General features: G+C 37.7%; 1 protein-coding gene and 1 pseudogene across 7 annotated transcripts; one reads left to right on the top strand and one right to left on the bottom strand.

The window, feature by feature from the left end:
- Window positions 1-9,005: 9,005 nt before the first annotated feature.
- On the bottom strand, window positions 9,006-71,464 carry DYNC1I2 (dynein cytoplasmic 1 intermediate chain 2). Of its 7 annotated transcripts, none has more exons than XM_055397479.2 (17): window positions 71,279-71,464; window positions 69,743-69,859; window positions 67,458-67,575; window positions 49,503-49,593; window positions 44,153-44,212; window positions 41,419-41,534; window positions 30,740-30,835; window positions 30,350-30,512; window positions 30,147-30,246; window positions 29,527-29,652; window positions 28,506-28,652; window positions 28,042-28,155; window positions 27,578-27,711; window positions 26,533-26,677; window positions 13,166-13,306; window positions 11,194-11,319; window positions 9,006-9,638 (listed from the first exon to the last, which is right to left on the bottom strand). In XM_055397479.2, the coding sequence occupies exons 2-17, from the start codon at window positions 69,848-69,850 to the stop codon at window positions 9,528-9,530; spliced, it is 1,896 nt and encodes a 631-aa protein (XP_055253454.1). In that variant the 5' UTR covers window positions 69,851-69,859; window positions 71,279-71,464; the 3' UTR covers window positions 9,006-9,527. The 7 variants fall into 7 exon arrangements, with proteins under 7 accessions (XP_055253454.1, XP_055253450.1, XP_055253451.1 ...); XM_055397475.2 differs by having other exon boundaries at window positions 9,006-9,641; window positions 71,279-71,462; XM_055397476.2 differs by lacking the exon at window positions 71,279-71,464 and adding an exon at window positions 71,037-71,166 and having other exon boundaries at window positions 9,006-9,641.
- LOC148778591 (large ribosomal subunit protein uL24 pseudogene) lies at window positions 15,629-16,043 on the top strand (annotated as a pseudogene).
- Window positions 71,465-127,828: the final 56,364 nt, after the last annotated feature.

The raw sequence follows: 127,828 nt of genomic DNA, 5'->3' as shown, positions 1-127,828 counted from the left end.
GAAAAAAAGCTCCTTGATACCAATCGGTGTAGTGATATTTTAGATTGACACCGAGAGCACAAGCAACAAAAGAAAAATCAACAAGTAGGGCTACAAACTAAAAAGCTTCTGCACAGCAAAAAAAAAAAAAAAGCAACATATGGAATGGGAGACAGTATTTGCAAAGCATATATCAAGCAATTAATAGCCAAAATATAGAAACCAAACAACTTAAGAAAAAAGCAAACAATCTGATTAAAAGATGGGTACAGAACCAAACATTTTTCCAAAGACAACATCCAGGTATATGACAAGGTGCTTAACATCACTAATCATCAGGGAAATGTAAATCAAAACCTCATGTTAGAACGGGTGTCATCAAGAAGGCAAAAGTTGTTGTGAGCATGGAAGGATAGGGGAACCCTTCCTTGTACCCTGTGGTGGGAATGTAAATTGGTGCAGCCACTATGGAAAACAGGACAGTTCCTCGGGAAATAAAAAACAAAACTACCTTCAGTTCAGTTCAGTTCAGTTCAGTCGCTCAGTCATGTCCGACTCTCCGTGACCCCATGAATCACAGCACGCCAGGCCTCCCTGTCCATCACCAACTCCCAGAGTTCACTCAAACTCATGTCCACAGAGTCAGTGATGCCATCCAGCCATCTTAGGACCCAGCAATTCCACATCTGGGTACATATGCAGAGAAATGAAAATAGGATATTAAAGAGATACATACATTATGTTTACTGCAGCATTATTCACAACAGCCGATATATGGAAACTAACCTAAGTGTCCATCAACAGATGAATGGATAATACCATTATATAGACATACATACAATGGAGTATTAGCCATAAGAAATGAGGAGTTCCTGCCATTTGTGACAACATGTAGCTAATGCTAAACTTCTATCACTCTATATCTACTTATATAAAGCAATATATAAACATCAAATCAATACATTAAACCCTGGCCTCCTGCACTGCATGTGGATTCTTTACTGTCTGAGCCACCAGGGAAGCCATTGTACACCTTAAACTTACACAATGTTATATAGTTTACATATACCTCAGTAAAAATTTTAAAAATTGTACTCTATTGACACTACCCTTAGCTGCCTCATTTGAGAGGGCCTCTTAAATCAATTCTATGCCTAGGCCCTCATGTAGCTATATCCCCATCTGCAGGGCCAATAGGATATGACCACCTGGAGCCCATTTCATTTCAATCTAGGTCATGTTTAAGGTACCTGGGACTCAAATGTCCTGCCTAAACAGCTCAGCTTCCAGGCTCATTTTCCCAAAATTGTAGCCTTGTATTTAAGGGTGGTCAAGAGGTGGCTCTTTGCAGGGGGACAAAACTTAGGCATGTAGGCTGAAGAACCCACAAATGTTCCTTAGTGGCTTTTAAGAGATTGAATGGTGGAGGAGGAGGAGAGGAATGGGCTGTGGGCTGGCTCTCCCCTGGCTACCACCTCTGGAATTCTGAGAAATCAGAAAATTCTAAAATCCAAGCTGCGTGTGCATGTTGTGTGAACACAATAGCTTGTTAGCTTGATTTTATAACATTAAAATATTTTGACCTGTTTCCTCAGGCCCTGCAAATATTAGGGGGAGGATTCAGGAAAGAGAAAGGCAGTGATTGCTAAATAGATTTCAGGCAGAGTTCTTCTTACCAGAGATGTCACAAGGGAGTCCTGATCCCTTGTAGGTAAGTCGACTTACCACCATCTTCAGCCAGTGAACATTTACATTCCCACATCTAATCTGTTTCTTCCTGAAGTTTGAGTCAACTAGAAGGCCAATAGAAAGTTCTAAAATATCTTTGTAGGTTCCTCGAAGCCAGAAGACTAATCCTAATTCCTCTGTTACAAAGTTATTTCATGGTCCTTTTATGCCTGGGATTCTCCAGGCAAGAACACTGGAGTGGGTTGCCATTTGCTTCTCCAATGTGTGAAAGTGAAAAGTGAAAGTGAAGTCGCTCAGTCGTGTCCGACCCTTAGCGACCCCACGGACTGCAGCCTACCAGGCTCCTCCATCCATGGGATTTTTTAGGCAAGAGTACTGGAGTGGCTTGCCATTGCCTTCTCCGGAATAAATGCTGCTGCTGCTGCTAAGTCACTTCAGTCGTGTCCGACTCTGTGTGACCCCATAGACGGAAACCCACCAGGCTCCCCCTTCCCTGGGATTCTCCAGGCAAGAACACTGGAGTGGGTTGCCATTTCCTTCTCCTATGTGTGAAAGTGAAAAGTGAAAGTGAAGTCGCTTTCGACTGGTAGGACTGCAGCCTACCAGGCTCCTCCATCCATGGGATTTTCTAGGCAAGAGTACTGGAGTGGCTTGCCATTGCCTTCTCCGGGAATAAATGCTACCAGTTATTAATACAAGGTCAGAATATACTAAGGCCAGAGTCTACAAAGCAGAGGGAACAAACTTTGGAAACAGAGACATATACTTCCACCAAGTATAAAGTGTTAGTACAAGATCTGATCTTTTCAATTCTATTTCTTTGAAACTTATTTCATACAGGTTTTGTGGCCTTTCTCAGTAGAGAAAGTGGGGGGAAGGGACCTAAGATAAAAGTAGACAGTAATCCTAACTGGTCAAGCCAGAAAGCCCTTTGTGGTAAAACAGAGGCGTTGGTAGAGATCTCTGAATTTCTAAAGGCTTGCTTTTAACCTCTAACAGCCAAGAGATAGAACCTATAAACTTGTGGGAGCTATTGAAGAGCAGGTAGTAAAACTGTTGGAAGTTACCATCACCTCCCATTATAACATGCCTCTTATTTGTACAGTGCTTCATTTTTACACAGCCCTGTGAAGTAGGAGATGAGGAAATAAACTTAGATGAAGACATTTGCTCTAATGTTATTTTTTTGGGCTCCAAAATCACTGCAGATGGTGATTGCAGCCATGAAATTAAAAGACGCTTACTTACTCCTTGGAAGGAAAGTTATGACCAACCTGGATAGTATATTGAAAAGCAGAGACATTATTTTGCCAACCAAGGTCCGTCTAGTCAAGGCTATGGTTTTTCCTGTGGTCATGTATGGATGTGAGAGTTGGACTATGAAGAAGGCTGATCGCCGAAGAATTGATGCTTTTGACCTGTGGTGCTGGAGAAGACTCTTGAGAGTCCCTTGTACTGCAAGGAGATCCAACCAGTCCATTCTAGAGATCAATCCTGGGTGTTCATTGGAGGGACTGATGCTAAGGCTGAAACTGCAATACTTTGGCCACCTCATGCGACGAGTTGATTCACTGGAAAAGACTCTGATGCTGGGAAAGGTTGGGGCGGGAGAAGGGGACGACGGAGAATGAGATGGCTGGATGGCATCACCGACTCTGTGGACATGAGTTTGAGTGAACTCCGGGAGTTGGTGATGGACAGGGAGGCCTGGCGTGCTGTGATTCATGGGGTCGCAGAGAGTCGGACACGACTGAGCGACTGAACTGAACTGAACCGATGGTTAACTGAGTTTCAACACAAGTTGACACCAAGTCTGACACTTTGAACTAGAAATACAAAGCTCAGGACCCTCATTTTTGAAGGGGTTTACCAACCAAACATTAGGGTTGAGTTAGTTTCCTCTCAGTTGATAGATGGAGAAGGAAATGGCAACCCACTCGTGTTCTTGCCTGGAGAATCCCAGGGACGGGGGAGCCTGGTGGGATGCCATCTATGGGGTCGCATAGAGTCAGACACGACTGAAGTGACTTAGCAGCAGCAGCAGTTGATAGAATTCAAACTAAAGCACAGAATCTTTGATAATTAGCCTTTTAGGGCTTCTGATCTATGTGGATGCATTATTCTAGTTGTTCTCAGATAACACTGATATTATAGCAGCGTCCATTTTGCAACAGATGATGATGGTCTAGAGAAATGAAAGACTTGCCTAAAATAAGGAGCAGGAAAACCCAGGGATAGTCTTCCATGAAGAACCACACTGTACTCCTTTATCTGATTTTTCAGCACAAAATATACAATCCTTTTACTCAGTCGACACAAATTGTACTTAAACTCCTGAGTTTCAGAAGGGCTAAGGCCATTTCTTCTGCCTTTGGAAGATGAAGCATCCTCCAAATCCATCTAATGACCCTCAGTGTACTGACAAATTCATTGATAGGATCAAACATTATTGGAAGTGGGGCCCATCAAGAAGGGCATAGTTATTCTATCAAGTTTTTGTAATCAAGTCAGATTTTGACTTATTTCTGGAAATCATAACTTGCATATAATGCAACAGCACAGATCTGCTAATGAATTAGACAAAAGCTATTCCTGCAAGACTAATTGCACACAAGTTCTTTAAGACTGAAGCTCCTCTTTCTAGTGACCATCTTCCTACAATAAGCCCATGTTATTTCCAAGGGGACTGACCCTAGGGAGGGATGGGTACTTCAAAAGTTGTAACAGTTGAGTAGCTACTGTTCCCCAGATTTTTGTGGGCATGACTGACTCCAGGAGGCAGCTGGATCACCTTTGTTTTCTCATTGATTTGAAAAAGGCATTCCACCTCTTCTAAGGCTCCAGATATTGCAATCCACATCTGAAACTAAAATAAGAGCAAGAGCTACATGTCGACCAGAAAGTGAATGGGTCTTTTTTCCTACTGGCATAATTTGTAATTTTACCATAGAACGCAGTAAGAGAAAGTACTCCTAGGAAAAGTATCATTAAGGACAATAAATATTTCTCCCTCAGTTCACTGATACTCTTAAACATCTGAGGATGCAAATTGTGATGTGATTTCTTAGAATTAAAAAAATTTTTCAATACCAAGCCACCTAATCCTTAAGATTGGCTTTTGTTACATTACCCAGATGGCTACATAAAGTGCTCTCCATTCTTATATTCTTTAAAAAACAATCCATTATTTGTATAGTACTTCATAATTTACAAGTCTTCACATACATAATAACTCACAAAGCAAAAATTTTCATCACTTAGATGAGAATACTGATCCTTTACCCAGGTGATTATTACTGGTAATGGGGAATATCAGAAATAGAACTTGGGACTTTGAGACCAGTATTCTTTTCTTATACCAAGCCACCCTTAAGTATAAAAGATTCTGTTCCAAAGCATTTCTGTTTGTTCATAAAAAGTTTTTTAAAAATCTAGTACAAAAATTCACAAAGATAAAATGACTTGCCATCAAAGCCTTACTGGTGGTACACTGATTTCAGAGTCACACAGTCATGTCTCGGCATGTTCAGCACCATGTAGGTGTGTTCTACACCCTACACAATCACTGTCCTACAGCTTTCTGATCAAGTACATTGCAAGAGAAACAGGATAATACATTACCATGGACCTGAATAAATGACCTCACAAAGTGAAACAGACCTTTCTGAAAGCTTACCTGACTGCAAGCTGTTCCATCCTCTGACTGGGAACTGGTAATGGAATATTAAGAAGCTGAAACTGAGATTCCTGCTATGAAACTAACAACACAAAATACTGTAATTTTAGAAAAGTTTGTAAAAGATTGCTGATTGGCTATGTTCAAACTATCAGTGGCCGGAAGCTACATTCTGAAACTTAAATACCAGAAATCCATTTTAACTTTGAAGAAGTTCAGGAACTGTGAACAAGGCAGGCAGAAAGAGAATCTGTACATCTAAATTCCAACAAAAAGTCTGAGAGCACTGGCCTATTGAAAAAGGATTACAATATGATGACTATTCAAAGCCTTCCAGGTGGCATTCTGGCTAGGATATAGGATCTTTTTCTAAAATGTGTTTCTTATATGTGAAAAGGATTCAAAAATTATAATACCATATATTAAGTACAAGCAAATTATTACCTTCTCAGGGCATTAAAATTGATTAGTTAAAAGAATGTTAATTGTAATCCTCTTCTTCAAAAGAAATCATAAACATGCTGCTCCCTTCTTGCCTTTGGGGCATATTTCCTCTTCTTTGGTAGCACTAGAGACACCCAGTCTGTAAACCAGATCTCGAAGTAAATAATTTCCTGCTGCTCCTAAGTTACTTCAGTCGTGTCTGAACTCTTTGCAACCCCATGGACTGTAGCCCACCAGGCTCTTGTCCATGGGATTCTCCAGGCAAGAATACCACAGCAGATTGTGATGCTCTCCTCCAGGGAATCTTTCTGACCCAGGATCGAACCTGCATCTCTCATGTCTCCTGCATTTGTAGGCAGGTTCTTTACCACTGGTGCCACCTGGGAAGCACTAAGTAATTTCTTCAGCATGTTTTTTCAATGAATAAAAAATAAGATTCCCAGGTATTTTTCCCAAACCTGTAAGGTCCCTAGTTGCCTAGCGATTAGCAAAATAGGAGGAAAGCAAGAACTCCTTTCTTGCCTCTAGCTTGGCGGAGGGGCTGGACCTCAATGGGAATCCCATAACTAAATCATCAAACAAGGCAAAGCTATAGCTTTTTAGCTATAAGCCCAAGATTCAGACATAATACTGTCACGTTGGGTATTATGTTACGTTTGAAATAACTTGGTTCTCACAGTCACTGAGCAGCTGGAGTTGTAACTGAAGCTCTGTTCTCTGCAATGTACTTAATTGTACATTTTTTTCTAATTATGAAATATCACAATGCCAATGCTGAAATACCAGGACTGTGTGAAAGACGTTTAAAAAGCATTGCCTGAGGACTTCCCTGGTTGGTCTGTGGTTAAGAACCTGCCTGCCAATGCAGGGGACACAGGTTTGACCCCTGCTCTGGGAAGACTCCACATGCTGTGGGGCAGCTAAGCCTGTGCACCACAACTACTAAGCCCACACGTGTTAGAGCCCACGCTCTGCAATGAGAAGCTACTGCAACGAGAAGCCCACACACTGCAACTAGAGTAGCCCCTGCTTACCATAACTAGAGAAAGCTCGTGATGAAGACCTAGTGCAGCCAAAAATAAATATTTTTAAAACTATTTATATAAAAAAAGCAAATGCCTGACAGAATGGAAAGATGAAAAATTATATTCTTCACACCAGATTTTTATTCACTCATTCAAACACCTTTTCCATGTGGTTCAAGTGGTAGAGGTTACAATCTATTACTACTAGTACAAAACAGAATGAATCAACATTCTTACAATATTGAAAGACCAGATCATTCCTAAAACTACTTTGCTTCACTTCTTACTCCTAAATTTTAAGTCATCCTTTCCTTCAATATGCAATATCTCAGCATTACTGAAACAATGTTTATACCTAGAGATTTTCTAAACTTTGTAGCGAACTAGATCTATAGACTGGGAAGTTTTTTTTTGGTTATTAATACAAAAAAACGATTATTTCTGAGGTTTACAAGCTAACTGTCAAAACTGAGTATTCTTCCTCTAATCAAAGGTAACCAACTTAACTTCTCATTAGAAAAGAAAATAACCAAACACAAAATAAGAAATTAGCCAGAAAGCTATGGCTTGTTTCTCACTCAGGAAAAAGTATAAATGGTAACAAATAAGGTACAATTTCCATAAGTGGCTAATTTTTTTAACTTGCAAGGTTTCCATTTCTAAAACAGAAGAGTTGAGACACTTTTCTAAGCAGCTTAATCTGTCAGAAGATTTCATATCAATGTTTACCCCCTCAGTACTTTCTATTTTGCTTTTACACAGTTAACTTTAAAAGGCAATTCCTCCCATTAAATTTGTGTGTTAATAAAAATGTAGGCTAAAGTTAAATGGGCAAAGATAAAGGCCTACATTGTATTTTGTGGGAGGGGAAAGAAAGTTATTTCCCCAAAGCAAGAACTCTTTGGTGAGAAGTATTTTTTACTAACACTTACCAATTTTATTCTTTCACAATTGGATGCATCAACTTGAGTCCAATGAGCATCTGGATTTGCCATATCTCGTGATTTCCAACTTTAATCATAATTGTGTCTTCTCTTTTTGTACTCATTTATACAAATGGAGGGCAAGAATACAATAACTATTTTAGTGATTACATGAGTTCTGTACTAAGACAGTGTGACCCTGCTAAGATTGAATTTTTGGCTCACAGACATTACTACCATGAGGTAACTTATTTGCTGCTGATATAAAAAATACTCTGGTATATAATAGGCAATTATGGGGTGTAAACCTATGAAAATTGAACATATAGAGAATTGCCTGAAGTAATTACAATCAATAATTTTAGAGCTGGAAGGAAATTTAGAAATCATCTAATCTTAACTCCTAGATAAAAAGTCAGATATAAAGACTTGGTTGGCAAAAACCACACTTCTCATGAGTGCCAGAGCTAGAATTTGGGGTTAATATTCCAGGTCAATTATTCCTCACAGTATACAATACTCATAGTTAAGAATAAATGACTTGGAAATTTATTTCCCAACAGATCTTTGTTAGATTAAGAAAACCAATCCAAACAAGAATGTTCAAAATCTGCTATCTATTCTTCCTTCTTAGTTCATGTTGCTGAATAAATGACAATTAAACATTAGAAGGACAAAAGGTCAAGGAACTAGATCAAGGAATGAGACAACTTAAAGTGAATAAATTCAGCATCTGAGCATAATCCTTTTCTCTAGTGCTGAAACAGGTTGATTTTAACACAAATTCTTAGTTATTTGCCACTTAACTTTCAGGCTTATAGACAAAGTTGTAACAGATCTCAAGATCTGCAGTTGATTCAATGACAAAAACTTAATTTGAGCACTTTCCTTCATGGCTACTACAACCACAAAATCAATTTCTCTCAAAGGAGGTTTCAGACGGCTCACATATAATTCTCAATTAGCAAAAACAATAGTCAGCTTTCTGTTTATTCTTTACACTATGTGTATCCTAGATGGGAATAAAAAGGGAGTAAAACAAAAATTAACCTAGAAGAAATTTTTCACTTAGTTAGATTACCTAGACATCAGCTCATAATGAACTGGGAGATCTACAGTATACTGTATGGTAATTTAAGGCACAAAGCTTTACAGGACTTGAGGTAGGTGCTTACAACAGGAGCTCAAAGCAAGATGAAGACAAGATACCTTATAAAAGAGACAGAATTTAATAAAATTTTAATTGCAAGGAGTAAATAAAAATGAAAATTTGAAAAGTTAAAGCATATTTGTTTTTATTTATAGACAGTTATCACAAGAATTGTAAAGAAAAAGAGAATATCAGAATGGAACTGGATAGTTTTCATGCTATAGCTAAGAATAAACAATGTTCCTACATATTATGGTTAATGAGCACATTATCAGTATAACAGTGAATTGTGGTTATTTAAAAATATGGAGACCATAATCTGTGCTTTAGAAATAACTGTATATAGTGTTATAAGCTGAAAAGACTTCAAAAGAATACCAAATATACACCTGTGTATAAGAATTCAGAAAAGGTTGCATTCTGTAAAGTCAATCAGCTGTATTAAAAATGACACAAATTCAAAACAAGATGCATGTTATATAAAAAAGGACTTTGTAAGACTTGCTTGCTGCATTAAATACATAGTTTAATCCATGAAATTTCCTTTTAATTATCATTTAGACAGAAGCATGCAAATAGTTCTAGGATCTACTTTGAGTCTTCCCCAAATCCACTAAGGCTACATATTCTCTCATCAGGAGCTAAGCAGGTATTCGGGTAGCTGCTTCCTCCTCTGCATCCGCTCGGTTTGCGTTAATTTCTGCAAGTGTTCGGCCAAACCGTGCCCATTCATCATTTCGGGGGACAGCAATCTGCTGTTAAAAGAAATACAATGCTTTATGTACACCGAAATAAAAGATCATCTTACCCACTATTTTTCAGTGTTTTCAAATAATTTTTCCATTAAAAAGTAATAATTGACTTGAATGTCCCTTCCATAATTACAGCTACTATACCAATAATTTATAACATTTCAAAACAAAAGATAGTGTTTGAGAAGTGTGTTGTGACAGCCTCAGAAATGATTTTGCTATTATCAGCATCTGCGCAAGAGAGAATGACAATGATGCTCTGTAAATACAACTCCTATGCACTATCTCATGGATTTTTTGGTGAGCAGGAATTCCTGAAGAATTTTTACTTCGTGCACATGAGTATGAAGTAATTTTTGAAACATGGTTCATAAGAGGCTGGTTTTTTGTTTAAGTGTTTTTGTTTGGAATGTAAGATACCCTTTCTTGATGTACCTAAACCTTTTGTCAAAAGGTATGCTGCTACTTACTAATTCAGTGACACACCAACAGTAAAAGGGGAAAGGACACTTGTGATATATTTCCCTCACTGAAGCATCTCAATAACCAAAAATTTTTGACAGCTGTCATTATAATATTGGAGGAATCTAGTATGCCATATTAGGGCACAGAGCCTTCAGTGTGGCAAATGGATATGCCTGCTTCTAAATCTACTTTAGACTAGATGGGACAGTGATACCCAGTATTGTAGCTTCCAGACAAATGTGACTATTTACATTAAATTACTAAAAATGAAATAAAATAGAAAATTCAGTTATTCGATTGTTCTAGCCACATTTTAAGTGTTCAGTAGCCAAATCTGGCTAATGGCTACCAGGTTGGATGGTGCAGATATAGAATAATTCCATCTATGCAGACAATTCAACTGGCTGCTCTAAATGATCCAATTTACCTCTCTCCAGATTCAGTTGCTGGAGGCTGTGGGATTTCCAGAGAGGACGGAGAATAAGGCACAGCGAAAGAAAAGAGTGACTAAGGCACCAGCCAGGGCTAAAACATGAGGAAACCACTCCTGAGCATTGTGCACAATCAACCCAAACAGTAAAGATGAGAGGGCTGCAACTCATCCTGTTGGGTTCACCCATAATGGCTTTGCAACAAGGTTCAAGGAGTCAAGAATGACATTTCACATAGTCATTAGATAGCTCTTCAAAGATACTACTTTTTATTTGAGCTACCTGGTCCAAACAAATCTACAAATACAGAAAATAAAATCTTATCTCAGTGTCAATTCTGTAAAGCCCCCAAGTCCAACTATAATTAAATTTCTTTTGCTTAAAGAATTTCTAATTTCCAGCAATGCATGCTGGAAAGTACTTTTGACATATGATTCTACCCTCAAGATCTGTTGCATAGGGACACAGGACATTGAGTTTAGAAAGGAAACTAATCTCAAGAGTTGCTTCTGTAATGAAAAGTAAGTTTTATCTTTACAAACACATGGGTTATTCAATTCATGAACCTCAAAGACTAGATTTAACCACAAAGATATTGTCACTATAGTTCCATGAAAGCTAAATAGATGTGTTAAAATTATAGGCAGTGAGCCCCATACCTCTCCCACATCATATATAACAATCTGTCCTTCAGAATCACCCACGGCAATCTCTCTTCCAGAATGGGTCCACCTTACACGATTAAGAGCAGGATTACCTTCCACAGAAATGCTTGCAGTTGGCACCTAAAGTCATTTAAAATATAGTTCAGTGTTAAAAGTTTCATCAGGATTTCTATAAACATGTAAAATAGTAATTCCTTTTTCTTCCAATCTGGCTAGGTTTTTGAAAACAAAGATGAAAATAGATAAAGAAATTTCCCAACTTTCTTCCTGTTCAGTGATACATTCTGAATGACATTACAGTCAATCCTTGAAAATGGTTTGGGAAAATAACTTAAGTCCTTTCATAAGAAATCTTCACATGACTGGACACATCATTTTGAGAAATCTTCTCTTTAATAAAGGAGTCTTTGTTGTTGTGACTTCTTTAAGAAGTCAAGCCATTTGAAAACAGATGGCCAAAACCTCATTTAAAGAAACATCTCAGAAGCCCGCATAAACAGATTATGGTTCAATTTTAGAGGACAGGAGTTACTTTTGTAACTTGTGTCTCTATTAGCTAAAACCTGTGATTTGATCCACAGATTCTACAGTTCATACTAAAGATGCAGTATGGGTCATTCCAAAGCCCTTATTCCCATGAACTACCTGGAGCAAGGCAAGATGACAGCACCAACACAAAGGCACCATCCCTTGGATTATGGCTGTACCCTCTGCTATGCTGAGGAAAAAGAAATTATTTGCCACTCACAGAGCAAACCTTCAATGTCTGACTCAGAACAGAACCACAATATTTTTAAATTTTTGAAACCTGATTAAAAAGAATCCTTCTATTTGACACAAGGCATCCCCAAATGACTAATTTAACCTTCTAGAATGCAAAATAGTTGTAAGAGAAAAATTATAACTTAGCTTTATTGTGAGTTAAATTATAGAACAGATCCAAATTTAATTGTAACCACAAATGCCTAACACGAAAATCCAAATTAAGAAAACTGGTACCACTCTAGGTAACTAGAAATGTATAATTAAGTCCAGTCATGTATCCAGGACTCAATCTCTTTCCCTAGCAGTATCTGAATGTTGCTCTTCAAACTACTAGAGCAGAAGCTAGCATGATGTTAAAATACTTGCATTTCCAATATATAAATTTCTTGTCCTGTAAAATCAACTAATTTACTTCAAGGATTATGACAACATATATTTAGCCACTAGAAATATGAAGAGATATGAGAAACAGTGGCTGTGGGAGAAGGCACCAAGAGACTTTCTCCTCAACAACTTTTATTGATAGAACTACTAATGTTACTTCTTAACCACCACATTGCAATATAGAACTCTAAGAACACTCTAAGCCTCTGCCTACATTGGTAAAAACAAACATGGTTAAAAATAAATAATTGCTGCAGTTAAATTTCGTTCCAAATAAGTCATTATAGTATAATAATTAGGAAATTTGATTATTTCTATATTAATTTTATAGTAACAATACACTATTTTTAATCTTTCACAGAGCAAGTCAAGAAAATACATTTTGTGTCACTCAAGTCAGCCTAAGACTAGTATTTATGGATAATATATAATTCTACCAAGGCTAAGAGAAGATTTAGAAATTCAGAATTAAGGTTAAAGTATGTCAACAGCCTGAAACTATCTGCTTTCTAGCCTATGAATGAAAAATATCCCAGTTGCCTTATGAATGAGACTTTGCCAGGACATGAAGAGACGTGACAATGCTTTTCAGAAGTAAAAGGAATGCCCCAGTGCTCCTGGCAACAATATTTCTCCCTTCAGTTCTGCACAGCAGGCTGTTTATTATTTAGGGTACAAAGCTTATTTGCTTTCTTTGTGATGAAGCTACAATCACAGAGTCCTTTCACATTCCTTGGGATAAAAGAATTTCACAAATTATTCAATAAATCTCCAATTTTCTATTTTCCAGTGCAATTTTTGTTATTTTCCTGCTCACCTCTGTGTCATTATTGAGATTCCACAAATCCAGCCTACCCATGCCATCCACACAGGCAAACAGGGCTGGGTGAGTGGGTGACCACATAACATCATAAACATAGTCTGAATTATCTTCAAATGAGTACAAAGGCTTGTTATTCTGAAAGGGAAAAGTTGATTTTTAGCACAGTCAAAATATGACATACATTCAGTAAGTATGATAAATTTTTATGATACTTAACTCAGCCTAGAAAAAGTTCCTATAATCTGTTTCACTAGAGAATTACCTGGAGTTATGAACTACGAATCAACAACTGGATTGCATTTTCTATTTAACTTGTAGACACCATACTGTTTTAAAAACAGGAATAGGATGTGCTTTAAAAACATTTCAATGAGAAGATTCTGGAAAGATGAGAGCAATGGCACTATACTTTTTGAATCTCCTCTAAATCTCCCGATAAACCGAGACAAAGCACTGAGGATAGCAAAAACCAAAGATTCATAAACAACATCTACAACAAAATCAGGAGATAAAACTTCAAATGTAAACCGGTGGAAACCTTGGCCAACTATGAGATCTGCAGGGCACATCTGTGTGAGAAGACGTATAGGAAGGCACGAGGGCTTCTCACAGCTGGAGAATAGAACAGAAAAGCCTGACAGTACACAGCAGATGATCACTGGACAGCATGGGGGTCAGTCTGAGAACAGCAGTAGAGACTGGGAGGGAGTTAACACAATTCCATTTACACACCGAAGACAGAATCCATCGTGATAGAAGTAAGGTCTAATGATGGCAGTCTGAGCCCTGAAAAACTTGCAAAACTAACAAATCAAAGCTCCCTTTCCAAGACAAAGTCTCACCAAAAAGAAACTGAAGGGAATGGAGTCCAAGTTGTGGACTACAGCATGATAGGGACAAGGGAAAGAGAAGGTTCAGATAAAGGTAGTGAAGAGGAACGGAAAAGATACATTTCAGAAAGTACAAGACACAGAGACGTATATATCCACTTTGCAAAAATCCCAGGAGAGCTTTAACCTAGACTACAAAACTAGAAAGGACTTCCCAGGTAGCTCAGTGGTAAAGAATCCACCTGCCAAAGCAGGAGACACAGATTCTATCCCTGATTCAGGAAGATCCCCTGGAGAAGTAAATGGCAACACACTCCAGTATTCTTGCCTGCAAAATCCCATGGACAGAAGAGCCTGGCAGGTTACAGTCCATGGGATCGCAAAGAGTAGGACACAACTGAGTGACTAAACAACATGAAACTAGAAAAGCTATCTATGCCCATTCCCTCCTCCGTAAACACAGAAAAACTCCTCTCACTACTAGATAATAAGGAACAAAAAAAAAGGATCTCAGTCAAATCTCACACAAAGTTATTGTGACAGACCTTTAACAAGTGTAAGGATGTCATGACAACTAAATGTGGAAAGAACAGTCTTTTCAACAAGTGATGCTAGGACAAATGTATATACACATGCAGAAGAATGAAGCTGGACTCCTCCTTCCCCACATCAAACCCAGAAATTAACTCAAAAATATTTTAGATCTGAATATAAGAGGTAAAATAATACATCTTCTAAATACAAGAGGTAAAAACAGTAAAACTTAGAAAGTACAAGAGTAAGTCATTGTGACTTTGGACTTGTCAATGATTTCTTAGATTAGATAAAAGCACAAATAACAACAAAAAAAAAGTATATATATTGGGGTAAATCAAAATTTAAAACCCTTGTGCTTCAAATAATGCCCTCAAGAAAGTGAAAAGAGAGCCTATACAATGGGCAAAAATATTTGGAAATAATATATCTGTAAGTAACTTGTATCTACAACTCTTAACAAAACTTTAATAAAAAGGAAAACAAGCCAATTAAAACTTGGGCAAAGTTTTAATAGGCATTTCTCCAGAGAAGATCTACAAATACAAATAAGCACTTGAAAAGATGTCCAACATCATTATCCATCATGGCAATGCAAATCAAAACCACAATGGAATATCATTTCATACCACCAGGATGGCTTAAATAAAGTCCCCAAACCACTGAATTATACACTGTAAAATAATGAATCTTATGGTATCTGAATTATATCTCAATAACACCATTATTTTTTAAAAAAAGAAGAGATAAATTGAATTTTTTTGAAAGTGATAGACAAATGAGATTAACAAAGATATACCTGTAACGGCAGGTCCTAAAAAAGAAAATCAAAGCAATACTATAGAATACAAAAATAATAATTTTAGAGAACTCTCCTAAAATAAAAGACAGCCTGAAATTCATATTAGAGTATCTTGTGTATCTACCCTTAAAAAAAGGTGCAATCAACCCTTAAAAAAAAGAAAAAAAAAAGTTGATCATCCAGATTTTTAAAGACCAAGTTATGAGGTAATGAAAAAAAAATAGGATTGTCATCAGACTTTTTGACAACGCTTTTGCCAGAAAACAAGAGTAATATTCTTATCCCTGTGTGACTTCTGACCGAAGCAAGAATCGAAAAAGGCATTTCAATGCACCTTCCCACATTCTAGGAAAATTATGTCTTCTCCTCTTTCTAAAGCGCTAAGACGGAAGTACAATGTTTGATTGATGCCCATCTGAAAGGATGATGAAGTTCAGGTTGTACGAGGGCACTACAAAGGGCAGCAATTTGGCAAAGTAGTCCAGGTTTACAGAAAGAAATACGTCATCTACACTGAACGAGTGCAGCGGGAGAAGGCTAATGGCACAACTGTCCATGCGGGCATTCACCCCAGCAAGGTGGTTATCACCAGACTGACACTGGACAAAGTCCGCAAAAAGATCCTCGAACATAAAGCCAATCTCACCAAGTAGGAAAGGAAAAGGGCAAATATAAGGAAGAAACAATTGAAAAGATGCAAGAATAAAGTCATCTTGTCTACAGCTTTCATTAAAAACTTAAAATGAAAAAACAAAAACAAGAGTAATATATTTAAGGTAATCAAAAAATGTAAACTGTAGATTTTAAATATAGCTAAACTGGTTTCCCCGGTGGCTCAGTGGTAAAGAATCATCTGCAATGCAGGAGAAACAGGAGACATGGGTTTGATCCCTGGGTCAGGAAGATCCCCTGGAGGAGGCCATGGCAACCCACTACAATATTTTTGCCTGAAGAATCCCATGGACAGAGGAGCCTGGTGAGCTACAGTGCATGGGGTCGTAAGAGTTGGACATGACTGAAGCGACTTAGCAGACAGCACAAACTGACCTTTGTAAACAGACTCTTGTGAATGCAGGAATAATGCACCCATGAGCACCTCCTGAGGAATCTATTGCAGAAGAAGCTTCAGATGACCAAAAAGAATGAAGAGATGTCAACTAAGGACTGGGGGACTCCAAGCTTCTCCTTACAGAATTATAAACAATCTGCAACTATATACAACAGTATGAACGATACCACAGAATGCAAAATCCAGACTGTGAGAAACTAACAGGACAACCGAACTGGTTTCTTCAACAGCAGTAGCAGCAAGAAAACAAGACAGAGAAGGAAACCCTATTTTTAAAGAGAAGGGCTCAAAGGATGGGTCAATCACAAATATATGAACCTCATCTGGATTTGGCTTCAAACAAATAAATGGTAAAAAAAAAAAGATATTTTTTAATTGAACACTGATCGCCTATTTGATGAAATTAAGAAATCACTATTCATTTGGGGGGAGGGTGCAACAATGATATGGTAGTATTACAGGGTTTGTTTGTTTTGTAGATAGAATACTGCATATTATAAGTCTTCATTTAAAATAATCCAGTGGTAGGGAGGGAATGTATGCAGGAATAGATCAAACAAGGTTGGTCATGTGTTGATACTTTTAGGAGCGAGGTAATGAACACAATGGTTTAATTATACTTCTCCTTCTGCTTTTGCATCTATTTGGAATTTTCTGTAACAAAAAGTTTAAAATTATAAATCTAAAATTTTCCAGGTATCAAAGTAAAATGTCAACTGCACGATTATCTTAAAAGCCAAAAAAAATCTATTTGTAATTAAGAAAATAAGAATTTTAACCAAACTTAAAAGTAAGCTAAAAACAGAAAGTAAGAGTTTTTTTCCTTCTTAAGATCATTATTTTCGTATAACGCCCCTTGGCAACAATGCCAAGGCAACAATGAGTATCACAATCACCTGCAGAGCAGATGCAGGGTCCCACCTTCAATGTGCATCACGAGTCTCTCTGGTGTTGCTCCACTAAAGGTTCTGATGCACATCAATGATTAACAAACACCCTGCTTAGAAAAAGCAAGGAAAGATAAGAAAGCTTTCTTAAGTGAACAATGCAAAGAAATAGAGCAGAACAATAGAATGGGAAAGACTAGAGATCTCTTCAAGAAAACTGGAGATACCAAGGGGACATTACAAGAAAAGATGGGCACAATAAAGGACAGAAGTAGCAAGGACCTAACAGAAGAAGAAGAGATTAAGAAGAGGTGGCAAGAATACACAGCACTACACAATAATGTCTTAATGACCCGGATAATCACAATGGTGTGGTCATTCACCTGGAGCCAGACATTCTGGAGTGTGAAATCAAGTGGGTCTTAAGAAGCATTACTATGAACAAAGCTAGTGGAGGTGACGGAATTCCAGTTGAGCTATTTAAAATCCTAAAATATGATGCTGTTAAAATGCTGCACTCAATATGCCAGCAGATTTGGAAAACTCAGCAGTGGCCACAGGACTGGAAAAGGTCAGTTTTCATTCCAATCCCAAAGCAAGGCAATGCTCAAACTACCATACAATTGTGCTCATTTCACATGCTAGCAAGATAATGCTCAAAATCTTTCAAGCTAGGCTTCAATAGTACTTGCACTGAGAACTTCCAGATTTATAAGCTGGATGTAGGAAAGGTGGAAGAACCAGAGATCAAACTGCCACCATCCAATGGATCATAGAAAAAGGAAGAGAATTCTAGAAAAAACATCACTTTTGCTTAATTTTCTACACTAAAGCCGCTGACTATGTGGATGACAACAAACTGTGAAAATTCTTAAGAGATGGAAATACCAGACCACCTTACTGCCTCCTGAGAAAACTGTATGCAGGTCAAGAAGCACCAGTTAGAACTGGACATGGAACAATGGACTGGTTCAAAATTGGGAAAGGAGTATGTGGCTTATTTAATTTATATGCAGAATACATCATGTGAAATGCCGGGCTGGATGAATCACAAGCTGGAATCAGACATGCAGATGATGGCAGAAAGTGAAGAGGAATTAAGGAGCCTCTTAATGAGGGTGAAAAAGGAGAGTGAAAAAGCTGGCTTAAAACTCAACATTCAAAAACTAAGAGTGGGGAAAATGTGGAAAACAGTGAATGACTGTCCTGGGCTCCAAAATCACTGCAGTGACTGAAGCAATGAAATTAAAAGATGCTTGGAAGAAAAGCTACGACAAACCTAGGCAGTGTTTTGCAAAGCAGAGACATCACTTTGCCAACAAAAGTCCATATAGTCAAAGCTATGGTTTTTCCAATAGTCATGTACGAATGTCAGAGTTGGAATATACAGAAGGCTGGGCACCAAAGAATTTGATGCTTTTGAATTGTGATGCTGGAGAAGACTCTTGAAAGACCCTTGGACAGCAAGGAGATCAAACCAGTCCCTCCTAAAGGAAATCAACCCTGAATATTCACTGGAAGGACTGAGCTGAAGCTCCAATACTTTGGCCACCTGATGTAAACTCATTGGAAAAGACCCTGATGCTGGGAAAGACTGAAGGCAGGAGAAGGGGGCGACAGAGGATAAGATTGGATGGCATCACCAACTTAATGGACATGAGTTTGAGCAAACTCCGGGAGACAGTAAAGGACAGGGAAGCTTGGCATGCTGCAGTCCATGGGGTTGTAAAGAGCTGGACATGACTTAGTGACTGAACAACAAGGTCTGAACAACAATAAATCCTGAGGTGATTATATACTTCAAGAAAATCCCATTTTTAGGCAATTTTATGTCTCATCAAAGACTTAATTAAAAACAGTTGTTCACAGTCATGTGCACATACATGTTCAACTCTGTAAGAATATATATTAGTCTACAAGATTTTTTTTAATTTAAAATACTGGTAAAACTATTTTGGAAAATTGCTCAGCAGTATCAACTAAAAGCATGCATATCTTATGGCCAAGTATTTCCCTCCTAAGTATATGCCCAACAGAAACAAGTGCTTATGTTCACCAAAAGACACCTACAACTATGCTTGTAGCAGCACTATTCATAACCCAACCCCAAACTATAATCAACCCACATACCATCAGCAGCAGAATGGATAAATTATAGTATATTTACATAAGGGAATACTATATACCTGAGACAATGAACATCTAACAATACAACTACATTCAACAAAATGCAATGACTCTCACAAACATAATGAACAAAAAAGCCAAACACAAGTATATATCATGATTCCATTTTTTATAAAATATGAAAAATTTAATACACTAATTTGATTAAAACACATAAAAATTATATATAAAGTGAAAAAGAAGATTGTGGAATGTCTTAATATTATTAATAAAATGAATTAAGGAAATTATTAATAAAATTCTTCATCTAATTCAGTGGACAATGATGCAGTCAGAGGAAAAGAGCAGGATGCATTAAAACTGGGTAAAAGATTATATTAAAAATAAAAATACAATAAATGGCAATAAATACAATAAATGTTCCCAAATTTAAAAAATGTAATTAGAAACCTTTGGTAATTTTTTCAAGTTTAATTTAGAAAACAGTCATCCAAGGATTAACACTTCTCCCCCTCAAAGAGAAAGAAAGAACACACACTAAAATTGTTCATTAATATATTAATCTTACATATGACACTGAAAATTCAAATCCCAAATGGATCATTTGAAATACTTTTTAATAGTAATATCTCTTCTTAATTTGATGAGAACTTCTGCCTAACTGGAAGAGAGGCAGCAGGAAAGAGCTGAAGAGGGACACAGGACCTAGACTCTTATTTCAGGGCTACCAATAACTAGCTTTAAGGCTTTGGAGAAGTCGTTACTGCCACTCTAAAATTCTTACAAACAAGAGGTTTGCAAATACATTTGTCAAAAAGAATGAATCAAAAGAATGTATTGTTTCTTAAACAACAGATAGCATTTGAATAATCAAAGGCAGCTCACTGTAGTACGTGGTGAAAATAAACACTGAATGGTCAACAGACAAACCATATACATATTTTTTTAAGTTCTTTACAGTTATGTACTGGGTTAAACAGTGTCCTGCCCACCCCAGCCCCCCAATTCCCTGCCAAATTCAAGTCTGTTTGGAACTTGTAAATGTGACATTATTGGAAAAAAAGGTCTTTTGCAGACTTAATTAAACTGCTTAGAGTAGGCCCTGAATCTAGCATGACTACTGGCTTAAAAGAAGAGAAAAATCTGGACAGACATGTACAGAGAGTGCCATGTGATGACAGAGGCAGAAACTGGAGTGATGCACCTGGAAGCCAAAAAGCACAGACTGTTGACAACCCTGAAAACTAGAAAAGACAGGGAAAGAGGGATAGATTCTTCCTCAGAGCCTCCAAAAGTAACCAACCTTGCCAACACCTTGATTTCAGACTTGTAGCCTCCTGTGAGAGAATAAATTTAAGTTACCCAGTTTGTGACAATCTGATACGGCAGCCCCAGGAAATGAACACAGTAATTCTATATTTTTCTGGGGGCATCTGGGAAGTTCTAGATTAATAACCAAAGAGTCCCTATAGTAAATCCATGAACATAACAGTGAGGTACTCTCCAGAGAAGTGAGAAATAAGTACGTCCTCACGTGAATCAACATAGACATAAACAGATTCTCATTAAAAATAAACAATTCCAAGGGCAGAAATACCTTTCTATATAACCTGAAAGAAGATACTAACTTTTTGAGAAGGAATGTATATATCCATTAAAAGAAATGGAAATATAAAGAAGCAATCTTACAAGAAAACTGAAGAAACACCTAATTCAAGCACTGTCCTGGAGACAGCGTCTCTGTCAATGGATTCTGAGGATTACCACCTATGGCAGGGTTAACTCTATGTGAAGACGAATGAATCAGGCTATCTTTGCTTGATGCCATTAAACATTCAAATTAGAAAACGTCTTTTGCTCCAATTCCTTGCTCACCAAGCAACCTTCTGATTATAATTTGTCTTCCCATGTGGGTTGTCCAATACAGGGAAACAATGAACTGGTCAGACAAGTATGAGTATCTGGGCCTTCTGGCAGTTGTTTCTCATTGTAAATTAATAAATTGACCTTCTCCAATGTATCAGTGTCTTAGACACCTGTAAGTTCTAATTAGCACTCCCCAGCTAATCAACCGGCAATGGCACCCCACTCCAGTACTCTTGCCTGGAAAACCCCATGGACGGAGGAGCCTGGTGGGCTGCAGTCCACGGGGTCGCTAAGAGTTGGAAACGACTGAGCTACTTCGCTTTCACTTTTCACTTTCATGCATTGGAGGAGGAAATGGCAACCCACTCCAGTATTCTTGCCTGGAGAATCCCAGGGACAGGGGAGCCTGATGGGCTGCCGTCTGCGGGGTTGCACAGAGTTGGACACAACTGAAGCGACTTAGCAGCAGCAGCAGCTAAATCAACTCTAGTAGACTGATAAAACTGAGTTTCTGCATATGCAAAGGACTGGGTCCTGATGGTCAGTCAGCATTTTCCAAGAAACATCCCAACTTCAGAGCATTTCTTCATTTTAATTTGTCTAATAGGTGCATAGTTGCTATAGAAGCATTAGTAAAATCTCTTTCACACTGTTTTAATGCAGATATTTTCCAAGAGTTAAATAGGTTAAAGCTTTTCAAATAAGGAGGGAATTTAACACATCAGAAACTGTGAAAAAATTTTAAGGTGTATATGGACTACAAAAGTTCAAGAACTACCTATTCTGAGAAATACATTAATGATTTTAACTCTGTTACTTTATGGTAAATATGCTCCTGAAAGGCATCAGTTCTGAGATTAGAATATACTGTGCATATATTAATACACCCTGTCCTCCAAATAAATAATTCTTATATTTTAAGAGTAATCTGTAGCTCAGTTCAGTTCAGTCGTGTCTGACTCTTTGCGACCCCATGAACCGTAGCACACCAGGCCTCCCTGTCCATCACCAACTCCCGGAGTTCACCCAAACTCATGTGCATCAAATCTGTGATGCCATCCAGCCATCTCATCCTCTGTCGTCCCCTTCTCCTCCTGCCCCCAATCCCTCCCAGCATAAGGGTCTTTTCCAGTGAGTCAACTATTCTCATGAGGTGGCCATAGTATTGGAGTTTCAGCTTTAGCATCAGTCCTTCCAATGAACACCCAGGACTAATCTCCTTTAGGATGGACTGGTTGGACCTCCTTGCAGGCCAAGGGACTCTCAAGAGTCTTCAGCAACACCACAGTTCAAAAGCATCAATTCTTCAGTGCTCAGCTTTCTTCCCGGTCCAACTCTCACATCCATACATGACCACTGGAAAAACCATAGCCTTGACTAGACAGATCTTTGTTGGCAAAGTAATGTCTCTGCTTTTTAGTATGCTATCTAGGTTGGTCATAACTTTCCTTCCAAGGAGTAAGCGTCTTTTAACGTCATGGCTGCAGTCACCATCTGCAGTGATTCTGGAGCCCAGAAAAATAAAGTCTGACACTGTTTCCACTGTTCCTCTATTTCCCATGAAGTGACAGGACCAGATGCCATGATCTTAGTCTTCTGAATGTTGAGCTTCAAGCCAACTTTTTCACTCTCTTCTTTCACTTTCATCAAGAAGCTTTTTAGTTCCTCTTCACTTTCTGCCATAAGGGTGGTGTCATCTGCATATCTGAGGTTATTGATATTTCTCCCGGCAATCTTGATTCCAGCTTGTGCTTCTTCCAGTCCAGCGTTCCTCATGATGTACTCTGCATATAAGTTAAATAAGCAGGGTGACAATATACAGCCTTGATGTACTCCTTTTCCTATTTGGAACCAGTCTGTTGTTCCATGTCCAGTTCTAACTGTTGCTTCCTGACCTGCATATAGGTTTCTCAAGAGGCAGGTCAGGTGGTCTGGTACAGTTAAATGTGGTTGTAATATTAAGCTCATTTATCAGGTCTAACCCTAATCAAGTGCTCATGGAATCCTCAAGTTATCAACTATTCTATTCCTCCTACCATTTTTCAGGAGTGCCAAAGTACTTCTGCTGTGAATTTTCAAATTTGGTATTTTAAAAGGTTAACAGTGTCCTTTAACTATTTTAGAAGCAATATCTTGGTTGGTTTAAATGTCACCAAAATGCAGAAAACTATTTTTATCTTCTTTATTAAAAATAACTGAGTTCAAAAAAGTAAAAAATTTGATGATCTAGAACCCTGTCACTGCATTAAAATCCCTGACTGCAAAAACTAGATGATAGAAGATAGATTACTTGAAACTAAATTTGAGGCAGTACCACATTGAGATTTCAAGTGACAGACAGAGAACTTATAGAAAGGGAGAAAAAGAAAGAATCTTGTTTCGCTATTGGGGCAGAGCCAGATCTTAAAGGATACAAAGATACAGCAATATCTAATGATTCATTCTTCCAGTTTATGGGGACTCAATTCCTAGAGTCAGAAAACACTTAAAAAGTAGAGGCAAAGAGAAAAACATTTAAAGTTGTTAAACTTATGAATTTGAAGATACTGGTTTAAAAATCTTAAAGCTTTTTAAGCTGGAACAATGTTTTTAAGAAGAGATTATCTTAAAATTTTGCCTGTTATTCATTATCATTGTATTAAGAGAGCAGAGAGGCTCTACCAAGTTTTTAGGGAAGAAATGAAGACCAGTAACAATTAACCATGAAGTATAAATCCAAGATCAAAGCAATAATGACTTTGGGAGCCATAATATGGCCAAATAAAAAAATACTTAGCAGATTGTTGCTCTTTCTTCCTTCATAGACTAGAACTATTTGTGTGATGAAAAGTGAGAATAAAAAGGTAATTCTTCTGATATAGTTTTGAGGGTATGTGATTTATCTTCTATAAAATCACCCTGTTCTGTGTTGTCCTATTCTTTGGTCACTAACATTGGAGTGACCAAAGAACAGGGTGGTGTGGGGAAGGGAGAGCCATGTACTACAGTTGAATGAATAAATGAGTCTTCTATAAGAAGCTTAAGAAGGAAGCAATGCCTAGCTCAATTAGCAAAGAAAGAGATATGGCTGGCTGTCATTCTTATTCAGTAGGCATTTTTATGTTGAAATACAGGAAAATACAAAAACAAAAAATATCAACCACCAATCAACCAGCTGTGTAGTACCACAAAAGCAAGCAACAGTCAGTCCACTATCACAGATGTAAGTACTGTTCTTATTTAGCCAAGATGAAGATGAAGTCTTCATTTTCTAGTCCTATTTGGTGGTATATTTAAGAATGGAAGCCTCAAATTTAAAGATAAAAGGATGGCAAACTGAAGCCCTGAGATATTAAAAATAACAAATCTACAAATAGATAAAAGATTCTTTTCAAATACTGAAAAAGGGTACTGGCCAACAATCTAAGATGTAAGGTATCCAGATATCCAGAAATCTAGCCACTTAGGTGGCCACCTACAGTGTAGAGAGAAACAATTGGCTTCATCTCTCCAATTCTGCATCTTGCTTTGTTTCTGCTAGCTGGATTATGCATTTCTTTGCTTACACACGTGAGAATCTTCTACCTCTACCTTCTCCACTGTATAAATCTCATTCAAAAGCAAAAAATCAAGAGCAATCCAGGAACAAAAACAGATGATAAACTAAATGCATTAACACTCTGCCTGATCTCCATCGAGGAGAAAAGGAGGAACTGAATGAACACGGTGAAGTCTCTATATTGCTAGACACTGTGTTAAACAGTTTTTAACACATGTTGCTTCATTAGACTTAAATATTATTTTTAATGCCTGCTAATTAATCCAAAACATGCTCAGTCCCTCAGTCATGTCCGACTCCTTGCGACCCCATGGACTGTAGCCTGTCAGGTTCCTCTGTCCAGAGGGATTCTTCAGGCAAGAATACTGGAGTAGGTTGCCATGCTCTCCTCCAGAGGGTCTTCCCAAACCAGGGATAGAACCCAGGTCTCCAGCGTTGCAGGCAGATTCTTTACCATCTGAGCCACCAGGGAAGTCCAAGAAAACTGAAGGTGGGAAGCCTATCCCTTCTCCAGGGGAACTTCCCCACCCAGGAATCAAACCAAGGTCTCCTACATTGCAGGCAGATTCTTTACCAGGAAAGCCAATCCCAAACATGAGAACGTTCAATTTTAAGAGACAGTTTTCTACCTCACTTCCTGCTACACTGAAAGAAAGCATCAGGAAAGGACAAGAGTGAATAGTGAGTTCATTCCTGATTTCCAAGGTCAACATTTGATAAATAAATGATTCCACTGTAATAGTGAAGAAAATCTCTTAAGAGCACCAGGTTTTCTCAAAGAAATTGAAGAATCAAAGTTAGTATAAGGCAGATGAAAACATGAAAAAACACAGCTTAAAATTTAACTTAATTTAAATAGAATATGATATTCTAAGAATGCAACTTTGTCAGCAACAATGTAATACTGCAGAAAAGCTAGACAGCAAAGTAAAGGCACTTTGGATTTGCCTTGAGACTTTCAATAATTCAGAGTAAAGTCACATATTTCTGGAATTGCTGGAGGATCAGGAAGCACTTCATAACATAAAAGGTGTTTCAAGGCTTATTTAAACACAAACAACTTGTATTATGTATTGTGGTCAACAAAAATATATATGCATCCATAAGTATAAGTATTTACTTATGTATAAGTATTTATTTATAATAAATTTACTTATTTAATATAAAATAATTTTAATATGAAATAATATAAATAAATTTACTTATACTATGATAATTTATAAGTATTTACACAATACTTTCCTAATGACTCAAGTTTATGACATAGTCTTATTGTACAACAGTTTTTATCTATCTTTGCTCCAGTTTCCATCAGCTCTGTGAGTCACTGCAGTTCTGAACATCTTCTAAAAGCTCTTCAAAGAGTAAATGCACAGCTTTTGTGCGAGGCTATAGGGGAGCTATATGAGAGTCATGTGAGATCTTCAGAGGCTTTTCCCCCAGTTCAGTTCAGAATAAGAATTTCTATGCTTGAAATGCCAGAAGTGGTGGGACAACTGGTCTTGCTTATGAGTGGAGTTACCATACCTGGAGCATATTTTTTAAAAACTTCAACATCTAGTTTTCACTCATGTTCTGTGTAACTTACTAGGTTTATCAGTAAATCATTCTAAGCTACGAGGAGGCTTTTCATCTTTTCCATGTAGTATTAGAGCACCACCTTGTGTCAGAAACCTGTGCACCTGACCAGACATTTGTCTTTAGATACCTTAGTTGTCCAAAGTTTTACTGTCCAGTCAAATGATGAAGTGACAAAAAGATGTGAGAAGTCCACTGCTCCAACAGCTGAATGACAATGAATGCCAGTAATTGGTCCTTGATGTCCCTCGAACATCTCACTGATTCCAGCTTTGCTATTTCATAAGAGTGAAAATAGGGAAATCTTTTGTTAAGTAGACCACTTTCAAATATATGTTATCCTAGGTTTATATATTATTATACTTTGACACAATTTCAACAAACTTAACTCTGTGCTCATAACACATCAAAATAATTGAGTGTTACTCTATCCATATTTGATAACACCACTAAAGCAGTAGTAAGTACATTTTGGAACCATAAACATCATGCTATTGATGACAGAACTCAAAAGGTCAATATCCAGAAGGTTCTGAGGTGGTGGAATAGAGACAAAGGGATGCCACATGTAAGAGAGAGAACCTAGGTTATTTTTAAAACAAAAGCTTTCAAGTGAAGGTGATCTGTATTTGCGATGAAATCTGGACACTCAATTTTTTTTTTTATAGGAAGCAATTGATAAGGTACAGCTAGACAATTTCAAAACAGATTGAACAGCAGGAGAAATACTAGTCAATTTAAAATGTGTACGTGACATTACTGTACAATTATCAGGAGAAGTGAACTTTGAGCCAAGAAGGCTCAATGTCCAAATACATCAAAATGGAAAAACAGTTGAAAATCTTATTGACAACTTTAAAGGTCAGTATGTAATATATGAATTTTTTTATTTGTAACTGCGGAATGTTACTTCCTACCACTAACTTTTGTGAGCACGTCCACATATATGAAAATCAGAACACATCACACCCCTCAAAATCTATTACTTACACATTATGATCTAAAATGACCTTTTATTTTTAAAAAGTATTTAATTTTATATACCTGAACTTAAATAACTTGTCACAAATAAGTGGCTCTAGGCGAGATTCCTACTTGAATTAAAGGGGAAATTGTTTTAATGAGATTATTCAAGGGAGAATTTTAAATAATTGCAAATTCCAGTTTAGATTTACCTGCCATGGCGACATGCTGTGTACACAGAACCTTCCTCACTTCCAACAACGAAGTTGTTGACATCTCCAACAGGGAAGGACATAGATGTCACAGCAACTGCCTTTGACTGTTTATGAACCAATTCCATGCTATCCTACACAGAAAAAATTGAGATTATTTTGTAAACTTACAATTAAAAAATTTTTAAGAACATTTTCTAGTCTTAGTTTGTAAACCTTCTTTTACTATACTACTTAAATTTAATTGATTAAAAGAATGTTTGAAAATGAAATATATATAACACAGATTATATTTAATACATGCTTATTAGATTTATGAACTATTACTATAATACTATTATAAAACATTTATGAAAAATATATGGGTTTAAATAGACTGGGGTTTACATAGACTGGGGTTTACATAGACTTAAAAAAAATACCAATATTTGCCTCAAAACTTCAGTCTTCCTAGTTTAACCTACCTGTGGATGGGAAAGCATGTCCAGACTCCACGAACAAATTTTTCCATCAGTAGAGATACTAATCAGATTGTGAGCATTCTGTGTTCCAACAACATTTACACAATATACAGGATGCTAAAGAAAGAAATATTAAAGAAAGTCCTCTGGAATTATTTTCACCAAAAAGATGAAATAATTTTTACTGTATCATCACAGGTATTCTGTTTCATATCCAAACAGTCTCACATCATAAGGGCATTTTTAATGTGAAGTTTGATCCTATTCTGTGGATTAACAAAAGATTATCTTAGAAGAGAGATGTTTCTAATAAAATAGATTTCCAAAAAAAAAAAAGCCTTCATTCTTAGTTGCTAAATGATGAGGAATTCACACATCAAAGGAAACACATTTTGAGACTATTTTGATAGACACGACTAAGTATTTAATGATGAAGGAAATCTAATGGAAATAACCTCTTTACTTACTGTGTGTGCTGCAGCTGACAGTGGAGTTCTTTGCACTGGAGTTCTTTTATTGCTACGGTTATCCCACAGCACAATTTGGCCTGAATATGTACCACCCACAACCAGATTTGGATGAAATTTTGCAAACGTAGCAGACATAACGGCTGACTGCAAATAAGTAAGACTTTTAATATTTAAGGGTCAAATGAAAGAAATGTGCCAAGTTATAAGAATCAATCTATAACCAAAAACATTTTCCCCTTTATTGTAAGTTATCAAGAGATTAAAACCACCAGTAAATAAATACACTTAAAAATGTCACTTTGTTTAAGAACATAAAGATACAGCTCTAGAACAGTTTTGCTTAAAAGTCAAATGTAATGACTGTTTACAGAAATATTTAAGCAATTTATCCAACAAAGCAAAAACTATTTGATTACAGCATTAAATCAAAAGATAACTGGCTCTACTTTAGCTCTTGACAGAAATCTGACAACAGAGTATAATGCTAGTTTTGATTCAGTTAGGTGTTTTGCAGAATTATATTATTAAAAGATTATAACTCATGCAAGCAGAAAGGCTTGCAAATTCTAACCTCCCACTAAATCCACTTTAAAAATCTGCATCTGTTTCCTACTTCAAACATATGTTTCTACTTAAAACTATCTAGTTCCAACTCCTCAGGCCATGTATAAATAATTCAGTGGGCCAACCATCTAATTGTATATTCAGCAAGTAAGTTCCTGAGAAACTCCCTGCAGAAAAGACATTTTACAAAAGATTCCTTTTATACAATCAATCACAATAAAAGAAAATCACAACAGCAAAGGACTTTAGGTGTGATTAAACGTAAGAGACATCAGAAAAGCTAGAAAACACAGATCATGTTGAACGGAGAAGTCTTCAGTTTTTTGTTAACATCTGTTTGCAAATATGGGGTGGTTTAGTAAATGCCAATCCAATGAAATCATTATGTTGACAAGAAAAGAAAAAAGGCACTGTCTAAATTCATTAGTGAATTCTTAAACTGGGACTATCTTACCTGGCAGTGAAACACATATTCTGGAGTAGTTTTTTTGTATTTCATATTCCATACAAGGGCCACTCCGTCAGGCTCATGAGGAGCATCTTCATTGTTGTTATAGGAAGCCACCAGTAATTCCGGATACTGCTCGCAAGAATCAAGTGGGGAAAAAATGCTATGCATAATAACTGTTTTACATTCCTAGTTACTCAACTGTTTTTATTAAATTATTCTAAAAATGCAAATTCCTAACACTTCATCAAGAAATACATCTCTAGAGTTATGCTCTCTGCAACATTAAAAACTTTGAATTAGTAAGGTTATTTTAAAGGTTTTAATGTTAAAACATTTTATTAAAATGTATTGCAATAGAACTAAAATAGGTAAGCAATTAAAATAAATAAAACTAAGCTGTGGCATAAATAAAACCTTGAGTTTTAAATAGTGTTCCCAATCCTTTCTTCCTGAGTATGTAAGGCAACCGTAACATTAGAGCAACCATATCATTAGAGCCATCATCCATTGTTATAATATACATTGATTTAATTATACAAAGTTTCCCTAATTAAAATACAACTACCTGCTTATTGTAATTCAAAAATGGGTAAATAGAAACCAATTTTGTTGTTGTAATTTACCTGAGATGACCAATCCAAACAACTAACAACCCGATGCTTTGACCAACGTTCATCAAAAAATTGTCGATTTAATGACAGTTTAGCACCTGCTTGAATCTCTCTACAGAAAACAAACAAACAAAAAAACAACAACTGTGTTATAACTTCCCACTCTTAAAGTAATTAAACATTGCTGACACCATAATTTTAGCAACTATACTTACCCTTCTTTGTCTTCCAAATCTCTTCCACTGTAGTCAAAGAAGATGTTAATCTGCTCTGAAAGAGCTCTTTCTACAATTCTTGTGGAATGGTCAAAGAAACTTAAAAATTCCTCAGAGTGCAAGATTTGCTGCTTTTCTTCTTCAGTCAGCTCATGAGGAGGAGCTGTAAAACAAATGTTTTTCTAAAGTCAGATTTATGCCACTCAAATCATGCCACCTCACTATCACAATTTGGATCAATGAATGCCACTCGTTTTTCAAGCAGATTCACCTTTTTGATTTAGAGCATTTGAATTCTGCTTTAGTGTATAAATAATAAAAAACAATCTTAACAGGAATCAATAAAAAATTTTAAATTCTTTCTTTTAAAAGTTAAATTCTTTAAGATACCTTTACTATCACTTTCTTCATCTTTCTTTAAAGTTTTCTCTTCCTCAGGTTCAATAGGTGGTTTAGGAGTCACCACGTCATCTTCTTCTTCTTCATCTGTATAAAAACAAAACAGTAACATAAAAATTATTTTTATGACAATAACTGATAGCTCTTGAAGTAATTATTTCAGATAGTATCACAACTTTTTAGGTAAAAGCAAAAGTGAACCACTCATAAGATAGAATGAGTAGAAATAATGTAAATTTTATCAATACAATTTTTTAAAAAGAATTAAGTGGAACTTCTTTATACATACCTAACATGGTAAGTCAGCAACAGCCATATCAAATTCTGTAGCTACATAAACTGAAATAAGATGATATATAAGCAACTAGGATGAGTTCCTCGTGGAAATCTCTAAAAGCTTGCAAGCATTTATCATTCCAGACAGAACAACATGCAACTCCTACATAGTTTTATGTAGCATGCTGACACATTAATGCTGTAAAATGAAGAAAATCAAATGTCTAAAATAGCCTACAGAGCTGGCTGCTTACTTGTGATCTGAAACCATCAGTGTCTAATGGATCTTCATATGGCATAAAGACGACTTACATTAACTCTCAGGTTGCTATTTGAGAGGCAGATTTTAAAGATAATAGCTATGAGACCACATTTTCTATTCTGTCACTTTAAATGCAAGTCTTATTATCTACTGTTATATGATGTGGCAATAAGCACTTAATGTTTTCTTAACTTGAATAAAAATACACATTTAGACAATAGACAATGTTTATAAGACTTTTAAAAATGACTAACTCTCCTCTTATACAACCAAACCAAGAAATAACTTTAAATTACTTATTTTAAAATGTTATAGAACATACAACTCTGCCTACCTTCTCTTTCACTCCATATGGAGATGGATTTTTATGAAGAAAATGCTTATTTTTATTGCCTAAACAGATGCGTCATTTGTCTATGAGGGAATGGCAGCAGGCATCTGTAGCAGAGTGCATCTCAAGTAATGAGAGCCTATTCAATAAGGGGACTCTACTTGTTACAGTCATTTCCCCGACCCATGTTCAAAATTATCTAAAACACACTAACATATGACATACACAAAAGAATGGTCAAGTATGGGAACCAGCTGCCAAGTCATGGTCCCAGCAGCCAGGCCAGCTGACTAGATAGCAACAACCAGATGGCACTGCTGGGATTGTGTCTTTCTGCTACAAGGTGGCAATGGGATGGCATAACATTCTTCCGCTTGACTGCTTCCAATCCTGTCTCTCCCCAATGGCGAGCCTGTGCAATTACCCACACTCCAGGAGGCCTACAGATAAGCCTTTACCCTGCAAACAAAATGCAGCTTGTAGGCCACACCAGCTGCCAAACCACACACATAGTGTTAGGTTTGGAAAGCTATGAAAATCTTTCTAACTCTATAGTATAAGCAATAAAAATATAACTGTACCTTTAGGAAAGAAAGCTTTAAATGACACTGTATAATGCACACAATGATACAACCTTCAACTTAATCAAAATGATAATGACGTATGCCAATCCTACATTACTTGAAATTGAGCGATTTCTACGTTCTGACAAGTTTACAGAACTAGGATAAATGGCACGAATGATTTCAATATATGCTCATACTTTTGAACCAAATGGTGAAGGTTAAAATTTTTCCTTTCAAGGGCCTCAATCAGCCACAAAGGAAAACAGTAATCACTGTCTTTTCAGCCAGCCCAACCGCATTTGTCAGCCCTTTCTCCGTCAATGCAGCCAGAGCAATCAACCTGCCAAACATTCAGAATGGAAAAACAATCTGAAAATACAGGGTATAATGCACCTGCCAGTGAAAATGGCCATTTCAAGAAAAGCTAGTGATCTCAGTGACCCCGCTGAGGAGGCGGTGGTGCAAAGGGGAAAGAACACGCAAAAGAATTCTTAGTGATCGCCACTCTCTTGCACATTGACACTTCCTTACAAAGCATGCCAATTACAGCTTTTGTGCTACTTAAAAAAATGAAAGCTTTTTTGGGGGCAAAATAATCACACAGAGAAACAGAAAGACAGTACTCCCTTTTAGATGAATTCTCATATACAATGGACTATTAATCTGAGAACAGTTGATCTGGTAACAATTCTATACTGTACTGCTCAAACATTATGATGAAATTCTACCATCAAGTCACCTACCAGTATAATGTAATGAAAATAATTTAATTACACTTAAACTGACTTTTAGAATAACAAGATATTTACTTCAATTAAAAATTAAGTCTGAAAATATGTATTTTTCCATTTTCTTCTAATACTATCAGTTATCAATTTTGTTGACTATTAAGTTCACTGTATGTAAATCCTAAAATCAAAGACAGGGAATCTGAGTCACCCTGGACAGGTCATCCTGAAGCGTTGTGAATTATAAATTACAGCCTCCTATCCACATCGTATCTTCCTCCCTCAACTTTGTTGCATTATACGGCTTCTAAGTACCATTTCCAATGACAGGTGTCAAATTCCTGTCATAATGCATATGGTCAGTACTTTAGTGCTAAGTGACCTCATAATCTACACATTTAACAGAAAAGATCATGCTTACAGACACTCTTTTCCTTTTAAAATTTAAAATGTAGATGAAGTATGGTAGACAGTGATCTAACTCTGCCTACTTCATGGCATTTGTCATGCTTATTTGCCCATATAGTTTAGTTGTAGCTGAATGATGACTATAATCTATTTAAATACTTGTTTTCAGGATTTTATTTTAGAATGAATGTACTACCTCTTTCTATATGAATTAAAAACTGATTCAAAAACTCAGATACTTAAGAATCAAGCTTCATTAAATGGCTAACACTAAGAAAAATTCCAAGAACATTACAAAAATGATCTACTTTAAAAATATTTTTATTATTAAGCTCATTATCTACACATACCAAATATTTGGCCAAAAAACGCCTAACATCAGTATCATTAGAGACTGTTCCTCTGAAACAAATACTCTTTTTAAAAATGAATACAACTAGCTACTAAAAAAGTATTAACATGACCAAAAATATAATATTACAATTCTAAAGATTCTCTAAGCTAGTCCCTATTATATGATAAGCCACAATACATTTAAAACTGAAAAACACTACAACAGAGCAGGAAGACTGAAAAATCTGACTGCCATGTCACATCAATTTATTGATGAATATTCATTGCAATATGCTAAGTAGTTAACTCCATGCTTTCTCTGACAGGGAATCTAAGATTATAAACTGAGCAATAAAGAATGCATAAAAGTAGCAGTTACTTTTAAAATGACAAACCTCTTGTCAATGAATGCTAAGATTAGGTTTAATGAACCATTGAATTTTTACTGAGTTAACATCAAAATTGTGATGTATTTTGGTGAGATGGAAAGAAAAGCGGTCTGTAAATTAAGCTGCACCTAGAAATAACATGAAAGAATGAAATTCCAGTTGTTGGAATAATCCGTTACAATAGAGTAGGTTAATCAAAGTTAAATCATCTGTGAAATGGGTGGCTTTTGTTAAGCTGAAGGAAGGAGTCTTCAGAAGAAGTTTTCTCATCTGTATGTCACATTGCGATAAAGATACATCTAAGAATGAGCCACAAAGCACATTTTGAATTATTTTAAAATATGCAACACATAACAAGGAATATGCAAGATCCCAGAAAATACTCACTAAAAACTGATACTCTTTATCACTTATCACAATTAATTCTTAGCATGAGGTAAAAAATAAATCTGTATCATTTGTACATTAATGCTATTTAGGAAACAGCTGTCTATAAATTAACTAGTTTCATCATACTGATGTACCCTACTTTAATATAGTTTAATATCCTAGTGAAGAATTCCTAATTTACAAAGTAGCATAATTACTACAAAGGAAACTGCCAATGAATTCCAAAAATCAGGAAAAATGTGTTGTACATAAAGACATAAGTTAATTTATAAAAATTCTTATAAGTAACTTCACAAACAAAATGAGACTATTAGAGGGAAATACTTCAATCATAAGTTTAAAATTACATGTTAGATATGAATGATTTTCCTTTAACATTTTCAAAATAATCCTTTCTTTTCTGGTTCGAATCACTTCATTTTGATCCATTTGTCCATAATTACATATTCTTATACTTTACTCTTTAAAAATCAATATTAAGAAAATACTAGGACAAAACTTTAGGAATGTATCAGTGGAATTCATTCCTTTTATTTTTTTAAACAACTAGAATCAAATGCAAGGTCACTTGTTTCTTAACAATTTAGACAAGGGAAAATTTTAATCAGGAAATATTTTGAATACAGATCTAATGCTAATTTGGGAGATAAATAAAAAGAGGGTAATACTTTAATTATACCATTTATTTTAACACAGAATTTGTCTCTCTACATTGTCTCATTTTATGTAAAATTCAAATTTTTATTTAGGCAGTATTTGCATCATTAACACAGATCCTGTTATCTGTGATCTCATAAATATTACATTTTTTTGAGGCCACAATTTTAAACACGCTGATTAAAGTCTTTCAATCATGGTTAAGAACAAGTGCTTCAATTTTCAATTATTTTTATATTCTCACAGATTCTCTGAGGGTTAAAACTAACTTATTACATATTTTATCCCAAAAAAAAAAATTTTTTTTAAATCCATTTTAGACAAGAATAATATTAACCAGAAAGCCTAACAATGTAGTCTACATGGGAAGTGTGGATTCCAGATGTTAAGATCATGTAATAAAAAATTAAGAGCTATTTACATATAACATTTCTCTATACACTATATTTTTTAATCAACATGTACCTGAGGAAAAATATGATTACTAAATCAATACCAAAAACCATTATGAAACTCTACACAGATAAGAAAGTAGAATGATATGAGAAACATAGCACTCCAATGGAAATCAAGAACCAGGTTCTGACTGTAGCCTGATATTCTTTTACATTGTGACCATAGGGTCATCAATGAATATTCTTAGGTCTCAGTTTCCTCAGGTGTAAACAAGCTGATTAAACTCTGGAATTTCCTCTTTAAAAATCTGTGTCTAAAAATTGCAACAACAAAAATCCATGCTGATGATTTTTTGGTGACTAAGAAAAGACAATGCCATTTTCAAGACAGTTAAAAACTTCTAAAAGATAAGGGAAGAAAGTAACTTTTCCGGGCGTGTATCTGTGGGTATTACACTCCTGCCAAGAGAAGTTTTTTTTACCTGCCGGGAGTGAAATTGACTAAGGTCACATGTTCCTAGTCAATTTCATTCACAGTAGGTGCTTTAAGACCGCAAAGCACCTCAGTTCAGAAATGGTACTATCAACTTATAGAGTAAACTTGAAAGCAAGAACATGTGCTTTTCAAAAGAATAGATTCAGCCATTTTTTAAAAAATGAAAAAGAGAGTTAAGTCTAAGACCAATTTTTATCTTCAATTTGATAACTAACATTACTTCTGTACTAATTACAGTGCCTACCCAAGTTCAATTTACTGTCTTTTACACTCAAACTGTGAATTTCGCAATTTTGTCTCATGGTGAGTTTTGGAATTTATTACATATTCTTGAACGCGAGCCAGGGAGGCTAAGTTTGAGAAGCTCTGTATTAAACCAATGGAAAAGCAGAAGTAGAGTTAAGCACAAAGTGTTCTCATTATAAAACTTCAAATGTAGGGGTTTTTTACCCCCCTTTCTAAAACTTCCATAAATTGGGAAATGAAACAATGAAACAGCCCTGGACATAAAAATAATTGTAATGATACAGACAGGAAATCTCATTTTTATAAATAGTTCTAAAGGCTAAGGACAGCATCATGGTATTACAGTATGTTTCTCATTCTCCTTCACTTATATACCTCAGTAGTAGTGTAGTGTTAGTCACTTAATGATGTCCGACCCTTTGTGACCCCACTGACAGTAGCCTGCCTGGCTCTTCTGTCCATGGGATTCTCCAGGCAAGAATACCAGAGTGGGTTGCCATTTTCTTTTCCAGAGAATCTTCCCAACCTAGGGATCAAACCTGGGTCTCCTGCATGGCAGGCAGATTCTTTTTCATCTGAGCTATCCATTCCATTCCATTCCGTCGCTCAGTCGTGTCCGACTCTTTGCGACCCCCGTGGACTGTAGCCTACCAGGCTTCTCCGTCCATGGGATTCTCCAGGCAAGAATACTGGAGTGGGTTACCGTTTCCTTCTCCAGGGGATAGGGAGGCCTATATACCTCAACCTTAAACTAAAAAAAATAATCAAGTAGATAGCATACACTCAATACACTAGTAGAATCACTGAATTCTTGTTAGGTTGCAAATGAATAAACATGGATCTTTATAAAACTAATATCTAAGTCTAGTCCACAGATGAAAATTTTAAAGAGAGTGGTACATAGATGTACCCATTAGAAACTGGGTTCAGTTTATATATCTTGCCACTTTTACCCTCTACTAGTGAAGATAAGAAAAATTCTATTTATCAATATGAAAGATCAAAGCTGTTTACTCATTACTCTGAGCCAATCACTATAAAATATTATCTGATGCAAATTTACCAATAAATAAGTAAGCCATGCTATCTTTTAATGAAATGTTCTTCAAACTACAGGTCAAAGTCAAAAATTTAGTTATGGCCAACAATGAAAAAAATGGAATACAGTAAGAACAGAGAAGGTATTATTTCAAAAAACTTTTGTATCAGTTACAAGACTCCCCCTCCCCCACTATCCAAAAGTAGAGCAATCCTTGAAAACTTTCTTAAGCTGAAATGGTGTAAAATGAAGAAGCGATTACTTTAGGACACACCTTGTTAACAGGTGCACAAAGTAAACACAGCAGACGCTCAGACAGTTTAAAGCTATAAAGCTATGGCAGCTTTCTGCTGAGATGCTGAGTGTAGTTTCCAGGAAAGGAGCTTGGGTTTGTCACACTCCCCAAGTGGCATAAGTGAACTTTTGAAATTTGAAGGATATCTGTACACATCTGTATCTACATTTGTACTAGACTGTAATTAATATAAACTGAATTTCTTACCATACGTAACTATTATAAAAGAAAGAAAGTGCTGCTTCAGTGACAGCGTAAGAGAGAAAGCATACGTTGGAATCAGCCAAACTTGGTTTAGAATCTTACCCTTAATAAGCTCTCTTTCAGCTTCAGCTTCTTCATAGGTAAAGAGAATTGGTATTTAACTCTCAAGGTTTTGTTAAGAGGATTAGAGATAACATAAAGTGCCTCACACTATACCTGATATGTAGTAAGCACTCTGCTGTTACAATTTTCAGTCACCAATTTAAACATGAGGTTTGAAGAACTGTAACAAACAAGTAGCTAAGATAATATATTTGAGAGATGCTAACAGGTCCAATTTTGCTCACAGCATTCACAGGGATACATAGATCACAGAGTAACAGCATATGTTTGTATCTAGGTCATCATGGAATTAGAGAAGGCTATAAGGGAGGATGTATGTTTCATTATGGATCTAAGAGCAAATAATGATTACAACATGATATAGTCATATTAAAATCAAGAACTGAGACTGTACTTTCTCACCCAATTTTATCGATATTGTTACTGTATTTTCCCAGCAGTTACTTCCCAAGAAAAGGCATGGGGGAAAAAAAAATCTCAAGTAAATAAATCATTCTCCTAAGTAGGCAAAAGCAATTAATTCCTTCACCAAATATTTACTGAGCTTGTACTCACTACACATCATGCACTCTCCAGATCAGGCATTACAGCAAGGAAGAAGAAACAGTCCCTTTTGTGTTCTGGGAAATTTGGCAAAAAAGCTGAAGTACGATGGATGCTAAAAGCCTTGCCCTAAATAGAAGAACCTGTCTACAATGCAGGAGGCATAAGAAATACAGGTTCAATCCCTGGGTCAGGAAGATCCCCTGGAGGAAGGCATGGCAACCCACTCCAGTATGCTTGCCTGGAGAATTCCATGGACAGAAGAGCCTGGCGGGCTACAGTCCATGGAGTCGCAAAAAGCTGGACGTGACCAAAGTGACTTAGCACTCTCACAACTAATTTCCAAGTGAAAAAATACAGTTTATCTTGAACTTCTGGGTAAACTTTACAAACCACAATCTTTTAAATTTTCCCATTAATTTCAAAATAAAAATAGAAAAAAAGCATTTTTTACAAAACTGCCAGTCATATACTATGTAGCTATACATTCAAATTAGCTCAAAGACATTATTACATGTTCAATTTAAAATTTATAAGGATGTCAAGAATAAGCAACTAAAAATGAAAATTTCAAGTAGGATATAAAACCATATGTGTGCTTGTATATGTATACATAGATAATTTTTGAAAAAATGTATTGTAGAAAACAAACTGGAAACAAAATATTAACAATGGCTACCACACAGTGGTATCATAGGCATATTTCCTATCCTTTCTGTCTTCTCTAAATTCTCTATGATATACTACAGTAATTAGAAAAAATTATTTTAAAAAATGGAAGTCTTCATTTAAATGATATATACAATTATAGGTGTGTTATAACAGGCATTACCTAAAATTGCTTCAGAATTGCTTTACATTCTAAAACAATCTAAAATGCATTTCATAAATAAAACTAAATCTTCATATTATTATTATAAGGAAAAAAGCCTAATTTATTTTTTAAATGAGATACTGTATCCTCATTTTGGCTATTTTGCTTACTTTCTATTAACATATCTAGCATTTCTCATTTAACATAACTAATAATATAGCTCCTGAAAGACAGACATTTCAATACTTTGAACATATTAGTTAGTAAAATAATATTTTCTGGAAATTACAGAATCCTACAGTATTAAGTTTTCTCCATACTGGTAGTTCAGCACTTTATCTTTCCCCTTTTCTTTTTTTAAAGTGGCTTATGTCTCAAACAATGGAGAAGGAAATGGCAACCCACTCCAGTGTTCTTGCCTGGAGAATCCCAGGGACGGGGGAGCCTGGTGGGCTGCCGTCTATGGGGTCACACAGAGTCGGACACGACTGAAGTGACTTAGCAGCAGCAGCAGCAGCATGTCTCAAACAAATCTATCATCAAGGACTATTTTTCTGGTAAGATGAGGGATTTTGCACATGTGAAAGCTATTTTACCAATCGATGGAGCAGCAGGAATGAAAACAATGTATCCATAGAAATAAATATTCACATGGTCAAGTTATCAAAAAAACTATTGGACAAAAACTTATTCCAATTTCCTCAAAATTTTTGAGTTTAATTGTACAGACGATAATATCAAGTCCTTTTGGGAACAAGAAGAAAATCAAAGGAAAAGTTTCTTTATTTCATGTCCATCCTTAGGGGGCAAGGAAAGGGGAGTTGTTAAAAGTACATGTGATGATGTACTACTAAGTTTAAAAAGTCTATAAAGAGTTATAATGGCTCATTTTCTTTTGAAGTATATATAAGTATGAAAACTTAAAGATTTTCATTGGCAGTAAGCTAGGAATTTCAAGGATTCCCCCCACTCCCCACTCTTGCTTACTTGTATCTTGGGGTTTTCTGCAATGAATATTACTTTTGCTTCTCCTTAATGGTAATTTAATTGAAATTTTAAAGATGAATTAAACATTTGATAAAGTGCTTATGCTTGATAATCTATAATTAAACAATAATAAATTTTTCTGGCTGAGAAGAAAATAAATGTTCTTTATGAACAGACTGCTAAAAGGATTACAATAGGCCCACAATTCCAAAATATCATCAGCTCTAAAATCTATAACTCTTGGTGGTAAACCCTAACATGACCAGAAGTAAAGGTATCTATAATCATTATTTATCTCACTTAGTTTGAATATTTGTATCTTTTGCTGTTGAATATTTATGCCCAAGATGCTGTTGGAATGTTTACATATGGTACATAATTACTTCTTTGAAAAGTAAAAAATTCTGAATCCCTATATATATACAACTCCATAGGTTTCAGATAAGAAATTGTGAATCTGTATTGGGGATCTTAAGTAAACTTCTTTTATATCTAACATAAATTTATTAGCTTCCCTTGGAAAAACAAGAACTATCACATTAAGCTTATGCTTAAATCATTAGCTATTCAATGAGATTTTTAAAATTAGTCCCCACTGTAAAAATGGTCAGCTCCTTCTGATTTAAGACACAAAGGACTCCACATCCAATATAATCTCTATGTATACTCCTTCTGTTTCTCAGAGATTACAGGCTGCTATATAATCAACATAGTAGAGCCCGTAGATCATAAAATAGGAAGTTTATGAATTAGGTCTAGATCTGTTCACTAATACAGATAACTGGCAGTATATCAGAATATAGTATGCACCAAAGAAAATAATTTACATTATTTCACTTACTATTGGATATACTCTCATTTTCGGAAGAATTACGTTCATGACACAGAAATAGAACATTCTTAAGTTTATTTTTTGCTTCTAAAGCAGAACAAAGCAACAACAAAATGAGAATGAAAATATTTGTATTTATGCCAACAAAATTAAAAACATACATATAGCTTATACTTCTATTAAATCCTACAAGAAAAAGTTTTCAAACTCTAAAGAGCAAATACATAAATATAGAAAGCCTAAGTATTATTTTTATAATGTTCCCCTAAGAAAATATGCCAAACAACAAAGGAAAAAAAAAAGAATCCTCTTATTTAACATGGGGATTAATGACAATCATATTTAAGGATACTCACCTTCTTTGGGTTGAGCCATAACTGGAGTCTGAGTTTCCTTTGTGTATGTGACAATTTCACGAGGAGGAAAGTCAACTTGTGTAATTTTAGCCATTCCAAGTTTAATAGGTCCTCGTCTGAATAAAGTGAACACAAATAGTTTCAAACACAACAAATGATACACTTTAACTACATCAAACCATGTTTTTTGGGAAAAGTAAGAATTAATTATCGTATATCCAACAGTGTAATTTAAACCCCTGTTTTATTCAAGAAATTTTAAATGAACAATTAATTGGCTTTAGCAAAAGAATTAGAAGGTAGCAAGAACAAAAGAGATTTCTGAATCATTCAAGGTGTTTATTTTTCACTTTAAAAAGGCAGATAATTTAGTTTCTTAGAACAAATGTTTGGGTAATAACAGAGTAAGAGGATGGGAATTTCAAAGTAGACTGCTGAATATGGTTGGTTATGAGAACTGTTTTTACCAGGGGTATGATTCTGGAATTTTTTGTTAAGAGTTAAATATATAGATCTCACTCATACCACATTTAGTCTCCCTTCACCATTAGAAGACATCAGCTTTAAGAGTGAGAAATAACTTTCTGTTGAAAACAACTTTTTCTACTTATATTTTGCAGAAATTGAAAAGCATACAGTCAATCTAGATTATAAAATAAAATATTTAAACTTTAAGTCTCTAATCTCTGTATGATCAATATTGTCCCTGAGTCACACATGGACAAACTACTGTGCAGATTATTTCAGATCTAAACTAAAGCTACATATCTTCTGAATATCATGACATTACTAAAGTCACTCCTATTTTAAATAAGTGAAATACATTATTTTTTGACAAAAAGAAGAGTTGTGGATAAAGAAAATATACCAAAAGAAAAATGTATTTTATTCTATATCTGGGGGAATTTTTTCTTATTATTGTAGATGTCTAAATTCTAAACCAAATATAGCATGCTTCCAAACTCCCAAAATTCTCAACAATGGATCTGTCTTACAAGAATATAAAGCTGGATATTTGAAATATATATATATATTTGGTAATATAACTTTTTACTTATATAAACATCCTTTTCAAAATCCTGTACAAAAAAGTTTAATAAAATTAGTACATTTAAAGAATTAATTTTCTCTAAGGTCCCAAATGTGGGCCACAAGAAATTTTTCACGTGTTTTCTACCTTGGAAATATCTTAGAGAAAAAAAAGTAGAATCAAAAAAATAAATGGAAAAATTTAGTAAGATTTGAAGTAACTTAGCATTCTAAGAACAAAATCTGAAATAAATTTTATATTCTATTTTTCAAGATGTAAACCATATGAAAAATAAATTACTCATATCTGAAATACAATTTCAGATATTTTTCATATCTGAAAAGAGAGCTTGAGTCAAAAACATTAAGAACAAGTTACTAACTTGAGTACATACAGGGTTTAATAGATAAAAATCACAACACTACAACAAACAAAATAAGATTTAGGGATAGATTTGGGGAGATAATACCTTACTTATCCAAAGCCACTTTTACTGAGAACAAGCAAGCAGTTGAGGGTGGAGGAGCCTCAGGGCAGCCAACAGAGAGGACTTCCAGCTAATGTACAAGAAGCCCATATACTTTTCTTACATGACCTAATTCAATGTTTATTTAAGGGCTTCCCAGGTAGCACTAGTGATAAAGAACCCAACTGCCAATGCAAGATACATAAGAGATGTGAGTTTGAGCCCTGAGACATAAGAGATATGGGTTCAATCCCTAGGGTCGGGAAAATCCCCTTGGAGGAGGGCATGGCAACCCATTCCAGTACTGCCTAGAGAATCCCATAGATAGGGGATCCTTGCAGGCTACAGTACAAAGAGTTGCAAGAACTGGACACGACTGAAGCAATTTAGCATGACATAAGGCTTATTTATGTCTTATTTTAAAGGCTAGCATAACATAAGGCTTATTTATGTCTTATTTTAAAGGCTTATTTATGTCTTATTAATAAGCCATGATATATCGCTTATTTATGTCTGGAGAAGGAAATGGCAACCCACTCCGGTGTTCTTGCCTGGAAAATCCCAGGGATGGCGGAGCCTGGCGGGCTGCTGTCTATGGGGTCGCACAGAGTCGGACACGACTGAAGCGACTTAGCAGCAGCAGCAAGGCTTATTTACTCTTACTTTAGACATAATTTCTAACGGTATTAGGGCCATATGTTTTAGAAGCTGCAAACTATCAAGGGAAAAGAGCTATCTGAGTCAGGCACAGTGGCAGAAGTAAACATCTATAGTTTGCACTGGAGACTAGAATAAATAAGTAAATGAATAAATCAACAGCAATCTGGAGTCACAGTGTAGAAACCGACAGCTCTGTTCCTCTCAAAACCTTAAATATCATCAGGAAATTTTATAGGAAAATAAATTTTCATGTTGAGTAACCTAGAAAAGATTGCATGTAGAGTATGTATTTTTAAAAGTTTAGGAAGTTTGTAATACACTGTAGAAAAACTTACATAAAAAATATAGCAATAATAAAAGTAATTTAGACATTTAAATTCATAGACTTAGGGTACCTATAAAATTAGATACATAAAATATTTCTTTCACTAATGATAGAGGATAAATGAGGTATCACAGTGAAATATCACTCTTCGTATTATCTGCATGTTAGAAATTTAAGAAAAATAAAATTAGGACAACTTCACAGAGAATCAAATTAATTATAAAAGAGGGAAGGTAATAAATCTATTCAATACCCCAAATCGGAATCTGAGTGAAGCTGAAGAACTGATGGATCTGTATCCCAATGCAGCGTCCTAAATGGTTGTAGGACAACCATGAAGCATTAGCAAAAAAGGCCATAAGTTAGTCAAGCAAATACATTCTATGAATATCTAAAGTACTGTTCACAATTAAAAACCACATGTTCCAGTTAGTACAAAAAAACACGAGATATCACTCAAATGCTCTAGTGCATGCAATGCAAACATACAACCGAGAATAGTTAAAAAGACAGTATTTTCATATTATAAGAAACTAATCTTGCAAAATAATGGATAAGAACAGACAAAACATCCAACATCCCAAATAACACATTATTTTTGGATGATAACAAGCTAGGCTACACATATAGTTGAAATTTGAAGTTTCCTAATGAAAAAAGCATTAGTAAAAACATCTTAGTTAACATATCATAATCTTGCCCAAAGCATTAAATGTGTGCAGGAAATTGTCATATTGGTAAAGGAAATGAGTCAACACATAAGCCTTTTGGTAAGAAAACCAAAGACTATTCCACTGGGATACAAAATAGCTTAAGTTTCCAAAATGTGACCCTTATGTAATTTATGGGTTAAGCACTGCCTTGGGCTTACATGTCATCTGCTTTAGAAAGCAACTAAAGATTTCTGTCTCTAGGAAAAAGCAGACTTTTTTTCTTGCCAGGAAAAATATTTTATGTTCAAAGAATTTATCTAAACTAACTAAACTTTTAGAGAATATCAATCCTAAATAAATATTTGGTTGTGTTTAGCCTTACTGGGTAAACAACTTCCACGGAATCTTTTCCACAAGACTTAAGGAAAATTTAGTCATTACTAGAATAAAAGGTCCTTTATCACACTGGTACTCCTGTAGATTAGCAATATGTAAGATAATTATGTATAGCACCATATGATGCTCAGAATCCCTATTAAAAAGTTAAGCACAACACATTCAGTGCTACCATCTTTGTCAAATATATTTGTTTCTCATTTATGCAACAAATTATAATGTACAACTAAAACTACTATAATATTTAAACATAAGAAATGAAATCTTTACTTGCCTATACAACTTAACAGTAAAAGCAATCAAATGAACTAGAGAAATGCTTCATTTTAAAAATATAAAGAAAGATTTTGGGATTTAAATGGTAATGTGTGTACACAAAGAAGAGGCCACAGTGAAGATTTACTTTATACTAAGCAATGAATAGCAACAAACTCAGGCTTTGTTAAACCAGAAGAGGTTGTATGAGATGCTCTCCAAGGAATGTTCTGTACATACCCTTTACATTCTCTAAGAGTTCGAGCTGTTACCAATGACATAGAGCTCCTTGTTAAGGATGTCATTTTGGTCTAAAATAGAGTAAAACTCTACCTCAGAACAGAGCCAGCACTGAAAACATATTTCACAAAGTATGGGATTATAATAAAGGCATCTCCAGACACATAAATTAAAACTTTAATATAATCCTGATACATATAATCAGAAGTCCAAGAGATAAAGTGATCAAGAATGTAAAAAAGGAATAAGGAGCATGGATTACTCATTGAATAACTGTTATCTAAATCTTAAGAGTTAACAGAAGTGACTGAGAAAGTGAACTAGAATCTTAATGATATGCAACTTGCCAATCAGCAAAGTTACAGAAATATCATTTTTCTTGGCGTCCTATGTATTTAGTCATAAATTACCACCAGGCTGAACAGAAACTTTTGGCATTGAGAAACTGATTCAGAAGTTTTGATATCATACTTGGTAATGTCTAATATGTTTTTTTCCTACTCCCCAAGTGTAGTAATTGTCGACTGTCTTGGCCAGCTAAAGGAGTTGAGTGTATAGGTTTATACATCTCACACACCTTCATGCATTTTGCTGTTTATTTTTCATTATCATTGTGCCAGCTCAATTTATATCCATTCTTTTTCTTTCTCAGACTCTAGCATTCTTTTAAAAAGTCACATATTTTAAAATGCAATTACTTCACTGCCAATATCATCAATTAATCAACAATATTAATTATTTCTCTATCATGGAATCTGGAGATGATTTAAAGGAATTCAAAGTTTTCTCGCTGTGTGTACATATATATTAAAAAGTGAACATATTTAGTCCTCTAGAAAATTAACAATTAAAAATTAGTTTGGATTCTCAAAGGAGATGACATATGTATTAAGACAAGATATCACATCATCTCATTCAAAAAGAATTTATTTTCTCTCCCATTAATCTTGTACTCATTCTCTAATAAAAAAATACCCTTTTTTAAAAGTATCTTTGATATTAATTTCTCAAATGCTTTCTTCTCTGCAACCACCCTGTGTGATTTTTCAGTCTTTTAACTTTACTGATGCTTTCAATAGCTAAGTCAAAGATCTCTCTTGGTAATTGTCACATGGAATTTGAAAATATGTGGATTGTTTTAAAATATCCTTTGATCATGATTTCTAACATAATTTCACAGTGATAACAGACTTGAGAGCATAGGTATGATTTCAATACCTTTAGACCATGAAATTTTTGCATCTTGTTTTATGTCCCTGGATATGTTCCAGTGTCTCCAGGTCTACAGTCTACAGGAACTTGAACAGAATTTGTATCCTTCTGTTGTGTGAAAATTGTATAAATTTTAATTATGTTGAATTGGTTCATAGTGCTTTTCAGGTCTACTATATCCTTCTACTCTCTGTCTGTTCATTTTACTAATTTTTGAGAGTCTGACATTGAAACTCCAAGTAAAAATACTTATGTATTTTAAAAAATTGCAATATAGTGGAACTATATGTAACTTTGTTCTGTATTTTTCAAGTCTCCTGTAAATGTTATATTTTCATAATTAAAAAATAAAAACATATTCTTAAAGTAATACTTAAATACTCATTTTCTTGTTTTACATCTACAAATCTACACTTTAAACACAATTTAGCACATTATTCTTAGGATCTTTCAATACAGTGAATACTATATTTAAGTTATATAAATTAATGAGCATTAGAATGCAAGTTCCATGAAGGCAAGAACCAGGAACATTATTTTCTGTGATAGACGATAGCACTTAACATTAAATTGGCAATTCAATTAATATGTATTCTAACAAAATAAACATATTTATTAACAGTTATTTACTTCCTATACCAATTTACAATATTCCAATTGGGTCTCTCTTATTAGGTCTTTAGGTTTTCCAATGAAACTCAGGTGGTCATATTTTAATTTGCATACATGCTACACAGTATTTTTGAAAGCAAACTAGCTGATGCCGCATTAATCTTTCTATTCCTGTTCAAAATCAAGAACAATGAATTAACACAATACAGTATAGGCATTAAAATAATACATAATATCAACTAAAGAAATTTAATAAATACTTTTTTGTGTGTTTTACCTTGGGAAATATTTTTACTTTGGTAATGTATTATAAGGGGAAAATAAAACCCTTCTGAAAATGCCTCTTGTTTATTAGGAAAGGAATACTAACGTATTTGTATAAAAATACAGAAGTACAAAAGCATGAAACAAATTTAGTCTTCAAAAATGAATTTAGACTAAATTCAGCCTTTAATCTATAATATATTCTTTTATCATGTCACTTAACATCCAAAAAGAGTATTGTTTAAATCTGCAGTTTCAGTTCTATAAACAGAACAGGTTTGGAAAGCACATCTCTAATTCAGACTGGTGAGCCTTTTGTGTCTTCTAATTGTTAATGACAACTTGATTATTCAGGAACTGATTAAAGGACTGAGTTTATGGATTAGTTAGCCCCTTTTCTTCTTTTTTTGTCTTGTCTTTTAGATACTCATTACTTGTTTGCAACTTCAATCAAGGTGCCTGGGCACAAAGAAGATAAAACTTCTTAGCTTACTTCTCATTAAAAGGTGTGTTTAGGTTTTCGTGGGGAAGACATTTAACTTCCAAAATAAGGATTCTGAATAAAGATTTTTAATTGACTATGTTTAGTCTCATTTCAGTTGCCATAAGAAATCAAACTGTAAGATGTTGTTAAATAAAGATTTGGTATTATTGGGAGTGTGACAAAGAGAAGTAATACTTTTCTCTGTATGGTATTTGGAAAGAAGTTGAAATCTTACTGAATGTTTGAAAATCAAGTCCCAACATGTATGCAGGATGATAAAACAAATGTGAGATACTGTTTTACAAGGAAGATGCAAGTTCAGGAAAACTTGGCAGCGAACTTTTTTTTTAATTGAGGTATAACTGGCATATGTTTCAAGTATATAACATAATGATTTAATATTTGTATATATGGTGAAATGATCACCACAATAAGTCTAGTTAACATCCATTTTACATAGTTACAAAATTTTTTCTTATGATTTTCTCTTTCTCTTTAAGACCCAATCTCTCAGCAACTTTCAAATATACAACATATTATTGTTAACTACTGGAGAAGGAAATGGCTACCCACTCCAGTATTCTTGCCTGGAAAATCCTATAGACAGAGGAGCCTGGCAGCCTACAGCCCATGGGGTCACAAGAGTCAGACATGATTTAGTGACTAAACCACCATAAGGTGTTTATATATATATAAAACTGTTAACTACATTCTCCATACTGTACATTTATATCTCCATGACTTATTTTTATAACTGCAAGTTTGTACCTTTTGACCCCCTTCATCCATTTTGCCCACCCCTTACCTCCCCCACCTCCAGCAAACATATAAAAAATTTTAATGAACCAACCTCTTCTCTTTATCTATGAGCTAGTTTCATTTTTAAAATTTCACTTATAAGTGAGATCATACATTATTTGTCTTTCCCTTTGATTTCTTTCACTTGGCATAATGCCCTCAAGCCAGTAAATGCTTTTTAAAATTTTTATTGAAGCCAGTAAACACTCAATGTTTCCTTAGCAATTATTCCTTATTCTTGATATTTTATGCATTATTATTTTCTACCTAATTAGAATAACTTAATAGAATAGAATTAGGCTGTTTAACTGAATTGTTTATTTCAATTACCAAATGGAAATTAAGCAAAAGAGAGATTTTACACTATACCCAAAACGCTCACATAATAACCAATACAAAGCTGCTTAAATAGAAAAAATAATTTAATGAATTAACACTTCTATCTTTAATATAAGAAAATCAGCAAAAAATAGTTAACTAGTCAGTAGCTAAATTAATCAAGTGTGACAGTAAAATAATGTTTTTTAAAAAATTTCCCCCCAACTTACAACAAACCATTTCTTTGTCATTCAGATTTCAAAATGTTATGACTAACTCAACATAACTATTTAGAGTCACTCTATACCACTGACAATAACTGGGTAGTAAATGCATTCTATCATTAAAATATTGAAAGAAAATTACTGTACCTAGATCCCACTGCGCCATCTCCAGAGTCCTGGCTCCCAGCTTCGCTTGGTGTGCTCACAGATTTGGAGGATGGAGACATAGGAGGAGGGACTAAATAGTGAAATAGACAGGTATCCGCTGTTACTACACGGAGAGGTTGCTCAGCTTATGACGTTTCAAAAGTAATTTAATATGAAGTAATTAACAAAAAAGAAAAAATGGCAAACCAAAAAATGAAAGTACATGAATGAAAATGAACAGTAAAAGAAGAGGAGAAAGACAGTTAACAACGCATGCTGACGATTCATGCAATTTCTCTGGCAAAATGCATTTGGGCTTTATATTAAAAAAAAAAAGGCAAGATTATGAAAGGATGCATTTTCATCTCGGCCAACACCAAATGTGGGTACTAATTTTCAAAGGAAAGCATTCCTTCTGCCCTTTCTAACTTTCTGCTTTTAAGAGCACCAGATCATTTATTTTTTGTCAATCTTTTCTTTCAAAAAAAATTAATGTCTTAAATGATATAATTTTTCCCTCCAAAAAAATAAATAAAAAGAGCCAATTTAGAGAAATGACTACCAGTAAAGGAATGACTCCTTTAAAAGTTCATTAGTTTCCAGCAATTTGGGTGAAAAATGCAAACAGGCCATAAAACAACATGCCTTCTAGACATGATGCATAACATAAAGTGATGCATGCAACTTAAACAAGGCAAGGCTTAATGGTAACTTCCTTACCCCAGTATTCAGAAAAAACTGAAGTGTACAGACAAAGATACAGACACCCAAAATATTCTTAATCCCTTCTTATAGAAAAATACACATTTTTCATAGTATATAAAACAAACAGCAAATGCTCTCCCCTAACTTGTTACTTTTAACATTAGATACAAAAAGTTGAATATGAGTATTTCATGCTATTACACTTGTAAAGTTTTTGATTATCATTTCAGGGAGTATAAGAGGATCATCACTGCCATCTTCTGGTTGAATTTTACCATAAATGCCCCCAACCCCAAGTATCTTTTTAAAATAATTTTTCAATGTACAATATCAAGTGACTAATACATTTTAGTTGAACTGCAAGCCCTTCTTTTAATAGTTTACTAAATAGAAGGTTAAGTTCCTAGTTACGTAGGAACCAATCTAAAGAAATACGTACTTATGTTTAAATGTTTACACATGCTTCAGTAAAAACAGTGGGTTTGCTAATCTAACAAAATGCACAAGTATAGTATGATGATTTATATCTTAAACGTAGGTACAGAACAGATCAACCTTATTTTTCAATGCCAAATTCTACTGGAAACCAATAGGAAGATTAGAAGGAAAAAAAACATAGCTGTAATGTTGATTTCCTGAGATACTATGGTTAATTCTCGCTCAAATTTCAAAAGACCATAAAAACATAAAAAAGGTTTCTAATTTTGCAATTAAAATCTCTCAGAAACAATGCTAAAACCAGACTGCCTTTATATAATTCACATGTTGATAGTACTGTGCTAGCGGCTGCATGTATAACTCAAAGTAGCTAAACATGACTTGTATCTGAAGTACAAGAACTTCAATATCCCCTAACCTCTCTTACTTTGCCAACAAAGGTCCATCTAGTCAAATCTATGGTTTTTCCAGTAGTCATGTATGGATGTGAGCATTGGACCATAAAGAAAGCTGAGTGTTGAAGAATTGATGATTTTGAACTGTGGTGTTGGAGAAGACTCTTGAGAGTCCCCTGGACTGCAAGAAGATCAAACCAGTCCATCCTAAAGGAAATCAATCCTGAATATTCATTGGAAGGACTGATGCTGAAGCTGAAGCTCCAATACTTTGGCCACCTGATATGAAGAACTGACTCATTGGAAAAGACCCTGATACTGGGAAAGAATTGAAGGCGGGAAGAGAAGGGTCAACAGAGGATGAGATGGTTGGATGGCATCAACTCAAGGCGCATGAGTTTGAGCAAACTTGGGGAGTTGGTGATGGACAGGCAAGCCTGGCGTGCTGCAGTCCATGGGGTCGCAAAGAGTCGCACACGATTGAGTGACTGAACTGAACTTCTCTTAGGTTAAGTTTTTCCTCCTCTTTTTGTCCAACTCTCACTGTGAGACTTCCCCCAAGTCCCAACTGATATAGTAATAAAAGTAATATCTAAGAGTGGTTTGTCTACTGTGCTGTAAGCATAAACACAAATATGTGTATTGAGTTATAGTGAGGTACTACAATGTTTTCATATTAAAGATTTCCAAAGAAGAAATTTTTAGCTTTTTAAATTACATACTTAACTTTAGGCTTAGGAAAATAATTTTTCTAAGTATACATAAATGAAAGATTTGAGGAAAATAGTGATATTCCTATCAATCTAATTGTGATAAATTATAAAATTCTTTTCCAGTTAATGTTTTTTCCCCTTTCTAGTGACTTTAATCAGTAAGTTCATCGCCAATATCTTAACTAGTTGACTGTGTTAAAAAAATGCTACTTCAAATATTTTATGAAAACAGGTTAAACAGTAATTATACATACATAAGTAAATACATTAAACTAGGCAATTCTCAAATAAAAGTTTCAGAAATAAAAAATAAATCACAGGAGTGATGCAATCAAATTATCACAGATCTTCAGCCAGAAGCAAAATAAACCACAACTTCAAGTTTGTAACTAGATAAAAATCTCTTTCCCAGAACTATTTCTTCAACCAAAACACAGTTTTCACACCAGCTGATAAAGACACTGATTAAGGACTCATCTTGCATCAATCTATACCTCAGAAGGGACAAATCTAGAAAAGAAGATGACTATCATTAAAAAAGGAAGAATGTAAACAGGAAAAAAGGGAAAGGAAGCATTATTTGGTGACTACCTTATTTTAACTCAATTAGTCTGGAAAAGTCAAAGAATATAGTAACTGCACAATAAGGCAATGTCACTATACTCCCAGCCTTCAACAAACAACATCCAAAAATGAATAAACACGTGCACTCAGGAAGGCTTAAAAAAAAAACAAAACTAAATCGCTCATAGCCACTCAAATTTCAGCAAAGACTTAATTCTAGAATTCATTTTTAAAAATGGTTCAAGAGTACAATCAGCTTTAGAGATAACATAAGCTTTATTAATTAGCCTTTGCCAAGTACCTGAAATAAGATTTGCATGATTAGAATAGTGATTCAGATTACCTTCACTGTACAGTTCTGTATATAGTCTAAAATAAGCCTTTACAAATGGTACAAAATAAAAGGTTCAATATTAACATATGAGTGAATCAGGTGAATGAATTTAAGTTTCTTAGAAGTTTAGAGCAGAGATATCTAACCCTTTCTTCAGAAACCAAGGAAGAAATGAGAAATAAACTGAAAGACAAATCTACCCCCATTAACTGCACTGATCATGCAAGTAATACTGGAAGGCTGTGACACTGATTCTTTATGAAAAAAAGCTAACCAAGAACCAAGAAGGCCTTTCCTGCTAGCTTAGAGCTTGGCCTTCCTTCCCAGGATATAAAATTAACGCTGCTGCCAACTGGTCTACGAAGAAAACAACTAGAAATTTTAAAAACACAAAGGACCCGGGTATGCACCTAGATTTAGAAACCAGAGTCAACTTTGAGTCAACGACTGAGAACTACACAGAAGTCACAGACATGAACAAGGATGGTGCACAACCCAATTATTTTCAAAGTAGAAGAAAGTCTCTAGCAAGAAGGGGCTCTTTCCAGGAAGAATAACCCAGAGAAGGTGGACAGCCAAAGAAAGTAAATGTAGGGAGTGTTGGCAGAGCACAAATGAGAGGAAGGAGCTTCTGAGATAACCAAACGATGTGAGGCCTCTTACAGCTCATCTATGATTCTTGGCACTCAAAGGCTGAGTTACACAGTAATGCCCTCTTGTGGCTATAAGTGTTTCTAGACTGGAATATTAATATTTAAATAACTGTTTAAGTTTTCATCAGTTCAGTTGCTCAGTCGTGTCCGACTCTTTGAAACCCCATGAATCACAGCACGCCAGGCCTCCCTGTCCATCACCAACTCCCGGAGTTCACTCAAACTTATGTCCATCGAGTCGGTGATGCCATCCAGCCATCTCATTCTCTGTCGTCCCCGTCTCCTCCTGCCCCCAATCCCTCCCAGCATCAGAGTCTTTTCCAGTGAGTCAACTCTTTGCATGATACTTTATCTTTTTTGTCTTGAAAGATGATGCTTTAAACTTTAATTTTCTGAAATATCAACTTCTTCCTTTCCTATGACCCCTTCTTCTGATAGCATTAAATCCCTCCTCTAATCTCCCCTAAATATTTCCTTTATTCTCTTTAATGTTTCAGAGCACAGGTAAATTTTGTTAAAGAAATTAATAAAATTTTATAGCATTAAAATACTACACAGAATTGTTAAAATTAAGCTAAACCTGAAAAAAATGACTTGATAACATAGAAATTATTCTATCTAAAAATCAGAATTACTAGTTATTAAATAAATAACTGCTAGGGAATGTTATACATGATGACTAAACTTAATACATACATAACACTGCTGTATGATACATAGGAAACTTTAAGAAAGTAAATCCTAAGACTTCTCATCATTAGGAGAAATTTTTTTCTTTTTATCTATATGAGATGATAGATGTTAACCAAACTTACCGTAGTAACCCTTTCACTGTGTGTGTCTGTGTGTGTGCATATGCATATTACATATACACATAAATCAAACCATCATGATGTATACCTTAAACTTATACAGTGATGTATCTGTCAATCATTTCTCAATAAAACTGGAAAAATCAGATTTAAAATACTGGACGTTACAAGAGAGGGAGATAAATGAAGCTATACTTATTTGACTACCAAACTTCGTTTATTCCTAATAAAACACTGATTATCACAGTTTATAAAATCAGTATACTATGCCCTACTGATACAGATTTAGGCTACAGAACAACTGACAAAATCTGTTTTCATCTCTTTGTAAGATGGTTAAAACAGTAGTCACACATTCAAAAAGATTCACTTTTTTGGGGGGTGCGGGAGATCAGTGTTTATTAACTCCACATTTGATAAAATATGTCTTGAAAGTTGTGCCTAAAATTAACTTTCTTAAGATTGGCCACTTAAATTTCATTAAAAAAAATAATCAAGCCATATTTCTTTTGTTAAATATTCAAATTTCAATTTCCACTATGCATTTTGCTTAAATTTAAACAAGATTTTGTTGTTACTGTTTTTAAAGCAGATGGCTTTTATTGGTCTTACTGGGAGGAAAGACTCTAATAACAGTTGCACAAACATTTAAGCGTCCAGTTTGCAATGGACACGGGATAAAAAATGTAACATGCTATCATTGCTCCCAAGGACCTCGGACAAAAAAACAATCAAATGATCAAATAAATAAGGATCTATCAGCAAAGAGAAGCTAAGAGCAGTCTTATTAGCTGTATCTCTTTAAAAAAACTAATTCTTTTCAGTAGATTTTTTTTTAAAAAAGGGAAAAAGTCCATTTTAGCTAAAACCAGACTAATGTTTTTAATAAATCCTTTTGAATATTCCAGTGGTTTTTTCATACTTCTATGATTTAAAAATATTTAATATATACATTTGTAGTGAAAAGAAAAACAAGCATCCATCCAGGTTATGATACAGAAACTATTTTTATTGTTAGTATCAAGAAAGTTTGACAGCCAATGCTTTCGCCTGTATCCTTTAATCTCCAGGCCTAATTTCAAATAAACACTGGAAAGATCTTTAGATACTTGTGAGAGAACAGAAGGTGGAAAACTATACAACTCACTTAATGAGATTACTATAATCATTATAATAAAACCAGACAAAATATAGTAAAAGGAAAAAAACTATAGGCCTGACTCTGAGTTATAGATGAATTCCTAAATATTAGTGCTATGTAAGAAAAATATTTTCTCATAACTAAGACGGATTTATTTCAAAATGTAAGCAAGCTTATACATTTGAAAACCTAATAATATAAATTATATTAACATATTAAAAGGCAATAAAAAGCATATGATCATCTCAAAATATGAGGAGATCCATGAGTTTGTCATACATATTTTGGTGATTTTAAAGAATGTCAAAATTCTTTGAAAATGTGGGCTGGACTTAGTGACTCTCTTCCAACAGACAGAATATGGCAGAAGCCATGTTCTCTGACTTCCAAGGGTAAGTCATAAAAAGGATAGCTTCTTTCCAGCTCTCTTTCTCTTTGGACTGTTGACACACTGCAGCCAGGTGACATGCTGCAAGGATACTTAAGCAGATAGTTTTATGGAATGGCTCACACAGATAAGAACTCAAGCCTCCTACTAACAACCGAAGCCAACCTGCTGGCCCTGTGACTGAGCAAATCACATGGCTGGTAAAGCAACTCCTCAGACCCCAATCAAGCCTTCAGATGACTGCAGCTCTGACTGATCTTGACTTCAACCTCATGAGAGAACCCAAGCCAGAAACACCAAGCTAAGCCACTACCAAATGGTAGAAACTATGAGTGATAATAAACTTTTATTATTTAAAAAAAAAAAATCAAACTGATACAAGAACAAAAAACTTGAATAGACGATAACCATTAGAAAAACTGAAATGGTGAATAACTCCTGCTCTCCACTATCCTCTGGGGACAAAAAGCATAATCTGAGATAGTTTAGTAGTTGAGTTCTACCAAGTGTTTAAGGAACAGATAATATCTATCTTTTACAACTGCTCCTCAAAACAGCAAAAGAGAAAGCTATTCAATTTATTTTAAAACCATAACCATGGTGGCCACTGAACAGGAACAGCATAAGAAAATTATTTTTATAAATTTCATTTACAAGCATACACAGAAAAACCCTAAATAACATAACTAAATGGAGAAAACTTAGGTTGGATCCCTATCTTCTACTGTACTAAAAAAAGGTAACACAAATATCTAAAGGTGAAGGCTAAAATAATAAAGAAAATATAGAATATATTTGTATTCTCAAAGTAGGAAAGGATATCTTTTAAAAGACGACCAAAAAAGTGGGGCAGGGGTTGTCTATAATAGAGCTGACCACTATTAAAATAAAAGATTTAAACATATCAAACGGAGAAGGCAATGGCAAGCCACTCCAGTACTCTTGCCTAGAAAATCCCATGGATGGAGGAGCCTGGTAGGCTGCAGTCCGTGGGGTCGCTAAGGGTCAGACACGACTGAGCGACTTCACTTTCACTTTCACACATTGGAGAAGGAAATGGCAGCCCGCTCCGGTGTTCTTGCCTGGAGAATCCCAGGGACAGGGGAGCCTGGTGGGCTTCCGTCTATGGGGTCACACAGAGTCGGACACGACTGAAGTGACTTAGCAGCAGCAGCAGCAAACATATCAAAATGTTCGATCCTTGGTCAGGGATCTAAGATCCCACATGTTCCAGAACAACTAGCCCATGCTGCAACTACTGAGCCTATGCGCTCTAGAGCCCGTGTGCCACAACTAGAGAGACTGTGTGCCACAACTACTGAGCCCAAGCACCAAACTAGAGAGTCCATGTGCTGCAAGGAAAGATCCCTCATAATGCAAAGAAGATGCCAGGTGCTACAACTAAGACCCAATGCAATCCAATGAATAATTCTTTTAAATGAAGGATTCTGGTTCAATAAAAGATACTATGATGGAAGCAATCTAAATGTCCATTGACAGAGGAATGGATAAAGAAGATGCGGTACATATATACAATGGAATATTACTCAGCCACAGAAAAGCAGAATAATGACCTTTGCACCAAAATGTATGGACCTAAAGCTGTCATACTGAATGAAGTCAGACAGAGAAAAACATATCATATGATATCACTTATATATGAAATCTAAAAAAAAAATGGTACAAATGAACTTATTTACAAAACAGAAATACAGTCACAGATGTAGGAAACAAACTTCTGGTTAGCAGGGGGAAGAAAGAAGGGATAAATTGGGAAATCTGGACTGACATATACATAATGGTACTGTATAGCACAGGGAACTCTTCTCAATACTCAAACTTACGTGAAAAGAATCTAAAAAGAGTGACGTATGTATAGGCATAACTGATTCACTCTGCTGTACATCTGATACTAACACAACATTTTAAGTCAACTATACTTCAATAAAATTTTTTTAAATAGATAATAAACTAGAAGGTATTTTTTAAAAGACTAAAACAAAGAAGTCCTCTCTTAAGTATACAAGGAACTCCTACAGCAAGATAAAGAACCTTAATAGTAAATGGACAGAGAATCCAAGATGGCAGAGGAATAGGACGGCGAGACCACTTTCTCCCCCACAAATTCATCAAAAGAACATTTGAACACTGAGTAAAGTCCATAAAACAACTTCTGAATGCTGGCAGAGGACATCAGGCACTCAGAAAAGCAGCCCATTGTCTTCAAAAGAAGGTAGGAAAAAACATAAAGGATAAAAAGAGAGACAAAAGAAGTAGGGACAGAGTCTGTCCCGGGAAGGGAAGCATAAAAAAAGAGAGAAGTTTCTGAAACCAGGAAACACTCTCACAGGTGGTGGTGAGCCTTGGAACCTCAGAGGACAACACAACCAACCGGGAGAAAAAGAAATAAATAATTAAACAACACAGCTTACGAGTCCAAAGGTAACTCCCAGCGGAGAAGCAGAGCAGACGCCCGCATCTGCCTTTAACAAGCGGGGCCTGGGCAGGGAGGAGCCAGCTGAACTGCTTAGAGAGAGGACCAGGCCTGAATGTCCTGAGGGCAGTCTGGGGGAGCTGACTGCAGACAGCAGAGCAGACTGTGGGGTAGCTACCCCACGAAAAGGCGAAAAGCTCTAACTTAAGACTCTGCCAGCCCCACTCACAGAACAAAAGACTGAGCAGAGCTAGCCAGCTGCGGACGGCCCATCCCCAGCCGAGACAGGCAGGGGAGGGCAGTTAGAGCCAGAAGGGGGCAATCGCAGTCCCAGAGAGGCATCCAATACCAATCTGCAGGCAGGTTTCAGTGTTAACCAAGACTTTTTCGGTTTCTGGCTGGTTAACATCCGCCTGAGAAGGTGGACCGGTTGTATACACAGAAAACCGAGCTGGAGGGACCGGGGAGGTGATAAGCCAAGCCAGCGACTGCACTCGCCAAACACCTGGTCACTTGAGCTGCTCGGTCAAGGGAAGGCACAAAATGCAGGCCCAACCAAGTCTGCGCCTTTGTGGAGTACCCAAGTACCTGAACCTGAGTGGCTTAAACCTGGGACATGCATGCAGCCCAGTGCTGGCCTCAGACAGTTATCGGCAGAGCAACTTAGAGCCTGTGCAGTGTAGACTGGGACAGCACACACGCCGTGAGCGGGGGCAAACCCAGTGTGGCCGGGACAGTGCGAGCATTCCCCACAGACGCCAGAGATATTTCTCTGCAGTGTTCCTCCCTTCCCAGAACAGGACTGAACAAGTGAGCTTTAAAAAGTGTCCACCACCGCCCCCTAGTGTCAGGGTGGAAATTAGACACTGAAGAGACCAGCAAACAGAAGCTAAAACAGAGGGGGGAATCACCTTGGAAGTGACTATACAGGTTGTCCAAAGTCACTCCAAACCTATTGACATCTCATAACTCATTACTAGTCACTTCACTGCACTCCAGAGAGAAGAAATCCAGCTCCACCCATCAGAACACTGACACAAGCTTCCCCAACCAGGGAACCTTGACAAGCCACCCGTCCAACCTCACCCATAGCAAGGAAACTCCACAATAAAGAGAACTCCACAAACTGCCAGAAGACGGAAAGGCCACCCCAAACACAGCAATATAAGCAAGATGAAGAGGCAGAGAAATATCCAGCAAATAAAGGAACAGGATAAATGCCCACCAACCCAAACAAAAGAGGAAGAGATAGGGAATCTACCTGATAAAGAATTCCAAATAATGACAGTGAAATTGATCCAAAATCTTGAAAGCAAATTGGAGTTACAGATAAATAATCTGGAGACGAGGATTGAGAAGATGCCAGAAAGGTTTAATAAGGATCTAGAAGAAATAAAAAAGAGTCAATATACAATTAATAATGCAATAGATGAGATCAGAAACACTCTGGAGGGAACTAATAGTAGAATAACGGAGGCAGAAGATAGAATAAGTGAGTTAGAAGACAGAATGGTAGTAATAAATGAAGCAGAGAGGAAAAAGAAAAACGAATTAAAAGAAATGAGGACAATATCAGAGACATCTGGGACAATTTTAAACGCCCCAATATCCGAATCATAGGAGTCCCAGAAGAAGACAAGAAGAAAGACCATGAGAAAATACTTGAGGAGATAATAGTTGAAAATTTCCCTAAATTGGGGAAGGAAATAATCACCCAAGTCCAAGAATCCCAGAGAGTCCCAAACAGGATAAACCCAAAGCAAAATACCCCAAAGACACATATTAATCAAATTAACAAAGATCAAACACAAAAGCAGCAAGTGAAAAGCAACAAATATCACACAAGGGGATCCCCATAAGGATAACAGCTGACCTTTCAATAGAAACTCTTCAGGCCAGGAGGGAATGGCAGGGCATACTTAAAGTGATGAAAGAAAATAACCTACAGCCCAGATTACTGTACCCAGCAAGGATCTCATTCAAATATGAAGGAGAAATCAAAAGCTTTACAGACAAGCAAAAGCTGAGAGAATTCAGCATCACCAAACCAGCTCTCCAACAAATGCTAAAGGACCTTCTCTAGACAGGAAACACAGAAAGAGTGTACAAACTCGAACCCAAAACAATAAAGAAAATGGCAACAGGATCACACTTATCAATAATCACCTTAAACGTAAATGGGTTGAACGCCCCAACCAAAAGACAAAGACTGGCTGAATGGATATAAAAACAAGACCCCATATATGCTGTCTACAAGAGACCCACCTCAAAACGAGGGACACATACAGACTGAAAGTGAAGGGCTGGAAAAAGATATTCCACGCAAATAGAGATCAAAAGAAAGCAGGAGTAGCAATACTCATATCAGATAAAATAGACTTTAAGACAAAGGCTGTGAAAAGAGACAAAGAAGGACACTACATAATGATCAAAGGCTCAACCCAAGAAGAAGATATAATAATTATAAATATATATGCACCCAACATAGGAGCACCACAATATGTGAGACTAATACTAACAAGTATGAAAGGGGAAATCAACAGTAACACAATAATAGTGGGAGACTTTAATACCCCACTCACACCTATGGATAGATCAACTAAACAGAAAATTAACAAGGAAACACAAAAGTTAAATGATACAATAGACCAGTTAGACCTAATAGATATCTATAGGACATTTCACCCCAAAATAATGAATTTCACCTTCTTCTCAAGTGCACACGGAACCTTCTCCAGTATAGATCACATCCTGGGCCGTAAATATAGCCTTGGTAAATTCAAAAAAATTGAAATCATTCCAAGCATCTTTTCTGACCACAATGCAGGAAGACTGGATCTCAATTACAGGAGAAAAACTATTAAAAATTCCAACATATGGAGACTGGAACAATATGCTGCTGAATAACGAACAAATCATTGAGGAAATCAAAAAAGAAATCAAAATATGCATAGAAATGAATGAAAATGAAAACACAACAACCCAAAACCTGTGGAACACTGTAAAAGCAGTGCTAAGGGGAATACAGGCATACCTCAAGAAACAAGAAAAAAGCCAACTAAATAACCTAACTCTACACCTAAAGCAACTAGAAAAGGAAGAAATGAAGAACCCTAGAGTTAGTAGAAGGAAAGAGATTTTAAAAATTAGGGCAGAAATAAATACAAAAAAAAAAAAAAAGAGACCATAGCAAAAATCAACAAAGCCAAAAGCTGGTTCTTTGACAGGGTGAATAAAATTGACAAACCACTAGCCAGACTCATCAAGAAACAAAAGGAGAAAAACCAAATCAATAAAATTAGAAATGAAAAGGGAGAGATCACAACAGACAATACAGAAATACAAAGGATCATAAGAGACTATTAGCAGCAATTATATGCCAATAAAATGGACAACTTGCAAGAAATGGACAAATTCTTAGATAAGTATAACTTTCCAAAACTGAACCAGGAAGATATAGAAAATCTTAACAGACCCATCACAAGCATGGAAATTGAAACTGTAATCAGAAATCTTCCAGCAAACAAAAGCCCAGGTCCAGATGGCTTCACAGCTGAATTCTACCAAAAATTTAGAGAAGAGCTAACACCTATCCTACTCAAACTCTTCCAGAAAACTGCAGAGGAAGGTAAACTTCCTAACTCATTCTATGAGGCCACCATCACCCTAATACCAAAAACCTGACAAAGATGCCACAAAAAAAGAGAACTACAGGCCAATATCACTGATGAACATAGATGCAAAAATCCTTAACAAAATTCTAGCAATCAGAATCCAACAACACATTAAGAAGATCATACATCATGACCAAGTGGGCTTTATCCCAGGAATGCAAGGATTCTTCAATATCCGCAAATCAATGTAATACACCACATTAACAAATTGAAAAATAAAAACCATATGATTATTTCAATAGATGCAGAGAAAGCCTTTGACAAAATTCAACATCCATTTATGATCAAAACCCTCCAGAAGGCGGGAATAGAAGGGACATTCCTCAACGTAATAAAAGCTATATACGAAAAACCCACAGCAACATTATCCTCAATGGTGAAAAATTGAAAGCGTTTCCCCTAAAGTCAGGAACAAGACAAGGGTACCCACTCTCACCATTACCATTCAACATAGTTTTGGAAGTTCTGGCCACAGCAATCAGAGCAGAAAAAGACATAAAAGGAATTCAAATAGGAAAAGAAGAAGTAAAACTCTCACTGTTTGCAGATGACATGATCCTCTACACAGAAAACCCTAAAGACTCTACCAGAAAATTAGTAGAGCTAATCAATGAATATAGTAAAGTTGCAGGATGTAAAATCAACACACAGAAATCCCTTGCATTCCTATACACTAATAATGAGAAAATAGAGAAATTAAGGAAACAATTCCATTCACCGTTGCAACGAAAAGAATAAAATACTTAGGAATATATCTACCTAAAGAAACAAAAGACCTATATATAGAAAACTATAAAACATTGGTGAAAGAAATCAGAGAGGACACTAATAGATGGAGAAACAAACCATGTTCATGGATTGGAAGAATAAATATTGTGAAAATGAATATATTACCTAAAGTAATTTGTAAGTTCAATGCAATCCCTATCAAGCTACCAACGGTGTTTTTCACAGAGCTAGAACAAATAATTTCACAATTTGTATGGAAATACAAAAAGCCTCGCATAGCCAAAGCAATCTTGAGGAAGAAGAATGGAACTGGGGGAATCAACTTGCGGGACTTCAGGCTCTACTACAAAGCCACAGTCATCAGGACAGTATGGTACTGGCATAAAGACAGAAATATAGATCAATGGAACAAAATAGAAAGCCCAGAGATAAATCCATGCACCTATGGACACCTTATCTTTGACAAGGGAGGCAAGAATATTCAATGGAGAAAAGACAATCTCTTTAACAAGTGGTGCTGGGAAAACTGGTCAACCACTTGTAAAAGAATGAAACTAGAACATTCCCTAATACCATACACAAAAATAAACTCAAAATGGATTAAAGATCTAAATGTAAGACCAGAAACTATAAAACTCCTAGAGGAGAACATAGGCAAAACACTCTCCGACATAAATCACAGCAGGATCCTCCATGACCCACCTCAAAAAAAAAAAAAAAAAAAAGAAAGTACCGCAATGTCAGAGTTCATTTGAATAACTGAAAGCATAAAATTAAATAAACTCAAGTTTGAAAACATGCCATTACATATCTGGAAATATCTCTTTAAAAATGAAAATAAACTTGGTGAACCAGGAGAGAGCAAAAGAAAAATGGTCTGTCATCACTTCTAAACACTGACCAACAAACTGAAATTTCTGAAGCAATATTTAGGTCTTATAACATCATTTACAAAGGGGAAAAAAAAAAGGAAGAATCAAAGACAGAAAGGAAGGGAGGGCAGGCAAATTAATCCAGAAACCTTCCAAGTAGTCATCTTTGTGAAAACTGTTGCAACAAATCTTATAAAACCTTAACCAGTACCTCTAATGCTGCTCATTCCATTATATAGAATACACTACAGAAAACTCTTATGGAAGCAAATTCTCCTAACAGTACTTAAAAATCTTCAGTGAACAAGGGAGTGGGGAAGACAGTATTACTGAGAAGAACACATTTTCCTAGTCTACTAATTCATTTCTTGAGACTGAACTAAATAAAAAGTTTCTGGAACATTTGCTATAACTTGGCCCAGAGCTGGTTCCAAGTGTAGGAAAAAACAAACACTTAAGTCCCTGGTCATGATCTCCAGAGACTTGCAATTTGGTGTCAGGCATACGCTGTACAAGTTGAGGATAATACAAGGCTGTTCCATGTTGCTGGAGCACTGGATATGCCAGGGATAAAAAGACAGAAAAGTGAGAAGGTTGGAGAAGTGGGGTCTGGGACCGATGTGTAGAACAAGAAAATGCAGGGCTAAGATATTTGAATTTTATCCACTAAAGCTGGAGGAGAGTGAGTGAGGAGGCATGTCATCTGAGATCTGTGCCTCGGAAGGATGGTGATAATGAACAGGCCAGAAAAGGGAAGCAGAGATGAGCCCAGAAACAGAAAGGGGCAGAGAGGAGGTTTAAAAGAAAAGCAAAACTGTAATACCAGTGCGAGTGAAACAAGGAGATGAGTTTCAGTCCAATTTGAATAGACGGAGGGAGACTTAAGTAAAGGGTGGAGAAAGATATAAGAAACACTGTCCTTTTGCACTGAAAGATCCTGGACATAATAATTCTAATCAGAAGACTGACGAGGTTTTCAGAAGATTCTAGTCCTTGTCACATTAAGGCTGAGATGACCACGGAGAAGCCCAGTGAAGACCGTCACCAGCAAAGTGAAGAAGAGTCATCTGGTGATGGGTTTCCAGGAGAGAAAGTCTAGAAAACACACAGGAGAGGAAAAGCAGCAAGAGGTCATTTCAAAGGCAGGGGGAGGCAGGGAGCTGGGGAAGAAATCAAGCTGGGGTCTTGAAAAACACATGTTGAGAGAGTCAGCAGAACTCAGGGTCAGGGTGAGATAGAGAGGAGCTGATTTAAAGACAGGGTTGTGATGAGCAAGGGTGCAGGGCTGCCCAGACGTGAAGGCAGGTGAAGAGTAAGGAACCATCACTGGTGTTGACCATTAAGATTTCCTTGGAGGAGTAAAAGTGAAGTCAAGCCATAAGCTGCCACAAAGCAAACATGTTCTGGCATGAGGGCAGCTCTGCGAGTATGTTGCTAGAAGGTAAATGCGTGGAGGCTGGATAGCAATGTGAAGGGAAAGGATTTTGGTCTTCTTTATTTGTCTTACATACAAATAATATTAAAAAACACTTCGGTGTTTAGTAAAAGAAAAAAAAATAGTAAATGGACAAAGAACATGAATATGCAATTCATAGAAGGGAAAATGTGAAAAGTAGATAAATGAAAAAATGGTCACTCTCACTGTAAACAGATAAATGTATATTAAAACATTCTGACATACTATTTTACTCCCATCAAGTGGACAAAAATTAGAAAGTTGGATAATATCAAGTGATGTGGATACAGTGAAACAGTTACTTTCTCACACACTGGTAGCAGAAGGATAAACCTAGTTATTCTTCAGAATGGTAGGTAGGACCTAAAAAATTTAAGTCTACAATAACATACCAAGCCAATTCTTCAGCACACCTTCCAGAGAAACTCTTCCACAGTCCTTTCAAGGGAAAAGAATATATTCTTTGCAGTGTTGCTTGTGAAAGCAAAGCAAAGAGATAGAAGAAATCTCTAGGGAACAGATAAGTAAAATATAGTATATGATAGAATATTATGTATCAGTCAGAAATAAACAACTAGATGTTTATGTAGCAACATGGGTAAATCTCAAATACAAACCTGCTTTGAAAAAAAGGAAAAAGCAAAGTGAAACACAGAGCACAATACCACTTATGCACATAAAACATATCCACACATAGATACATAAAAACTTGAAAAATGTCAACACGTGCCAGACTGATCAAAAGGATGTATGTTAAAACCCAAGAATCAATACTTAATGCAAGACTGTGAAGGAGAATGGAATTGGAGATGTGTATCTTCCTTGGTGGCTCAGACAGTAAAGTGTCTGCCTACAATGCCTACCATGTGGGAGACCGGGTTCAATCCCTGGGTTGGGAAGATCTCCTGGAGAAGGAAATGGCAACCCACTCCAGTATTCTTGCCTGGAAAACCCCATGGATGGTGGAACCTGGTAGGCCATGGGGTCGCAAAGAGTCGGACATGACTGAGCGACTTCATTTTCTTTTTTTCTTTTCAGTGAAGGAGAAACACACACACAACTAAAGAACATTCAAGAATAGATGATGGAGGTGGGCCGTAAATTGAGAAATATGAGCAAGTGAATTTAGTGAAACTGAAGTCCTAAAAATAGAAAAGAAAAAAAATTCCTATGAGAGAAAACCAAAGCCAAAGGCTCAGAAAAAAATGATCACTTAAAGCCTATAGAGCAAACAAGCAACTTGGTTTAGGTTCTAGGGTATTTTTTTTAACAAGATAGAAGTGTTTGGTTCATTTATTTTAAAATTGCAATATGCAACGTAAGTTTATTAAATAAAAGACATAAAAATTAAAGTATTTCAATCTTCAAATTTTATCAATAAGAAAAAGACAAATAAGCTGAAGGCTTCCCTGGCAGCTCAGCTGGTAAAGAAACCGCCTGCAATACAGGAGACCCCAGTTTGATTCCCAGGTCAGGAAGATCCCTTGGAGAAGGGATAGGCTACCCACTTCAGTATTCATGGGCTTTCCTGGTGGCTCAGATGATAAAGAATCCACCTGCAATGTGAGAGCCCTAGGTTGGGAAGATTTCCCCGGAGGAAGTCATGGCAACCCACTCCAGTATTCTTGCCTGGAGAGGGAAATCCCCACGGACAAAGAGGAGCCTGATGGGTTACAGCCTATGAGGTCACAAAGAGTTGGATACAACTGAGTGACTAAGCACAGCACAATAAGCTGAAAGAAATAACAATGAAGCCAAACCATGACAGTAACCAGCTTTTTTCACTTTAAAACTTTTTAAAAATAGTAACTCTAATAAGACAGTTATAATACTTAAAGAGTGTTATGTTACCGTTCACAACAATAGGCATACAGCAGGTACTACCTCTGTTATTTGTTCTCTGGACTAGATGGAATTAGCCCATAAACTAACCCTGAAATTTAAGGTCCCTAAATGACAAAAGCCACATCAAACTAAAATACTATGTAACAGCACCCAGTTCAGAATTCTTTTAAGTAAGCATTTAATGTCGATGCTTGTCGACAAGATTGTGACAAGCAAGACTGTCCTCAGTACTTATACTATTTCAGCTTTTTGGTCTAGTGCTGTTATAAAAATCAAGAATCCAGAAAAAGAACAAGATTAAGTCAAACTGCTGCCAAAATCAGCTACCAATATTATTTCCCTTTTTGGCACTGACAGCAGAAGGTTATAAGCTTCTCCTTCCACTCCTATACCTTTGAACATTAGTAAGCACACTTTTAGAACTTTGATTCACTATACCTCTCTTTAACTTACAGAAAGGATTATAGAGTTAAGAAGATCAGGAATCACAATCATCTTTGAGCTTAACACAGTATGGCACAGAAAACTAGTTCAAATGTCTGTCGAAATAAGTTACTGATTTAACAAGTCAATTATCTTATGTTAATACAGTCTTGCAGCTCTTCTGAACAAACAAAATAACTATGTATTAACACATCTGAAAAAAGTCAATTCCAAACAAAGTATAAGATTGATGCTTTTTATGAGGCACAAATAAGAAAGATATACAAAATACATTAAATCAACTCACTCATCTCATGTATATCTGAGCTGAGTAAGATCTATGCCTCTTTTTTATTAACAGATATAATCTTATCCTTACCAATGGGGGATTCTGCAGTTAGACCCATGCTTTGAAGCAATGCTTCAGCTTCTCTCCTTTTTTTTTCAAGATCTGATTCTTCTTGTACAGGAGCAGCTGCTTCCTTCTTCTGATCAGTCTAAATTTTTTAAGTTAAAATTTAAATTTACATATGGTATGAAACATTTCTATTTGCAAAAATACATATGTTTTAAATAATGTGCTAACACTGTATACATTTGGAGGTGGGCTTAGTTTTGAATACACATTATAGTCACTAAATGAAAATCATTCTCAGAGTTTTAGTAAAAATCTCCAAATGATATATATTAAATTGATTCATTTTTAGATGTAATCAAGAAGCTCTCACAAAAACATTCTGAACAGATACATTCAAAAAGTACAGTCAATTTCTATTTAATTTATAATATGAAATTGCTATCCATGGTCAAGAATTGTGGAAATCTCACAAATACATAAATATCACAAAACTATGAAAAAAAATAAAGACTATCATTTAAGACATAACAAATTTAAGTAAATGAACAATTTGATTTGTTGAAAAAGTACAAGTGCCTCAAACTTCTATATGTAGTTTTCATTGTATTTATGCAACTGTGTGCAGAGGATGTTTGTCAAAAATTCATCTGGAGAAAGGTTTTATTTTTATCCACTATTGGTCTTATTTTCACGGTTTGGTAAAATTAAAATTTACTCTTGCACAGCACAAAACATTTTTCGTTATTGAAATTTTTACCAACTTTTATTTTAGCCATTTATAGTTTTAGCAAAATCTTCCAGTTATAACCCTCAATACTCTCAGATCAATACTCTCAACATCTCAAGGGAAATTTAAGCCTTAAAGGGAAAAGTCTTATGTATACACCTCAAAAGTCTATTTCAGCTAAGACAACCATTACTCATACAATTATCGGCAATGAACTTTTTTGTCATAATATTCTATCATACCATTTTAACTTAAAAGAGTCATCAGAAAATTTCATTAAAAAAAGCAGAGACTATATTATCAAGCAAACACTGTATCGATATATAACAATTAGACTTACTGTTTAATAGCACTGATTTAATGTCTCTTGTAATGTTGATAAACTTTAAATTAGATATAAATCATGTAATAGATATTCTGTACAGCCACTTATGGCCATGTTTAGGAAACAAATACCAAATTTGCTCTCAGTTCTGAAGGATTTAAGACTATAGGTACTAGTTTGGAATGGTTCTGCCAGTCTTACTCATGATTCTATCAGTTTTTAATCAAATAGCTAACCTAAAGGTCCAACACTCTTACAGTAATGGATCACAAAAAGGTTCAGAATAAACTAGAAAATTCTTCAACTGTAGGCCTTTACAGCATCATAGCAATGCTGCACATAAATTGTACCTTTGGTTTTTCTTCTTCCCTAAGAGATTCCAAGAAGTCTTGGCTATTATTTAGGCCAGTGGTCCCCAACCATTTTGGCACCAGGGACAAGTTTCGTGGAAGACAATTTTTCCACGGACAGGGGGTGGAGAATGGTTTCGGGATGATTCAAGCGCATTACATTCATTGTGCACTTTATTTCTATTATTATTACATCAGCTCCACCTCAGATCACCAGGCATTAGATCCTGCAGGTTGGGGGCCCCTGGTTCAGGCTATCACATAGAAAAACTTCATACTAATGTCACATTAGGAACAAACTATCTTAACACTGGCCATTTAAAACATTGAAGACAAAAATATACAAATCTGTCGACACAGGTTTCATATGGACAAATGTACACCTCAAGACAGGAGCAAGTAAAGTATCTCTAGCTAAGAGTCAATGTATATTTGCCATACATAATAAAACAGTGATGCCAAAAGTCAGTCTAAGTATCTAGTCCACCTTCATGATAGTATCAAACCCATTACCTGGTAAAAATATTTCAATGACCAACTCATGACAAAACAAAGACAATCAATTAAGTAATCCCTTAATCAATTAATAATCTAGTCAATTTTCTCTTTGCCATTATTTATTCTGACAACTAGCAGTTTTGACTGGTAAAATAGACAGATAAGCTCAAAGTCCAAACTAAGCTATGATGTATATCATGTTTTATCAGTAATTACAAGGCAGATGCCCCTAACTTTATATAGTAAACATATTCCTAGAATTCTAAATATGTATATTGAGCTTTTCACCTAGAATACTATATGTGCAGTCACAACTGCTGGAATTTTAACTGTTCTGAAAGTATTAAAGGTATAAGCACTTAAAATCCAATTATTTCATATTATCTTTTTAAAAAATCAAACATACTTCCTTTTTCTTTCTTTCTTCTTCTTTCCTCTTCTTTTCCTCTCTGATTTGAGCCAACCGCTGCTTCTTACGTTCCAACTCTGCCTTTAATTCACTTTTGTCAGACATGTTTGCAACCTTAAGAAGCATACAATCATTTACAATCATCATTAAATTGGTAAAAGGAGCACTCTTTTAAAACTCTTTCAAGAAGAGAACTGTCTTGAAAGGCCATATAGTTCAAGGTCATCAAACAAGAACATGTACATTCTACTTTTAAAATAAAAGTAGCATATATACTCCTAAGACCTGAAAATCATTATAAACAGATATATATAGGAAATATTCACAGTTGAGCATAGTGATTAGCACGCAGTAAACTCTTTAATGGTCACATGCTCAAATTTAACACAATGTCTCTGGCTCTTAAAACAGAGGACATAGATTGCCATCAAAAGCTAAGCTCTAAGACACAGCAAATCTGCTACTAGCTTTGCATTCATCCCTAGAAATCTGATAAAACAGGCAGTCAGACAGAAAATTCCTATAAATTCTAAAACTACCATGCAATAGTAATACTATGGAGAAGCAAAATACGTATATACCATCAATAACTATCAACTGTACTTAAAGGTAGAGCTTCCCTGGTGGCTCAGGCGGTAACAAATCTGCCTGCGATGCAGGAGAATGGCAACCCACTCCAGTATTTTTGCCTGGAGAATCCCATGGACAGAGAAGCCTGGCAGGCTATACAACACACAACATACAACACACACACACACTTTATGTTGGGGTCGCAAAGAGTCGGACATGACTGAGCGACTCTAACACACTTTGAGTCAAAGCCCAAGAACAAAGTCTGATTGAATAACTGCATATAGCTGACAGAACCGCTCAACCTGCGAGAGGCCGGAGCCTCCAGGGCTGACACATTCACTTTCTTAAAACTCCAAGAAAGAGAAAGTCTCAGGAATTTTGTGCTACAATCTCCGCGTCTGGGTACTTTCTAACACACACCGGGTGAGCAAGGCGAAAAGGAGTCACTTCTCCCCTGGGTATGGACCAAGAGGCCGCGGTTCACCTAGAGAGTCTTGGGGAGGTGGCCTCGGACGAGCCTCAAGGCTTCTCGGTGCCCCTCCATAAGGTCCAGAGAGAAGGGAGTGGGTTCGTCGAGGCCCCGGCCTTCCTGACTCACCCCGCCTCTCCTTCCCAGGGCCGGGCTGGGCTGGGCGGCAGTGTCAGCAGGCCAGGCCGCCCTCAGGGCCGCCACGCGAGACACAGCAGACAGAAGGAGACGGAAGGGCAGCCCACCCACCTGTTCGGTGGCGGGATGGGGAAGAGTCCGCCTGCCAGCAACTTCCCGGTAACGTCTCTCTCTTCGCCCGCAACAGCAACAGCCGCCGCCACTAGCTCCGCGGCTGCCCCCAGCACACAAAGAGGGATGGGCGGCGGCTGCTACGGCGAGAGCTCAGAGACAAACGGCTTCGCCCCAGCCAAGGCGCCCCCAGAAAGCAAGGCAAGGCCCCAGCTGCGAGAAGTAGCCTCTCTACCACTTACCCGGGTCAAGCAGTAGCCAAGCGATGAAACGAAGACTCCACGCAAGGACCCGAAGCGTTTTCCCTTTGCCGAAACTGGAAGACCAAGCCTAATAGCCTGGGGCTGGCTAACAAAACGCCACCCTGGCCGGATTGGCTCCAAAGACAACTACAATCCCCAGCTGTGAGGGAAGTCGGCATTCGGTGAGCAATGCACTCTGGGGGTTGTAGTCAACTGTAGTCGCAAAGCATGCTGGGACATGTAGTGTTTCCTAGTCTTTCGCGTTCCCTCTCTGAGGCCTTCCTTCAAGATTTCAGAGACAAGGTTCCAGCTGTTCTCTTTAATGTGGTCTCCTTGGTTGGTCAGTGCTCACAAAGTTGTATGTGTTATATATTAAGATATTTGATTCCACATTGGCCTAATTTTAAAAAGTGGTGAACCTATGTATTACACTGCACATTTGGTGAACATTTCTAAAATATTTATACCAGTATTAGAAAAAAACACCTTATAGAGGTTTAAGCAAAATCTGTAATACAAAATCTAAATGTTGAAAATGTAGTGTACCACCTCACTGTCAAAAAATGTGAGAAATTGTCTTTAATTATAAAAAGATTTGTAAATCTTTACTCAATTTTCACCAGCGTTCATGGTTGTAAACTTGATTAGCTGGATTATTGCACTTATGAAAATTAACAATAAAACCTCTGATTGCTATATTTCCTCTTAAATTTCTTCATGTACACATGGAATGTCTATTTGACCCTGCAAATAAAATGATTACTGTTGCAATCAATGAATCAATAAGAATATGATGTACTCTTTTCCAGACAGGGACCTAGAAATATTAGGTACAGGTCAAGAAGAGAAAATTTGTGTACTAAAAGGTAGTACCTGAAGGAAGTATCCAGGATGCAATATGGAGAGACAAAAAAATAATAGGTAAGAAAGATTTAGAAATGTGGAGGATAGGAGGAGTAGGTCTAACAAACATCTCATGAAATTTTAGATAAGAAGGGGAGAGAGAGTAGAGTAGAGGCAATTTCAGATGAAAATACACTTTTCCATAACTAGTGAAAATCACCAATTTACAGATTCAAGAATTCTGGTTAGTTGTAAACAGGATAAGTGAAAAGAAATCCAGAATTTTATACAGCTGAATGTAACTGTAAAAAAGAAAAAAAAATCAATCCTGAAAATAACAAATATTTCCATTAACTGATGAATGGATAAAATTGTAATATATTCAGCAGTTCAGTTCAGTTCAGTCGCTCAGTCGTGTCCGACTCTTTGCGACCCCATGAATCACAGCATGCCAGGCCTCCCTGTCCATCACCAACTCCCGGAGTTCACTCAAACTCATGTCCATCGAGTTGGTGATGCCATCCAGCCATCTCATTCTCTGTCGTCCCCGTCTCCTCCCACCCCCAATCCCTCCCAGCATCAGAGTCTTTTCCAGTGAGTCAACTGGTCGCATGAGGTGGCCAAAGTATTGGAGTTTCAGCTTTAGCATCAGTCCTTCCAATGAACACCCAGGATTGATCTCCTCTAGTATGGACTGGTTGGGTCTCCTTTCAGTCCAAGGGACTCTCAAGAGTCTTCTCCAACACCACAGTTCAAAAGCATCAATTCTTCGGTGATCAGCTTTCTTCACAGTCCAACTCTCACATCCATACATGACCATGGGAAAAACCATAGCCTTGACTAGACGGACCTTGGTTGGCAAAGTAATGTCTCTGCTTTTTAATATACTATCTAGGTTGGTCATAACTTTCCTTCCAAGGAAAGTTAATTTTAATTTCCTGGCTGCAATCAGCATCCGCAGTGATTTTGGAGCCCCCCAAAATAAAGTTTGACACTGTTTCCACTGTTTTCCATCTATTTCCCATGAAGTGATGGGACCAGATGCCATGATCTTTGTTTTCTGAATGTTGAGCTTCAAGCCAACCTTTTCACTCTCTTCTTTCACTTTCATCAAGAGGCTTTTGAGTTCCTCTTCACTTTCTGCCATAAGGGTAGTGTCATCTGCATATCTGAGGTTATTGATATTTCTCCCAGCAATCTTGATTCCAGCTTGTGCTTCTTCCAGCCCAGCGTTCCTCATGATGTACTCTGCATATAAGTTAAATAAGCAAGGTGACAATAAACAGTCTTGATGTACTCCTTTTCCTATTGGAACCAGTCTGTTTTTCCATGTACAGTTCTGACTGTTGCTTCCTGACCTGCATACAGGTTTCTCAAGAGGCAGGTCAGGTGGTCTGGTATTCCCATCTCTTTCAGAATTTTCCACAGTTTATTGTGATCCACACAGTCAAAGGCTTTGGCATAGTCAATGAAGCAGAAATAGATGCTTTTCTGGAACTCTCTTGCTTTCTCCATGATCCAGCGGATGTTGGCAATTTGATCTCTGGTGCCTCTGCCTTTTCTAAAACCTGCTTGAACATCTGGGACTTCACAGTTCACATATTGCTGAAGCCTGGCTTGGAGAATTTTGAGCATGACTTTACTAGTGTGTGAGATGAGTGAACTGTGGTGTTGGAGAAGAGTCTTGAGAGTCCCTTATACTGCAAGGAGATCCAACCAGTCCATTCTAAAGGAGATCAATCCTGGGTGTTCATTGGAAGGACTGATGCTAAAGCTGAAACTGCAATACTTTGGCCACCTCATGCAACGAGTTGACTCACTGGAAAAGACTCTGATGCTGGGAAAGGTTGGGGGCAGAAGGAGAAGGGGACGACAGAGAATGAGATGGCTGGATGGCATCACCGACTCTGTGGACATGAGTTTGAGTGTACTCCGGGAGTTGGTGATGGACAGGGAGGCCTGGCATGCTGTGATTCATGGGGTCATAGAGAGTCGGACACGACTGAGCGACTGAACTGAACTGAACTGCACTGAGATGAGTGTAATTGTGCAGTAGTTTGAGCATTCTTTGGCATTGCCTTTCTTTGGGATTGGAATGAAGACTGACCTTTTCCAGTCCTGTGGCCACTGCTGAGTTTTCCAAATTTGCTGGCATATTGAGTGCAGCACTTTCACAGCATCATCTTTCAAGATTTGAAATACTGTAGCCAAATTCAGACTTAAATTGAAGAAAGTAGGGAAAACCACTAGACCATTCAGATATGACCTAAATCAAATACCTTATGATTATACAGTGAAAGTGAGAAATAGATTTAAGGGACTAGATCTGATAGAGTGCCTGATGAACTATGGATGGAGGTTCACAACATTGTACAGGAGGCAGGCACCAAGAACATCCCAATGGAAAAGAAATGCAAAAAAGCAAAATGGCTGTCTGTGGAGGCCTTACAAATAGCTGTGAAAAGAAGAGAAGCGAAAAGCAAAGGAGAAAAGGAAAGATATGAGCATCTGAATGCAGAGTTCCAAAGAATAGCAAGGGGAGATAAGAAAGCCTTCCTCAGCGATCAATGCAAAGAAATAGAGGAAAACAACAGAATAGGAAAGACTAGAGATCTCTTCAAGAAAATTAGAGATTCCAAGGGAATATTTCATGCAAAGATGGGCTCAATAAAGGACAGAAATGGTATGGACCTAACAGAAGCAGAAGATATTAAGAAGAGGTGGCAAGAATACACAGAAGAACTGTACAAAAAAGATCTTCATGACCAAGATAATCACGATGGTGTGATCACTGACCTAGAGCTGGACATCTTGGAATGTGAAGTCAAGTGGGCCTTAGAAAGCATCACCTCAAACAAAGCAAGTGGAGGTGATGGAATTCCAGTTGAGCTATTTCAAATCCTGAAAGATGATGCTGTGAAAGTGCTGCACTCAATATGCCAGCAAATTTGGAAAAGTCAGCAGTGGCCACAGGACTGGAAAAAGTCAGTCTTCGTCCCAATCCCAAAGAAAGGCAATGCCAAAGAATGCTCAAACTATCGCACGATTGCACTCATCTCACACGCTAGTAAAGTCATGCTCAAAATTCTCCAACCAGGCTTCAGCAATACGTAAACCGTGAAATTCCAGATGTTCAAGCTGGTTTTAGAAAAGGCAGAGGCACCAGAGATCAAATTGCCAACATCCGCTGGATCATGGAAAAAGCAAGAGAGTTCAGGAGAAACATCTATTTCTGCTTCATTGACTATGCCAAAGCCTTTGACTGTGTGGATCACAATAAACTGTGGAAAATTCTGAAAGAGATGGGAAAACCAGACCACCTAACCTGCCTCTTTAGAAACCTGTATGCTGGTCAGAAGCAACAGTTAGAACTGGACATGGAACAACGGACTGGTTCCAGATAGGAAAAGGAGTACGTAAAGGTTGTATATTGTCACCCTGCTTATTTAACTTATATGCAGGGTACATCATGAGGAACGCTGGGCTGGAAGAAGCACAAGCTGGAATCAAGATTGCTGGGAGAATATCAATAACCACAGATATGCAGATGACACCACCCTTATGGCAGAAAGTGAAGAGGAACTCAAAAGTCTCTTGATGAAAGTGAAAGAGGAGAGTGAAAAAGTTGGCTTGAAGCTCAGCATTCAGAAAACTAAGATCATTGCATCTGGTCCCATCACTTCATGGGAAATAGATGGAGAAACAGTGGAAACAGTGTCAGACTATATTTTTTTGGGCTCCAAAATCACTGCGGATGCTGATTGCAGCCATGAAATTAAAAGATACTTACTCCTTGAAAGGAAAGTTATGACCAACCCAGATACTATATTAAAAAGCAGAGACATTACTTTGCCAACAAAGGTCCGTCTAGTCAAGGCTATGGTTTTTCCCGTGGTCATGTATGGATGTGAGAGTTGGACTGTGAAGAAAGCTGATCGCCGAAGAATTGATGCTTTTGAACTGTGGTGTTGGAGAAGACTCTTGAGAGTCCCTTGGACTGCAAGGAGATCCAGCCAGTCCATTCTAAAGGAGATCAGTCCTGGGTGTTCATTGGAAGGACTGATGCTAAAGCTGAAACTCCAGTACTTTGGCCACCTCATGTGAAGAGTTGACTCACTGGAAAAGACTCTGATGCTGGGAGGGATTGGGGGCAGGAGGAGAAGGGGACGACAGAGAATGAGATGGCTGGATGGCATCACCGACACGATGGAGGTGAGTTTGAGTTAACTCCAGGAGTTGGTGAAGAACAGGGAGGCCTGGAGTGCTGTGATTCATGGGGTCGCAAAGAGTCAGACACAACTGAGCGACTAAACTGAACTGAAATGTGGAATACTATTCAGCAACCAAGAGGAATGAACTACTCATATATGCAATGGCATGAATGAATCTTTAAAACATCATGCTAAGTGAAAGAAGCCAGACAAAAATGGCTGTGTACTGATCTCATTTTTATGAACCCCTAGACAAGGCAGGGAGAAGGCAATGGCACCGTACTCCAGTACTCTTGCCTGGAAAATCCCATGGACGGAGGAGCCTGGAGGGCTATAGTCCATGGGGTCGCAAAGAGTCGGACACGACTGAGCGACTTCACTTTTACTTTTCACTTTCATGCCTTGGAGAGGGAAATGGCAACCCACTCCAGTGTTCTTGCCTGGAGAATCCCAGGGATGGGGGAGCCTGGGGTGGGCTGCCATCTATGGGGTTGCACAGAGTCGGACATGACTGAAGCGACTTAGCAGCAGTAGCAGACAAGGCAGAGGGGCTTCCCTTGTAGCCCAGTTAGTAAAGATCTGCCTGCAGTGCAGGAGACCTGGGTTCAATCCCTGGGTTGGGAAGATCCCCTGGAGAAGGAAATGGCAACCCACTCCAGTATCATTGCCTGGAAAATCTCACGGACAGAGGAGCCTGGTGAGCTGCAGTCCATGGGGTCGCAAAGAGTCGGGCACAACTGAGCAACAAACACTTACTTACTTAGGCAAGGCAAAATCCTAAACAATGACAAAAAGCAAGCCAGGGATTGCCTGAGTTTGGCTGGAGAGAATAACTAACTGTCAAGGAGGCAAAAGGAAACTTCTGGAGTCATGGAACTATTCTGTTACTGTGGCTTGGTAGTATATTTTGCAGTCAGAAAGTGTGAGACCTCCAGCGCTGTTCTTTTTTGAGATTGTTTTAGTTATTTGGAGTCCGTTGAAGTTCCATATGAATTTTAGGATGGTTATCTTTATTCCTGCAAAAAAAAGGCTGAACAGATTTGGGGGATGGATTGTATTTGAATCTGTAGGGAGTACTACTGCCATTCTTTCTTTTTAAAACCTTTAACCAGACTCATTAAGAAAAAGAGGGAGGGGGCTCAAACCAATACAACTAAAAACAAAAAAGGAGGAGTTACACTGGATACCACAGAAATTCAAAGGATCCCAAGAGACTGTTACAAGCAACTGTATGCCAATAAAATAGACAACCTAGAAGAAATGGATAAATTATTAGAAAGGTCCATTCTTCCAAGAATGAATCAGGAAGAAATAGAAAATATGAACAGACAAATCACAAATACTGAAATTGAAACTATAATTTAAAAACTTCCAACAAACAAAAATCTAAGACCAGATGGCTATATAGGTTAATTCTCTCAAACATTTAGTGGAGAGTTAACACCTAACCTTCTGAAACTCTTCCAAAAATATCCAGAGAAAGGAACACTCCCAAACTCACTCTATGAATCCACTATCACCCTGATATCAAATCCATACAAAGATATCATACATACACACAAAAGAAAGAAATTTACCAGCCAATATCACTGACAAACATGGACATAAACATTCTCAAAAAGTACTAGCAAGTAGAATCCAACAATATAAGGATAATTAGAATACAATTCAACAATAGAATCCAACAATAAAAGGATCATACACCACAATCAAGCAGGATTTATCCCAAGGATGAAAGGATTTTTTGATATCCATGAATCAATCAGTGTAATACACCACATCAGCAAACTGAAGAATGAAAACCATATGATCATCACAGTAGATGCAGAAAAACTTCTGACAAAATTCAACACTCATTTATAATAAGAACTCTCCAGAGACTACTGCTGTCTTAGTATCTTCCAGTCTGTGACCTTTCAAGGTCTTCTGTGACCATGGAATATCTTTCCGTTGACTTAGTCCTTTAATTTCTTTCAATAAATTTTTCTTTTTTTTTGGTTTAATTTGTTTTGGTTTTTAATATACAGGTTTTGGCCTCCTTGGTTAAATTTTATTTAAGTATTGAATTATTTTTTATGCTCTTGTAAATATATTGAATTTTTAATTTCCTTTTTGGGTTGTTCATTGCTAGAGTATAAAATCCACTTGAGCTTTGTGTGTTCATCTTGCATCCTAAAACTTTGCTGGATTCATTTATTTGCTCTAACAACTTTTTTTGTAGATTCTTTAGGATTTTCTGTTCACTAGGAGGTGATGTCACCTGTGAATAGAGATAGTTTTACTTCTTTCCAATTTACACATATTTTATTTATTTTTCTTGCCTAATTTCATTGGCTAGAATTTCTGGTACAATGTTGAATAAAGTGAAGAGAGAGAGCACACTTGCCTTGTTCCCTAAGGGGAAAAACTTACAGCCTTGAAATTACTTCTTTTTTTTTTTTTAAAGGTCAGAATATCTCCTCCTTTCATGGGAAGAGTAACCAAGATTATTTCATGGAGTCTGTTCTCTCTTAAGACCACAGGAAACCCCTCAGCTGTTATTTGGCCCTTCTCACCCAGGGAACTATGTCAGCTCTGGACTGGAGGAACTGATGACTCCAGCTTTCAGGCACTGAGCTGAAAGAGGTGTGGGAAATACCTAGATAGAGTTTGTAATTTCCATCCACTTAATAGGGGATAGAGACTGTGTGAAACCCTTTCATTAGTTTCTATCTCCTAGTGTCCGAAATTTCTATCTCAATGTGATTAAAGAATCACTGGCCAAACAGGGATGCATATCTGTTTTTCAAATTCTAAAATCTGATTAAGTAAGTAAAAGTATATACAGCCTTAGAATGCAGTACCATAAAACTTTTGAGATTAGTGTGGTAGTATATGCTGATGGCAAATGACCTTCATTATAATTTACAATTGAAAAAAATAAGGTACAACCCATGGCTGATTCATGTCAATGTATGGCAAAAGCCACCACAATATTGTAAGGTAATTAACCTCCAATTAAAATAAATTAATTTAAAAATTAAAAAAATAAAATCTAAACAAAAAAGTAAGGTACAGACTCTCCAGAATGAAAACCACAATCACAGAAAGCTAACCAAAATGATCACATGAAGCACAGACTTGTATAACTCAGTGAAGCTATGAGCCATGCTGTGCAGGGCCACCCAAATTGTTCAGGTCAATGTGGAGAGTTCTGACAAAACGTGGTCAACTGGTGAAGGAAAAGGCAAACCACTTCAGTATTCTTGCCTTGAGAACTCCATGAACTGTATGAAAAGGCAAAAAGATATGATACCAGAAGATGGGTCCCTTAGGTCGGTAGGTATCCAATATGTTACTGGGGAAGAGTAGAGAAATAGTTTTAAAAAGAATGAAGAGGTTGGATCAAAACAGAAATGACACCCAGTTGTGGATGTGTCTGGTGGTGATAGTAAAGTCCAATACTGTAAGAACAATATTGTATAGGAACCTGAAATGTTAGGTCCATGAATCAAGGTAAATTGGACGTGGCCAAGCAAGAGATGGCAAGAATGAACATTGACATTTTAGGAATCAGTGAACTAAAATGGACAGGAATGGGTGAATTTAATTTGGATGACAATTATATCTACTACTGAGGGCAAGAATCCCTTGGAAGAAACGGAGTAGCCTTCATAGTCAACAAAAGAGTCTGAAATGCAGTGCATGGGTGCAATCTCAAAAATGACAAAATGATCTTGGTTCATTTCCAAGGCAAACCATTCAACATCAGAGTAATCTAAGTCTATGCCCCAAACACTAATGCCAAAAAAGCTTAAGTTGAATGGTTCCATGAAGACGTACAAGAACTTCTAGAACTAACACCAAAAAAGAGATGTCCTTTTCATCATAGGGGATTGGAATACAAAAACAGGATGTCTAAATATCCCTGGAATAAAAGTCAAGTTTGGCCTTAGAGTACAAAATGAAGCAAGGCAAAGGCTAACAGAGTTTTGCCAAGAGAATGCACTAGCAACAACCTCTTCCAACAACACAAGAGAGGTCTCTACACAAGGACATCACCAGTTGTCAATACCAAAATCAGATTGACTATATTCTTTGCAGTCGAAGATGGAGCAGCTCTATACGTCAGCAAAAACAAGACCTGGAGCTGACTGTGGCTCTGATCATGAGCTCCTTATTGCAAAATTCAGACTTACATTGAAGAAAGTGGAGAAAAGCACCAGGCCATTCAAGTATGACCTAAATCAAATCTCTTATGATTATACAGTGGAGGTGATGAATAGATTCAAGGGATTAGATCTGGTAGACAGAGTGCCTAAAGAACTATGGACAGGGGTGTGTAACATTGCTCAGGAGGTGGTGACCAAAACCATCCCAAAGAAAAAGAGATGCAGAAAGGCAAAATGGTTGTCTGAGGAGGCCCTACAAATAGCTGAGAAAAGAAGAGAAGTTAAAGGAAAAGGAAAGATATACCCATTTGAATCCTGAGTTCCAAAGAATAGCAAGGAGAGATAAGAAAGCCTTTCTCAGTGCTCAGTGCAAAGAAATAGAGGAAAACAATAGAATAGGAAAGACTAGCGATCTCTTGAAGAAAATTAGAGATACCAAGGGAACATTTCATGCAAAGATGGGCTCAATAAAGGACAGAAACAACAAGGACTAACAAAAGCAGTAAGAGGTGGTAAGAATACACAGAACTATACAAAAAATGTCTTAATAACCTGGATAACCATGATGATGTGTTCACTCACCTAGAGCCAGAAATCCTGGAGTGTGAAGTCAAGTGGGCCTTAGAAAGCATTACTATGAACAAAACTTGTGGAAGTGATAGAATTCCAGCTGAGCTATTTAAAATCCTAAAAGATGATGCTGTTAAAATGCTGCATTCAATATGTTAGCCAATTTGGAAAACTCAGCAATAGCCACAGCCTGGAAAAGGTCAATTTTCATTCCAATCTCAAAGAAAGGCAATGCCAAAGAATGTTCAAACTACTGCACAATTGCACTCATTTCACATGCTATCAAGATAATGCTCAAAATCTTTCAAGCTAGGCTTTAACATTATGTGAACTGAGAATTTCACGTTCTTGAGCTGAGTACAAGCTGGATTTAGACAATGTAGAGAATCAGAGACCAAATTCCCAGCATCTGTTGGATCATAGAGAAAGCAAGGAAATTCCAGAAAAACATCTGCTTCATTGAATATTCTAAAGCCTTTGACTGTGTGGATCACAACAAACTGTGGGAAATTCTTAAGGAGATAGGAATACCAGCCCACCTTAGCTGTCTCCAGAGAAACCTATCTACACATCAAAAAGCAACAGTTAGAACTGGGCATAGAACAACGAACTGGTTCAAAATTGGGAAAAGAATACATCAAGGCTATATATTATCATCCTGTTTATTTAACTTGTATGCAGAGTACATCATGCAAAATGCTGAGCTGGATGAACCACAAGCTGTAATTCAGATTGCCAGGAGAAATATCAGAAACTTCAGATATGTAGATGATACCACTCTAATGGCAGAAAGCAATGAGGAACTAAAGAGCCTCTTGATGAGGGTGAAAGAGGAGAGTGAAAAAGCTGGCTTGAAAATCAAAAATCAAAAAAGTTATGATCATGGTATCTGGTCTCATGACTTCACCACAAATAGATGGGGAAAAAGTAGAAACAGTGCAGATTTTATATTCATGGTCTCCAAATATCACTGGAGACTGTGACTGTAGCCACAAAATTAAAAGATGCTTGCTCCTTGGAAGAAAAGCTATGACAAAACAACAGGATAGTAAAAAACAGAGAGATCAATTTGCCAACAAAAGCCATGGTTTTTCCAGTGGTCATGTATGGATGTGAGAGTTGGATCATAAAGAAGGCTGAGTGCTAAAGATTTGATGCTTTTGAATTGCAGTGTTGGAGAAGACTCTTGAGAATCCCTTGGACTGCAAGGAGATCAAACCAGTCAATCCTAAAGGAGATCAGTCCTGAATATTCATTGGAAGGACTGATGCTGAAGCTGAAGTTCCAATATTTTGCCCATCTGATGCGAAAAGCTGACTCATTGGAAAAGACCACGATGCTGGGAAAGATTGAGGGTGGGAGGAGAAGGGGATAACAGAGGATGAGACTGTTGGATAGTATCACTAATTCAACGGACATGAGTTTGAGCAAACTCCGGGAAATGGTGAGGACAGGGAAGCCTGGCTTGCTGCAGTCCATGGGTCTGCAAAGAGTCGGACATGACTTAGGAACTGAACAAAGTACAGAATAAATTGCACAGAATTAGTCCATTTTTATAAAAAAGAAACATCCATGTGTGAGCTATTTTTGCAAAGATACACAAAAAGTGAGTAATAACGAATGTCTAGAGAAGAGGGCTAGATATCTAGGGTAAAATGAAGACTTTGTTCTATGGCCCATTTGAATTAAAAAAAAAAAAAGTAACATGTGACAACAATTCCAAAAAAAAAACCACACAAGTTTTTATTTCATTTCATTTTTTAACATTTTTAAAAAAAGCATTATCAGTGTTGATTAAAAAGATTGTAATGGCTGAGAAAAGATCAGTACTCCAGATATTATTTAGTTCAAACCACCATGCCATTCCTGATTCTTAAATTGGCATGACTGAGGAGGAATCAGGAAAGCATTAGTACTGAAGGAGTTTTTTATTTTAGGGGGAGAGCTGAGAAGCTTGCATTTTAAAACTTCTTAGAATAGTTTGTAAGAGAATGTAACATAGATAAAAATTGCATTTGTTGAACACATTCATATCTAGAGTTACGCTTGAACTCAATATGCCAACTTATAGAAAATTTTAGAAAAGTAACGTATTGAACATACTTTCAGGATTTCATTTATATGAAAGTTTAAAGCAAGAAAAACTAATCTTATAAGTCAGAATACCAGCTATGAGTATGGGGATATTGCCTTGAAAAGGAAATGGTGAGCTTTGTGGGGTGCTGGTAATGTTCCATATTGTGGTGTGGGAGGATAACACAAATGCACATAAGAAAAATTCATTGTATAATTATACATTGTAAAATTGTATGAATTTTATGGATTTATATAATCTGAAAAGAAATTCCACCTTAAGTAGGGTCCTCTTTGCTGTAGATAGATTATATTCAATAGAGAAGCAAAGAATAGAGTAGCATATTAAACTGTTGCACTTAAACTTACAATCCATCAGAAAGATGTAACACCCAAATCAGAAGAGAAAGGAATTTGAAAGGGTTAAAAATGTGTCACCCAGTGACCCAGGTATCACTTAATATTCAGGAGACTCCAGTCTTCCCCAGGTAGTTGACTATAGTGTTTATCACCTTGTGGTATGCACCGTCATGATACAAAGTTTATGAAATGATGTTGTAAAAAAGAAAGAGCCACATTAGTGATATATAAAACTTTCTGATAATTATACTTTTAGTATTTTTCTGTAAATGTCACTTGCTTGATTATAACTCTGCTAAACCCACTCCAGTGTTCTTGCCTGGAGAATCCCAGGGACGGGGGAGCCTGGTGGGCTTCCGTCTATGGGGTCACACAGAGTCGGACACGACTGAAGTGACTCAGCAGCAGCAGCAAAATGAAATATACTGAAATTTAATATGTACATTCCTGTGAGCTTTTTAGCAGGCTAAGAACGTATTTCCTGGGATCTTCTCATAAATATTGCATCTCACTTCTTTTTTCCTCCTGTTATTCATAGATCCTATAAGATTTCACTTTGATTGTGTTCCTGATGTTTCTACCATCCTGCCTTTGTACTTTGAGACTGCTCATCCTTTTTTTTTCTGAGACTGCTCAACTTTTTCATGTTAATGATTCCTTCCAAGTCACTTGAGTTTTTAATATTTCTAAATATTTCCACTTCATCTTCAGGAAATGTATCTGACCTTGTCTTTTAGAAACATTGCACAACTAACTATTTTCTTCCAACTTTGAGATCTATCTTCACTTTCCCATTTCCTCGCATGACTAAGGGAAGCTCTTTAAGAAACTAACTGCCCGTCAGGGAAGGTTTTATGAGCTGACCAGCAAATCTCTCCTCATAATTTAACAGCATTACTTTTCTCTTATCCTGATGATTGTTCTAGTGTGTATTTTTCCCTTTGGCGTGTTTGCTGCATTGTTAACTTAATATAGGTTTTTTTTCCCATTATTTTCTCTACTTGTCTTGATGCACATATTTTCTTTCTTAGTGTCAAAATAAGGTGATGGTGAATTATGAGTCCCTTCTGAGCTGAGGACACTTTTGTAATCTGGTAACCTCTGGCAGGAAGTACATATCCTGGTGAATGATGGAGCTCTTAAGACTGATTCAGCGTAGAACATTACAGAAAATAGGCTGAGGGTTCAAAAATTCAAGGCAAGTTTCTTCTCCTCAGCATGATGTATTTACTGTGCTCTCACATTTCTACCCCCTATTATGTGGTTAAGAGAGAGGAGATAATGACGGCTTCTTAAAGTTACCTATAATGCACTCAAAACTCTGTTAGGTGTAATGGTTTTAAAAGGTAGAATGAAAACACAGCTAGGAGATCAACACAAAAGGAATCATTTTCTGATAGAGACAGCAAGGCTTGTGTGCCTCTTGATACACACCTGCAACTTCCATTAACTGTAACGGGAATTACGAGTGCCCCATTAAAGGAATGTACACCCCCATCCGAAACGTGGTAAGGAGAAACCTTTCTCCCCCAGAACTTCTGTTGATCCAGTTTCTTGTGGTAGAACCAAATCTTTCATCACTACATATTCAATATGTTGTCTTTCTAACGTAGGGGTGGAAAACAGCAATCACTAATTGTCCATTGACTCAGTGGACATGAGTTTGAGCAAACTCAGGGAGATGGTGAAGGACAGGGAAGCCTAGCATGCTACAGTTCATGGGGTTGCAAAGAGTCAGATGTGACTTAGTGACTGAACAACAGCAACAATAATATAGTTAAACAACCGTCAACCCTATGTAAAGCCCAAACCAGACCCAGATTGATTAATTTTCAGGTTAGAAGCATTGATCTGTAATATCCCTCTTTGAATAAATATTTATTCAACATTTGACCTTACTGACTTTAGGCAAATTTCAGGGTGGTTAACACAGAAATGAGCTTCTAATTATACAGAACTGTTGATTAATAACATGTACAGATTTGTATAATGGGAAAAGAACTTTGGGTTCTTCAGTGATCTTTCTAGCTGTACATGAATATAGAAATCTTGATCACTGACAGGTGGTGAGCTTCATATGTATATATCTCTCACTAACCCCCAAGCTCCCAAAGCATGCGTCCAACTCCCCACTGGATATACCCCAGAGATCTACAGGTACGTCAAATAGAGCACATCTGAAACTGACCAGTCATCTTTCCCAGCAAGACTGCTCCTCCTTGTTCACCACCTCACCGAATGGAAACAAGTCCTTCAGTCATTCCAGCCACAGTCCTGCCAAACCATCCTTTCACCTCCCATATCTATCACTGTTGATTCCATTTCCTAAATATTTTCTGGAGGCAGCAGAAAGATATTCTGTGGTGCTGAGCAGGCAGGCTGCAGCGAGCATGACTCTAGCTAGCATCAGATCCAGGCAGATGGTCCTCACACTGCCCAGGAAATGTGGCAGCAGGAAATAAGAATCCAGGCACAGGGATCAACAGGGCTAAGGTTCAACCTCAGCAGCCCTGGGCTCGGAGAAACTAATAGATTGGTGAGAGAAGTCAGGGGTGGAGTCACAAAATAGGGGTCCGAAGGATTGGGATGGTAGTCAAGGACTAGGTCACACATGGCCTGAAAAAAGAGTCAGTTGCTAGAAGACCCAAGGTGAGAACTGAATCAGCATTAAGGGTGACCTCAGGCAGAGCCACAGAGCAGTAGATCCCATGGTCCTTTTGTTTCCGTGGTCTTGAAGCCAGTTAATCTCAGAGAAGCTGAAATGGTGGGTTAGATCAGCTTTTGGCTTCTAGGACTTTGGGGCCAGTGGTCATCAGATGAGCTGTCACTGGGTGCTTTTTATAACTGTCACACTAACATCTCCCTCATTGTTTTAACTTACTGCCTAAGAAGCTTTTCTCTGAACAATTGCACAATATCAAAGGAACAATATTTGTGCCATTGATTTCACTGTTCTCAAGTATATTCCAGACTATCAAGTTACCAAAGTAATGACAGTAAATTGCAGGAGATCAGGCCTCCATCTTGCTTGGCGTCAGTGCTTCCCTGGTGCTGAGAACTGTGCCTAGCCCATGGTGAATGCTCAAGAAAGTCATTGAATTTTGAGTGAATTACAATGATATTATAGTGGTATTTATCACTTTGGACCTTACAGATTTACAATTCTAATAGTTCAAGACTCACAAAATCCTTTGTTATAAAGGCAAGTGAAAAAATAAGAATATAAGTTTGTAAATAGAGTAGGTATCAATCACTTATAAACAATTACGCAGGGAAAAAACTAGAGGGAAACTCACCAAAATGTTAAGAGTGAATGCCTCTGTGTGGCGAGACAACAGGGCCCAGAAGAGGAGTTGGTAAAGTAGAGTTGGATGGTCCTAGAGGGAAAAGTTTTCATTGACTGGGTGGGGATATAAAACCACTCAGGGAGAACCAAACTTTCTCAGAAAGCTTGACATCCTCTATGCAAAGGACAAAGGGAGTGTGACATCAGAGAACATCACATCGTTAGCAGCTTTTAGACATTTAAGCCTGAGAAAGTCCAGCCCTGCAGAAAGGATTTGATGCTGAAACAGTGTTTGTCAAATTGTGTCCCACAGAACCCAGAATTCAATATGTAATGATATTTAGAAAAACCATAAGTCTCTGATTCAAATTTCTTCAATGTTTACATCACTAAGAGAGCAACTATCATCCATTCACCCTAGTTTCAAGTATATGTTTTATCCAAAGTGTGCCCTTTGATTAACTTTATTAGTAAATGTTGAGTGTTATAAAGCTGACTGCATAAAATAAATCTGTGCTGATAAAGTGTTAGTCACTCAGGTGTGTCCAGCTCTGCGACCCCATGGACTGTAGCCCACCAGGCTCCTCTGTCCAAGCAGGCAGAAATTTTGGAGACAAGAATACTGGAATGAGTTGCCATTTTCTTCTCCAATGCTGATAAAACATTGGTCTTATCTATTTTCCATATTAGGCTTTGAGTTTTATTAGAAAATTTTATTGGGGGAAAAAAAGGTTCTACTGCTTAAAAACAAAAGTGAAAACTACTGCCTTCAGGTTCCACAGTCCCCAGCTTGAAGCTGCCCACTGCTCAAAATGGAGGAAGCTGAGTCAGGGCCCACATTACAAATGCTAGGGAGTTTTATCTTGACGGCAACAGAATCACTGATGCATTTGTAAGCAGAGGGGTTCCATGTTCTAATTTTAAGACATATCTTTGGTAGCTGTTTGAAGATGGACAGGTGGGCAAACCAAGACCAGAGGCAGGGAGATCAGTTAGTAATTTAAGTGAGAAATGATGAGATGAAAGAGGACAATGGGAGAGCTGGGAATAGAGTTGAGAAATATTTATAAGACAGAAACAGTAAGATTCCAGGGCATAGTACACAGGAGAACTCTGAACAGTGTTATAATCTGGTTCATTTACTGAGTTTAGGAGCAAAGTGTTATTCTGTGAACACAATCTGAATATAAAAGCAATCAAATGTAGAAATTTGTGTACTAATTTACTTTTATTGAACAAAAAGCATAGTCAGTAGACTAAGAGATGACACATTCAAATTAGAATAACTCAAAGGGACCATAACTTCCCCGGATATGAGGGTTAGGGAAGAACCTAACCAGTCCTGAATATTCATTGAAATCAGTCCTGAATATTCATTGAAATCAGTCCTGAATATTCATTGGAAGGACTGATGCTGAAGCTGAAACTCCAATACTTTGGCCATCTGATACGAAGAACTGACTCATTAGAAAGGATCCTGATGCTGGGAAAGATTTAAGGCAGGAGAAGGGAACGACAGAGAATGAGATAGTCGGATGGCATCACCGGCTCAATGGACATAAGTTTGAGCAAGCCCTGGGTATTGGTGATGGACAGAAAAGCCTGGCATGCTTCAGTCCATGGGGTTGCAAAGAGTCGGACACGACTGAGTGACTGATCTGAACTGAGGGAAGAATGATGAATGATACTCAGGAACCAGCGTGGAACTCAAAGCTGTAGAGCTGTCACCAGTCCTGAAGCTTGAAAGATGAGAGGAAGGAGAATAATGGAATTCCAAGAGGAGAGAAGATTCTAGGGTGTGAATTGACTTTAGGGGAGCAGTGACCTAGCCAGGAACCCCGGCAGCTAAGTGTATCTTACAGGGAAGCCACTAGGGGAATATGTGTCCTCATGTCACTCTCACTCTAATCTCCCTGGGGCTGTCTGTTAGCCAGACCCACTCAGAAGCCAGAGAGCATAGGTGGTGATCTAGGCAGCTCAGCCTCCTGAAGCAGAAAGAGGGGTGGAGAAGGATAAAGCAGGGTAGAGGGGTAAAGTGTCATAGGGAGAGTATTGGATGACCTGTTAAAGCTGTTTTAATTCAAATAATAAAATAAACACTTGTTTCTGGTAGACATCTTTGCATACTAAGTTTTGGATTTCAGCTATTTGTAACTACTGACTTCATCTCAGGGTAGGTACATGTCATAAAACACTGAACAGGGATTAGAATGGTGCCTACAAGGAGTGTGTGCATGTGTTTTCACTAGTCAAGGGCAATATTTTCCAGGAATGAGAACAATGTGTATTTTGTCACTTATATAAGAAACTTCATGTGGAAATGAGTTAACTGGTACCATATTTTTAATTAATTCTAATAATAGAATCTTGTTGGGCAATCTCTCAATTTTTATTTTGAACTTATTGGATATAGAGGAGGAAAGGAGATGGAGGACTCTAGAAGTCTTTAAGGGCATTGTATTTTATGAAGATAGATCCATAACTTCCTTTTTTCTCCACCTAAATGCAGAATCATTTAAGAGAGAGAGGGAGAGAGAGTCGGAGAGAGATAAATTCAGGCAGATGGAGATCGCAACATCACCCTATTATTGGTAAAGCTGCAGGACACTGTAACATGCTAATATTCACCTTTGAACTAGGCAGCCTTACCTAGTCAGTCACTGACAGCCCTGAACAGCACCTGGTCTCCTTGGGGAAGTGGGCACAGCTTCTGTAAGGCTCACATCAGAGAGCTGAGAGTGTGCTTTCTTTAAGTACACGGATGCCAAAGGAAACAAGAAAGAATAGAGGAAGAAGGAAACTGATTATACCCAATGTTTTTTCTCCCAAACTCACCAATTAGATAATTCTCTCTTCCTCTTATAGGGAGAAATAAGGGAAGGGATGGGAGGAGGGCAGGAGTGGTACTCTGGAAGAGATCTCATGACAAGGAAACGTAAGGTTAGGAGAAAGGAATCTCTTTGATGATAGAAGGCAGTATCTTGGCTAACTGGATGCTATTAGGGAATATAGGAGAAGAGGAAAAATTGTGACTTAGTTTGTGAAACGTTTGCCTTGACAAGCCACTGTACATCCCCATCTTCCCCTTGAGAAGAAGATGGAGATGTACAGCAGGCAGTTGTATAAGTGGATCTGGGGTTCAAGAGAGGAATTGGACTGGAAACATAGATTTGAAAGTCATATATGTATAGATAAACGAAAATGGATATGGATATGGAAGATGGATATGGATAACAATGCCTTGAATTCAATGTACATAAAAATAGAAGAGAGCTCTATATGGAAGCCTGGAGAGCACCACCATTCAAGGAAACAGGTGGAACAAAGTGATTATAAAAAGTAATGAAGAAAGATAAGAGTCAAGAGTGGGTGGGATTATGTAATCTACAGATTCCATAAAAAAGAAGCCACTACCTGTCACACTAGGCTGCTCAAAGTTGTGAAACCATCTTTGACTATGCTCTTCATATCTAACTTGGTCAAAGTCACCTTAGTGAACTAGTTTTAAGAGGAACCCAGTGACTCTATTCGGAGAAGGCAATGGCACCCCACTCAAGTACTCTTGCCTGGAAAATCCCATGGGTGGAGGAGCCTGGTAGGCTGCAGTCCATGGGGTCACGAAGAGTCGGACACGACTGAGCAACTTCACTTTCACTTTTCACTTTCACACATTGGAGAAGGAAATGGCAACCCACTCCAGTGTTCTTGCCTGGAGAATCCCAGGGACAGGGGAGTCTGGTGGGCTGCTGTCTATGGGGTCGCACAGAGTCGGACACGACTGAAGCGACTTAGCAGCAGCAGCAGCAGTGACTCAATTGGGATGAGATAAAACACAGGTGAAGGTATTCAGGAGAAGAGTTTCTGAACTCAAATCAGTGAGTTTTCATTATGCACATTTATGAGGTGGTGTGGTGATAAACAGTGTAGCGGGGGAGGGAACATAGAAATTAGGAAAACGTGGGGATTTGCCCCACGTTTGGAAAATTCCTTGATTTAATTTTTCTAGTCTACCCTCAGTTCTGGAACCTCTGACAGTATCTGAGTTGGGGTAGAGGTAGCAAGGAGTCATTCAGGAGGGTGGTCTGGACAACTTTATTAACAATGAAATAGGGCCTCACACTTAGGAAAGATCCAGAAGTCAATGTCTTTTCTATGCTTTATTCATAGAGATTTTTTGATTCAGGCGGCTTAAGGCATTAATTGACAAACCATCAGTTAATTGAAAAAGTAAATTATCTATTACATCCAATTTCTCAACCAGACTAGATTATTAAGATGTGTCAAATCATTGATTTTGACACTGTTTTGGATTCTACTTAAAGAAAAATCGAAGGAAATACATCTATATACAGAGTCAATGGATCATCACACTTGAAGCTAACTCAAAGGATAGTAAGGTCCATGCCAAAATGCATCTCTGCGTGTGTGTGCACTCATTTCTTAAAATCATTCTTTGACTGACATTTCTTTTATAGAGCTTCAGGATGAAATAAGAAAAAAGAAAAATACATGAAACTTATTTAGAAAAGTGACTATCACATAGTGTACAATGAACATTTTTAATTATTATTATCGCTATTGTTACCACTATTACTCCCCCCTTTAAGGAATATAGAAACAGAGGAAACTTGCATGTAGATAGACTTACAACAAACAATTTGAGATTTAGAAGCCTCTGGAACAGTAATTTTTGAATTTTCTAATTCAGAAAGGCTGGTGAAAAACGCAACCTCTCCTTGAGTAAATTCATCTATACACAAAATATTGCACAAATTTTGAAGGAATAAGCCCTTTCAGCATAAGCTCTAGACTTTTCAGGGTGGTGAGACAGGGAGCCAGTTGCAGTTACTGTAGACAGTGTCTAAAAGCACTATGTTAAGTGTGGAGATAGAACACAGACACATTTTAAAAAGATTTTAAAATAGCCACTAACCTCATGCAGCCAACATTCAATGGAATAATAGTGCGTGTCCAGGCCTCTGTTAAATATTCTGGAAAATGCAAATATCTGTAAGGCTCTAGATGTCAGGGTCTCGGGTTCTTGTGGTGGAAAAGTACTAGACCAGAGTCATGTTCAAAGTTCAGAGGCACAGGGCCAGGAGTCAGCTTGCTGGAAGTGGCGACTGAGTGATTATACTTGTTCCTGTAAAGCTGATGATGAATTTAAAATATATTTACTGAGCTGCTGCAGTCAATAAAAGCCCCAATTAAGGCACCATTAAGGGACTTAACAGTGTAATGGTGAGGAAGACATTCCTGAAAAGTTTAATGATCTCAGATCCTGACACAGCCAGAAAGTCATTAGTCATTAATGCCATGTCTGGATCTCAATTACAAAGTTCTCTATAAGAAAAACCCCTGGCATTTAATAGTACACAAGATTATACCTGATTTGTTACAGAGAGAAAGATATACCTTTTGAAATGTGTTGTTAAATCTCTATGTTTTCAGTTAAGAAAAGTGGCCAATTATGAGCAGAAACTGCTGAGTGAAAATCCATAGCATGATCACATGCCAATTAGAAAAGTATTACCACTGAATTGAAAAATAACGGAAATGCAAAATTGAACATAGTATTGTGCTGATTAATAAGACTATGACTGTGCCTATATTGTTTAGTTGCTAAGTCACGTCCAACTCTTTTGCAAGCCCGTGGACTGTAGCCTGCCAGGCTCCCATGTCCATGGGATTTTTGAGGCAAGAATAATGGAGTGGGTGGCCATTTCCTTCAGCTCGAACCTGTGTCTCCTGCATTGGCAGGTGGATTCTTTACCACTGAGCCACCAGGGAAGGCCCATCAAGTAATTCAGTTAATTCCCGGTGCAACTCCTTCAGTGTAAAGTTGCACTGAATCCAGAGAAAATTAAGCATATAGAGTCTCCTCTGCCTTCTTAAATATTCGTGCATTTATTGATTCATTCAACAGCTATTTACTGTGAACATCTGTATAAGGCTTAGTGATGGGCACTGGGAAACCATGTGAGTCATACAGTCAAGGTACTCATGAACTGTACAGTCCAAACAAATGGTGATCAACTGTGGTAAGTACTGGGAAAGAGTAAACCTGGTGCAGGAAACAACAGACTGAAGATCTTTTAAGACAAGGTGGTCCAGGGAAGCCCTCTGAGGAGTTAGTTCAACAAAGATCTGAATCATAAAGAAGTCAGTCTTAAAAAGGCAAGCAGGGGAAGAAGGGAAGGGTGGAACTTTTGGGCTACTTAACATCTGAATTCCTTTCCTGAATGCCTTCTCCTGAAGCAAGTCTCAGTAAGGGGCTGCTGCTGCTGCTGCTAAGTCGCTTCAGTCGTGTCCGACTCTGTGCGACCCTGTAGACGGCAGCCAACCAGGCTCCACCGTCCCTGGGATTCTCCAGGCAAGAACACTGGAGTGGGTTGCCGTTTCCTTCTCCAATGCATGAAAAGTGAAAGTGAAGTTGCTCAGTCGTAAGGGGCAGGCTTCTCCAAAGCCCACCTACTCTCTTTTCTAGCCTTCCTTGCAGTTAGGGTTTTGGAATGTGACCCAGGCTCGGTCAGAGACATTTGCCCATGGCAGTAAAACTAGTGAGACCAAGAAGAAGAGAATTTCTTTTGATGGCAATGAGTGTAGTAGCAACATTCAGTTTCTAGAGCAGTGATTCCAGGGTTGCCTTTGCAAGTGATTCCCTTGCAAAGGCAACAGAGCCCTCTTCAGGCTGGTTCTGGGTATGATTTTGCCTGAAGTTCTGTATGTCCAGCTCTGCTTTATTTCTCACTAATCTTCAAACCTCGTATTGCAGTCTTCCTGGAAATTCTGGGAGCCACCCAATACATTCCATTTCTCTTCGGCCTCAATCGGCCAGAGTCAGTTTCTGATGATTCCATCTGAAAGTCCTGATAGTTTGCAGCACATTGTAGGCAGAGACATGTGCAACAGTCGTCATAGGAGAGTTAGAGAGAGAGCTTGGAGGAACGAAGGAAAACCCTGGGTGGCAGCATTAGCGAGAAAAGGTGGCTTATGGATAAGATGGGTGCAGCCAGCAAGCCTGGCAAGAGTCAGAGCAAACAGGCCTCTGGAGCAGAAGTTGGAAATGTGCTGAGCCTACCTTTTCTCAGGGAGACTCATCTAACTCCTGATGCAACACGTCTCTCCTGATGTCTGAGGACTCTGAGGCAGGACTAAAGTGCTCTGGTTGGGTGGTTGCCACTCTGCTGTGCCAAGGAATTCCAGACCATGCTCTACTGAGAAGACTAAGCCTGAACTTGCCATTTCTAACTCTGTGAGATCTCTCTCCCTCCTTGAAGTACTAAGATGTGTGTCTCTAAAGGCATTTATAGCATTAATTTGGTTATATGTTTTTCAGTGTCACATCCACCAATAGACACTAGCTAACTCCCTGGGGTCACAGTGGAGAGGTGGGATGATTTCATGCTTTGGATTAAGACAGATCTGGATTTTGGGGGAGGTTCTGTCAATAATAAATTATATGATCTCAGACAAGTTGCTTCACCTCTCAGAAGCATGATTTTCTCATTTGAAAAATGAGGATACCAGTGCTTCAGTGAGGATTATATCACTGTAGATTACTATGCAGTACCCACCACATAATAGGCATTTTTAATGTCAGTCCTTTTGTTCCTCAGTATTTCATTGAATTGAAGTCTTCTGCAGCTACGAAAACAATATATTAATAAATTTGTTGCTTTTGTGCTTACTTTATTGTAAAGTGCTAACTTAGAATCAAGTAACATATATTGCTTTCTTAGTTAAGAATTTGATTGTGAAAATTTCCTTTTTCTCAAAAATTCCCTAAAAGGTTATTGCCATTTACTCAGTTCACTCCAGGAAAATTACTAATCAAGAAAAAAAAAAAGGTTTTCCCTTATAACATCCCTACATTAATAATGTAGAGTACAAGTAAAGCACTGTGTCCAAAACCACAAGGTAGATTTTGTTCCTCTTGAGAAGCAGCTGTACTAAGTCACTTCAGTGGTGTCTGGTTCTTTGCAACCCCACGGACTGTTGCCCACCAGGCTCCTCTGTCCATGGGGATTCTCCAGGCAAGAATACTGGAGTGGGTTCTCATGGACTTCTCCAGGGGATCTTCCTGACCCAGGGATCGAACCCAGGTCTCCCACATTGCAGGTGGATTCTTTATCATCTGAGTCACCAGGAAAGCCCAAAAATACTGGAATGGGTAGCCTATCCCTTCTCTAGGGCATCTTCCCAACCCAGGGATCAAACCCTTGTCTCCTGTGGCTCCTGCATTGCAGGCAGATTCTTTGTTGCTGAGCCACCAGGGAACCCCGGGGGAATATATTATTCAAATTCTGATTGTCCTAGCCAAAATATTCCCTTATATAATATTCCCTGGGCTTGAGTCTTTTTTCACTCTAAGAACTTGAAATCATAGATGCTCTATAGGTTTGTCATTGACCAAATATGTGACTCAGCTCTGAAGACACTAATAACTTTGAAACATTCGTTACAAAACAAAAATCCTAGAACCTCCCAAGCCCCTTGCTTACTGACTTGCTTAAATAATTTAATGAATTGAGCGTCTTTTAGAATTCTTTTCTTTCCTCCTTGTCTCCTGGTCTTTTAACATGCATTTTCTGATCTCCATTTTCCTCTGATTTCTTTCTTCTGTTTCCTTGATTTTGCCATAGTTTCTCTTCTCATGGCTGGCGCTGTGTTGAGGAAAAAAAAAGAGGTTATATATGCAAACGCACAATGTTTCCCTTCGAATGGCAAATGAGACAAAGCAGCTAGGATACAGGCTTCATTTGTCTTTCTTCCTCTAACTACTTTCTGTAAACCACAAGCACTTGCAACCAGTGAGAGATCAGTCAAGGTAGATCTTGATTTACAAAAGGGGTCTGATAATGCTGTTTTTGAAAACCTGCACTCCTCTCTTTAAAAATTCCCATCTTCTTGGCATTGAAGTAGCACTCTCAACACCAAAAATTCCTACTTAGCCCTGGTGATTGGAGCCTCAAGTGAAAACATTGTCACAGCTTCCCACAGAGGGAAGAGAAGCTTTTATTGCTGCTAAGTGCAAATGTGAAAAATAGTGAACAGCTGAAGAATATTCTTATGGGATAATCGGGCGCTTGTAGTCATTTCTTGGCATGTTTGCTTTGGAATTCTAATCACTAACAACAGTTCAGATTCTCAGAGAAAAGAGTGTCTGTCTACCTGTGAAAACCCTTAGGCAAGACAACTGGAAATGCTTATTGTGAAAAAAAGCAAAAAAAAAAAAAAAAGAAAAATACAGCAAGACATTGGCACATGAGAGCAATGCGTAAGTGAGCATTGGAACGTTCTTTTGGTATTGGTCTTGAGGTGCAATTGTTTTAGGATTGAACCAAATCAACTTTGAAAGCATCTTGCCTTCATGTAAAGGGCTAGTCATACTTAGTAGGAGGAATCAATGCTCAATTCTGCTCTATGGTATAAGTTTTACACACAAATGTAATTGATTTCCAGACCTCCGAAACCAAACTAGCTAATGAGAGTAAATGAAGCCCCTGACTCAACAAACAAACTAATTTAGGGGACTAGCACTATTATTCTATCTTTAACAGTAGGTTTCTGGTGACCTACAGTTAGGTGAGTACCTTCAACTAACTTTCTGCCTCCCAAATCCACATTTAAGGAGCCATGTGATTTCGTTGGGCCCACTCAAATCACATCATCATCATCTTCTTTTAAGATCAGCTAATTAGCAACCTGAATTCCATCTGCAACCTTCATTCCCTTTTGCCATGTAACATAACATATTCACATGTTTTGAAGGGTTAGGGTCTGATTTGGTGGGTCCTTATTCTTCCTATCACACTTCTCAACCACACTGTAAACTCCTTATGTGTCATGTTTTTCTCTGCATTTCTCATAACAAGAATAGGTCTAACTATATTTGCATTTTGATTGTTTCTTGAACTAATAAAGCTTCTCAAAGGGTGGTCTAAGGAGCCTTGGTGGTCTTTGACTTTTAGGTATATTGAAAGTTGTATCAGAATTCAACTCTGAAAAATATGTAGCTAAAGAACCCTCAACAAGTTGTCTTCATTGCCAAAACAAATTTATATTATTTAAAAAAAAAGAAAGAAAAGGAATTTAATGACACTTTTCTACAAAAACAAAGGAGGAAGCCAAGAAAGAAGATATAGGGTGTGGGAAATGGGAGGCAATGCAGGGCAGGGGAGAAGGGTGTTCTCAGCATCTAACAGTACTGGATACAACCGAGCCATGTGGGAGTTGGAGAAGGTGCGACTCCAGTGAGATGTCTGTAAGATGATTAAAATGGAACAGCTAGATTACTTGGTGTGTCTGATGTACTAGAAGGATACTTACACTTCTTTCAGAGAGTTTGGGGATGAATCAGAAAATTAAGCAAATAAAAATATGAGGCAACTTTTGTACCGTAAAGAAAATGTATTTCCAGAATACTATGTAGCTTCTCTGTGAATAATAATTATTAACAAAATGAATATTGAATTAAATGAAATGCTGATTAAATTGATACTGAATATTGATTAAAATTAAAATATAAGTACATAGGAGAATGAAGAGAAGATGGTGAGGAGAATATGTGGATAAGAATGAAATTCTCATCTTCCGTAGTAGGAAGTCAAACAAAATCTGAAACTGAAAAAAAATTCAAGAAATAGTAGCCTAAGAATATTATTTAGAAACAAGGATAAGCAGCTAAAAGAGCAGATATTATTGGAGGGGAAGTTCGGGGCAGAGTCCTGGTATTATTGTTTAGCTGTTTAAACTACATATGTGCATTAATTAATTAAAAGTTAAAATTAAGACAAAATATGTTTTAACATTTTGAAAAAAATTTTTCAATGTAAGGGTTATTTATAAAGGCAAAATTCTTTTACAAGTTGCCCTCTCTTTCTTCTTTATCTCTTTTGCATACGGCAAGTAGTCCACAGGAACTTTTATTCTAACCAGAGTGATGTTTATTTCATTCCTTGATTCTAAAACTGGAAGGACTATAGTATGATTTAGCCTATTAACAAACAAATCAACATGCAGGCCAGGTAAAGGTGATCAGATGGTGCCTGTACAAAGTGATCAGGAAGAACTGTACCAAGAATGGCAGGGCATTTCAGGAAGAATATCTAACGGGATGAAAAAGAGTACTGATAAGGAAATAATCTGGTTCATATTTCTGTCAGACTGAATGATTGGCTGTTACCTAAGTGTGCCATGTTTTCTTTCCAGTTGGTTCTTCATATACATTTATAAACCAAACATAACTAGATTCATCATTACTGATATTACCCTGGATATCAGAATATGCTGAGCTACCTATGCTTGCATTATTAAATCTTTTACTTTATTTCTGGGGGGCTGTCCATGCTTGCTTTGTAGGATTTTAAATAACTCCTAAAATGACATATCCAGAGGAGACAATTTAATTCAATTAACTTTGGCAAAACCTCTTCCCTCCTTCCTGTTCTCTCTCTGCCTTCCAGTTTAATAATTATGAGCACACAGTTAGGCAGTGATTTGTGGGGCAGTGAGACAAGATTTTAAAAATTAGAACTGTCTCAGTAGTTCCAGCAAATGTGGTTATCCCAGGTTCTCAACTGCGGGGCTTTTTTTTTTTTTTTAAGTACCAAGGTAGTTGGGCAAGATTGTGGATTTACAGATTAGTTTTCTTCTACTTGTTTTTTGAGTTAGGAGTCCCAAATCTTCATTATGTGTGTGTGTGTGTGCGCGCGCGCTCAGTCTTGTCTGACCCTTTGGGAGTCCTGTAGTCCACCAGGGTCCTCTGTACATGAAATTTTCAGGCAAGAATACTGGCGTGGGTTGCCATTTTCTTCTCCAGGGGATCTTCCCAGTCCCAGGGCTTGAACCCGCATCTCTTGTGTCTCCTGCATCACAGGTGAATTCTTTACCCCTGAGCCAAGTGGGAAGCCGCAGTCTTCATTATACATTTTACCATTAAGTTGGGCAGTCTGATTAGTCAACCCCAGGAAGAGGTGTTTGGAAGCAGGAGGAACTGGAGCTACTAGCCCAAAGAATCTAGCCAAAGAATGGCAGGCAGTAGGTATAATCAGGCAAGAGGGCAATGTCTCTCCCTGATACTGACAATATCCCATGACAATGGCTCTGTTTCGTTACAGTTCATTCAATTTTTACTGAGCATCCCAGTGCCTGCCACTGTTCTAGATGCTGGGGATACAGTTGTGAACACAGTGTCATAATTCTGGCCAGTCTTATCTTTTTCAGATGTAGTCACCAAATTAAGAATACAATTGAATTTTCTAACCCTCATTCAAAACCCAGTTCAGCATTCTTACTGGCTTCATTTCACCAAAAACTTCAGAGGAAAGAGACTTTCCCATGAAATTTTGCAGTGTCCCCAGCTTCTGATCCCTCAGGGGGAAGAAGCTTTATTTCTTGGGTAGTTTGTCTGTTCCAAAGTGTTCTCCCACCCCACCACCTCTCAGATAAAGGACTAAATTCCATGAAAAGCCACAGCTACCCCGAAGGATAAATCAGTCCCTAATGATATTACACCTGCACAAATTGAAATGGGGTTAAAAGCTCAGATTGTGGATTCTTAGATTTTTTGCTAAGCTGGAAGCTTTTATGGGCTCACTTTAAATTGAGAGGCAGAGTTTAGATCCTTTTGTTACTTAAGAGACTGAGCAAATTAGCAAGTCCGAGGCAAATCTTTTTTGATTACTGAACTATTACAAATGCCTCCTGGTCAAAGAATAACCTCTCTCCAGAGGGAAATGTTCAGCAGGACCTTTTGCTTAAATTCATAAAATCTGTTAAAGCAAATCTCTCACATTTCCATTAAGTCGGTAAATTACTTCTAGGGGAAAAGGATAAAATGCCGGCAATAAAATGGCTGGACTATATTAATGATGGGAGGTGGGGCTGCAGAGGTGGAAGAATTGATGCTACATTTACGGCGCAGAAAATTTCAGGCTTTTTCACGTGTTGAGCTAAATGTAAATGATGTCACCTTCTCCTCCCCTAGTGAGAGACAAAGTTATCTGTCCTCAGAGCCTTCACCAAATGCGTCGTATGGCTGACATTAAAATGACTACAAGGTTATTTCTTTCCATATCTATCCCCTTGGAAAAATTTTCAAGATTTTATTGTAGATGGGAAAAATGCATAATGCCACAGGAAACAAAGCCCTTGCTACATTCTTGCTACTGGATTATTGCCATTCTATCTCAATGCTGATTGAAATCCAAGATTCGGTATCTGAGCCTTAATGAGATGCTGGCAAATATCTTTCTGCCCCGCTGGAAATGTAATCTTTCTATTGAACATTTTGTCCCAGTGAATCTCATCTGCAATAGCATTTTGCATTTGAATCAGGGAGGTCAGTGCTTGATAGCAGACCATGTGGTACTGGCTCTGTTCACTTTTGGGTGAAACTGATCCCTGAAGGTGTTGAAAGTACAGCAGTGAGTCATTAACCATAATTATCTCATTGCTTCATCCAGATGATTAAAGTCATCATACCACTGCCCAATTTGTTGTGTGTCTAAAAATCTGACTTTCCTATAAAAATAACTTGTCAATTCCCGTGTCCACAATGCTTCCCAAATATATAGAATTAGCATATTGTCTCAATGCATCTAGTATACAGGCATTATATTTACTTAGGGAAACTCATGTGTGTCATAATAGTTGTCCCTAAAATGGTTATATTTTTATACCTTTCATACATTTCTCAGTTTTGCGTGAGTGAAGAAGTAGTTCATGCTGTGAACTTAACCTAAAATTTAAAGTTAAAATACTCTTGTCTCTTGTCTAACCATGAGCATTTTCTGTGCCTTTGAACAGAGTTAATCATTAAGCATAATGCTAAATGATACTTTTGTTTCCTAAGGCTGAGATAGCAGAAAAGGGAGTGTCTAGCTAGTGGTTTTTCTACAGAGTAGAAGCAGCAGAAAAACACATTTACAAATATTTGGCTTGGTAGTTAAATGATTTATTCCATATCTGCAAGCAATAAAGCATCCCTCCAGAAGGCGTGTACATATATATATCTATGCATATTTTTAAAGTAAATGTGTGCTACCAAAATATAAAAACTTGCTTTTCATGCTGTGCTAATATCAAAAGACTGAGCATTTAACTGCTATGTGGACATGGCTTTGCACATGTAAATTGCAAATTTACATGTAAATTTGCACATCAAAAAGGCCTAGCATATTCTAATTTAAATTCACTTAATTTAAATAGTGACAGATTATGGTTCTTTGCAATATGATCAATTTAATCAAAAAATGAATAGAACTACCAGAGAGATTTGCCTATATTAGTAGACCAAAAGATTGGGTTGCAAACCCAGTCATTGAAATTTTAAGTATTGTAGAAATTCTAGAAAATAAACAGTTGATAAATGAATGAATTTTAAGTTTGAGTAAATATAAGACCTAGTACAATTCCAGAGTACTAAACTCATTCTCATCATAACATAACCTTAAGTAGAGAAAAAGGAAGGGACAATTTTGGTATGATAATTTAGTAATAGACCAATACAATTTTCTCTAAGTAGAGAAATAAAAATACTTAAATGTGCCTCAAGTTTTTGTACACATTTAAATATTTTTATTTCTCTACTTAGAGAAAATTGTATTGGTCTATTACTAAATCATCATACCCCAGTTTTTGTAGGGCTTCCCTGGTGGCTCAGAGGTTAAAGCGTCTGCCTCCAATGCGGTAGACCCAGGTTTGATCCCTGGGTTGGGAAGATCCCCTGGAGAAGGAAATGGTAACCCACTCCAGTATTCTTGCCTGGAGAATCCCATGGATGGAGAAGCCTGGTAGGCTACAGTCCACAGGGTCGCAAAGAGTCAGACATGACTGAGCGACTTCACTTCCACTTCTACTTCCAAGTTTTTGTAATACGTATTTTAAATCTTAACATTGTACAAGCATTTTGAGCCAGCAATTCCATTTTTCAGAAATTACACTAATGAAACTAAGAGTGTAATAAGGATGCTTGAAGGAGTTAAGTTACAATTATCATAGTGCTGTTCATTACAGCAAAAATAACATTAGAAAAGTCTAACAATTTTATACTAATGATTTGGTAGTGCACGTTATTTCCAGTACAGAATATGGATTCCATACAATGGAATACTATGTAGCTATCAAAATTATGTTATAGAAATATAATTATAGAAATGTATTTGTTGATATAGAAACATATTTTCAATGTTATGCTGTGTAAAAAGAAAAGTTCAGTTTATACAACAGTACACAAGTATGAAGGACTTCCCAGATGGCACAGTGCTAAAGAATCTGGCTGCCAATGCAAGAGACAGAGGTTCAATCCCTGGGTTGGGAAGATTCCCTGCAGTAGGAAATGGCAACCCACTTCTTGCCTTGAAAATTCTATGGACAGAGGGGCCTGGCGGGCTATAGTCCATGGGGTTACAAAGAGTTGGTCACAACTGAGCAACTGGGCATTCATACAAGTATTATCCCATATACATGAATATGTGTATAGGTGTGTGTGTTTGTTTTTGGGAAAAGTTGTCAGCAAAACGTTGAGTGGTAATCTCGGAGAGGCCAGGTATGTGATTTTTATTTTCATTTTCTATTTTTTTATTTGCACAATTTTAAAAATTAAAAATATAACAGGAATGGATTGCTCCACAGTGCCATAAGTGTTGTATATTATTCTAGCTAGGATTCAATCTGGCTTTGCCATTATTCTCTTAAAATTGAAGGAATCCAATCTCAGCAATTTTCTAATCCCCTCTCTTCTCTTGAGATTAGAAAAGAAACTCCAGGAAATTGGAGAAGAGCCTCTGCTCTTCAGTTCATTGTGGTTGGCACTTCTGATAACTCCTCATCCAAAAGTGAGTGGCTTTACTGGTGGCCATGTGCTTCCTGCTCAGTGTGGCCACAGGGACCTTCACTGGGGTTTAGGGCTCAGTCCCTAGGCATCTATTCAGCCATTTAACTTCATGGCAGTGCTGGTGGGGCTTGGAAGGAGCTGATATTTCTACCCCCACTTCCAAATTAACAGTATTTAACAAATAGGAATTTTTTTTAAAAGGAAGTTTCAAAAAAGTAAACTACTTTGTTATGCCCTTATTTTAAAAAATGTACAAGGGATTAATTTCTTAAATATGCAAATCAACTCATGCAGCTCAATAACAAAAAAGTAAACAACCCAATTGAAAAGAAGATGGAACATTTAAATAGACATTTCTCCAGAGAAGACACATAGGTGGTCAAAAAGCACATGAAATGATGCTCAACATCACTAATTATTAGAAAAATGCAAATCAAAACTACAATGAGGTATCACCTCACACAGGTCAAAATGAAAGTGAAAGTTGTTGAGTTGTTTACGACTCTCTGAGACCCAATGGACTATACAGTCCATGGAATTCTCTAGGCTGGAATACTGGAGTGGGTAGCCTTCCAGGGATCTCCAGGGGATCTTCCCAAGTCAGGGATCAAACCAGGTCTCCTGCATTGCAGTCAGATTCTTTACCAGCTGAGCCACAAAGGAAACCTAAGAATACTGGAGTGGGTAGCCTGTCCCTTTTCCAGTGGATCTTCCCGACCCAGGAATTGAACTGGGGTCTCCTGCATTGCGGGTGGATTCTTTTCTTTACCATCTGAGCTATGAGGGAAGTCCCAGGTCAAAATGGCCATCATCAAAATAATCTACAAGCAATAAATGCTGGAGAGGGTGTGGAGAAAAGGGAATGCTTCTATACTGTTGGTGAGAATGTAAACTGGTACACCCACTATGGAGAACAGTATGGAGGTTTCTTAAAAAACTAAAAACAGAACTACTATATGATCCAGTATTCTCACTCCTGGCATATATCTGGAGAAAACCATAATCTGAAAAGGTACTTGGACCTCAGTGTTCATTGCAGCACTATTTACAATAGCCAGGACATAGAATCAAGCTAAGTGTCCATCAACAGAGGAATGGATAAAGAAGAAGTGGTACGTATATACAGTGGGATATTACTCAGCCAAAGAAAAGAACAAAATAATGTCATTTGCACCAGATGGGCCTAGAGATTGTCATACTGAGTGAAGTCAGTCAGAAAAGGACAAATAGTATATGGTACTGCTTAAATGCAGACTCTAAAAAAAATGATTCAAATGAACTAATCTACAAAACAGAGAATGTTACAGATGTAGACAACAATCTTATGGTTATGGGGTGGGGAGGGATAAACTGGGAAACTGACATATACACACTGCTGCTGCTGCTGCTGCTACTTCAGTTGTGTCCGACTCTGTGTGACCCCATAGACGGCAGCCCGTCCCTGGGACTCTCCAGGCAAGAACACTGGAGTGGGTTGCCATTTCCTTCTCCAATGTGTGAAAGTGAAAAGTGAAAGTGAAGTTGCTCAGTCATGTCTGACTCGGGCTTCCCTGGTGGCTCAGAGGTTAAAGTGTCTGCCTGCAATGCAGGAGACCTGGGTTCAATCCCTGGATCGGGAAGATTCCCTGGAGAAGGAAATGGCAACCCACTCCAGTGTTCTTGCCTGGAGAATCCCATGGACGACGGAGGAGCCTGGTGGGCTACAGTCCATGGGATCGCAAAGAGTCGGACACGACTGAGTGAGCAACTTAAGGACCTACTGTATAGCACAGAAAACTCAACTCAGTACTATGTAATGATCTATATGGGAAAAGAGTCTATTAAAAAGAGTGGATATACATGTAACTGATTAATTGTGCTGTACAGCAGAAAGTAACACACAACATTGTAAATCAACTCTACTCCAATAAAAATAATAATAATAATAAAGAAGGTAATGGCATTTAAGCCTTATTTTTAAATGTATAAGAACAACAGCTAACTATTCTTAACACTTTCAGGCAATGAATGACACCAATGAAGATTCAATCCTTGTCCCCAAGAAACGTAATTAAATTAGCCATTTTTCACTGCTTCCTGGAGAAAAAAGCAGGTCTCCGGACAAGAAAGACTTGTTCAGGTCAGGCAGCGGCATGCCCTCTCAGCTCCCACCTCTTCCCAAATCCATCATTCCCAACCCTTGCTACTGTTGCAATGTTGGGTGTTCTGATAGTCAGCTGGATAGTACATCATTAGCCTGAGACCCCCTTCCAGATGAATGAATAGGATTTAATGCTGGGAGATCACTGGACTGGCTGGAGATGGTATAGTGTCTGACCATATACAGGCCCTTGGGAAAAAAAACAGAATGATTTGTCATTGCCTATCAGGGGCTGGCTCTAAATGATTTGGTTTCTGCAAGGTTGGAAGAGGGAAGGAAGCTTTACACAAAAAGGTGCTGGCATCGTTAACACCCACCAGACTTGAAAATAGCCCATCTGCAGAGAGAAGGAGACTGAAGCCCAGAGAGCCGACACAGTACACACCACCCTGGTGTCTGTGTGTTGGACACATGGGTGGTGACATTTGAGCCCTACCCTTGTCACATGACCATGTTCCTTTAGTAAGAGCACCATTTAACTGGACATAAGACAAATAGTTCATAGTTGTAGTTTTAGATATTTAATTGAGATTAAAAAACAAGAACCATAATAATGACCTTCCAAAATTTAATGGATTGTTTCACAAGCAAGAAGTGATCACTTGTCTTCCACCCTCACTCTAGACAGGGTGAAAGCTTGAATTATAGCCTGAGAAAGTCTGATTTTTGAAGAGTCAGTCGCTTAGCTATGGATTATGTGTGTTTCTCCTTAGTGTTACTATAATGTACTCCTTATTTAGCACTTACATTGCATCAGGCTCTGTGCTAAACATTTCAAGTGCTTTTTTTCCTTCACTAAATTTGTACAGTAACTCTGCAGAGTAGGTATTACATACCCCAAAACACAGGTGAAAGAACTGATGTTTAAAGATTTTAATTCTTGAACTTTCCTGGTGGCTCAATGGATAAGAATCTGCCTGCCAACACAGGAGACACGGGTTTGATCCCTGGTCCAGGAAGATTTCACATGCCACAGAGCAACTAAGCCCATGTGCCACAACCATGAGACTGTGCTCTAGAGCCCACGAGCTGCAACTACTGAGCCTTTATGCTGCAACTACTGAAGCCCATGCTCCACAACAAGAGAAGCCGTTGCAATAAGAAGTCCATGCACTGCAACAAACGGCAGCCAACCCCTCTCACCTGCAACTAGAGAAAGCCTGAGCAAAGCAATGAAGACCCAGCACAGCCAAAAATAAATAAGTAAATAAAAAATTTTAAATGGCTACTGGCAAAATATAGCCTAAAAACATTTTTTAAAATTCTTTTTCAAGTTTACAAGTATCAAGTTTGCCTGATTTCAAAGTCTAACCCTTAACTGCTACCTTCCAACCATTTAGGATGATTTTGGCTGCAAGGAACAGGAAAATCCCAGCTCAATATGCCTGAAGGAAAGTGTTATAACTAACATAACCAGAGGTCCAGAGGGAATGTGGCTTCATGGCAGCATGTCGGGGCCCAGGCTCCTCTCCACAGAGGCTCCCTTGATTCTGCCCCCATTCCTACACTACCCCACCCCCTCTGTGTTTTAGCTTCATTCTCAGGCTGAGACCAAGAGGGCTCATCAGTTCCAGTAATCATATCCTGGCTAAATAATATCCAGTGGAAGAAAGGAACCGTGAATTTTTTGTCTCTCTTTTAAGAATAAGGAGGAGACCTTTCCTGGAAAGCCCCTGACCCTCAGAAGACTTTCTCCCACATCTGTTTTGCCAGAAATAGACCATATACATTCTTAACTACTGACAAGAGGAATGGGGTTACTGTGACTGGCTTAGATTAATCATCTAAGGAGAAACAGATTCTGATGACTTGGGAACTTGGACCACTGTACTCCAACTGTTATCAATTAATTGTAATGCTCAGAACCACCTGTTAGGTTTACCACTAGCAATGTCATGGACTTTGGATAGTAACATAACCTTGAATTTTATCTTATTTTCTACCTCAGTTTTTTCCTATTCTTATTTTGTAATATATTGAAATATGGGTTTACTTGTAAGTGACTTTTTTAGAATGAGGTGAAGTAAAAATAACAATGATTAAATATAATTAATAACTATTTAGACACTTAAATTTTAAAATAGTGCTGATTTTATTTGTAATCTTGCTTTATTATAAATAAAATAAAACCTTGTTTTATTATCTGTGGACCTCTTGTGAAGGAACCGTGCTAGTACAAATTATGTGCATATTTATGACATTTTGGGTTATCATGCATGACCAGGTTATATTTTTAAAAGGCACTCCTTGACAGTGAACATTGTTAAGCCTAGGATTGGTGAGATTACTGGATTTTCTCTAGAGGTCTTTGCATATAAAAATTAATTAAAAATAACTACCCATGTGACTGAAGCAGTTTTGCTGGATGAAGAGGACTTGATCAGTCAATTGTTTATTCAAAACCCATCTCTTATTTTTCTAGACACTAAGCAGGATGGAAAAGTATGAGATTCAGATTATGCCCCAAAGGAGTTTACCAACTGGGTGGCGAGGCAATTCTTACTACACAGAACAATCAGATAAAAGTCACAGACACTGCATGGTTCAGGTCAGTCAGTTCAGTTCAGTTCAGTCGCTCAGTCGTGTCCGACTCTCTGCGACCCCATGAATCACAGCATGCCAGGCCTCCCTATCCATCACCAACTCCCTGAGTTCACTCAAACTCATGTCCACAGAGTCGGTGATGCCATCCAGCCATCTCATTCTCGGTCGTCCCCGTCTCCTCCTGCCCCCAACCTTTCCCAGCATCAGAGTCTTTGCCAGTGAGTCAACTCGTCGCCTGAGGTGGCCAAAGTACTGCAGCCTCAGCCTTAGCATCAATCCTTCAATGAACACCCAGGATCGATCTCCCTTAAAATGGACTGGTTGGATCTCCTTGCGGTACAAGGGACTCTCAAGAGTCTTCTCCAACACCACAGTTCAAAAGCATCAATTCTTCGGCGATCAGCTTTCTTCTGGGTTAAACTCTGTTTTCCTATCTGTAGTGAAAGAAGGTTGGGCTGCCCACAAAACCTCTTGATTCTGACAGTGCTTCAAACTTCTGTAATCCTGTGATGCTTCTAATACTATGAATCTGTCTCTATTTCCTCATCTCCATATTGAGACTTACTAAAGTTAAAAGATGGGCCTAAAACAACACTAAGGCTAGAATCAAGGCAAACTCTGATACAGCAAGACACTCAGTTAATGGGTTTTGTGGGCTCCTTTGTTAGGGAGAAACAAAATGACAGCAAAAGAATCTTACGTCAGGTGGCGGTTTATACAAAACAGAAGAGAACTTCCAAGATAAATTGTGAGGTCTTCTCCTAACTCCTTAGTATCTGCCACTAACAAATCAGGCCCCAGGAGGGTCACTGAGATATCATGATTTAGCAAAGAAAGATTTAAGTATATTCATTGTGCCATTCTTATGAAAGAAAGCACTTAGCACATAGTAGGTGATTAATAAATATTTATTGATATAATTAAATAAATCAAGTGATTGAATAAATGAATAAATTTTATCAAATGTTTCAGAATGATAAAGATGTGATACATATATACAATGGAATATTACTCAGCCATAAAAAAGAACAAAATAACATCGTTTGAAGGAAACAGATAGACCTGGAGGCTATCATACTGAGTGAAGTGACAGAAAGACAAATATCATATATCACTTATATGTGGAATCTAAAATATAGTACAAATGAGCTTATTTACAAAACATGAATAGTCTCATGGACATAGAAAACCAACTTATGGTTACCAAAGGGGAAAGGGGTGGCAAAGGGATAAATTAGGAGCTTGTGTTTAATAGATACAAACTACTGTATATAAAATAGGTAAACAATAGGAATCCACTTATAGCACATGTAATGATATTCAATATTTTATAATAACCTATAATGGAAAAGAATCTGTAAAAGAATAGATGTGTGTGTACAACTGAATTACTTTGCTTGTACACCAGAAACTAACACAACATTGTATCAATAAATCAACAGTAGTTCAATTTTTAAATATTACTTATTTGGCTGTACCAAGTCTTAGTTGTGGCATATGAACCCTTAGTTGGGGCACGTAGGATCTAGTTTCCTGACCAGGGATTGAGTCCAGGGCCCCTGCATTGGGAGCACAGAGTCTTAGTCATAGGACCTCCAGGGAAGTCCCTATAGTTCAATGTTTTTAAAAAGTGTTTCAGGCTGGGTTTCCTGTTAAGCAGAATCAAGAGACAGAGAGGAAGGCAGGGAAGAGGACGAGAATGACCAGGCAGAGAAATGAACTCTGATGCAGTCTGAATGAAGGCCTCCACCAACCATAGTAGGGCTCTGGAACAGGCGTGGTCTTCCAGAGTCATTCCAAATTGGGTCAAGAAGGCCTAAGCTTTATACCCATTCTGATCAGCTTTGGATGTGGGACATCCATAGAAGGAAGCCCTGGACAAGGAAATTCCTCAAAGAGATAATTCCCAAACAGAGCTGACAGTGGAGAACTGTCTTCTGAGAGTCCTACCAACAGGGAGAATACGTCTGCAGCAGATTGACTGCTGCTGCTGCTGCTAAGTCACTTCAGTCGTGTCCGACTCTGTGTGACCCCATAGACGGAAGCCCACCAGGCTCCCCCGTCCCTGGGATTCTCCAGGCAAGAACACTGGAGTGGGTAGCAGATTGACTAGTAGCCCCCAAATGATACTTACACATCCTACCCTGTGAATGTGACTTTATTCGGAAAAAGCATCATTGCAATTGTAATTACATTAAAGATCTCAAGATGAGACTACCCTGGATTACCTAGGTGGTCCCTAAATCCAATGACAATGTCTTTATAAAAGAGGAAGAGGAGAAGACTCAGAGACAGGGGGGAAATGTCCATGAGAAGACAGAGATGTAGATTGGAGTTATGCAGCCACAAGCCAAGAGATGCCTGGAGCCACCAGAGGCTGGAATAAACAAGAGAGGTTCTACCCTGGAGCCTTCAGAGGGAGTGAGGCCCCACAGACACCTTGATTTCAGATATCTCACCACCAGAACTGGGAGAAACTAGGTTTTTGTTGTTTTAAATGTGGTAATTTTTCTTGCAGCATCCCTAGGAAACCAAGTCCTTCCTGAATGGGGGGTCTCTGGGTAACTCATCTCAGTGTCTACCAACACAAGGATTGAGAAAGATGGGGTTCTGGTTAAACCCACAAAAACTCAGAAAACTGTTTTTTAATGTTTCAATTAATTTAAGGTTTTTTGAGGAGGGCTTGCTCATAAGAAGTGATACACAGAACAGACATTAGCAATCTTCACAATCACTGTACATGACATAGAATGACTCCAGATTCTGAGGCTGGTATATGTTCTCAGTATAAAATGACCTAATTACCCAGTAGGATCCCTGTAGAATTCCCACAGAGGCAGGCTACACTGGTATTCTTTCAGAGACACCTACTTTACCTACTTTACATTCTTACCTAGAAAGGACATTTTTGCTATAATATATCTTATTTCCAAAAAAGAATTATGGTGTTTATTATTCTAATGTGGTAACTGTACATTTATAGACTTTCTACCAAAATTCTAAATTATATACATTATGTGACTATAATTGCTTATGAACTGTGTGTGCTATAATTTAATTGTATTTTGAATAAAAGATTTGCATTTTGTAAGAGCATTAGGTATTTAGCTACCAAGTCACTAAAAGAAAAGAAATCAAATTAATATGGAAACTTTAAAAATATTTACATTTTAACTAAAATAAAGGGGGGGGGAACCCAGATTTTTCTTACAGAGAATTAAAGTAATCTTTACAATTCAGAAATAATGTTCCATCAAGAAAACTGCATTTGTGCTATTTGAAAGGCGAGGAGTGGGTATATATCTATGAAATACAAAGCATAGAACTGAAGGTTTATAGAAAAACCTGGAAAATCATCACAGCTTATTTTTGAAAAGGCTCTTGCCCCCATGAAATTTTGATGTGTTCTTTACATAGCTGAATTGTTTCCCTTCATTGTTGAGTGTCACAAGGCAGAGAGGTCTAGAATTACCATGTTATGAATGTGACTGAATTGGTTTCAAAAATATTTCAAAATAGGTGGTTATCAACAGGGGATTGAAATTCTCATTTAACAATCAGTATTATTTTAAATGACTGCAAGATTTTTTTTCACATCTAGGCAGTACTAATTGGTCACACTGAACACAAAGAAATGTTATATTTGGTAATACTTAACATCAGTAAAAATATCCTGATACTTGGCTTTCAGCCCAATTTCTTTGCTTCTTTTAAGTCAAAGAAACCCTTTAAGGAAGAAAAAAAGTGACTATAGCAGGAGGGAGCAAGTAAAGAGAGAAGGAAAACTGAGATGAGATGAGAGGAATCAAGAAGCTCAGAGACAAATGGGACAGCATTCAAGGAAGAGATTTCCAGTCTGAAACTCTTCTAGAGAATAGAAAAATAGAGAACACAAACTCATTTTGTAAAGCTAGTATAGCCTTTATACCAAAACCACACAAGTACAAAAAGAAAATTTATAGGGCATTTTTCTCATGAACATAGATATACAAACAGGAAAAAATATTGCCAGCCTAAATCCAGCAATGTATGAAGAAATAATAAACCATGATGAGGTTAGGTTTATTTCAGAAAATAAGAGGTAGTTTAACATAGTTTTATTATCATTACAATATCAACAAAACAAAGAAGAAAAGGCACATAAACATTTCAATCAATGTAGAAAAAGGATTTGATATACAGTGAGAAGAATTAGTGATTTTAAACAATGCTTAGCAAATCAGGAGCAGGAAGAAACTTATACTCTCATGAAAGGTGAACATATTACATAGAGTGAACAATTATGTAGTGAATATTAAATATGCAATGTGAAAGTCATTCTCTTTAAAGTCAAGAATAAGACAAGGATGCCCACTATTATTATTAATGCCAGTTCAGTATTGTACTGGAGGTACTTGAGGGGAGGGAGGGGAAAAAAGATACTAAATTGTCAATATTTTCCGGGGGACAGCCAAATAAAATGAGACCCTGCCATTATAGAAGAATTGCTTTGCTGCCAGTGCTCTAAAGACAATGTCCACAAGTATTTGCTGTTGAATCCCTAGGGTATCCCTGCTTCCTACATCTTCTTACTCTGTGGAGTGTGCTTCTCTCTAAATAAATCCACTTCTTACCTATTGCTTCATCTCCATGTTCTTTTGCAATGAAGCAAGAACCTTAAATTCAACAGCAACAAGGGCAACAGTACGATCTGTAATCCCAGAGCTCAAATATTACAGTCTAGAATCTACATGAGTATAACACGAAGGCCCTATAGATCATGGCACAAAAGGTCACTCCAGACAAACACCATTCAACAAACTGACAAACAGACCCAAGAAACCACTCAGGCCAGTGCACTATTTTCCATTTCTGCCCTCAGTGGTTTTTCCAACATCAACTCAGAGATCTCACTGAACTGCCATCTTGTATGAAAGCAAAGGTTTCTTCTTGGGCTCCCCGGTACCATTTTGGTACATTCTGGTACACTCAATTTTGGTTCCAGGTCAACATTTTCTAACGTGACCTATGCATCCAGTTAGTGATTTATCCTGAGTTGCTGACCATTCACAATCATTCTGTTATCTGCTTTGTATTATAAATCATTACTATGTCTTCTCTTTTGCAAATAATGTGATCATTAGATCAAGAAATGTTTTTAAATAACATTCAGTTCAGTTCAGTTCAGTCGCTCAGTCGTGTCCGACTCTTTGCGACCCCATGAATAACATTAAATTAGTATTTTTAAAGAAGCTAATGCATGTCTTGGCTGCCGTTAGAAGTCAGAATTTATCAATGTCATTGATAAATTTTCCACCTTTGCACACACTCTCTTCTGTCCATCTCTCCCCACTACCCTCCTAAAGGTTGTTATTAAAACACCTCTCAGATTGCCAGGGGGTGGGGGTGGGGGTTGGTTATAGTGCCCTCATGTGTCTCTGCTTTGCAATGGCATTTTAAAACTTTCAAAGGACATATTATTTTCATTCATGTAGAATATAGTTGGGCTGCCCTGGTAGCTCAGATGGTAAAGAATACTCCTGCAATGCTGGAGACTTGGGTTCATTCCCTCTTGGGAAGATCCCCTGAAGGGGGGCATGGCAACCCACTCCAGTATTCTTGCTTAGAGAATTCCATGGACAGAGGAGTCTGGCAGGCTACAGTCCATGGGGTCGCAAAGAGTTGGACACAACTAAGCAACTAAGCACAGCACACAAAATATAATTAGTAATGGCATTTTAAAACAGTAGCAGCAAATCTAAAATTCTCAGATTGTACATGCAAGCTTAGACAGCTTTGAAGAGCCATAAATGACTCAGATTGGTCACCTTGGTCTCATGGTGAATTTTAAATTTAACAACAGAAAATCAACAAAGATTTGATACCAAGCATAAAACATATCTAAGGGGCAGATGATGAAATTATTACATCACCCTTAAAAATAAACCTAAAGCCACCATAAACCCTGAATTTCTATAGTTTTGAAACCAAGTTGCCTTATCATCTCTGTTCACATTTTGAAGAACTGTAGTTGTACATTTTGTGAGAAAACGCACATTTGACAGTCACTTACTCTTGTATTCCCCAGCATAAAGTCAGAACTATTTATTTCAGAAAGATTAATTTCAAGTCAAGCTTCACTTTTGTTTTAAAATAGGTCTTAAGACATGCTGTTTAAGCATAGCCTTAATTTAATTTAATTTAGCACCCAGGAAACTCATTTAAAAATAAGGACATTTATAACAAGAGAAACTGCCATGGCAAAGAAATTATTACATTCTCTGCTCCCTTCAGATTTTTAATTCATTGTTTTACAAGCCCACCTCAACTTAATTGCTTTTTTTTTTTCTTTTCTACCTCACAAACTTATAAAACGGTCTCAGCCCGGGAAAACTGCTGCCATTTTCTGAACTGGCAAATAGGTCATCCTAGTCAGTAATAGCAACCAAGAGCAGATATCAAAAGATGCAATTTCAAAAACATAGCTTTTAAAAGAACATACATAGCGTTTTTCTCCTTGCTGAGAGAGCCAGTGTTAGAAGCAACATTTAAATTTAGATTTTCTGTGGACATCATCCCTATTCTTCATCCCACAAAATTTTGAAAGAGAGAGTTAAGTCCCAGGTCATTGGAGCAGGATTAATCTTGGGAAAAAAGAATGATATATCTCTGACATTACTTTTTAAGGGCAAGTTCTGAAAGATATTACTGCCTTTCTAGGAAATCACCCTTCTGGCTCTTGGTTTCAGATTTTATTTCATTCCTCATGTCACTCTCCATATGATATGTGGATGAATTAAGATCAAAACTGTTCAGTCTGGAAAAAGATTTAACCTGAGATCTGAGGAAAGGGGGCTGGAGACGAAGAACAACCTCAACAGTTCATGAAGAGAATATGACAGCTTAGCAAGAAAGTACCAAAAGTCTTACTCCAATAAAAGTCTGAAAAAATGCAGATATCAAGCAACAGACATGTGTTTCCAACCATAGGGGGAAGCTTGCAAAATTTTGATGGATGGCATTGGAACTGTGAGAACTCCAGAAATTCTTGGCACAAATGACTTCATACAAACCAAAACACTAAGAGATGTGACCAAATTCTACCAAATTCTTAGGCTGCTAGCAGCCTAAGACCCAGGGAGGCTTGAGGTAATTCAGAATCCAAAACCAGACAAACCAAAACCCAAAACAAACAAATGAACCCCACAATGTTTAATGTAAACGTTATAGGAACTCACAGCTGAAATCAATCTCAAAGCTTTCCTTTTTGAGTGTCAAAGAAAAGGCTGGTAAATGTACTATGAGACATGAGGAAGAGGGCTAAAGAAGATTTTTGGGAAAACCATTGAAGTTCCTCAAAAATAACAGTCATCACTTATATTCAAATGGTTATGATGTTGGCTAGAATCAAAAGAATATTTGTTATCATGATGTTAAAATTTATTTTAAATAATATTAGCTTCCAAGTTTGGAAACAAATCAAGATAAAACCATCTAAAGGATCATAATATTTTTAAAATACTTTTTCCAGTGTTACTTTTACTAGGAAACTTGCCTCAACACCTAAATGTGAAGTTAATGTGAAGAAGATTTAGAACTATCTATGATGAAGTGACCTGGAATTCAATGTAAAGGAATGAATTCGTTTGAGGTGGGGGTTGGTGGGATGAGAAAGTCATGTTTGAAAACCATGTGGTTTAGAAGGCTATGCTTGGGTGATTCTGTTGGCCCATATCCAATCCAGAAATCAGTGGTCACATGAGAGGGAATATAAAATGTCTTAGATCCTGGCTCTCAAATGTCTAAGAAGCTCTGCTATGGAAGGTCTGCTGCTTGAACAAAAACCATAGCATCTACACTCAGAAATACGAGTGCCTTGAATCTACACTCAGAAATACGAGTGCCTTGAAGAACTAACGGGAAGGAAGAGGAAAGAGAAACACCAACTTAGCCATTCAACTGGCTAAGCAGACATGGGGCTAAACGTTTGCACCTAGGCATGAATAGACAAATATGCTGAAACCACTCCTCTATAGCTGAAGGTTTTGTCCTTTGAGAGAAATTTAATAAATTATAAGAAAGGGGGTCTTAGCTTTAGAAATATATTATCTAGGAATTTATTAATGTTAAAATACCTGTTTTATTTTTATAGCTATCCCAGAGGTGTCTTGTTTTGAGAAATTGGGACTAACTGGAGAAGAAAAATGGAAGTGGTTTGAAACAGAATTCTTTAATATGGCTACTTCTACATATAAGCTATCCCCTGGAAGTGGTACAGATATACAATTTAACTCCTGGTTTCCTTACTTTAGGTGTTTACCTTTTAAAAAATTATATATTTAGCGTTTTGTGCTTAGGCAAAGAAATTCAGATTTTCTTAAATCAAAAGCCAACCATTGTCTGGGTAAGGAAAATGTTTAAATGGTAAAATGAAAGTGATCAACTAAACCAAGGCTGAAAAAAGTGGAAGTCGTTCAGCCATGTCCAGCTCTTTGTGACCCCATAGACTGTAACCTGCCAGGCTCCTCTGTTCATGGAATTCTCCAGGCCAGAATACTGGACTGGGTAGCCATTCCCTTCTCCAGGGAATCTTCACAACCCAGGGATTGAACTCAGGTCTCCTGCATTGCAGACAGATTCTTTACCATATGAGCCACCAGGGAAGCCAAAACCAAGACTATGATTTATTGAATAGATACTTAATGAGTTTCCGTCATTTAAATAGCACTATGATGATTGGCCAAACAACCCGAATAAGAAAATGTGGAAGTGCTTATAATGTCAGTGAGGACTCCCAGGGTTAAAGGAGATAAACATAGCATTCAAACTACCTTTTTTTTAACCAAAAATGATAAAGGGAATTTACTGGCTCAGTTCAGTTCAGTTCAGTTGCTTAGTGGTGTCCGACTCTTTGCAACACCATGGACTGCAGCACGCCAGGCTCCCTGTCCATCACCAACTCCCGGATATTACTCAAACTCATGTCCATTGAGTTGGTGATGCTATCCAATCATCTCATCCTCTGTCGTCCCCTTCTCCTCTCATCTTCAATCTTTCCCAGCATCAGGGTCTTTTCAAATGAGTCAGCTATTCACGTCAGGTGGCCAAAGTATTGGAGTTTCCACTTCAGCATTAGTCCTTCCAATGAACATTTGGGACTGATTTCCTTTAGGATGGACTGCTTGGATCTCCTTGCAGTCCAAGGGACTCTCAAGAGTCTTCTCCAACACCATAGTTCAAAAGCATCAATTCTTCGGCTCTCAGCATCTTCACAGTCCAACTCTCACATCCACACATGACCACTGGAAAAACCATAGGCTTGACTAGATGAACTTTTGTTGGCAAAGTAATGTTTCTGCTTTTTAAAATGCTGTCTAGCTTGGTCATAACTTTTCTTCCAAGGAGTAAGTGTCTTTTAATTTCATGGCTGCAGTCACCATCTGCAGTCATTTTGGAGCCCAGAAAAATAAAGTCTGCTACTGCTTCCACTGTTTCCCTATCTATTTCCCATGAAGTGATGGGACCAGATGCCATGATCTTTGTTTTCTGAATGTTGAGCTTTAAGCCAACTTTTTCACTCTCCTCTTTCAGTTTCATCAAGAGGCTCTTTAGTTCTTCACTTTCTGCCATAAGGGTGGTGTCATCTGCATATCTGAGGTTATTGATATTTCTCCTGGCAATCTTGACTCCAGCTTGTGCTTCCTCCAGCCTAGCATTTCTCATGATATACTCTGCATATAAGTTAAATAAGCAGTGTGGCAGTATACAGCTTTGACGTACTCCTTTTCCTATTTGGAACCAGTCTGTTGTTCCATGTCTATTTCTAACTGTTGCTTCCTGACCTGCATACAGATTTCTCAGGAGGCAGGTCAGGTGGTCTGGAATGCCCATCTCTTTCAGAATTTTCCACAGTTTGTTGTGATCCACACAGTCAAAGGCTTTGGCATAGTCAATAAAGCAGAAATAGATGTTTTTCTGGAACTCTCTTGCTTTTTTGATGGTCCAGAGGATATTGGCAATTTGATCTCTGGTTCCTCTGCCTTTTCTAAAACCTGCTTGAACATCTGCAAGTTCACAGTTCATGTATTGCTGAAGCCTGGCTTGGAGAATTTTAAGCATGACTTTCCTAGCATGTGGGATGAGTGCAATTGTGTGGTAGTTTGAGCATTCTTTGGTATTGCCTTTCTTTGGGATTGGAATGAAAACTGACCTTTTCCAGTCCCGTGGCCACTGCTGACTTTTCCAAATTTGCTGACATATTGAGTGCAGCACTTTCACAGCATGATCGTTCAGGATTTGAAATAGTTGAACTGGAATTCCATCACCTCCACTAGCTTTGTTTGCAGTGATGGTTCCTAAGGCCCACTTGACTTCACATTCCAGGATGTCTGGCTCTAGGTGAGTGTGAGTGATCACATCATTGTGATTATCTGGGTCATGAAGATCTTTTTTGTACAGTTCTTCTGTGTATTCTTGCCACCTCTTCTTAATATCTTCTGCTTCTGTTAGGTCCATACTATTTCTGTCCTTTATCGAGCCCATCTTTGCATGAAATGTTCCCTTGGTATCTCTAATTTTCTTGAAGAGATTTCTAGTCTTTCCCATTCTGTTGTTTTCCTCTGTTTCTTTGCATTGATTGCTGAGGAAGGCTTTCTTATCTCTCCTTGCCATTCTTTGGAACTCTGCATTCAGATGCTTATATCTTTCCTTTTCTCTTTTGCTTTTCGCTTCTCTTCTCTTCACAGCTATTTGTAAGGCCTCCTCAGACAGCCATTTTGCTTTTTTCCTTTTCTTTTTCTTGGGGATGATCTTGACCACTGCCTCCTATACAATGTCACGAACCTCCGTCCATAGCTGATGAGGCACTCTATCAGATCTAGTCCCTTAAATCTATTTTTCACTTTCACTGTATAATCGTTAGGGACTTGATTTAGGTCATACCTGAATGGTCTAGTGGTTTTCCCCACTTTCTTCAACTTAAGTCTGAATTTGGCAATAAGGAGTTCATAATCTGAGCCACAGTCAGCTCCTGGTCTTGTTTTTGCTGACTATAGAGCTTCTCCATTGTTGGCTGCAAAGAATATAATCAATTTGATTTTGGTGTTGACCATCTGGTAATGTCCATGTGTAGAATCTTCTCTTGTGTTGTTGGAAGAGGGTGTTTGTCTTGGCAGAACTCTATTAGCCTTTGCCCTGCTTCATTCTGTACTCCAAGGCCAAATTTGCCTGTTATCCAAGTGTTTCCTGACTTCCTACTTTTTCATTCCAGTCCCCTATAATGAAAAGGAGATCTTTTTTGGGTGTTAATTCTAGAAGATCTTGTAGGTCTTCATAGAACCATTCAACTTCAGCTTCTTCAGCATTAGTGGTTGGGGCATAGACTTGAATTACTGTGATATTGAATGGTTTGCCTTGGAAACGAACAGAGATCATTCTGTCGTTTTTGAGATTGCACCAAGTACTGCATTTTGGACTCTTGTTGACTATGATGGCTACTCCATTTCTTCTATGGGATTGTTGCCCACAGTAGCAGATATAATGGTCATCTAAGTTAAATTCACCCATTCCAGTCCATTTTAGTTTGCTGATTCCTAAGATGTCGACATTCACTCTTGCCATCTCCTGTTTGACCACTTCCAATTTGCCTTCATTCATGGACCTAACATTGTAGGTTCCTATGCAGTATTGCTCTTTACAGCATTGGACCTTGCTTCTATCACCAGTTACATCCACAACTGTGTGTTGTTTTGCTTTGGCTTCGTCTCTTTCTTTCTGAAGTTGTTTCTCCACTGATCTCCAGTAGCATATTAGGCACCTACTGACCTGGGGAGTTCATCTTTCAGTGTCCTATCTTTTTGCCTTTTCATACTGTTCATGGGGTTCTCAAGGCAGGAATACTGCAGTGGTTTGCCATTTCCTTCTCTTCTTTACTGGCTACTGTTACTGAAATTTCAAGCACTGCTTCAGGCACTGCTAGAGTCTCAGAGTCTTATCTCTCTCTTTATCTCTTGACTCTGCCCTAAAGGAGTTAGAAGAGCTGGAAAGGAAATTCACAATTTAAAGACTTTAAGGTCATGTTTACAATTACCATGAAGGAAAACACCCTTAAAACTCATACATCTTGTCCCAATTTCTTTTTCCTTTAAAATGAATGATTTGAACTTTCATCTCAAAGGTTTCTTTTAGCTTCAGCATTTACATTTAGCAAATAAAAATAAATACATTTTAATTTCAGATAAACAATGAGGGATTTTTTAGTCTAGGTGTGAACTGAATATTGTGTAGGACATACTTATACAGGGGACTTCCCTGGTGGCTCAGACGGTAAAGCATCTGTCTACAATGCGGGAGACCTGGGTTTGATCCCTGGGTCAGGAAGAGTCTCTGGAGAAGGAAATGGCAACCCACTCCAGTACTCTTGCCTAGAAAATTCCATGGACAGAGGAGCCTGGTGTCCATAGGGTCGCAAAGAGTTGGACACGACTGAGTGACTTCGCTTTCTACTTATACTGAAAAGTTTTCATTGTTTATTTGAATTCAAATTTAACTGGGCTTCCTGCCTTTTACCTGGCCATTCTAATCCTGGACTTTGATTTCCATCCATTCACCCTTTCATTCATTCCCTTATTTATCCACTCACCCTTCCATCCATCCATCCACACACCCACTCATCCGTCCACTGATTTATTCAAACAGATTGTAGATGAGTACCTGCTATATGGCCAGATAGGTGCTAGAAATATGGTGAAGAACAAAAAACAGACAAGATTTCTGCTCTCATGGAACTTTCAACCCCTTTAGCTGGGAAGAGTGACAATAATCATTTAATTCACATACATGACATATACATGATAATATATGACAATAATATATAACTGCTAGCCAACTTAAGTGTGCTGAAGGAGAAAGGAGAGCATATTACAAAGGACCAGAGGTCAGAGAAAGCTCCCCTAAGGAAGCAGTGATGGAAATGACAGCTGAAGCCTGGGAGAAGAGCATTCAAGGTGAGAAACTCACCTGTGTTTCTTGTCTATATTGAGATTAGTGGCTGCAGAGTTGGACTGAAAGATTGCTCAGCTGTTCTTGGGCAGAGTTGGAGGAAAACATGAGTAGGGGCACCCTCTTACCTCCTCAGTCATTCCAGTTCTTGTTACATCCCCAGCCTTGCTTTCCATGAATCGTAAGTACCACTGTTACCCTAGGTAACTCTTCTTCGAATGTCATTATAAGGAAACATGGGCTTTAGAAGATACAACTTATGGTGCCAGTCCTGAGAACACATTACTGGCCTATTTAGCTTCTGCTTATTAATGATGGGTAACGACACATGGAATTATTTTCTGAGTCAGGAGACCTGGATTCTGGCATTCAGTTTGCTGCTAGCCAGGTGGTGAGGGTGGGCATGCCACTGAATCTCCCTGTGCCTCAACTTCCTCAGTTATCACATGGGATTCACATTATGAATTCAGCCTCACTGCATTGTTGTGAAGGTTAAAATAACACAAAAATTTATGTTTGAAAAGTGAGGTTTATTGTTATTATATTACTAGTCATACTGAATCAGTCACTATCGTTGTTTTTGGTGTGGAATAACTTCTATACAATTTTCAACAAAATATGTCTTCTGATGTCTTACTGGGTATAGTGAAACTTGGACAGATATAAATGTGAATAAGTGCCTTTACAGGTTTTTCATCGGTTTAATGAGAATACTAGTATAGTACTTGCTAGGTTTCCACCAATGTGGGGTTGAGAGGGTTAATGTGCTTAGAGCTTTTTGAAAGTAGGTTGCTTCCTGAACACAAATATAAATCTCACTTGTTATTATTACTATCATTACAGCTGATGTTTCTTTTTTAACACATTAACTTTCCTCCACTGAGCAAACTGCTCAATTGTTGGGAAGACTCATGTCGTCATTCGTCTCTTCTTGATGTGTCTCGCTGCTGTTGAGCTAAACAATTCTTTAGCTCCCAGGGTGCTTATTTAATAAATGATGCTGTGAAGTTCCCAAAGAAAGACTTTCAATTTTCCTCTTGTGTGATGGCTGTGATCAAGTTCCAACACCCTGTGGTCTGGTTCAATGAGAATGTACACTTGGAACTCATTCACTAACTTGCTTGTTGTATTTAATCTGTTAAGTTCTATAAACTGTAGACGTACCTAATGCTTTTCTTCTTCTCTTGACAATTTTCTCCTTTACTTTCCCTCAAACTTGGGGAAAAAAAGTTAATTGCTATATATTTTTCAGCTAATTTTCTCTGACTTCTACAAGATACTGTGAAGAAGGTTATCTGTATTTTATGTATCTCTTCAAATGCACAAACACACACTCACACACTACATCCTGGCTAGAAGTTGAGTGGAAATAATAGTTGATGCACTGAAGTTGTAGAATCATGGGGTTATCACAGCTTTTGAGATCAAGTTTAACTTATTCATTTTCCAGGTGAAGAAACTGAGGCCAGAGTTTATACGTGGAGCCAAGATCACAGGAGAAAGGCAGTGCTAAAACGTGACCTGACAACCAAATTCAGCCACACGCACTCGTTGTATTGTCTATGGCTGTATTTGCACTACAATGAGATGAGTAGTTTCCTTTTCCTTGTTTTGTTTCTAATTTTACTTAATAATCGATTATCTTTTAATGAGGCATAATTGACATCTGAAACAAATATAATGATTCAATATTTGTGTATATTCCAGAGTTGAGCACTTTTAACAGAGACTGTATGACTCTCAAAACAAGATATTTACTGCCTGGCTGGCCCTCACATAAAAGATCACCCATCTCTCTCTAGACTTTTGGAGTGTCCTGTTTCCAGCTGGTAGGAGAGCAGACATCAAGTATACATGAAGTGGGGGCTGGGGAGGTGTCAGGGTAGCCAGGCCTGGAAGGTATACATCGTTTCTGCCCACATTCCATTGGTGAGCATTCATCATATGGTCCCACTTAGATGCAAGAAGTGTTGGGAAATGTAGTGCTGATTCTCAGTGGAAATGCTACTTGATGAAAGTGGGACCATGACTTTTAATGGATAGCTAGTTGTCTGTGCCACACTTGGGCAGAAACTGTTGGTTTCCTACAGCGTAGTAGATAGTTTGTGGGTATCTGCTGAATACATGGCCAGCATCCCTGAGAACTATAGCCTTCCAAAGAGTGGACCTCTTTAGCCATGTCTTCACTATCTGACTGCATTGCTTCTTATACATAATTACTGAAGTAAAGGATAATATTCTGTGCAAAATATAATTCCAGAAATTTTGACCCGATACTTAGAGATGATCATCAGTCTCCGATTTTTTGTTTGTTTGTTTGTTTGTTTTAATATTCTTCACTTACTAAACATTTTAACTGGAATGATAAATACAGACTCGCAGTAGAGGCCATGTTTTGCTTTAGATCTATTCCAAACCCAAACAGTACATATTCCTGAACTTTTAAAAATAATACACATAGCTTATTTGGCTAAGATAGTTGTTGTTTAGTCACTAAGTTATGTCTGACTCTTTTGCAACCCCATGGACTGTAGCCCTCCAGGCTCCTCTGTCCATGGGATTTCCCAGGCAAGAATACTGGAGTGGGTTGCCCTTTCCTTCTCCAGGGAATCTTCCTGACCCAGGGATCAAACCCACATCTGCATTGGCTGGGAGATTCTTTACTAGGGAAGCCACCAGAGAAGCCCAAGATACAAGTTCAGTTCACCACAGATCAGTGGCCCAGTCGTGTCTGACTCTTTGCGACCCCATGAATCACAGCACGCCAGGCCTCCCTGTCCATCACCAACTCCCGGAGTTCATTCAAACCCACCTCCATCGAGTCGGTGATGCCATCCAGCCGTCTCATTCTCTGTCGTCCCCTTCTCCTCCTGCCCCCAATCCCTCCCAGCGTCAGAGTCTTTCTTTTCCAGTGAGTCAACTCGTCGCATGAGGCGGCCAAAGTATTGGAGCTTCAGCTTTAGCATCAGTCCTTCCAATGAACACCCGGGACTGATCTCCTTTAGAATGGACTGGCTGGATCTCCTTGCAGTCCAAGGGACTCTCAAGAGTCTTCTCCAACACCACAGTTCAAAAGCATCAATTCTTCGGTGATCAGCTTTCTTCACAGTCCAACTCTCACATCCATACATGACCACTGGAAAAACCATAACCTTGACTAGACGGACCTTGGTTGGCAAAGTAATGTCTCTGCTTTTTAATATGTTATCTAGGTTGGTCATAACTCTCCTTCCAAGGAGTAAGCGTCTTTTAATTTCATGGCTGCAATCAGCATTCGCAGTGATTTTGGAGCCCCAAAAAATAAAGCCTGACACTGTTTCCACCGTTTCCCCATCTATTTCCCATGAAGTGATGGGACCAGATGCCATGATCTTTGTTTTCTGAATGTTGAACTTCAAGCCAACTTTTTCACTCTCCTCTTTCACTTTCATCAAGAGGCTCTTTAGTTCTTCACTTTCTGCCATAAGGGTATCTGCATATCTGAGGTTATTGATATTTCTCCCAGCAATCTTGATTCCAGCTTGTGCTTCCTCCAGCCCAGCGTTTCTCATGATATACTCTGCATATAAGTTAAACAAGCAGGGTGACAATATACAGCCCTGACGTACTCCTTTTCCTATTTGGAACCAGTCTGTTGTTCCATGTCCAGTTCCAACTGTTGTTTCCTGAACTGCATACAGGTTTCTTAAGAGGCAGGTCAGGTGGTCTGGTATGCCCATCTCTTTCAGAATTTTCCACAGTCTATTGTGATCCACACAGTCAAAGGCTTTGGCATAGTCAATAAAGCAGAAATAGATGTTTTTCTGAAATGTGTGAGTCTACCTATATGTGGAGTTTTGTCAGTTAATATACAATTAGTATTCTGTATCCATGGATTCCACGGCCATGGATTCAATCAACTTCTGATCATATACTAAAGGAACTTGAACATCCATAGAAGGTGGGAAGCTGTCCTTGAACCAATGCCCCATGGAAACAGAGGGATAACTCCGTGTGTGTGTGTGTACATGCATAGAGTGGAATAATTATTATTCACCCTTAAAAAGAAGGGGATTCTGTCATATTCTACAGATGAGGAACCTGGAGGACATCATGCTAAATGAAATAAGCCAGTCAGGGAAAGACAAATGATGTATGATTATAGTTATATGAGGCACCTAGAATAGTCAAAATCACAGAGACAGAAAGTAGAACAGTGGTTCCAGGGGCTGGGGTCTTGTTAGGACCCCAGAGACAGAGTTCGTTAGTGCTTTGCCATAGCTGGAGGGAGTGACGAATGAAGAGTGACCGCTAATAGGGACAGGTCTTCCTTTTGGAGTAATAAAATGTTATGGAATCAGATACTGGTGATGGTTATACATCTTTATGCACATAATAAAAAACTGCTGGGTTTTAAATTATTTTTATTATTTTAAAGAATTGTATACTTTAAAATCGTGCAGCACTTCCCCCACTGGCAGGCCCAGCGCCGGGACTGGTTCGAAGTGGAGAACCTCCGCTCGACGGACGGCCGGGACCTCCGGTCCCTGGACGAGGAGGCCTTCGAGGAGGAGCGGCTGCCCTGAGGAGGGATCGTTTGGCCAGAGCCCAACTCCCGGGACCACCTGCTGGTGGAGCTGCTCCTTGCCGGGGAAGGAGGAGGCGGCCTGGCGCGGCTGGAGCCCCAACCCCGGCCCCCAGGGCAGTCGGGAGCCCCAACGCTCCAGACCGTGGTGGTCCCGGTGGACAGGGCCCCTCGGGCTCAGGCGGTGGAGCCGTCCCACAGGAGGTGGGGAGCGGCGCTGGCCGGCTGGTTCTGGTGGAGGGAGACGAGTCCTGCCCGCTGCTGGGGGGCCAGGGTCCGCGGCGAAACAGCGTCCTCTTCCTCCCGGTGGGGCGGCTGCCGCCCCCGCAGCGGAGCCGCGTTCCAGGACGTGCTCTCGCCCCCCCACCCGCCAGGAGGAGCAGCGGCGGTCTGTGCAGTCGGACCAGGGCTACATCTCCAGGAGCTCCCCGCAGCCCCCCGACGACGACGAAGGGGAGGGGTCGGGGAGGAGGACGGGGTTAGTGGGGGACACCCGCTGTCCCCTCCGGGACCTGGAGAGCCTGCGCAGCCTCCAGCTGCTGCTCTTCTTCAAGGAGCTTAGCCAGAACCCTGGCCTTGAGCCGGAGGGGCCGCCATGCGGGGCCCTCCCCAGCCTGGGCGGTGAGTGGGCACATGTGTGCTTGTGTGCACGTGTGGGCTTGCGTGCATGAGGCCGCACCTTTAAAGGTAGCCAGCTTGACTGTTGGAGAAGGAAATGGCAACCCACTCCAGTATTCTTGCCTAGAGAATCCTGTGGACAGCGGAGCCTGGTGGGCTGCTGTCTGTGGAGTCACACAGAGTCGGGCACGACTGAAGCGACTTAGCATGCATGCATGCATACTTTAAAAGCATGAGTTTTATGGTAGGTAAATTCCATCTCAGTGAAGATGTTATTTTTTTGAAAACACTGCAATGGATTTCAGAACATATCAGTTGCTGCCTGTCCCCAGCCCCCCAAGTTAATTAGATTCCCTGTAGTTACAGACCGACAAGGTACATTTTCATGGCCTCCACACATAAAGCTCTATCACAAGTGTATTTTTGGTGTTGATCATGAAAATAGTTACCTAAAATGCATTAATTGCAGGCCCAGAGTAATGGACTAAGTTATTTTCCCCAATGCTTTCTTTTTCCAGGATTTAGCAAATGCATGGTCCTTTCTCACTGAAGGTATATGAGTTTTGATGCTCCTGTTTCACTACGGCAAGCATCTTGAGTCTCAAAGAACAAAGGATATATCAGCAGAGATTAAGTAATGATTTCAGATCAACCTGTGACTGTAACAAACATAAAAAGAAGTTTGAAACATCTTGGCATTTTCGACTGCTGACCAGAACCATACTTATGCAAACTGTCACGGGGTTGTTACTGCCATCATTCTCACTTTGGGGCAAATCAAATGCAAAAATGGAAGAATGGGACAAGTCCTGCCGAAATAAAGTGGGAATGCTTGTGACTCAAGATACATGGTAATTTTTTTAAGTTCCAGATTTATCAGTTTAAGTGGAAGATAAACCAAAATCTAATTTTAGAAAATGTCCCAGAGAGATGGAAGGGATGAAAGGAGGGAATCGTAATAGAAGCCAGACATTTCTAAAGTTACTTAGATATTTGACTTTGGAATCATGTAAATGTTTTACATGATTAAAATAACTATGAAAATAAATGAAATTAATAAATCCAATTGTGGATTGAGTGGGTGGCTTAACTACAGAGAGAACTATTTAAAAGTATCTTAAAAATAATAATTTGACTGAAATGTACCCTAATACAAAAGAACTGCAAAAATTAACAAACTTGAATTTTTCCAGCAGTCATATTGCTAATGATAATATTGATACAGCTATTCTAAGCTATTATATATGTAATAAGAAAAAACAAATAAGTAACTGTGTTCTTTAGAAGCCAAGATTTTCAACATAAAAGAATTGTAAAATATGAGAAGTAAAAAATATGCAATCCTAAATTTGAATTAGAAGTATAAATGCATGATGCATTTTCTATTAAAAAATATTCCCTAGTTCCATCTACTGGAAAGGACTAGGAATAATGACGAACCCAGTCTTAGCGATCTATTCTGGCACCCAGGCTGCAGTCTCTAAATACAACTTCCAACCAAAAGCAGCTAAGGTCTCTTGGGGAAACAGCTAATTAATTGGGGCAGGAAATGATTATGACAAGCTTGGAATACCTTGTTAGAAAATCAAGACACTATGAAAAACTACTGGTGTCATGACAAAAGGATTCAAAAGCCAATATGAAGAGACTCCTGTAGGTTACGATAGGGACAATTCAAGCATCAAGATGAATAACTGCAATGAAATGAAGCACACTAAAACCCATAAGTTTCATCTTTGGAGAATGCTGGGAACCTAGTCATTTTTCTGGGAAAAAAAAAAAAGAAGCTTTTATTCTGACTTCCCTGTATCAATTATACATCAGGACAATCAAATTGTTGATGAGAGAAACCTTTACTTGATAGATTTAGGCTAGTAAATGAAGAAGGAATGATAGAAATAGAATATGATCATTTTACCACTCTCTAATGAATTTGTATATTTCACTCAAATTTCTCAAATATTAACATTTTATCACACTTGTTTTATCATTCTGTGTGTGCTCACATTTGGTTTATGGCTTAGTATGTAACAAAATCTTTAGCCATACAATTAAAGGCTCTCACAATGCCAACTATACTTGATCACTGAAATATCTGATCCCTATCTGACAGATAAAAGGACTTGGTCTTCACTGGAACAATAAGCAAAATAAACAAAATCTCACCTAACAGAGTTACTGAGGACCCAAGCAAGGAGTGCTCGTCTCTAGAATACAATGTCGTATTCATTAAGCACTGACCAGAATGCCCTAAGTAAGGAGTGCTGATGAATGGAACATCTACACACTCCTTATTCTGGCCTCAGGCTGCTTGGGGGCAGAGAGGATGGTGGGTTAGGTTTACCAGACCACCTGATCTGCCTCTTGAGAA

Source organism: Moschus berezovskii, chromosome 2 (assembly GCF_049115385.1).
Source record: "Moschus berezovskii isolate FMDL1 chromosome 2, NW_MosBer_1.0, whole genome shotgun sequence".
Taxonomy (NCBI): Eukaryota; Metazoa; Chordata; class Mammalia; order Artiodactyla; family Moschidae; genus Moschus; species Moschus berezovskii.
This window is presented reverse-complemented; position numbering and strand designations above follow the sequence as displayed.

Coding starts and splice junctions, on each gene's coding strand:
- DYNC1I2 (XM_088830056.1), bottom strand. CDS start 69,871: ATGCTTCTTAAGGTTGCAAACATGTCTGACAAAAGTGAATTAAAGGCA. Junction 30,513..30,739: donor TGAAGAAAGTGATAGTAAAG/GTATCTTAAAGA, acceptor TTTGTTTTACAG/CTCCTCCTCATGAGCTGACT. Junction 13,307..26,532: donor TAAAACTTTGGACAACTAAG/GTATCTAAAGAC, acceptor TTTCCCTTTCAG/AATAACAAGCCTTTGTACTC.